A 114720-nucleotide genomic window follows, 5' to 3' on the forward strand; every position below is an offset into this window, starting at 1 on the left:
CTTTATAGCTCAGTAAGGTGGACACTTCAAGAAACGAGAGGTTTTATTGTGACAAGATTTTAACATTCGTCTTAAAATTTAGTACTGTTAGCAATATTTTTCAGTTCCTGGAATATTTATTGTTGTTGCGTTCCCTGCGCGTGTATATTTTATGCATTTGCAGGTCAGAGAGAATAATAAATAATTGAGGCTTCAAGTATGAAAATATTGCAACCTCCTTGCCCTGTTTCGAAGCGTACAGTTGACCATCAGAGTACAAGACCGCACTTTGCCACCAGTATTAATGTCCATTCGCGGTTTCTTTTACGTAGGTAACCTCGGTAATAGACTACTGGCACCCTTAACTCCTTATGAAGCCTGACCGAATGAGCATTCAATACCAACACTAAAGAACAAGAATACGCCAGAAAATTAATCCTCAGAAGCAAACGCACTTTGTCCTATACAAAAGGATCTTCTTTCGATAGGGTTCTGTACACAACGTCTTAAACCTGTCATTGGTTTAAGACGTTCTGCATAGTTTTAATGTGCATAGTTTTCTGTCACTAAAGCGCCGAGTACTAAATAAATTTCATTGAAAAACTGCAATGCTAAGGATAAAAGCTACTTACTGACTAGAAGAGCACACAGGAGACGACGAGGAGACTAGTACTGAGCCGCTGTTGCACCCCAGTTCGCACCCGTCTTTTATGCGGTGGATTGCAGCATGCCTCGTCATAACCGCCTGCTCGAGGCTGATAAAACGATAAGCTTGATCGTTGCCCTTGATGCGAACAAATAAAACTAGGGGTCGGTCAAAGATCAAAAGTCCATCAACAGTTCTAGACTGAACAATCGCATCTGCTGTTACAAAATGCTAAAACGCAATCGGAGTGTCAGCAGTCATTTAGAAAAAGAAAAAGATAAAATTGACTCGCGTATCACATTCACGTACGCTCTTGCCACCATTATTCGTCGCGGCCGATTTGATGCAACTCGATGCACCTGAAATGCTCGCAAGATAGGCACAGGACGAATGTGTTGAAACTGACGGTTGACGATGTACCCTTGATTTCTAACAGGGTCACATTATCAGCGTTAGTAATTGTAGAAAGTAGGTGATGACACAGTGCAGGTTTAAGCTTAGGTTGGTAGTCATAAACTATCCCCTCGCCCTTTTCTCGCCTGTCATTCGTCCTGAACTGTTCCCGAGCTTTGTGTCTGGACGGAAAGGCCGGTCCTTCTTTTGTAAGGCACTTCTATGAACAGAGCGGCACAGTCATGTTCAGCTACAGGTCGAGCTACAGAAACTTAGCAAGTTAGTGCAACTTACTTAGTTTCTTTGACTTGGCAGGGATTGAAATGAGCAATTGCATGAAAAAGGAAAAATATTGCAAAAGCTTACCGTACATCGAGCTGGTATCAGTTCTTGGGATTTTAGTACTCCCTGCATGTGTTAGTGCTTCCTCCATTTTCCCCAACGCGGGCAAAGAAAGAACTCCAGTCTACTGTGAACGCGAATGGTGAACGCGATCAAATTTTTCAGTTTTAGAATGCTGAATTTTTACATAGAAGCGTTGAAGCCACATTTGTAAACACCTGAATAATTTATAATTTTAGGTATACACTGCGCATTATTTTAAAAACCAGCCACAAATTCTCGCAGAGTGTGAATATAGGAGTGGCAGTGGGCGTTGCGACAGTGGTAGTTTGATTTCGCAATTCCTCGTGGGCTTCAATATCTGCAAATAGGTGTGCCCAGAAACTGAAGTCTAAAATTCTTTGTCTTTTTTGGAACATGCGTGATCTAGGTTATGTGCTTGGCAATCATAAGCCGAACGGTTGGTAAGAAAAACATGAAAACATGACTACGAATACTGATATTTGTATAGTCGCCGTAACAAATGTTCTTTAGAGAATCTGAAAAAATTCTTACGTGTGACATGCTTGCTTTTAAGTTGAAGGCGTTATACATAATACCACCTCCAAGCAAACACCACTGCACTTGTTGCACTAGTGCGCACGCGTCCTCGGATGCACAGAATATGAGTAGTTTCTTTTTGTGTTGTCGATGTACGCAAAAAACTCGATTAACTTCGAAGCTCACTGCTTAGTGGAGGGAGCTACCACTCTTCTCATAAAAGAGTACAACGCCTAACAAGACGAGGCGGTGGCATGAGCCGTTAGAAGAGACTCGAATGCTAGATGTCGCCGGGAAAGCCATGAACGAGGCTGTCATTAAATACGCCGCCTAATGGCGCACGCAAGCGTACGTCAGAAACGAAGGCACCAACACAATCTTGGCATTTGGAGCGTTTAGTTTGAAAGGAACCCTTGACAAGGAACAAGAGGCGAATACTTGTGTTCTCTGTGGTCACCAACTGGCACAAGTCGAGACTGTTGCCGCTGCGCACTCTTTTAAGCACTAAGCCAGATGACTATCTGAAAAACACGTCTATACTTGATCCGAGAGAGCTCTCGCAGAAGTCAGATGGATGCAGAGCATACTTAACATAATAACAGATACACGAGGTGATAGAGAGCATGCTAACTACATTCTACATTTCTCGGAAGCGAACGCGATGAAGGTAAAGATTAACTTTTGGTCCAAGGACAGATTTTAGCCAAAGTGCGCCATGGCACAAGATATTTTTGACTACACAAAGTTGGATCAAACACCAATTTCTCAGGCTTTTTACCTCAAATTCCATCCAAAACCTTGTAACTACCGCATGCTAGGCGGATGCTTAGAGTACTAGGCCACCACTGCGGATCCGAAAGCGAACACTAAAAGATCTCTTTTCTGCATAGTGTACAAGATGGTGGTATTACATCTAGGGACGAATACAGATAGCTGTTCGACATTCCTTGCCACAATTGCGATGACATGAAATAGGGAACGATGAAATACCTTCCTTCTTATACTATCGGCTTAACGAGAGGGCAAAAAGTCATCGCTCAGTGCTTTCAATTTGGCACACCCCTCACAACTCGCAATGTAAAACGATGACATCATCGACCGCAATTGAAATCACAAAAAAACAAAACTAACCTTTTCTTTGTCCAATATTCAAGAACGCAAAAGAGCCGGCTGAACCGCCGAATCTTCATGGAAAATAAAAATGCGGTAGGTAGCTGTTGGGTTTTCCAGCAGTATATTTTGCCGAGTGACCCGGACACGGCCAAGGATCCTCTTCTCCCTTTCCATCGCAAACCTCGTTATTACTTCTGGTATGTAGAAACTGACCAACAGCGGATACCTTAGAAGCCGAGAGTGAACTGAATAAAAGCGGTGACAGCACGGGCGCTTGCAGCGTCAAGCATATCTAGCAGTGCTGTATATCTGGCGCATACAATACAGCAATAAACAGGAAAAAATAAACCTTGTATAATCAGTTTAGAAACAATCATAGGTGTTTATAGGCTTAGGCCCAGCCACCTACCGCCACCCTTCAGGAAAATTTTATGGCTTGTGTGGGGCCTCGGCTTAGAGTGAAAGAATCGAAATAATCATCGAGTGTAATTCCTACCGCTTTCGTATAATTGCCCCATCAGATGTCTGATTGTCCTGTAATATGTGTTAGTCCCATCTGCTACTGCGCGTGGCTAGCAGCAATTAACTCTGATAACAAAGGGGCGGATAGGTTTGTGCTGAATCTATTAATAAGGCTTTTTGAGTGGAATGCTTCACTTCTGATAAAAGACACAACGGATATTACATGTCCTTCTTTATTCTGTGCTAAAGGGCTCCCCAGGAAACCTCCAATCCAGGTGATCGATCAGAATGTGAATTTGGAAAATTTCCAGATAAGCAGTATTCAGGGCTCTGAATTTTTGCCCATGTTATTCCAAATTCTGCTCCCATGGATCTTCACTCCGTGAATTCTGCTTGGACGCTTAGCGCATCGTACCGTAAGGAGTGCCGTAGAATACATAATGGCTGCTTTATCCAAAGAAAAGACTGGACACACTTGTCCACGGTGTGACTCATGAGTGTTTTGTGCTAATGGTGAGGAGCTTCCTTCAAGGTGACGCCTTTTAGGTTAACTTTAATGACCAGAAACCCCTCACTCATTTCGACGCCACCCGCATTCCTCACGGGTTCGTTCTTGTGCCCCTCTTTTCTCATTAGCTGTTCATGACACCATATGTGTAATACACCACTGAGCCATGCTACAATGCAGCACTAAGAAAAAATTACTTTAAGACACCTCAAAAACGACAGTACGATCCTAGAGCCGCACGCATTATAGCATTTCATATGCATACACACTTTTTATTGCACATTTAGCTCGCATTTCTATAACTACAGAACCCGTGATTTTTTTTTTGGCACTGTAACTTTCTGGCTAAGCCAATTTCTTCACGGATTCAGTTTTGCATGCAATGCATCGAAGGATTTGGGGCATTCCAGTTAGTGTGTTGTAATATGAGACAGTAGCTTGAAAGGTAAAGGATGCGCAATCAAAGGACGAACCACGAAGAAAGACACAGGGACACACACAAGCGCTGTGTGGTTCGTGGTTCGTCCTTTGATTGCGCATCCTTTACCTTCACAACATCATGTACCAACTAGGCCCTACCCAAGTTTTGTTGTAGTAGCTTGAAAGACTCGTGGCGGTCAAACACCTAGATGATCAGTATCATGGAAATAAAATTTAGTCGTCCGTCAGGTACCACCTTTTCGCATTGTTGATGACACTTCATTCCACTCACGTACTTAAAATACCCTTCCCTCTCTGACCGCATGCTTGCCTGCTCTTTTTATTTCACCTAATGCGTAGCAGCTTGTCTTCACTGGACCTGTACGGTGAAATAGGCCTGGAAATACTGAAATCTATCAAAAACGATGTACTTCATGGATATGCGTATCGTGCAATGCGCCATCTTTGCGAAAAGTGACTGAACAGCCGGGCCGGCGGCTGGAGCGTGCTTGCAGCTGACTGACGGCACTGCTATTTTCGGCGCAGGCCGCTGTTCCCCAGCTGAGAGTGTAAACTGGCTGACGTAAATCTGTGCCATCAATCAGTGTGACAGCCCTCCAAAGGAGCGAAATGGCTCACCTCACATAGTACCTGCTTACTTCTTATCATCGAAGGAGGCCGTGCTAGAGCGTGGGCTTACGTCACCCAGTTTACACTCACAGCCGGGGAGCAGTTACCAGCGCGGGGGGCCGCAGCGCCGCCGCTCGGCTGAGAGCCCGCTCCCGCTGCCATCGCGGCTGCTCGGTTACTTTTGGCAAAGACCGTACATGTCCATTCTTGAAGTTGCGATGTACATATAATACGTACGCACATTACGAGGCTTAATGTAGGCTCGAAATGAATCATTTCCAGACTAAAGTTAAAAAAATTCTTTTTATTTGGCGTCTTCCATTCACTGCTCAGCCTCTGGAGTTATTGATTTGATTCGGACATGTCGTTTAGATCTTGAACGCAGTTTCGTGAATCCGTTGTTATTCGTTGAAATACTATTTTTCCATTCTTTTTTTATTTTTTTTCCACAATCCCTTCGTCGAAATTTACTTACCCTAATATCGCGACCGACGATTCATTTCTTCTGCACTCTTAAGTAGAGTGTAGACGGTTGACGTAACTGTGTTCTTGTAATTATTGGGCACATGTTTATTTTCTTCTGTACCTGTAGGTATCGCTCCGCCGCGATGGCTCAGTGGTTACGGCGCTCGGCTGCTGACCCCAAGGACGCGGGTTCGATCCCGGCCGCGGCGGATGAATTTCGATCAAGGCGCAATTCCAGAGGCTCGTGTACTGTGCGATGTAAGTACACGTTAAAGAACTCCAGGTGGTCGAAATTTCCGGAGCCCTTCACTACGGCATCCCTCATTAGCCTGAGTCGCTTTGGGACGTTAAATCCCAATAAAATAAACGATCTGTACCTATCGTGTTTATGCCGTACTTTACCCCTTGCTTGTTTTTCATGTTTTATTCCTCCCAAAGGATGCCATCTTGCATTTTCAGAGCAATATACTTAAACTCTGATTTAATGATTGATTATAAACTGCCAGACGCTGATATCTAACTTTCACCCTTGTAGCGCGGGCTTCTACATAAGGACTAGCCGCCGCCGCGGTGGCTCAGTGGCTATGGTGCTCGGCTGCTGGTCCAAAAGACGCGGGTTCGATCCCGGCCGCGGCGGCTAGAATTTCTTTGGAGGAGAAATTCTAGAGGCCCGTGTGCTGTGCGATGTCAGTGCACGTTAAAGAACCCCAGGTGGTCGAAATTTCCGGAGCCCTTCCCTACGGCGTCTCTCATAGCCTTAGTAGCTTTGAGACGTTAAACCCCACAAAACAAAACCACACAAAACCATAAGGACTAGCCGATTAAAATTAAGGGTTCAGCAAATACAGCTTCACACAGGACATGCAATGTATTATTACTGACCATTCCATTTATACCCAGAAAAACAATATTCAAGGCATATTAAAAAAAATATTCCTCCTGTTTGTTAGAACCATAAGTTGTAGTTCTAATACGTTACATCTTCTTGGGGAATTGAAAGTAGTGGTACTGGTATTTCGCTCACAGAATTTGTCGCTGTAAGGGGATTTGATTCTCTCAGAAAATGCACGTATGACTATAATGTTGTAAAACTTGACAAGAGCCGTCGTACATCTATTTAGTTGCTTAAAAGAATATACTGCTCCGAAAATCTAACTTTTTAATCTGAATACACATCTATTCTTTTGTAGTATGAAAGTATGAATGTAGTATGAAGTTATGAAAACCTAAGAATCATTGCTCGCTATATTTTGATACAGAGACAAAGTTATTGCCGCACAAATAAGAGCAGCTTGCCCCACCTGGTATTTTAAACCAGGGTCTCTCGCGCGCATGTTGAAAGCCTTCCAAAATTTTCGTCACTTCAGCGTTTTCCTAAAAAAAAAATTACTCACTCTTTAATTCTTTCCTGTTGTCAATGAGCATAATGATTGCAGCCCTATTGTGAGAAAAATGTTTTCATAGTAACTTAGACTGCAAATTAGTTGGTTCTCTTGAAATGTTATTGTTTTATTGTAATAAAGGTGTTAAATCAGCTGAAAAATCTATTTATTTATTTCACAAAACTGTGCATAATACACACGTGACGCAGGCAGTAATAAATTTATAATAAATGCAGTTTTCTATTGAGGAAATTAAAGGATCGCAAATAAATATGAGACAAAACATTTCCTGTTGAAGTTGTTGAAAAGGAATTATCAACTCTTGCTTCGCTCGAAAACAGGGTAAATGACTTTCAGACCACCATATCTCGACTTAACAAACAGTTTTTTTCCTTGAGCGAAAAGGTTAATGATCTTGAAAGCAAAGGACGCAGAAAAAATTTGATAATTGATGGTGTTTAGGAGCCTGATACAGAAATGCTGAGCTGCTTGGAAAAGAAGTAAAAGAATAAGTATTCTTGAGCAAATTGCAAGTGAATGTTAATAGTTTTGAATGAATACACAGGCTTGGCCGAGAGAGAGAAAATATGACACGACCGGTGATTATCAAATTCCTGGACTACCGTGATGAGGCATCCATACTGGTTGAGTGCAACAAACAAGATTTTTCGAAAAGGGTGCGTGATGTGCGCAAACAGTTACAGAAAAGTGCAGCGGAAGAAAAGGCAAACGGTGCGAAAGTTCAGCATCTATATGTTAAGTTAGCCGTTGGTGACTTCATGTATGGATGTGACGTAGAAAATGCCTGCCGTTATCTTGTGTGTACAAATAAAAGAAATTAACAAAGGAATACAAACCGGCGCTTGATTAAGGTTTGAATGTTAACATTCCCAGCATATTAAATAATGGTTTAGAATTGGAGGGACTTTTGGAGAATTGGAATGAAACAAGGTTGAGTGAAGCAATTCATGACAGCGAGTTGGTCCTGCTTTGATTCAGTCTGTTTGGAAAAGGTCGCGGCAAAAAAGGCGGTGCTGTGTGTATTCATTTCAAGACATGCCATCCCTTAGCAAAAAATAATGGTGGGCTATTTAAATTGTATTATTCCAAACATAATTTGTATTCATGAATGCACTAAAAATATGTAAAATATACGTTCCTGCAATTTCATGCTTGGTATTCGAAATATATTCTTAAAATATGTCAAAAATACCTCACTTAAAGCATACTTCGAGCACTTTTCAAATAAATAAAAAATTATTTATGCAGTTTTAGCTTCTTGTCAGTGTATTGAAAGTGTACTTTCGTATATATGAAATTAATTCATTCAAAGTATACTTCAATTTTAACAAATGGGCAGTCCTTTTAACCGTATTTGCAGCACACTTATAGCTGCCGGTTAACAGTCGCGTGCTCGAAATCGCGTTTCGGGAAATGGCATTTGCGTGTTGCCAACGTACTAGAAGTGGACTTCCCTAAATACGCAATTAATTAGTCCAAAGAATACTGAAATTCTAGCAAATTGGCAGTCCGCCTTAGCATATTTGCAACACACATATTTGCATAGCATATTTGCCGCTGAACAACCTATTGCTCGAAGTCGAGTTTCTGAAAATCGCATTTTCGTGTTGGCAATCTATTTAAAGTGTACTTTCGTAAATACGCAATTAATCCGTCCAAGTATACGTAAATTCTAAGAAATGGGCAGTCCGCGTAAACATATTTGCATTACACTTCAAGCTACCGTGGAACCATCTAGGGCTCGAAATGACGTTTCAGGGAACAGTGAAAACTCTCCCTTTCCTGTCGTCCTTTCGTTTATGATAACTTCTAGCAGGAAGGTAATCACCACTTATTTACACTACGTGCGGAGAACGTGATAGCATGATACCGGCAAAGGCGCCTTGGGTGCTTCCGGGCCCGAATATGCCAGCGAAAAGGACCACGACCGGCAAGGCCGACCGGCTCCCTTAGACGCCCGTGTATCTGTTGGTTGACAGTTCGACTCCGGACCTATTTCTGACGCAAGTTTCGACTAGCATGTCGGTTCTAGATCGCCCCGAGATTCGAACGCGACCAGTAGGGCACTTCTGGGATAATTTGTGGACCTACCTACAGTCTTTTCGCAAAAAAAAACCGCCTCAGCGGGCAAGATAGTGCGTCGTTCTAGGTGGGTATTTATAAGGCAAGCCAAGTATTACCAGCTCGTGCCCTTTCCTCTTTCCTATTCTCTACAGCCTATAACAACAACAACATGTCAGAGCACTTGTTGTTTGCTGGGGCACTTCCGTCATGATTAGCTGTGTAGGTACCTCGGCCGTTCCCAGTCTGTCACGTGACCTTATAATCTCATGTACTTCGTGATTGATTATAACTGCGCTTGTATAATTTGTTCTGCAGTTGAAGCATTAACTCGTCTCATTCTGTGAAGCCGACCAGTAGTCATTTTTTAAGCCGAAGTGAATATATTTTTTATGTATTCAATGTATATTTATAGTGTATTTCTAATATAATCTAATGTATTTTATGTATATTTTTAGTAAATTTTTAATGCGTTATAAATATGCTAAGCGGGCAAAAATGTACTTTCCACGTATTTTAAAGAACGTTCAATATATTATTCGTAGTATACTTAGAAAGCATTCGTATTGCAGTTTAAGCATAGGGACAAAAAAAATGCGAAATAAATATGACATTAATACAATATGTTTGAAATGCATTTTAAGCATATCCTCTTTTTCGCTAAGGGTAAATACGATAAACATGCCAGATGTACGAAATTTAGAATCTATTTTTCGTAAAGCTTATTATGATCATGTTGCATATGTGTTGGGAGTGATATACAGACCTTTAACGTCTTCCACAAACGTTACAGAGGAGTTACGAAAATACATGATTACTTATGTCAAGCTCGGCGACCAGGTTATTTTGGCAGCAGACTTTAATTTGCCTAATGTGTACTGGTCCACTATGTCCCACAGTAAATATAGTGATGCCTCACCGGATGTATTCCTGGGCATTGTATTTCATTTGGATCTTTCACAAGTAGTTGAAGAGCATAGAAGGATTCAGGGTTCCTCCAAAATGGTGCTAGATATTCGTTTTCTTCGCGGAAGTATTAGACACTGTGAAGTAGTTCCCGGAATTTCTGACCATCGTGCTGTGCTGCTTGGCGCGTTGTGTGGTCCTGGTCGTGGGATGGGTCGTGTGGCCGCTGGGTCTGAAACAATATTAAGGTGAACTAAGGGCACCAGCTTACTCCATCCGCCGCAAAAGCACCGTGCAGCATGGTACCGGACTCGGACTCGGCGCCCAGCGCTCAAGGGCTGAAATGGCTGCGCCGGACGCACAATCGAGCATTCGTGTTAAGCGTGCTGAAGGCGGTATGTTTGGAAATGACCATGCTGCCATTCGACGATGTGGTATCCAAACGCAAAGTCACCGAATCTAAAGTTCATGGCTAACTCCTTCGGATTATGTTTTATATCGACAGTTGAAAAGTTTCCCTAGGGGTCAGCGATTTTCACGAGACGATGTCAAAGAGGCGGGGATGAGCACTGCGAAGAACAGCAAGAATATTTTTTTGTAGTGGGAAAAATCTGGTCTTGCTTCCTCATTGTTTGAGCGCATGACCTTTCGTTTCATTTAGTCTTCGCAGCTACTGATTGTATCAATCAAAATATCGGCCCTCCATAGGCTCTAAAAGTCAGCCCCAATTGCTTTGCGAAAGCGCTGTAGTATTCACCCATCCTTGAGCCATTTATCAGTGGCAGGCCAACTAGCTGATTGTACTCTGCGGGTGTAGATTTCAAAAGTTTACTCGTGAAAAAATTTTAGAAACCTCTCTTTTTCAGTCTGCGGTGTGTATTATAATTTTTAAATTATTAACTATGTCTTCAAATGAAAGTAAAAAATATCATTGAGCTTCTAGCCATTCTAACGTCCAAGTGAGGACTTGTCCCAAGAGTTCCAGATGCTCCTCGAAGTCACTTGCGGTCTTTGACCAATGAGGACGCGCACCCAGCGCGAGGAGGAGACTGCACAGCCGACACTGTGTGTATGTGCACGCCTGCCTTGGCACAAAGAACAGACAGACGTGGACCGAGCCTATTTAAGAAGGGCGTTGACCGCTCGAGCCGCCGTTTAAGCTTCAGTGAACAAATCGTGCTTTCTTTGCCTCTCTGTCTTCTGGTAGTGCGCTTTAAGTGCAACAATTCTTTTCTATTGTAATTTCTCTCAAGTGTAACCTTACTGTTAGTGTAGTGATTCTTGAAGAAGGAATATGTCTGACAAATAAAATGCAGTCTTTAGTTGTACATACATGTCTTGCTCGAATTGTTTGCCTCAATCTATCGAAAAGCTGAAACAGCTGATGAGCTGCGCTGAGATTTCGTATTAGGAAATAAAGTAACCGTCGGAAATTCTATGTGTAGAAGAAGACTGGAGTGAATTGTGGGTGCGGTTCTCAGTCCAGGGCTCCACTAGCTTCAACCGACGCTTTGGTGCTCTGGTCTAGCGCTTTCTGGTCTTCCAGAGTGCCGCTTGCCAGCGTCACCTCAAACAACTCCAGCGTGCGTTGTGCGGCTTTAAGTGGTTTGGCTGCTTCGAGAGAGAAAAAGGGTAACGAAAAAAGAGCGAGGTTAACCAGAAGGGTGTTTCAGTTGTATAACCTGCCCTGGGGAAGGAAGATGAGGGGAGGTAAGAGGAAATAGAAAAATGCAGTCCGGAGCAAGCGCTGCAAAAAAAGACTTGCGCATTGAAAGTCGCAGGGCGTCGCAACAGTGGCCTCCACAATTTGGGGTCTGCTTAAGGTAGCACTTGGTCCAGCAGACTACGCAGGAAGAGTTTGATGAAACAACTGACCTCATTAAAGACTTCTCTGCGTCTAGCGCACAAAAAGGGATTCTATCTCAGCAAAGATATTCTACAAAAAGAGCACACCGTTACACATGATATACAAGACACTTCTCTTTGATCTACGATAGCGAGGTAGTATAAAACAGTGGTATCTCGACAACTGTGTTCAGTTCAGTTCAGTTCAGTTCAGTTTTATTCCTTAAAGGCCCCCTTTTCAGGGGGTGTTACATAAGGGGTGGGAATACACTTGAAAAACAGCAATGATTAACATTGAAGATGATTTGTTACACGCGCTTGAAAAACAGATGGCGAAGCGATGACGACGATGTCATAGGGAAGGCCGTTCCAGTCTGAAGCTGTTCGCGAAAAGAGCGATGCAGAAAAAGTAGTAGTGTGCGACGATGGGCGTGCAACTTGCAGTGGATGACTGGTGCGGTGAGATATGCGTGCTGCGGCTGTGATGTACGGTGCTTGATTCAGGGGAGAATAAAAAAACTTGTGAAAAAGAGCGAGGCTAGCGATGCGGCGACGAAATGAAAGGAGTGGCAATCCGGATTTCACTTTCAAAGTTGAAACACTGGTGTCGTACGAGTATGAGGAATGAATGAACCGGACGGCACGATTTTGAACAGATTCCAATGCAGTGATTAGATATACTTGATGTGGGTTCCAGATGGCAGATGCATATTCTAATTTTGGTCTTACCAATGATTTGTACGCGAGCAGCTTTACCTCAGGTGGGGCAAGACGGAGGTGACGCTTCAGGAAACCTAGTGTTTTATTTGATGCTGAAATGATGTTACTGATATGAGCGCGCCATGAGAGATCAGGAGAGACGGTGATTCCCAGATATTTATACGATTCTGTTAGCTCAATCGGTGTATCAGAAACAGAGTAATAAAAACGATAAGGGTTGCGACGACGAGAAAAAGACATGAGTTTGCATTTAGTAGGATTAAGGGACATCAACCAATTATTGCACCAATTTAATACACTGTTAAGATCTGCCTGAAGGGTGTGTTGATCATCGCGATTGTTAATGGTACGGTAAATGACACAATCATCGGCGAACATTCTAATGCTGCTGGAAACATGCATGGGCAAGTCGTTAATATATATTAAGAATAAAAAGGGACCAAGGACAGATCCTTGTGGGACACCGGATGTTACTGGGACGGACTTAGACAGGTGGCCGTTAACATAGACAGACTGCGAACGATTAGTTAGAAATTCTTCAATCCATTTTAAAATATTAGCGTGTAGGTTGAGCTGCGAAAGTTTTAGTAATAGTCGGCGGTGAGGGACCTTGTCAAAGGCTTTCGCAAAATCTAGAAAAATAGCATCGGTCTGCATGTTACGGTCGAGATTAGCATGTAAGTCATGAAGGAAGAGTGCTAGTTGGGTTTCGCATGAGAGGCCCTTGCGAAATCCGTGTTGTGAAGGATGGAAAAATTCGTTTGCGTCAAGGAAGTTCATGATTTGTGAGTATATGACGTGCTCCATTATTTTACACGGTACGCTAGTTAAGGAAATGGGGCGGTAATTCAAAGGTGAGTCTCTGTTACCCGATTTGTAGACTGGAACGACCTTGCCCTGTTTCCAGTCAGCTGGAATGATTCCTGAAGACAGTGACTGTGAAAAAAGAAGACATAAATAGGCTGCGCAAATAGTGTTCACGTTCTTCAAAAGTTTTGAATTAATTAGGTCTGTACCAGCTGCAGACGACAGTTTCATATTATGAATTATGGATGAGATGCCTTCTTCGCTAAAGGCGATAGCCGGCATGAAGGATACCAAGTTAAAGGATGATAAGTGTGGAGGCGCGTCAAACTCGGTGGTGAAGACAGTTGCGAATGCATTGTTAAAAACATCTGCACAGTTGTTATCAGCAACAGGTTCATTCAAGTCATTCGTTAACGTAATATGGGAACGGTGCGTAGGATTTAGGACCTGCCAAAATTGCTTTGGGTTGCTTATTAGTAGGTTTGGTAAGTCGTGGTGATAAAATGAGTGCTTGGCATCACGAACGGAATGTAAGTATAATTTTTCGATTTGGTAATATTTTTCCCATGCGGCAGGTGTGTCTATGCGTTTGGCGGAGCGAAAAAATCGTTTCTTTTTGTTTTCTAGTCGTTTTAAGGGCCGAGTAAACCAGGGTTTATTGCGGTTAGTGTGAAAAGTAATCGTCGGGACAAACGTATCAGTTAGACTGTTTAATTTGTTCTTGAAGATTGACCAGTTTTCATGAATTGAGCGAGTGTGAAATGCGGATTCATATTCGGGAAAAAAAGTGCTAAGATCTTCAGTTATTGCGTTGTAGTTTCCTTTATCGTATAGACGTATTGTTTTTTCAGATGTCTGTTTTTTAGTAGAGTGAAATGAAAATAGAGCATGTATGACTTTGTGGTCACTGATTTCCGGAAGAAAACTGATAGATGTTAGTTTTTCGGGGCTATTGGTTAATATCAGGTCGAGTGTGTTTGCTGATTCTTGTGTCACACGGGTTGGCTGTGATACTAATTGGGTAAGGTTAAAATTTAGACACATTTCGATAAAGTTCTTTGCCTCTGCATGGCATGTTATTTCAGAGCTAGATAAGTTCTGCCAGTCGATGTCAGGATAGTTAAAATCGCCAAAAAGAAGGATGTAAGCATTTGAATATGTGGAACGAAGTTTATGAATGGTATTATTGAGATGACGTGGGAAGTCAGGATTATTCTGTGGAGGTCTATAGCAAACGCCGAGCAGTACTGTTACGGGGGCAGTGCGACAAATGAGCCATAATGATTCGATGTCGGAAGTGACGTCAACAACAGAGCAAGATATATCCCTATGAATTGCAGCAAGGACACCACCCCCCCGCGAATTTTTCCGATCATTTCTATAAAAATTAAAATCAGGCAAATCAGTTAGGAGTTCAGCATCTGTTACATCACTATTTAGCCATGTTTCTGTTAATATGAGTATGTTGCTCCTGGATGACGAGATGATGTTTGATACGAGTTCACGTTTAGGAAGGAAGCTTCGGATGTTAGTGAATATTATGGAAAACGAAAGAACATTGCGGGGCGTGGTGGGTCGACGTTTTGTTGATGGTTGGTGAGTGGGCAACTGCTACGCGACTTCTCTAACAGTATCAGACGATGCGTCGAAAGTGTAGCGTTGTGATCCTATATGCAGTGTTTTGAAGCGTAAAGAGTACTTGTCAGAGTGTGCTTTGGCGAATGTTAGCAATTGCTTCCGTGCGTGTTGAACGGGGCGGGAAAAGTCTTCACCAATACTGTAACCGGTGTTTTTCAATTTCCGGCCATTTGATAGAAGAGCGTTTTTGGTTTTGTACGATAAGAATTTGACGATGACGGGACGAGTTCGATCGGCTGAGTGCTTACCAAGACGATGTGCTCTTTCTATGTCGGTAGGTTCTACCTGTATACCTAGATTATTCTGACAAATATCAATAACTAGTTTTTCGGACTCGGCCCATGATTCAGTGCTATTGTCGGGGATGCCATAGAAAATAAGATTATTCCTGCGAGATCTGTTTTCTGCGTCGTCAAGGTGTGCTTCCAGTTCGTGTATCTTATTATTCATGGCTATTGCGTCTGCTTGCATGACATCCATATCTGTTCTTAAGAGATTAAGTGTTTGATAGTGTGTTTCTAGTTCAGCCATTCGTTTGTTTAAGTCTGTAATGGTTTCATCCGTCTTGCTTAGCTGGGTTTTCAAGCCCTGTATCTCGGCAATCAGTTGTGTCTGGCCGGCGGTTAATTTCTCTAATGCAGCCAGTACAGCAGCCGTGTCTTCGGGACCAGGGTTAGTTTCGACGTCGCCTGATAGCATTAACAAAGAATGAATTACACAAACGCACTCAACAGCAATGGAAACACAGCAGTGGGGGCTCGGGAACTGCACTAGCATATAGTTACTTGATTTTTTAGCAAAGAGGACATACGGTTTACTGACCTGCATCGCAAAAGTGAGTGGTTTAGGTGCCTGCGCCGTAGTGCAGTCACCGAGCCCACAGAGCCGTGTCGGCGGATGACGCCCTTTTAAACATGGTGATGTCGATGATGATGCGGTAGCCCATGGTCTGGTGAGTTCCGGGAGTTGCTCTAGCGGCAGATCCAGCGGGGGAGTGCGGCTGACGGGTGTTTGGTTGTAGTAGCCGTATCCATATCCAGTGCATGGCAGTACGCTTGGCGATGACGCCCCCATAGGTAGGCACGCCAGCGACGGCAGCAGCAGGCTGGCAAACCCAAGGATGGTCATCTGCATCGCAAAAGTGAGTGGTTTAGGTGCCTGCGCCGTAGTGCAGTCACCGAGCCCACAGAGCCGTGTCGGCGGATGACGCCCTTTTAAACATGGTGATGTCGATGATGATGCGGTAGCCCATGGTCTGGTGAGTTCCGGGAGTTGCTCTAGCGGCAGATCCAGCGGGGGAGTGCGGCTGACGGGTGTTTGGTTGTAGTAGCCGTATCCATATCCAGTGCATGGCAGTACGCTTGGCGATGACGCCCCCATAGGTAGGCACGCCAGCGACGGCAGCAGCAGGCTGGCAAACCCAAGGATGGTCATCTGCATCGCAAAAGTGAGTGGTTTAGGTGCCTGCGCCGTAGTGCAGTCACCGAGCCCACAGAGCCGTGTCGGCGGATGACGCCCTTTTAAACATGGTGATGTCGATGATGATGCGGTAGCCCATGGTCTGGTGAGTTCCGGGAGTTGCTCTAGCGGCAGATCCAGCGGGGGAGTGCGGCTGACGGGTGTTTGGTTGTAGTAGCCGTATCCATATCCAGTGCATGGCAGTACGCTTGGCGATGACGCCCCCATAGGTAGGCACGCCAGCGACGGCAGCAGCAGGCTGGCAAACCCAAGGATGGTCATCTGCATCGCAAAAGTGAGTGGTTTAGGTGCCTGCGCCGTAGTGCAGTCACCGAGCCCACCAAGCAATTTCAATGCCTGTTCTAGTGCTCCCTAAAATGCTAATAGCGTAAACGTCTAATGCAGCTTTCACTATGCGAGGGATTTCACCGAAGCATTCGTCAACATTTAGAGAGATATGAAGCTTAGTTACGGTTCCAGTTACAAAGATTATACAGCACGCAAGACTTCTGCATATTTTCGACATTAAAGCGCTGTCGAGACAACGTTGACCATGGCATTGAATCACCATGAATATGTATTATTCCCATCCATTATTGTTCACTGTACAGTCAGCACAACGCATAATTATTCAGTCATATTCCAGGAGCAGGGGAGATGCGCAGTAACACAAATAAACAGGCTTTTTCGTACAAACTACCGAGCGATCATCCTAAAAATCACATCCGGCTCCTCCCAAACAGACTTATAAGACACCTTTCTAGCTGATATAGGTACCCAGTGACAACGGCATACTAAAGTGAGTACGCCGTGAGTATGCCCTTCCGTCGCAAGGTGATGTCCGCGGATCAGTTCGTACTTTGTCGGTTTCCAACGAAGCATCAGTTCGAGTTCTCTTCCAACAACTTTTCCTCCCCAACAACATCGTTTTTCGGTAGGCAGCAGTGCCAGAACCTAGAAACTGTGGCGTGTGTGGCAAAAAGCAAATGCACGCACGTACGCTAGAGAATGTCAATCCAGGCCAGAAAGTAACCAAGCACTTCAAATCGAAATTCAAAGGCGAGCACTCGCACGCTTCAAAGTGACGAGATTGACCTTGGCCAACGTGGTTGGCCTAATACATAACAGCCGCTGGTAGCTGCGGTGAAAGAACGTGAATATAATTTTTTTTATAAAACAATTGGTCGACTTTTCAGAAAAATTTACGCAAAAAAAAAGCAGTTTAAAGCCAGTAACTAGGACTTGTTTCAGTGTTTATAAAGTGAAAATATGCAACCAATAATTTTTTGCTTGTCTGTGCATCTTCACGTATCTCAACTGGCGGATCAGTTCCGTTGCCCTAGCTGATGTCGCTGACACTTTATTCCAGACCGCATTCGAGCTCTGTATTCGCGAGCAGCGTGAATTGACCATTGCACAAGCGCCGCTGCTAGGAGCGTGCGCCAAAAAAGTACAAACATTTTTGCCATAAAAAGGCGTTTTTCGTTCCGGTGAAGTGTATTAACACATAGTTGGATATAACTCAAGAACTATGAGACATATGCCGCTCAAAGGAGGGCCTCTAGCGAATGACGTCGGCCTATACTTATGACGTCGTGGTTATTTGCTTTAGACCTACTACCATGTCGTGGCAGCGGGTTGCCGATGAAAGGGTATCAACCACAGCTTAATCTGTTTAACCTCGGCTTCGGGACCCTTTGAGGGGAATCTGCGCTACGTTCCTGAGTGATATCCGACTACAAACGTTTTCAAATATAAATAATTTCTATAGTGGTTTAGGTTATAGACCACCAATATATGCTCAAATAATACTTATATTTGCCCAGTCGCTTCACTTTGACGCTTTAGTTTCACTGTTCCTAGCTAATGTCACTGGTACTTGGCTCTAGCCCGCATTCGAGCTTCACCTTTGCAACCTATGTCGATTGACCTTTAAAACCCTCAAGAATTTTTACATTTCACCCAGTGTATAATGAATAGCATTACTTCTCGTATTAACTCTTATTTTCCTTTTGCTTTAGCGCCCCTGCTCATTTTATTCATCATTACTAAGAGTTACTCGTTACTCACATTTTTTCCTCACAGTTACACGTCCTAATTACTGAGTACAGCTCGTGGTGGCAAAATGCAGTACCACGTAATGTAAATCGAGGGACCAATATTAGCCTTCTCCCGGCAATTTCACATTCAGGCACCACTCATGCGACTATGTTCTTGAGATAGAACTGAGGTCGGGAGTCCGAGTCGGCACTTTCCGTGCTCTGATTCAGGTCGTTGCATCAGCATTCGCAATGAACCTGCAAGCGTAGTCTTCTTCGCTACTCGAAGACCTGCCGTGTCATTCGAATGTCCTCACATTGACACAAATGATTGCCCTGCCCTTGCAGACGCGAAGTGCCGGGAGCTGAAGTACTTCAACAACAGATACCTTGACCATGACGATGGCTCATTTGTGAAAAGGAGATTCAACCATGGACGGGCACCTCACATAATTTGGGACGTACTCCGCCACAGACTTCAGACATACTTTGGCCACTCTTTTCTCAGAAGACCGATACGATTACCATAAAGCCCGTGTGATGCACAGAAATAAAGCTGGGACATATTACCCGACCTTTGCTGAAGACGCAATTAATTACTGCTATGGACGCTGACACCTATGCAGTAGTACCTGAGTGGCATTACGCCTTGAGCACATGTCTCGAAAAAGGAAGAGTGTGTGACAGATGAAGAAACCAACTGCTACGTAGATACTTGCATTGCATCTTCAGAGCATTGCCGAATATCGCGGTCTTACGGAACACATTACAGGAGGTGGTGCAAACGCCTGCCATCAAATTCTGCTTGTGCTAGTGTTGCCTTTGTATGCTAGCCGCCATGCAACAGAAAGCAGACGGCCCTTCAGGTGGTATCATGACTGTTTTCCGTAAAAGGTAACAAGTAGTTATCGCATGGTAGCGAAAGGTGTAGGAGCCTCACACCCAGGATTTCACTCATGTATCCAGATTATTTTTATATTTAGCTTTCCTCCCTTGACTGTGAGTTATTACTGCCAGCATTACTACTGTGCATGGCGAACTGTGCCCGCATCTGCGCAGCAAGTGAGGGCCGTGCCATCTGTGGAGTGGAAAAGAGTCTCTGACTAATAAAGCCAGTTTTGCGCACGAAAAAGTAATTTTTAACTGTGCACTGGCTGAAGTATACTAGCTACCAACGTTCAGGTATCAATATAAGCGATATCACTTTGAGGTGAAGCAACATTCTTATAAACAAGAGAAAGCTACAGTAACCGATGAGAGCATTTCCACCTTGGTACGCCGAAAATTTCGTTTCTTTTTATGACAACACAGAATTTTTGCTATTGTTTCTTTTTTTTGCACGGGGTTGGGGCTTTGTCGTATTATAATATCTCATCATTCCAAGCAATTTTTAAGCTTTTACCCGGAATAAACTTTTGTGGAACACAGCATGGACAATGCGACTGAGACAATGCAGGCATTTTATTCGCGTAGAGACAATTATCGCGCTGAAGCCTGTGGTCATTCTCTTGAGGTCGATTAGTTAAACGCTCTTGCTTTTTGTCTAATAAAGGCCTCAGAATTAGAACATATGAAGCGTTTTCAAAAGAAATGTATCTGCAAAAGCACTTCTGAGCACAAATAGGCATTGAAAGCTAACTACTCGAATTCGGGAAATTCAGCATTCAGAATATGAACGCTACCTACAGGTGGATTACGTAATCAAATTAAATTATTTCTTGAACAATGTAACACTTTGAGACACGCATTATGCATTACTACCTAGAAAAAAAACTAAATATCTCTGCATGTTTTCGCTACTTCACAAACACAACCTGAAGGAGTGAAAAACTTTAGGAATTCGATCACGCCCACATCCGCGCTGCAGGAATTTCAACAATGTACTTCTCATTTCACGCTGTGCGCTGTGCTCACAAACGAATACATACATCCAGATGCAGCTGATAGCCTTGCGCTGACCCATATCTTTGCTTCCCTACTCACCGCACAGTGCAAAATGAACAAAGAACTAAATCACCCAGTTTGTTTCAGATGTTTCCGAAAAACATATTTGCACAATTCATTATTTTCCACGTTATAGGACCCTGTTCCTGGTACTAAAACAGCTACAGTGGGCTTTACTGAAACATTGCACCGCATCAGAGAATAAAATTAAAAGAGGCACTTAAGACAACTTAAGTGTGGTAATGCGAAAGCATTTGGACTTGCATTATGACGCCACCTGCTGTGTCAGCGTTGTACACTGCAAGGGGGTTTTTCAGTGGGTGCCGCATGATGTCGCTATGACACGCTAAACAAGAAGCAAATTTGCAGGAATCTTAACTTAGTATTCGGTAAACTACGGCAACTGTAATTTATATGTTCATAATTGCTCATGTACACCTCTATGACAACTATGAGTTCACTAGACGCGCCGTTATTCAACTGTAAACGTCGAACCGTCGTGGCGCAATCCTGCATATAAACGCGTGTAATAAATATCATCCTAAAGAAAAAGCTCAGAAAAACGTCTTGGCGCAGTGTTATTTTCCCCGTATGGAACGCCACATGCCCAGGTTCGATTCCCGCCTAGACCCGAATTTTCTTATCTTTCTTCATTGATAGTTCATACCTTTTTGGATTATCGATAGGATTGTGGATTATGGTTCGCCTTGTTCAATTATGGATTCGAAAATGGATTGGCTTGTTGGATGGCTATTGTTTTGATTGTAGACTGGCTATGGATTTGTGAAAGCGCGACACATCTTGTCCACGCCACCACTGAAAGCACCGAATGGGACATCCAAGGCGCGGCGTAGAGCTTGGCTACCGTCATTTTAATTTACTCTTGGGGACTAACTATTCATTTGCAACATGAAACGGGACTGTCGTTCGGTGCGGCAGTAATTTGAAATGCAGCTGGCATCACTTACTCTGGGAAAACAGCACCAACCGCTTCGATAACAGAATTGTAAAGTTGCGTGCACTATCACAGACGCCGCACCGCAAAGCAGAAAAAATGCCGACAGTGTTTTTATTTCGCTTTGAATCATAATTTATTATAATCACTTTTCGCTTTCTTGAAGCGACGTTCCCAGTTCTACGAGCCTCTCTCCTACTCGTTCAATATCGGCTGACATGTTTTTCACGAAGTTCACGCGCTTATCGGAGTCTTGCAGAGCGTAGGTTCCCACGGATTTCTCGAAAATCTTCGCCAGGATCTCAAGAGCCTTCTCGTTCGCCTTTTTCTTGGCGTTTTTGGCGGCTTCTTTAACGTGGTGTTTGGCCTCCTGGTAGGCGTCCTTCGCCGCGGCCTTAACTTTCGCGGTAGCGTTCTTGAAGGCCGCCTTAGTCTTGGCCCACAGAGTCCGGAAAAAGTACTCGTGCGTCTGTAAAAAAAGAACAGAATAATAAATACGTTTATTAGAACAACCGGGTAACACAGATTTTCTCGGTCCGTGATACGAAGGCGGCGTGCAAGCGAGAAGAGGTTCCTTCACTTTGGCTTGTCTCCTATGTCAAGGACCTGCAGCTTTCCTTCTTCACTCTGAGCTTGAGTCACCTTCCATCTACACTACCATGCAAGCACCTACTGTGATCATTAAAGACTACTTACCCATACGACTCATTCCTCAAATTTTACGCCATAGTGTCTCGAGCTTGTAGAAGATAGGGCACGATACCCATACCCGAACTGGGACCAGCGGGAGCGAAGGAACGTCAGGTTGGCCGACAGTTACTGCGTTGTTCGCTACCTGACGTTTTACACAACTTGGTCGTGCCCCGAGATTTATACTTCCGCCAAAGTGAGAACTTCTTAGCGTTGGATGACTAATACTCTTCAGTAAAGCAAAATTTTACGAATTGCGGTCTGCTTCCGCTTATATACGCGCCGCGAAGCCTTCACTAAATGTCCGAGAGGTGGTTTGTTCGAACCCCACCTTCGGACGAAGATTGTTACAAGCGTCCCCCGGCGACCGGCTGCTTCCTCTGCTGTCATACCAACGCTAACGCTAAAATATTTGCTCTACTTGCTACTAACTGTCCTGCAATTTTTTTCAGTAACATTTATTTTTACTCCTTTCTTAAGAGTCTTAACGAACCAAGCGTTAGAAATAACTTATAGCGATTTTTCACGAAATAATATTTTTCTAACTTTCACCATCCCTTAGCAGCTTTTCAAAAATCTGGTTTTGTAATAAACCCTCAGTCCACTCCAGGGAACTGAAATCTCTTTACGCAATTCGTTACTTCCTCAGACCTCTATGGGAAAATCTAACAAGGCTTTTACAAATTTCTACGTCCTTAATCCCAATGCTCCAGCCCATAAGTGCGAAGAATGGGAGAGGGCACAACGCAAGATACGTGCTTATAAAGAAACATATTTTTCCACGCTGGTATTTAAAAGAACTTTTCAACATATGTGTCTCTTCGGTGTAATTAAAGTAGCTCTGTGGAATATTGTATACTTTGCACGTCATAAAGTAAGGCACTGAGCCAAAAAATCCCGGTTCTAACGAGCATGCCAGCTTTAAATAGGGTTACGTCTCCACGCTAACCTTTCTCTGCTTTTTTACTCACCTCTGTGCCAATATCGTCGTCCTCATCCAGCTGTCGTGCAATATCTCGCAGGATCTCTCCCACACGAATGGCCTCTTCAGCGGCACACTTGGCTTGCTCGTCGAACGCAGCGTCCAGATCAGACCTTTCTCCACGAAGCGTGTAAGCTGAGACTGGAATTTGATGCAGCCTCGTTAGAAATGAGACTTGGGGCCCTTACTAAATAAAAAAAAAAAACTTTTGCGCAGCCATAACAATGTGCTAAAACGTCAAACTTGACATTCGCAGCTTCGCAGAGAAGTACCTGTACCATGAATACTTTTTTTTTTCAAGGCGTTAAACCCGATTGCCAACTTCAGAAGGAGTGTATTCGTCTTTGGCTTTGCATTAGTATATAAAGAACAGCGATTAAGAAATGAATTGCAGCTAGATTCCTCAGTGTCATCTCTGCGTTTCAGTTTCATCGGATTGCTGTGAGCCCAAATAAAATATTTTTCCCGCACTTGCGTTACGAGAATCTTAAAAGTACTCGATAAACGTATTTTTCCAGAAAAACGCGAGATTATCCTCTTTGTTTTCACCTGAATTTATTCTAAGTCGGTTTTTGGTTTTTTTCACTCAGTGCACTAACAGTGGAACGAAAATCGATATGCAGAAAAAACGAGAGTACTTTTTGAGAAACACTTGCAGCAAAAAAAAGAAGTTCGTTACATAATAACTTAACCGGACAGCTGAAAAAGAAAACATCAGCCAGTGTGTTACGGAAATTTTAGGGAAACGTCCGGTAGAGCATTCGCTGCAGCTCTATGAATTCAAAGCGCGCACACACAGCGCGAAGTTGGCACTAAGTTATTCTAATAAACCTCCTCTATGGACGGGCACTACTAGGCGTACTTTTTCACACGATAATTTTACTTTACAAATTATTTATTACGGGATTTCAAACCAGCAAACTTACCAGAGCAGGCTACGAAGGCCAGGACACAAACCGCGGCAAGAGTTTGCTTCATGATGGCTGTATAGAAAAAAAATGTCCAAGTATGGCTTTCAGCGATCAAAGGGTCATCATTAGCCTGACTATACCCACTATACAGCTGACTATACGGGACTGTGACAATACAACAGGCTGACTATACGGGAGAGGAGAAAGGGCTCTCCCATATTTCGACAAGTAACCCTGTTCTCTACCACCTGATGCCTCCTTATCCACGCAAATGTCTTAATCAAATCCGCCTACCTAGCTTTCTGCCCCTCATGCTACGCTTGCCTTCTTTTTGTATCAAGGCAGATAACTGAGCAAGTTGTTAAACATTCGTTGTAAATAACACAAGCTCTATAAACGCAGACACAAAGTGGAACACAGCACAAAGCGGAACGAGCGCCTGATATACTAGTAGATATGCCACGCGAGTAATATTTTCGGCATCGAAAAAGTTATCAGGGTTATACCCTTTGATTGAAAGGCAGTCCAAGCGAGGCTAAGTGAGAAACGGGGTTGTGGATTCAAGCACGTTTGCCCGTAAGTTGAGTGCAGGGTAGTAGTAGTATGCTGCGTTCTTCTGTTATGCGGTGGGAGATATGTAGACGGAGTTGAAGTATTTGAACGTGCGGCTTATAGAATATAGGGGCGATACGTCAAGAAATTTGGTGGTGCATTGTAGAAGTGGCAGAAACAAAAAAGGAACAAAAGAATAATCTTCGTTGCTTTCGAAGATGAGCGTTCTGTTCCGTCCCCGAGATCGACTAACACGGGAGACAGTGGAAGCGTTTTTCATATCAAAGTACGGGAAGTCTTGTGTTAGCGGTCCATCGGTTTTTATTTTTGGTAGAGAGAGAGATTTTTTAGATACACGATTATGGAATGCAAGGTAACATTTTCCCGCGGATTGGCTCAGAAAGAGTACTCTGGGTTGGGGGGGGGGGGGGGGGTGTCTATATACATTGGAGCTTCTTAATAAACCCTTTAGTTGCGAGTAAGCGCTGTGTTCCTCTTTGTGTCCGTGTTTGTAGCGCTTGTGTTATTCTCTTAGTACCCAGTCCGTTACCAGCATTCTCTGAGACTGTTGGAAAAGATTTGTGTCATCAATGTAGTTTTAAGCCCAATTACACTTTCATTCAATCAGGTATCCACAATCCTAGCAGAACAGATCCTTTAAAGCGTCATTCCAGACATTTCAAGTCATCGCCTGCAGGAAATTCCACGCTAAATTACGTCTGGCATGTCGGCAGTGAATCTGGGCATATTTATCGCAACAAAAATGAGGTCGCATTTTCCTGGTTTTCTCAATTTGCAGTCAAATACAGGAAAGACATTCCTAAAGCATCCGGTAGAACACCTGAGAACAGAATAGTTCTTAACGGACGTGATATCTCGCATCTCTTTGAAAAAACTGCTTAGTACACAATTTCGAGACTGATACTAATACAAAATACGGCTGAGTAAACACATGAGCGAGTGAGAACTTTCTCATAAGGAATGTATATCTCATTTTTTCCTAATTTTGTGCACTAGCACCTCCTCCACAGTTGTCAGCATGTATCATAGAACAAACCGTACTTACCAAACTTATGATGTATTCACTGCTACGAAAAGGCAGGAGGTTCGGCGAATGCTCTACCGATGAGCGGCAACTCGAGTTCGATATTATATGTTGCGAAAATTGATGATCAGACTTTTCTTTGCGTGCTCTAGATAAGATGTCTGTACGGCAAAAATACAGTACCTGCTCATGTCAGCTGCTGACTTTGCAGATATGACGAACCTGCAAAAGCCAGTATAGCTGCCTGCTGACGCATTATTGATACGAGAGCAGCAACCCCAACCGATAAAAATGCAACCCTCTATTGTTTGAGATCGTATGTCGAGAAGTCTGGTACACTTAGACGCGCTAGTTCTTTCTTCTGTGCAAATGACCTTTAGCCCACTTCCAATTTTGAATCCTGTCATATGTTCAAGCCCCGTGCAAGCCTATGCCAGAAACTTTCCTGACGCCAAGACGGGACGCACAGCTTGAGGAGCTCGCGAAGAAGCCTATTCAAGCTACACTTCAAAATGTTCCCTGTGTCCATGGTGGAAATGGTGCCATGAATTCATTTGTACATTATCTTCTACCCTAACAAAAGAAACAGAAGGATATATACACACCACAGTGGTGATCAAGGCACTTTTAGCGTAAGCACTCCTTATAAGGTAAACTGACACATGCTCAAAACATAACAAGGTGTTGCCAAAGTTTCGACTCTGCCAAGGTAAAATCTTAGTAAACCCTTGTTATGTTCCTAAGCGTCCATCCGTTTATTGGATATATATATATATATATATATATATATATATATATATCCAGAATATGCAAGTAAATGTAATTGACTGCTTCACTCAAAATGGCAGGTTGCGAATCGCGAGATTCTGGGCTTCAGACTGAGGTTTCATGGCGCTATCTTTATATAAGCCGTTGGATCTGTTCAAACGTCAACGACCGCTGCCTCAAAGTAGGATAAATACGGTTTCATTTAAGCCTGAAGCCCCCCCCCCCCCTCTTCCACTCTTCTCTCCTTCTGTCTTTATCTCCCAAATTCCCCTCCCTACGCAGAGTAGCATGCCAGCGATTTTTAAACGCAGGCTAAATTCTCTGCTCTTCATTAAATAGTCTCTCTCTCTCTCTCTCTCTCTCTGAAGCCTTTAATGCCTCGTCGTTATAAGCAGGAGTTGTCGACAGAAATGTTGCGCTTTTCAATTGGTCGAAATGGCCGTGACGTCACAGTGCGCGAATTTCAAATGGGGCCAATTGTACTTTGGCTAGTAACCGTGCAAACAATTAGAGGGATGGTATAGGGATACTCCAAGTAAGTGGGACTTAGTTAATTAACAATTAGCCTAATTAACTTCCTTAGTCAGACCAGAAGAATAAATAAAACCGAGTAGAAAATTGGTCGAGTTGGGGAATCGAACCAGGGTCTCCAGAGTGCGAGACGAGCACGGTAACCACTCCGCCATGCCAGCTCGGTGGTTTGCAATGAACAAAGGCGCGTCTAGTGAATGCGTCGTCTTCGTTCACTCTCATGTTCCTCCCTTCCCTTACGGCGAGGTTTAGGTGTCTACCGATATATGCCAGACATTTCCTTTCCTCAAAAACCAATTTACCGACGAGCAAGGGTACAGCCGAACGGGCGATCGCGTTCTGTGGACTCGCTGGCAGCGTTGCAAGACACTGTCGCGTTTCACTCTTAGAGGCGAAGCTTAACATCTTAACTACACATCAGTGATAGAACGAGCAACACCATGCTTGACGCTCTCGCCTCACCGCACTTTAGGTAAACAAAGTGCCCCCCTGAATTTTGATTCATTGCTACTTTTTTCAGTTTCTCCCTGATTTGCCTTAATATTTGATAATTCTGATAATAAAATGTGTCGACACAAAGCAATTGTATTTAGTTTTGCATACAACGCTGTTGTTTTTGGGGAAAAAATCCTACACCGCAAAAGGTGAAGAACGCCGTTTTTGAGATTTTATAAATATGATAATTCGGATCCCCACAGAAAGAAAAAGAAAATTTTTCAATCCTGAGTATTCTTGCAGCAATTTTTTGCAAACGCCTCTATTGAAAGGAGTGTAAAGCATTTTTGGACCCTATAAATTCGTTAAACGTATCGCAAACTTTCTTGAAGAAGTAATGCACTGGAATATTGCTGTTTAGGGGACGATATTCGGTCAAGAAGGATTAAGAACTTGGAGCTGAAATTTTTTCCAGTACTACCTTTTTCTTTCACTATCAACAGGCACAGTTTTAAATCTAGACTACTCAAAAAATTTTAAGCATCCGTCGAAATCATCTAAGATTCGAAAAGTTTAAAAAAGGGCAATTTTGAAGGAGGTTTAAAATAAACCAAGACACTTTTTTTTTCAATTTCCCCCGATTACCTTCCGTACCAGTTATCTGTAGATGAATAGGAAGGTTTTGCATTATGTTGTTTTAAACTAAAAATTTGAGCTTAATGCAGGCTATATTTCATTCAGTAACCATTAGCGGTAATAGTCCGCTGAAAGGTTTATGGGGTTTAACGTTCCAAAGCGACTCAGGCTATGACAGGCGCCGTAGTGAAGGGCTCCGGAAATTGCGACCACCTGGGGTTCTCACTTACATCTCACAGTACACGGGTGTCAAGAATTTCGCCTCCACCGAAATTCCACCGCCGCTACAGGAATCGAACCCGCGTCTTTCGGGCCAGCTGCCGACCACCATAACCTTTGAGCCACCGCAGTGGTAGTCCGCTGGAAGAAAAATAACGCTCATGATATTGACATCGAACAGAATGCCTCCGGTTGCCTTTTAGAACGTACAATGACAAAATCTCAGAATATAGCCTGGGAGCATGTCTCTGCTCGTAAGTTTTTCTAACAGGTGAGAACAAAAACAGACTTGCTTCCATGCTTAGCTTCTATTCGTCTGTCCATTCAATGTAGTTGCGTGTACAATATAAGAACCAAACGCTTTGCAAGGTGTCACGCCTGGATGAAAACATTTTATAGGCTTACTGGGTTAACGTCGCATAGCGACTCATGCTATGGAAGAGCTGTAGTGGAGTCTCCGGGTAATTTCCAGCACCTCGAGTTGTACAACCTGCACTGACATAGGACAGTGAACGTGGCTCTATCTTTCGCCTCTATTGAAATTTGCCATCGCTGCCAAAATGTTACCCGTGCCTTCCGCGTCGGCAGCCGAGCAACATAACCACTGAACCACCGCGGTGACTCTCACAGATGATTGGCGGTATCCCCTTTTTATCGTGGTGCAGTTCATTCGCAGCGACTCGTTAATTCCAGGTGTGCTGTATTTCTTCAGATAAAATGCAATTTTATTATTGTGCTCCACCAACCATTTTCACCTCTAGCTTGCTTATGTCAGAGGGCAGCAAGAAATATATTCTTGCTGCATCTTAATAAGGTGCCCGCCCACTAACATTATAGTGAACATGGTGACGTTCGTGTTGCATGTGATTTTCTCTGGAAAATGCACTCTTAAGCGAATAGCATAAGAACCACGCGGAAAAAAATTTCTTCAAAGTAAACATGCAATCAGCCGCTGCTTTCATGCATTTTTTTAATAACGTCGCATTTCATTGCGCTTCGCGCACTCCCTCGACAGTCGCAGCACTATGACCGAATCTTTTCAGATTAACGTGGGCATATTTAGAACCTCCACACAGCAGCTTTCCCTCCTTTATCTTACATCCTTCCCAGCCTCTCCTTCTCAGAGCCAAATCCCTGTATGTTCTCTCCTAAGACGTGTAGTGACGCAGACAAAATTAAGTCCTCTTTGGAAAGCGCCGTTTGTCGGTCTAAGTGTTGCCTGTGCGTGCAGGTTAACGTTTGCGTTTCCGAACCAGTTAACTGTCTCTGTTTTGAGACACAAAACGACGAACGGAAGTAAAAAACATGCTTTTTTTTATTATGTGAGAACCTTATATACGCCGCCTAAGAAAATGAAACCCTTGATTACTTACCGCGTTCGGTAATGTAACGCAACTACGACTGCGGCTGGAAAGTATTTCTACTTTCGTACTTTAAACCACGTCCACGTTTCTTGGAGATCACTTTTCAGTCTTAGTTAGTAGTTAGGAGCAGTTGGACCTACCGTAGAAAACCATATGGGTGGGTCTTTGGCAATATTACCTAGGGAGCTGTGGAGTACTGTAAGATACTGCTATTAACATACCTGTAATAATAAAAATGGTCTCATCCTGCCATGCATAACAAAATCTTGCTTTAAAGCTTTTTCTGAGGTGGAACCGAGCAGTCAGTTCTAAAACAGAAAACCAATCAGGTACGTTTTTGAAAATAAAAAGACAAAAGAAAAAATGAATCCATAAAAAAAATCTGCTATTATATTGATTGTTAGGGTGCAATCTTTGTAATCTTATTATATGCGAAAAAATAGTCATTCATAAAAACTTCATGTTGAAAAAAATTCCCTCGTCTAGAATTATTGCGTGCGTGCTGTCACCAGCTCCCTTTTGAAACATATCGGAGGACACCGCCTGTTCGTTTGTACCCCAAGTGCAAGTATTAACGCTTGCAAAGTAAGGAACTTGTACCTACCTCTACACAGACCTAGACTGGGCCACGTAACTCAGTAGGTGCTGAACGGATTCTCCAAAATGCCTAATGATTTTTGTTTTTACATTGAGACCCGCTGTGACACTTTTTAATGCACTATTTAACTGCTAAGTAATGAATACCGTAATAGTCAAAACGCAGTTTAAAATGTCTACCGTACAATGAAAGGATGTATAAAGTTATTGCGGAAAGCTTCTAGATGATAGCATTGCTATGTACACTTACAAAGAGTACTTTTTGTTCCTTTGTGAAATGCTTAGTACAAGCACCATAGTCAAAAATCATTAAGCGAAGGAATACGATCGACGCGGATGTTCAAATGCTTGCCGCTATCGAGGACATTTGCATGATTTAACTGCGAGACATCAGCGTATTACTGTTCGAACTTCTAGCGACAGGGGCACGACTTTCATTGTGCTGAAGATTATAACCTACCCTGCCTGATTACGGGTGAAATGAGTATGTGCTAAATTAACTTTATCATTATTTAAATACTGAGACTACAAAATTCAGGTCTGTGCATCTTAATATTCTTGCTCACCTCTAGGCTGAGGCGCCCGTATCTAACCAGCTGTATTGCCAAGTCACCGAGGTTTTCGCTCGCAGTGATGCCTTGCGCCCTTGCAAACCTTAAAAGGTTTCCGAAAGCTGATTCTTGCTTAGGCTGTGCATAAGCCGAGGATTTAATACGCTTTTTTTTTCAAATGAAGTTGTCATTTCTTAATCTTGAAAAATCAGCCATAGGGGAAACTAAGGTCATCTAACTGATGCATGTTGCTATTAAATCAAACACACTACGGCTTTTTGTTAAAGCCCGATACTCACAGGTTTCTTTTGGAGAAAATTATTCCCTCCGAACTGCTTTTCTAGGCAGGTGTCAATGCACACAGTTTATTCCAGTGCTATCAGCCTGAATTTCGTTTTTCTGCCCTTATGTTCCTCCCTAATGATACGTATGGCTTCGAAAGTGCCTACTCATGGCAATTTTATTGTGCACAGGTTGTTTTCTATTATATTTTTGGTAGACTGCAATGGTAACAAGATCAAACATCATATGATACCTTGTAGCTAGTTGCTAAACATCGTGCGGCTTCGGTGCGAAATAATCTAGGCCTAGGAACGCCTATAAAGTGGTCTGCTGTCACCACGGCGGTGGGCAGCACGTCGCTGCAAAGAAGGGTGACAAGCGTGGGTGGATTTCATTCTTCTTTCCAGGTTACACGACAGCTTATGTAATAAGGGAGTAATTACTCATTGACATCCACCTGAAGTGCACCATACGGCTACAAAGCAAAGCTATACAGCTTTCTCAGAAGCTTCCCAGTTAAAGAAAAATTCGTCGTGATCCCGGACCTGGACAAATGTTTCATTAACTGCGAAGTTTTTAGAATATTTATCTACTCGTTAGAAGCTGGCTGGCATCCGCACGGCCTACGAAGGAAATGCTCCTTAGAGTTATCATTTCTTGGAACGCTTCTTTGTACTAGCTCACTTCCACACGAATAGATCAGCGCTTGCAGGCTAACGCTCCACGAACATGTTTATAAAGCTCGCTAGGTGCCATGCCGGTGGTTCTATAAGACGCTGAAATTACATTTTGACTATAGAAAGCCAGACAGTGTCCCTAACTAAGCCTTGCCGAGGATTGTAGCTGCAGGTGTTCATAAATGATGCGTGGTGTCAAAGCACTTCCGGCACATGCCTATGTCTGAGAAGACCATAATTATTCATAGGGCACCAAATTTGCCACGAAAAGAAAATCCAAGAAAGCCAAAGCAAGTTTTAATCGACTAAATACTTTCGCCCGCTAAGGAGGCTAATATCAAAGAAGGTGTTGTCATTTTAAGCCCATGCCCGTTTTTGATTTTGAGTGCTTTGGTTGTATTGCCACGAACCTACGAAATGACCACAAAGTGAATTAGAAGGTAACGCATCCCAATTGCATCTAAACGCTCGATAATTTGATTTCGCCTTCCACGTCACTTTGCCATAAACCATCTCTTTAAGATGGTTTATGGTTTATGGGGTTTAACGTCCCAAAGCGACTCAGGCTATGACAGACGCCTTAGTGAAAGGCTCTGGAAATTTGTACCACCTGGGGTTCTTTAACGTGCACTGACATCGCACAGTACACGGCCTCTAGAATTTCTCCTCCAAAGAAATTCAGCTGCCGCGGCTGGGATCGAACCCGTGTCTTTTGGGTCAGCAGCCGAGCACCATAACCACTGAGCCACCGCGGTGGCGAGAATATTAAAGAGAATATTTTTTCCTCGTAGAAATATCGCACGTATGTATTCAATGGTTGCGTCATATCTTCGATACGATCACCTTCTGTACTCCCTAATAAATGCTTTTCTCTGTTATTCGCTTTGGCTAACGTAATAAAAAATGCTAAATGGAACTGAGCAAATACGAGGGGGTACCCAAAAGAAACCGGACTTATTTTTGTTTGAACTTATTTCTTCACTTTTTAAGCACAGACCTTCAATCTCCTTCAAAGTATTTCCCACTTGCAATGATACGCTTGTCGAATCTTTCATTCCATTTTTCAAAACATTGTTTAAATTCATCTTTTGTGATGCTTCACAGTGCCTCCATCGTTTTTTTCTTCACCTCAGCAACATCAGCGAAACGCTTTCCATTCACCTATTTTTTCATTCTAGGAAACAAAGAAAGTAGCACGGGGCAAGGTCAGGAGAGTATGATGGTTAAGGAATAGGGGTCATGCCATTTTTGGTCCAAAATTGTCGTAGAGACAGGGCGGTGTGAGCAGGGGCATTGCCATGATGGAAAAACCAATCACCCGACCGCCACAAATCTGGCGCTTCCACTGCACACTGTTTCCCAATCTTTTCAAAACATCCAAGTAGAAAGCCTGGCTAACTGTCTGACCCTGCGGAACAAATTCTCAATGGACGACTCCTCTCACGTCGAAAAAAACAAATCAGCATTGTTTTGAGGTTTGGTTTCACCTGACGAGCTTTCTTGAGGCGAGGTGAATTTGAAGTTTTCCATTGGCATGATTGTTGCTTTGATTCAGGATTCGATTCAGGAACACTTGAGTTGTCCCCATAGCATCGTCCTTGTACGTCTTTTTTAATATTTCAAGAGTTTCCATTCAACTTTTTCCGAGCAAAAATCGTAATTTCACCGGCGCACGCTGTTCACGAAAATCAGCCATTGCAAAAACGACGTTCACACAAAACAGTCGTCACTCTAAAACTCTCCCTAAACTAGTCTGACCTCCTTCAACGACGGCATTCGGCTTACTGACTCTGGAATGTTCGTTCTATGCGCTCCTTGTGGCAAAACGCGGTACCACAGAAGCTTTGCCGAGCAAAAAATTTAGTCCGGTTTCTTTTGGGTACCCCCTCGTAAATCTTCTGAGGAATGCGCATATCAGCTTCATTTTCCTGTTTCACATAAGTAAACTCCAGTTGACCATCAGTTTCCCCCGGAGTCTTTCTTTTTCATTCTACGTAATCTCCCTTCAAGCGGTTTTCTTTCAAAAGGAAACGACTGTGTTTCTTTGGGTATAACTGCACTTACCATGTCAAGATGATGTGTAAATTTCTTCTCGTCGGTCGCCGTGGGTGTTTTTCTATACGGACGCTGCGCGACAATCACGTTGAAAGAGGAGTATATGGAGAAAGAATAGACCTGGTGTCCAGCGAAACTCCCCTAGGAAACGAAGAGATGTAATGCGCGATGCTTTTCCGTCAAAATTATCTTTGTTGGAAGAATAAAAAGGTTTCAACTAAAAATAAACTTGCTATTGAGGAATTGCGTCCAATGGCTTCTCTTGCGTCATTGCCGTCAGGAAGAAAATTGTCACGTTGTAGTGACGGCAGTCCAGCGGTCAGGAAGACACCAGCCAGTCTTGGAAACGAAGCTCTTTATTTGGGCTGACTTGCGCCCGCAAAATAACTGAATCACTCGGCGGCGGCTTAAGCAACAAACGTGCTCGTCGGTCGTCGAACTACGAATCCCCGCTGCCCGTGGCATCGTTCAATTTAAAGCCGGCAAGGAAACTTCGAGATAACAGGTCGAGATCATCTAGAGTAATCTAGAAACACGTAGGCGAAGCTGTTCATGGATGTGAACAATCGAGATTAGTCCGGTCGCTTCTCGCGTCAGGAACAAAAATGATAACAGCCCTTTCCTGCAACCTTGAGCGTGAACGAACAAACACTACAATGATACGTTGCATTACCCCCCTTCAAAAGAAGCATCGTCTCGATGCTTTAAAATGAAAATAAACACGGAAAATGAAACTTCGAGTCCTTTAGCGTTCATAATATGGCTTCAGGCGTACGACATGTACGACTTCCGGGCGTGGGCGGCGTCGCTGAGATGCTGTCGTGGCGTTGGGGATGACTTCATAGTCGAGGTTACCGATCCGACGGAGAACCCTGTACGGGCCAAAGTAGCGTCGCAGCAACTTTTCGCTGAATCCACGGCGGCGAACTGGCGTCCATATCCAAACCCGATCACCTGGCTTGTAATGCGTGTCTCGTCGGCGCAGATTGTAGCGTCGGGCGTCGGTGTGCTGCTGGTCTTGAATGTGAAGCCGCGCAAGTCTTCGGGCTTCCTCGGCGCGATGAAGGTAGGCGGCGACGTCGAGGTTGTCTTCGTCGGAAACGTGCGGGAGCATTGCGTCGAGTGTTGTCGTGGGCTTCCTGCCGTATACCAGCTGGAATGGGGTAAACCTGGTTGTCTCCTGGACGGCAGTATTATAAGCGAAGATCACGTAGGGCAGAATGGAGTCCCACGTCTTGTGTTCGGCGTCGATGTACATGGAGAGCATGTCTGCGATGGTCTTGTTCAGACGCTCTGTGAGTCCGTTGGTTTGTGGATGATAGGCAGTGGTCCTCCGATGGCTTGTCTGGCTGTAGTTTAAAATGGCTTGCGTCAGCTCCGCTGTAAACGCCGTTCCCCTGTCTGTGATGAGCACTTCCGGGGCGCCGTGTCGCAGGAGAATTTGTTCGACAAAAAATTTTGCGACTTCTGTTGCGGTACCACTAGGCAATGCTTTTGCTTCGGAGTAGCGGGTCATGTAGTCGGTGGCCACGATGATCCACTTGTTTCCTGATGAAGAGGTCGGAAAGGGGCCGAGGAGGTCCATCCCTATTTGCTGAAAGGGCTTATTTGGCGGTGGTATGGGGTTCAGGAGTCCGGCTGGTCTAGTCGGAGGCGTTTTGCGTCGCTGACACTCACGGCACGTTTTCACGTAATGGGAAACGTCGGTAGCTAGCCGTGGCCAATAGTACTTCTCCTGGATGCGGTGCAACGTGCGAGCAATCCCGAGATGTCCTGCAGTCGGCTCATCATGACATGCCTGCATAATTTCTTGCTGGAGATTTTTGGGCACGACAAGAAGATGCACTGTCCTGTTCGGCGCGAAGTTCTTCTTCAGGAGGACATTATTGTGAAGGGCGAAGGACAACAGTTGCCGCTTGAACCCTCGGGGAGGCGATGCGGTCTTGCCTTTCAGATAATCAACTAGGCTTTGCAAGTCAGGATCCGAGTGCTGCTGCTGCGCGAAACTGCTGGCGCTTACCGGTCCTAAGAAAGCGTCGTCGTCTTCCTCTTCGGGTGCTGCGTCGACAGGAGCTCGTGACAAGCAGTCTGCATCGGAATGCTTGCGGCCAGATTTGTAGACTACAGTTATGTCGAATTCTTGAAGACGCAGGCTCCAACGAGCAAGGCGGCCGGAGGGATCTTTCGAATTGGCCAGCCAGCACAGAGCATGGTGATCGCTCACAACATTGAATGGTCGTCCGTATAGGTAGGGGCGAAATTTGGATGTGGCCCAAATAATGGCGAGACATTCTTTCTCTGTTGTCGAATAGTTGGCTTCAGCTCTCGACAGTGAACGGCTAGCGTACGCGATAACTTTCTCCTGTCTGCCATTTTTCTGAACGAGGACCGCTCCTAAGCCCACCCCGCTTGCATCGGTATGAACTTCGGTTTCGGCGTTTTCATCAAAGTGCCCGAGCACAGGAGGGGACTGTAAGCGGCGCTTCAGCTCGTTGAAAGCTTCCTCTTGTGGCCTTTCCCATTTAAAAGGCACGTCAGCCTTGGTAAGTTGAGTCAAAGGTTCAGCGATGCGCGAAAAGTTCTTGACGAATCGTCGGTAATAAGCGCACAATCCAAGAAATCTGCGTATAGCCTTCTTGTCATTAGGCTGTGGAAACTCTGCGATCGCAGCCGTCTTCTGGGGGTCTGGGCGAACTCCATCCTTGCTTACGACGTGACCAAGGAACAGCAGCTCCTCGTAGGCGAAGTGGCATTTCTCTGGTTTCAGTGTCAGGCCTGAAGACTTGATCGTTTCCAGCACTATCCGAAGCCTTCTGAGGTGGTCTTCAAAGCTTGAGGAGAAGACAACCACGTCATCTAAGTAGACTAGGCAAATCTGCCAGTTCAAGCCTGCGAGCACCGTATCCATTACTCGCTGGAACGTCGCTGGGGCAGAGCAGAGGCCGAATGGCATCACCTTGAACTCGAAGAGTCCGTCTGGCGTGATGAACGCAGTCTTCTCGCGGTCTCTTTCGTCGACTTCAATTTGCCAGTAGCCGCTCTTCAGGTCCATCGATGAGAAGTACTTAGCGTTGCACAGCCGGTCCAGTGTATCGTCGATGCGGGGGAGGGGGTAGACATCCTTCTTCGTAATGTTGTTCAGGCGGCGGTAATCGACGCAAAAGAGAAGGTTGCCGTCTTTCTTTTTCACTAGGACGACCGGTGCTGCCCAGGGGCTCCTCGATGGCTGTATGACGTCGTCACGAAGCATTTCCTCAACTTGCTTGCGGATAGCTTGGCGTTCTAGCGGCGATACGCGGTAGGGGCTCTGTCGCAGTGGTCGCGCGTGTTCGTCTGTGACAATGCGGTGCTTGGCAAGCCGGGTTCGTCGCACATTCGATGCTCATGAGAAGCAATCGGTGTACCTTTGAAGAAGACTGCGTATTTGGTCTTGTCTGCTCCGGGGTAATGCCGGGTTGATGTCGAACGTGGGTTCATGGCCTTGGTCAGATGGTTCTGCGGGTTGGTCGGGTAGGGCAAATACGTCTCTGATGTCTGCCAGCTCGTCGAGGAAAGCGACCGTCGCACCTTTGTTTAGATGCCGGTATTCTTCCCTGAAGTTGGTTAGCAACACCTGGGCTTGGCCATTTCGGATTTCGGCGACTCCCCTCGCGACGCCCAATCCTCGATCCAAGAGTAACTGTGTGTTCCCCTCGATAACGCCTTCGGCATTTTCGATGTATCCAGTACCTATGCCGACGAGAACACTTGATCGGGGCGGCACGCTCAATGCTTCATCGAGGACGTTTAAGGCAACGTGATGAGTCGCGCCCGTCGCAACAGGTATGGCTTTTTTCGTGGAAAGCTTGATCGACTTAGATCGAAGGTCGATGATCGCCCGATGTTCGTTCAGGAAGTCCATTCCCAAAATCACGTCTCTCGAGCATTGCTGTAGCATCAGGAAGGTTGTCGCATAGGTTCTCCCATTTACAGCAACTCTCGCGGTGCAGCGTCCTGACGGCGTAATCAGGTTGCCACCTGCGGTGCGGATCAGCGGGCCATCCCAGGTGTTGTTACCTTTCTGAGTCGGACAGCTAGTGGGCCACTCATGACAGAGTAGTCAGCTCCCGTGTCCACCAAGGCAGTAACCGCGTGACCGTCGACCGCAACTTCAAGGTCTCTTGTTCGCGTTCTCGTATTGTACGTTGTCTTCGGTGTCCGATCTCGGCTTCGTCGAGTAGTGAGGCTGCGGTGGGCGTACTGCGACGTTACCTCACTGGGCAGCGGTAAAAGCTTCAAGTCTGGCCGCGTCGTCGTCGTCGGTGTCGTCGTCGTCGGTGTCGTCGTCGTCGGTGTCGTCGTCGTCGGTGTTGTCGTCGTAGTTGAGGCATGGTCTTGAGTACTCGTCGATGGAGAATCTTTGTCATTGCGCTTAGAAGCAACCTCACCTCCAGAGGCTGCTTTATTTAGTTTAACCTTCGGGGGCTGGGGGAGCGTTCACGCACGGCGTAACCTCGGCGAGGGGATACAAAGCGCGGGGACGATGGCGACGGGGAACGTGCTAGGCGGCTCGGCGATGAGTATTCTTCCCGACGTAAAAACTCCTCGATTTCGGCTGCTCGCTGGCCGGGTCGGGGTCGTGGAGCGTCGTAAGAGAACCCTCGGATGCCCAGTCTTCTGTATGGGCAGTGCCGGAGGACGTGACCGGCTTCGCCACAGTGGAAGCATAGTGGGCGGCGCTGGTCGGGAGTTCTCCACTCGTCGCATTTCCTCGGCTGCGCGCGTCGCTCGTAGGACGGGCGGGTTGGGGCGAGTGGGCGGCGGTCCAACGCAGCTGGCTGAGGGCGATAGGGGCTTGGGTCCCGTCGTCGAGGTGCAGGACGGCGCACAGCTGCGGCGTAAGTCATGGCTGGGGGCTGCAGAGGCTGCGTGGGTGTCGGCGTCACACCCAAGGCCTGTTGAACCTCGTCCCGGATTACGTCAGTAAGTGATGTAACCTGCGGCTGCGTTCCATTTGGCAGCAATCGTCGGAGCTCTTCTCGTACAACTTGGCGTATAACCTCCCGCAGGTTATCGTTGTTAGCGGCGTCCAGGCAGTTTGCTGAAAAAACGCGCTGCTGGCGCTCATATTGGCGGGCTCGGGCGTCAAAAGTTTTTTCCATCGTGGAGGCCTCTTCTATGAATTCCGTCACGGTTTTCGGTGGGTTCCGTACGAGGCCGGCAAAGAGTTGTTCTTTAACGCCTCGCATAAGCAGCTTGACCTTTTCTTCTTCCTTCATGTTCGAGTCGGCACGCCGGAAGAGACGCTTCATCTCCTCAGTGTACACTGCAACGGTCTCATTTGGGTGTTGTATGCGAGACTGTAGCAGCTGCTGGGCTCTCTCCTTTCTCACGACGTTTGTGAAAGTCTTGAGAAGCTGCTCTTTGAAGGTTTCCCAATTCGCGAGGCTGGCTTCCTCATTCTCAAACCATACTCTTGCTGGTCCCTCCAGGGGAAAGAAGACGTACCTAAGTTTCGTGGCATCGTCCCAGTTGTTGAAGATAGCCACACGGTCGAACTGCTCCAGCCATTCTTCGGGGTCGGCGCCAGGCGAAGCGTCGAAGGTTGGTGGCACCCGGGGCTGGTGAAGAATGATTGGAGTCGTCGTCTGGGGCAAGCTCATGGTAGACGTTGCGGCTGGCTTCCGCTTCCGGGTAGGGTCCGGCAGATTCCCGAACTCTGGTGCGTCCCCTTGAAGGCGTCGGCTAGCGCGGTGGACTGGACTCAGGTCCTGCGGTTGATGACTCAGAGGGCTGGCGTCACGGCTTGTAGGGGGTGTCCGGAACATGGGAGGCTACCCAGCACCTCCACCAGATGTCACGTTGTAGTGACGGCAGTCCAGCGGTCAGGAAGACACCAGCCAGTCTTGGAAACGAAGCTCTTTATTTGGGCTGACTTGCGCCCGCAAAATAACTGAATCACTCGGCGGCGGCGTAGAAAGAGAAGTTTATTTTATCTGTCATAGCATAGAAAATACAACAAAACAGATGAACTTAATTCTCTGATCATTCAAGCACATGCGCAGTGACGCAGCACTGAGCATGTCAGTAATGCAGTAAAAATGCCGATACTCGACCGCCGCGCAGGACGATAAAGTATGTCGACCATTTGCGCAAGAACTCAGCCTCGCTCATTGACAGAGCGTCCATGCATGCTTGTTCAAAGAGGCGCGTGCGCAGGCGCTGCACCATTGGGAACATTGGGAACATCGGCGGCGGCGTAAGCAACAAACGTGCTCGTCGGTCGTCGAACTACGAATCCCCGCTGCTCGTGGCATCGCTCAATTTAAAGCCGGCAAGGAAACTTCGAGATAACAGGTCGAGATCATGTAGAGTAATCTAGAAACACGTAGGCGAAGCTGTTCATGGCTGTGAACAATCGAGATTAGTCCGGTCGCTTCTCGCGTGAGGAACAAAAATGATAACAGCCCTTTCCTGCAACCTTGAGCGTGAACGAACCAACACTACAATGATACGTGGCAATATATCTGAACAGTGCTCATTTCTACGGGCATTTTCTTTGGTTGCGATTGTGCACACTGAGTGTACCAATAGGCACACTAACGTGCGGATGCCACTGTCCCAGTGCGAAATGTGCTTAAACTTGGTTCATTTCTTAGCACGCTACCAACCTTAATAGAAACGAGAAATCATTCTGTATTAGAGGCCCGCGCGTGCCGGCTATCCTATGACCATCTGACTCGAGCATTGGGAAATCGGTTTGTTGCTACCGGTGCGCCCTGGCGTTGATCTTTGTCATATCCACTGAGAATCTGGGTGCGTAGGTGCCTGGCGGAGTCTTGTGGAGGGTATACGTGAGTGGTGATTGAGGCTTGCCGGAGGGAGATGCGTTTTTTTTTCGAGAATTCTTCGTGGGTGGCACCTTCCAGCTCTTGAAAGTCCCCGAATGGTTCCCAGATCCGCTTGAGCACCGAGGTATAGAATCTTCACGCATCTTCACGCACGCATACAAAGCCGCCGCGGTGGCTCAGTGGTTATGGTGCTCGGCTGCTGACCCGAAAGACGCGGGTTCGATCCCGGCCGCGGCGGCAGAATTTCTTTGGAGGAGAAATTCTAGAGGCCCGTGTACGGTGCGATGTCAGTGCACTTTAAAGAACCCCAGGTGGTCGCAATTTCCGGAGCCCTTCACTACGGCGTCTTTCAAAGCCTCAGTCGCTTTGGGACGTAAAACCCCATAAACCAAAACCAGCACGCACACAAATGGAGGCCAAGGATTTCTCAGTGAAACAGAACTCACTGTTAGCGCAGTAAAATAAATTCAATGTGGAATATCTTCAAGTGCAGCCAATATTAACGAACTTCAGCAATATGTGTGAGTGGCGTGGAGAAAACACAAAGAAATATAATTTCTTCGAAGTTTCGGTTGCGTTCATTAATGGGAATCATGAGCTGCAGGAAGAATGAACACATCCCCTATGTATAAGGTCATTGAAACAACAGTTATGCGACTTTCCAGCCGTATAGCGCACTTACAATACCCACGAAATGTCGAGCAGTTCGCTTATATTATAACAGCACCTGTGACAAACTGCTTGCGTGTTTATAGTAACAGGTTTTTTCTGACGTAAAAGTGTGAAATCACCGAAACCTCTACCCTAGATGACCAGTTTTCTCGACAAGAACACAAAATTGGGTGTATATGCGTGCAAAACTAGCAGTTCAAAAAACAAAATTCAAGTCGTGATGGTTTGTATCAGGTTTCTGGAGAAGCTGGAGCCATCATCATTAAGAGTAGGTTTTTTTTATTGCAGATATGCAAGCTTAACTCCACCTGCACCTTTATATAGCTGAAATAATTTCTGTGCAACTGAATATATATTAAAATTTAACAGCAACAGTTTACACTACACGCCTTTTATTATTCTTGCGGGGAAATATCTCCGGGATACAAACGTACGTAGGTACTGCACGACAATTTGCACGCTTTGCACACAATAATTCATTCAACCTGCACATTCGTTTTTTTTTTCTTTTTCTCCAATATTACACCATACCAAACATATTCCGTATATTAGCGAAAGGTTGCAGCATACCTGTAGTTGAATATTTCGCAAAGATTTCTGAGCTTTTACAAGTCTACATTGGCCTTTTAACATCCGCAATAAGAACTAAAACGTTCCAACGTCTACGCCTATTACCCATCTCGGAGAACTCTCGGCAGCTTTGCTTGCACATTACGAGAATAATGTGCAACACATCCGGAAATGAAGTAATCGACAGGGGTCATAGTAGAGATAAGACCGGAAATCACGCTCTAATTCGATCACGAGAAATGCACATGTCACAAATCGTCACAAGATAGAAATTTACGCAATCTCTGCTTGAAAAGCGTGCTCAGCAGTGCTCGTCATGTGACCGATAATAAGTGCTTATTGGCCTCATCTACTTTTTGTCCGAGTGTGCTTTGAAATATCTCGCCATCTGTGGCAAGATATGTATGTGCACATCAATACTGGCTGCATATAAATGTTCCTCTGAAGTCGGAGTCCGTGCGTGACTGACTCTTGCTAGCTCGTCCCATTCCTTGGAAGCTTCGACAGCTGGTAAGTAGACTTGAGCATGTTCACCGGGTAAACACTCTATTCTGTCTTTTCAGGTGTAAAATTGGGAAAGAAAAGAAAAATTATCGAAATATATCGGTGCTTGCTATAGGGAAGCAATGTTATCAGTTAGCCTTAGGACGAAACTTGCGTGCCGTACTTTATGTAACTGTAGTGCATGACATACCAGGAGCTATTCCAACAAAGTGCGGCCTGAAATACTTAATCGTCAGTGTATTTAGTGTTTACTTCGGTGGGGCAACAAAAAAAAAGGAAGACCATTATGTTTCAACAAACAATGATGGCATAATGCTGTGTCAACGATAAAACTGCCATTTAATTCAGGGCTATTTTGGCACATATCTACTTTTCTTTCCTTGGTGGTAAATGTGAGAAATATGGCGAGTTGCATCTAATGCCAGCAGGACCTTATACAGAAATTTTAAAAATTCCACATGCCTGTTCAATTCAGCCAAAATTGGTGTCTAACTGAAACTCTCTTATTTCCGCAGTCATCATGAAGGGATATCTTGCGGCTATTTATATTTTTGGCTTCCTGGCTGTTACAGGTGAGATTTATGCGTGTGTATTTCATTCACTTGAAAACAAATTTTATATAGAACAGAAGACTGTGAGAAACCACGCGCTGGGAAGAATAGGCAACAGATATGCATGTTGACAATACGTACTTGCCCACCGTCTTTGGCAACCAACATAACAAGAAATTTTTAGACTAGGTTCTTGCGAAATTTCGGGTATGCACAGGTGCCGTCAGAAGTAAATGGAAGACGCTATTAGGAAAAAAATTTAATCACAGCCGCCTGAATTTATGCATTCTTAAATACATATGGGCAGCTTAATTTTTCTTGTGCGAATATAATACCATGCTTTCATAGGGACCGAAAATAAGTACTAAAAACAAATTTTGACTCTCATCTCCAGGAAGAACTAGCGCTGCTTACCTCCTAGTCTGAAAAACTGTCACGGTGCATAGCGCTACTGAATTACCTTTAACACTATGATGCTCTTTGAAAAACCGAAGCTCTCATGCCGGCTACCAATAGCTATCTTTATTGCCTATCCCTGCAATTCGTACAGCATTAGGCTTAACTTCAGAGTTTCTTTTTGTAGCCAGCGCTTTTGCGCTTCAAGAGGAAGTTTCAGCCTTGGACGCCGCCAACCAAGACGAAGTGAAGCATGCTGCTGAACATGCCATTCGTGTGGGCGAGATCCTGCGTGACGTGGCAAGAGAGCTGGATGAAGATGAAGGCCTCTACGCACAGGTGAGCCAGAAAAATCTACTGTCTCCGTGTGGGATATGGTAGCGCTTACTACACATATTGAGGTGACGTTGATATTTAACCCTCAGGGTGAACAGCCGTTTTGCGTACTTCTCTGTGCTATAATAAATGGATTGATAGTATCAATGCGCGCTGCTATTTTTGTAAAGGCCAGCAAGAATGGCGAATATTTGCGTGTTTGTGACGAATATTTTACTCTGCTCAGCTCTTCTTTGCAAACAGTGTTCTGTGCCGAACGTTGTAAAAGGTACTATATATTATAATGATATTACTCCCCACAAACTCGGTTAAGCACAGTTTCACCCACATTTTATAGTCTGGAAAAAACTTCAAACTGGTGTCACACATCCAGGCTGCTGCCGTCTATATTTGCGAATATTTATGGAAAGCAAAATGACTGATGCTCCTTAGGAATAGCGGACTGGACTCCAAGAAAAGGCAGGTGCAGCAGGGGGGCAGAAAGTTAGGGGGGTGAAAGAGAGTCAGAAGTTTGGGGATAGGATGGCCGCGGCAGCGGAGCACAAGACCCGGTAGGGGTTGCAGTAAGGCTGATTATGATGACGATATATGCGCATAAGGAAAGCTTTTGCATTTTAGCTCTCTAGCACTTTCTATGACCGATTAAGGGGTAAACAGCAGATGTACCAAAAATCTGTCCCGGCTAACGCCTACGGCTCTTTAAAGAAATTTTTAGCCCCTGATTGCAATCTTCATTCGGCATATTTTTTTATTCTAGCACATGAAGCTCTCCTCAAGTTTCTTTTCAAAATTCGTCCTAATACTAAATTTAAACCCTCTCCGCACATTGCGCGTTTACAGGATGTTTGGTGCCTAAGTTTTGCACTAAATATCCTCCAGTTTTCCCCGTAGCAGTACCGTTCTCCTATAGGGCCCATTAATTTAGTTGACTTTCATGTGGATACTTTGTTTCCATGTTTTCAGACCGAAGAATACCTTCTCCGCGCTCTGTTTCAAAAGGCGAAGGCAGCGATAAAGAAAGCCGCCGGGAAGGTCAAGAATGCGACAAAGGATGCCTTCAAAGACGCCAAGCAGCAAGTCAAGGCAGCTGCAAAAGAAGCTAAACAAAAGGCTGCTGAAAAGGCTGTTGAGATGGTCACCAAGATCTTCGGCAAAGCCATGGAAACGTATGCGTTGGAAGACTCCAAAAGCCGCCTGGATATCGTGAAGGGCCTGTCCGACGACATTGTAAGTGTAGGAGAAAGGCTCGTAAAAGAGGGATTTTCTCTGCTGAAGAAAGAAGCGTGATGCCAATAAATTACCATCGTTTATAATAAATTCATGGAAGAGCATATTTCTACATGTTTTCTTAGTCTTAGGGCTTAAAAAAATATTTGACCGACAGCCAAATGCGTGCATGCATTTTAAATTTAGATTCTATTTATTTCATAAGTTTTCGACAAAAAAATAACCACATGTAAAGTCCATAAGACAACAAAGAACAATCTTCTAGTAGCAGGCGATACACCCCCTTAAGGCAATTTCATGAACGGCAATAACACCTTATATTGATTAAAAGCATTTTTCTTGCCTAAATCAACAATTACTCTTGCCGCGAGTAGCCTCCACAAATTGTCTCTTCTGGGAACTAGAGGTAATCCCCAAATCCCTCTTCAGTCAAAGGCATCGACAAAGCCCTCAGAACTGAAGTCGTTCGAAATGAAGCCAGTAGTCGTACTTCACCCGACCTAGCCGCCGTAACCAGCCCCAAGAGGCGAAGCTGCTAAACTGCTTCAAATAATGACGCTAAACGCCCCTAAGCACCGTTTGCGGGGTGGTCGCTAAGACGCAAAAGGAACTAGAATACCCTCTGGTCTCAGTACAGAGCGTTCGGCTACCTTCGCCAAAGCATGCACGCTGCCATGAGGCGCAGCTTACTACGATTTTGGCTATCAATAATAATTCTCGAATATTATACGATAGCAATGGTTGCAACTGCTGATGCTCTGTGGAGAAGACCCAGGCATGTGCGAAGAACCTGACATTGTACAGCCTGGAGGGCATGCAAATTCGTCCTACACATGTTCGAAAGCACCGGTGTACTGTACCGCAAAAATCCCAAAAAGAGTGCTCTGTACAGCTGCAGCATTAACTGAACCAACGAGGCCCATGATTTTCCGCCAACAAATCTGGGGTAGGTGAGTGAGATAGTCAGATTTTTCTTTAAAAAGGCGGAATGCGAGCTCTATGATAGATTCGTGTCTATGATAATCCCTAAAAACGATGAGAAGTACGATACGCAATGTTATGGCCTTGGATAGTTAGCGGATATCGAGCCACGCTTTTGCGTGTAAATGCCACTAAAGTGCACTCCTCGGCTGAAACGCTAAAACCTTCCTCTCGGAGATAGGAGGAAATTGTGATTGCTGCACGCTGAAGTCTTGATTGCACCTAGAGACACGTAGCAGAAGAGGCCCTGATGCAGATGTCGGCATACGTAGAGATGTAAACGGTGTTAAGTAGGTTCTCTGAAAGTGCTATAACTGTCAGATTAAACAAGGTAGGCCTGAGCACTACAAGTTTTGGTGGACATTAGAAATGCGGTGAATCATTTTCAGTAGTAAGTCATTTAACTAATTTTTAATAATTAACTTTTTGACTGTTATACTTAGGCGCCCAGTAGAAGTTAGAGATTTGTAGCCGGTCGTTAGTAATAGCAATATGGGTTTCTAGAATTCAGAAAACACAATTACCCTTAGCGCACTGGCTCGACAAAATTTGGTTTTTTTGAATAGTTACGTGCATTGTAAAAGTTGCTATGCGTGCGTCTTTTTTGAAAGCGCATGTATTTTGGTACGACATAGCCAGATGTTGTCGATCCACAGCGCCAAGAATAATCGCGTTTTAAAAATCATAAATACTGATATGGCGATTACTAACGACCGGCTACAAATCTAATTGCATCTAGTTGCCAAGCTATGATAATGAAAAAGTTAATTATCAGAAATTATTTAACCAGCTTACTACTTAAGGCAATTCACCAGCTTCCCGACGTCACCCAAAAATGCTAATACTATTCCGAAATTAATATTTCTACCCCAGAAAGCCTATTTTTAAAAATTACTTGTCTCCCCTGAAACACCTGGTAGACACCCTAAGGACATAAGCGCCGCTATAACTTTACCTCTTCCTTCGATCAGATGTCGGCGCTGAGCACTGGTGCCATCATGCAAGCAATTTCGCAAGGATCCGTACATATCTCCTACTGTCATGAGAACCCACTAAGGAGCGAATACATTAATTCAATTACATTCACCAAGAAAAAGAAGCCGAATCAGTTGAATGCATGTGCACTCTGACGTAATGCCAAAGTTACAGCTCGTTTTCTTTTCTTTTTTTGTCGCCATGAAGTAGAGAGAGCGCAACGCTCCAAAAATTTCATTCTGAGTGCATTTGAAAGCGTACTTTATTGCAATGGCTGTTACTTTTCCAGCAGATATTGTCCCTGCTCCACCAGCCTCTGTCCGACCCGCGCAATGTTGGCGCACACGCTCTTCACGGTGTCCACGCTGCTCACGGAGTCTTCTAGTGCGTAACTTTGCCCGAGTTTGCTCAGGATCTTGGAGAGGATCTCCGTCACCTTCTCAGTGACCTTCTTCTTGGCGTCTTTAGCGGCGGACTTCATGTGGCTCTTGGCATCTTGGTAGGCACCTTTGACGGCTGCCTTGACTTTCGCGGTGGCATTTTTCACGGCGGATTTAGTTTTTTGCCATAGGCCCTTAACGAAGTACTCGTCAGCCTAGAAGAGATAAAAACGAAAAACAATTTATTTTAAAATAGACATACACATATTTTGCACTGCGAATAAATGCAGGTATACTGTGAAGACATGTACAGCGGTTTGCATGGAGCTTGGTCAAGGATTAAATTTATTAAATTCCTTGTCACTGACGAGAGTACGCCCTAGATACATTCGTAGACTTAAAGCCAACTTAATACAAATATATTCAGTAATATCCGCCAAGAAAAACAAGCATAATCGATGAAATGTGAGGCCACTCTGATGTAGTGGGAAAGTTCTTGCTCTCTTTTTTCTTTTTTTTTTCAGCACCTTGGCCGAAGGATCAATTCGCATTAGTTTTTTTGCCAAGACAAAGCAGAAAAACGGCATTCTACTAGCCGCTGACGAGACTAAGTAAGAGATACACTCGAAGGTGTAAAAGCAAATATTTTAAACTCGGAGGTGTAAAAGCATTGCGTCGAATAATTAATTCTTTTACCGTAAATGCTTATTCAGCGTCTGCAATAGAGCTCATGCAAATTTGTACACTGATTGTACTGCAGTATTGCTGACTGATGAAATGCGCATCATGTTAGCGAGTGGAAAACGCGGAATTGAATTTCGAACGTGACAAAAATCAGACATATTACCATTTCCGCTAAAAAAAAAATTCGAGATGTATTTTGAAAAAAATAAATTTTAATAACACTGTATTAGAGGCACAGTATTACGTCTCAGGCGCTCAACCCCGCTGTCTATTTGCTTGAATATTTCATACGAAAGCCATACGCAAACAGCATTTGTATTCTTGTTTTTTATTAGCTGCACAAGTAGTAATTTCGCCTGGGACAAACTCAGAACACGATGCTTCAGTGTTTAGCAATGTTAGCAGTGTTTGCAGCAGTCATACATAGAACCTCTTTTTAAACTGCGAAAAATTATATAAAGAAACATATTTCCTTCAACAGGAGGCAAAGGGAAGATAGCTTTTCGGGGCGCGAACTTACGTTGCACTGGATATCGATAAGGGCTATTATTAATATGACTTTGCCCCCTTTCCTCCATTGTGCAGTTTTGTGTTTCCTGAATTCGTGATTCTGAACCGCTGGTGACCGCAAATTAAACAGCACTGAGTCCGTAGCACTATTTGATTACTGCGTCGTGATGCTTGGAAGTGAAATCATCTCACGCAGACGTCAGTTAACACATCTGGCATAAACTCGCTGAAACCAAACTACAGTTTGTTTCTCTGAACGAACTATTTATTGATATTAAAAGCAACTGTACGTCCACAGTAAAATCAAAGGTATAGAATAAAGTTTTAACGAAGTTACCACTTTTCACTATGCAGTAGCATTCATTCATTATTTTAATAATCCAGCAGTTTTTGCTCTATGAACGTGCAACCTTAGCATGAGGATGGGCTGATTTTTTCTTCCAAGTATTGGGCATAGCATTATGTGTCACGTATTAAACCAACAGCGTTTAGGTTGTCTTCGGCTAAAAGCACCCGGTTTTGTCCGTAACGAATTTCCCTGATTTGTGGATATGGTCCCGACGTCATCAGCGCCGCCAAATTTGAAAATATGAGGACTGCGTTCTATTTGATCATCCAGTGCGTTCTATTTGATGATACATGTCTAGCGTGCTTGGATAAAAACTTTTTCTTAATTTTTATTTAAATTTAATTTAAATATTCTTAGTTAAATATTGAAGGTAACTCATTCTTCCGATGCGCAGCAAAATATTTCGTTTAAGGTTTTTTCATCGCTCGCACCAAGAAGTCAAGACTGCCATAGGAAACCAATCTGAAATGTTTATGACGTAAGCAAGAACGTTAATAGCCAGAAAGTGCAAGCCTGCCGACTGGAGTTGTGCGATTATATTGATTGTTATAATGAAATCTTACAATATATGAAAGAATTGCGTTGATAAACACCTTCCCAGTGAGAAATGCTTTCCTCGATTATTTCTGGGTATGCATGCGAATATACAACCTGACCATTTCTTCCACTTTAAATTCAATCATTTAGCCTCCATAATTCCCCACTATTTCGAACTAATCTACCATAATCTGCCCAAAAATCCCCACCAATCAACTTTAATCTATTTTTCTACTTCAAAAATTGTGGGGTTCTAAGGAATATTTCTGGGTCCACCAAATTCTAGAGGCTATCGCATTTTCTGTAAGAATGTGGTTATGATGTCCCCAATGTTTTACTTTCTGGTTGCGCATAGTTGCTGGAATAATTCAGTGTTTTCACTCTATTCCAGTTTTGACCATCGTTAATGAATAAACGTCAATACCATACTTTATTTTGCAGCACATACCAAGGAAACAAAGTGCTCTTGCTTAGCAAAGCCCTGCACTTTTCATTTCACAATGTGGTGGTCACTGAGTGATATTACTGCTTTCGCCGGAACGGAAATTGGCCGCGTGAAAATGCACTGGTTTCGATACTCGGATCGCAGAAAGTTCCGTGGTTATGCTCTCATTTTTGCTACAGAATGCAAGCTAACTGTGCTGACTGAGTTAACTAAACGTGCGATTATGCGTATTGCTAGACTCATGAGAACGTTTGCTGCATTCTGCGAAGAATGAATAGAAAAATTCGAAATGCACTTAAAGGGGCTATGGGACAGCTTCTGAGGAGAGTGCATGTGTACTGCGTGCTGCTTTGTGTTATCATAACACCTTACCCAAATAGTACACTTATACAAGCAGAAGTGAGCCCGCCGTCGCGCGCGAAAGTTGGCGAGCCCTTCTCGTCTTCTTCACGCTCCTACAGATGCCTGTTAAATATGGGTATTAATCAGATTTTTTCAGACGTCACGCAACTGCCATGGCCCCGACAACGCAGCTGAGCCGCCCTGGCGGCTCAGCAGGGCGGTAAATTGCCGCGCACTTCGGCGGTGGGACAACCGGTGGTCCACCGGTCTTTCAGCATGCAAAAAGTTACGAGAGGAGAGAAAATCTCTCCGCCTCCGACGCTTTAGTGTCAAGCGAGCTGAATTCACATTACATCTACTGCTGCGCCGAAATGCAAGAAACCGTGAAAACTGCCAGCTGAGCTGGCATCTTGCAGTGGCTTCTTTCCTCACCTCAGCTTCAAAATCGACATCATCCTCGAGCTGTTGTGCCACGTCAAGCAGGATCTCGCCCACAAGAATGGCCTCTTCAGCGGCGGCCTTAACTTGGCTGTCGAAAACCGCGTCCAAGGCCGGCTCTTCCTCGGGAAGTGTGTAAGCCGTTGCTGCAGGAACACAAATCATTGTTTCAATGAAAGCTCTGCTCCCAGTGCCGTCCTAGCCTCCGGTAGTCAATATCGCATGCGTAAAAAAATCCGGGGATACCTGGACTACCCTTTCTAGTTCGCACGGCCACCACAACATGCTGCGTGGCGCTGAAAACTCAAAATCACAGCGAAAGTCTTGAACGTTAGGTGTACCTCTTTAATGTTCTGTTGTCGCAGTAATATTTGATGGAGCGCAGTACGAATTTTATAGATCACGATTGCCACAAAGGGCGAACGCTCAGCCATGATAATCAGCGTTTCCACGCAGTACCTCTCCGGAATCTCTAGTTTTCAATGAAAGTTTAGCGCTCGTGTTGTGTCCCTTGAATATTGTGCGCTATGCATCCTCAAGTTTTCAATGATTTTAACTATAACGTGTTCCCACTAAATTAGAGATGGCACGCGCAGATGGCGCCAGTTGTCAATTGTAAAGAAGACCGGGCAGGAGAATTGAGCTCTTCGTGAAAGCCCTGACTAATGACGACGAAGTCTGCCTGTTCACTTCATAAGGAAATTAATAGACGTCATTAAGCCTCATAAGCATCAAGAAAGTCTCGTTCGCACAATAACATGATTCGAAAATTCCAACTTACTTCTCTTCGAGCAACCTAACCTATACTGCGGCAGGAAAACTCACGCTAGCAATATCGGTTACATTTGCTTTCCATCCTGAAGAAGAGACGGTTCTAATTCTATCCACGATGCCACTTCTGTGTTTACTACATTGGATTCTGCATCAAATGCACCATGAATTCAATAATGTCAGAGGGCTCCCCAAAAATTAGGTGCTGTACAGATGCCATTTTCTTTATATTCCTAATTTTACAAAAGTCGAGCAAATTTTACGTTTCAGCACGCTTGTAAGTAATGAGCTAAATGATTCTCATTCTACAATTAGTCTAGCTATAAACTAAAACCTAGCTTACTTAACGATTGCGTAAAAATCACTTTTTGAGGCCTTGTAAAAAATATCTGACTCCAACGGAAACCACAACGAAAGCTACTAGACGAGTACATTTCTAATCGTTTAAAAGTCCGCGATTTGACTGCTTTGCAAACGAAGCATGCTTTTCTGTGAAAGGTCGAATATCTATTCCGTCTTAATTTCATGCATAAGGTGCGTCACCCTAAACTCACCGGTGAAGGCGATGAACCCCAATGCACAGATGGTGGCAAGAATGTGCTTCATTTTCACTGCATGGAAAGAAGAACGGCGCTGCTCTCAGTCATGCAATGGCAGCCACACTGAATCGAACAAGCACCTACTTTTCTAAACCGGCTCTTCACTACAGGGAAAGGGATGATTACGGGTTTAAAATTCATTTTCACCCCACAGGAAGTTTGATATTAGTATCTCCAACGAATTTCGGATGTCCCATTAAAACTGTGTTATATCATGTAAGGACCTATGGTTTCCATTAGTGCCGCTGCTGTGGCTCAGTCGCTCGAGCATCAGCCTATAGGCTGGGGGTGCGGGATCGAGTCCCAGTGCCGCAGGATGCCCACCTGTTTCCAGCCAGCACAATCCAGAAGTGTAAAATTGGGGGCGGGCTGGTATCATATAAAGAAACTTAAAACATAAAAATGTAAACATAAGCATGAGCGCTTGGCGCGAATGCGTATTATTGTTCAAAGTCTGCGTTGGTCCAGTGTACTTCTGTCCTGTGTCTTGTTCCTCGCGCAGTTTTATTTTTCAGTACAGCCAGCACAAGCTTTACCCTGTCGTGGTGCTCGGTTTTATGTTCGAAAACTGTTTGGAAATGGGCCTTTTACCCCACCTTAATTAGAGAAACATCGTCTGCTCCAGGCCACTCTTTCATGAAAGTTACCGTTGCTGCAATAGAATTCGTTGGCATTATTCTCAGCCTATGCTTTTGGAGTGTATTCGTCGGCTATTTAAAAACGTGTTTTCCTACCTTTTTTTAAGAAATTGGCCTTTAATAGAAGTTTTAATCTGTGCGATGTGCAATAGTACATGTTTTTCGAGGATTATTTATAAATAACTAAGAGAAAAAGAATTTCCTTTCTCTTCACAACTGATTCTAGTGTATACAAGCATGTTTCCGATGTCTGGGCTTATAATTTCACAATCCACCTTTCTCTTCTAGGCACGTGACATCGGAAAAGCCGTTTCAACACTTGCACTACACAAAAGAAAAGACGTCATATCGAGTGCGCGGTGTCTAGAATGGTCCCGGCTAGACTGTGTGTTCATTTAGTGGCACTGGCTTCAGTAACTTCTCTCATAACTTAAATAGGTTTCATATTTCATGTACTATGGTACAATATAAGAGGCATTCTCATTTTGTTCACAACGAAAGCAAACCACGGCTTACATGTCTGGATTATATTCCTCAGAATTCCACCTTTACCTTTGACCTTCATTATTTTTACAGTGTGGGTATGATTGGCGGCTATACTAACGGTTTGCATCAAACATCCCATTCTACAGCGGACCGCTACAACTTACCTACTGTATGGTAGAGCTGGTGAAAGGTAGAAAAGTTTGCTTCTAATCAGAGGCTCGTTATCTCTAGCATTGCCTTTAGTTAAGTGTGAGCATGCGCATTTCCTTGCTGGAAATAGGTTCCCTACTAGATTAGCCCCAGAAGGGACGTATTTACAATCTATAACTTATTGTATAAAAGGCTGGAGTCAGTGAGTACAATTGTGACCGACCTTGGATTCATGCTTGAATACTCAAAAGCCGTGTAATATAACAGTAGTCCTGTATCTATTTAACCTTTGTCGCGCAGCTACTTGCGTGATGTAGTCACTCAAATTTTGTACTCAAAATTCGCCGAAAATTCAGATTGAAACCACCAGCAATTTCCAGTGAGTCGCAGTATAGAAAAAACTTATGCCTACCTGTGTTTTTTGGATTCTTCTGAAAACACCATGCACTGAAACTTATAAGGCGACCTCGAATTTCGGGAATTAAACACATTTCTCGTTTTTTACCACCTTCATTCAGTAACTTGAAGAACATTTGAGCCTTTCGAGCGGCTTCAATTTTTTAGTAATACGAGATATGCATTTTCTGCGTCAGAAGAATGCAGAATGAAGAAAAGGCTCAGTTGGTTTTCGGGGTTCCGAATACTTTCTTTACACTGCACAAACACACTAAGAATGAAGGCACCCATGCAGCTCGCGATAACATACAAAAGATTCGAGTTCTTTGAATCCACAGTCGCATTTAGTATGGTTAGAAACTTGCCTAATTTTTATTTTATGGGCTCTTGCGTGATGTGCAAGCTGCTTGAATGCATCAAAGAGAATTTAAGGCCCATAAAAAGCAAAACCTTCTTGCGGTTACGCTCTTCCACGATTTCAAGTGAAGAGTCACAATGGTAAGCAATATTACATGTTCAAATACATAATGCTCCTTTTTTGCATATGTTACATGAAAGCTTCCCGCAAATTGCTTCTTTGGAGGAGAAATTCCAGAGGCCCGTGTACTGTGCGATGTCGGTGCCCGTTAAAGAACCCAAGGTGGCCGAAATTTCCAGAGCCCTCGACTACGGCCTATCTCATAGCTTTAGTCGCTTTGGGACGTTTAACTCCACAAACCAAACAAAACCAAAGCGCACATCGCAGCTTGGTTTCTGCTTCTATGTTTACTTACCAGTAACTGAAGCCTGTCGAGATGCAATGAGTGGCTTGTGGGAGTCAGACTCTGAAGAACACCGATTTCTGCCGATGTTTTATACGCAGAGAATATTGATAGCTAGCTTTTGCCTTTTCCTCCTGGCGATAGCATTGTACGTGTAAGAGCGCGTTAAAAGATGTCGCGCGAAGTCAGCAACCGATCATTGCCTGCCAGTCGGTCAAGGCTAATGCCCCACCCACACCTGCTGACGATAGAGTAACCGTGGCATGTCAAGTGGTCGCATTCGCATAAGAATTACAATAGTACAATCAACCGGATAGTAGGCGACAGAGGGGTCGCTATAATTCCACTCAGTTGCATGTGAAGTTGTAACTCCTTCGCCTTTGCCCAGGCAGTACCTGAGTGCTCTCATGCAGAGAATACTAAGTTCCGCAAAGTTTTTAACGCGTCTTGAAAAATTTAAATTTCGACTAACTTGGGTACATCAGGTAAAAAGTCTGAGCAACCAGCGTGTATTCGAGTATTTCCTTCATGGCGTAATTTTTGCTTCCCATTTGGAGGGTAACGTCTGTCCAAATCCTGTCGACAAAAATTAATTAGGAAAGTAACTTTGTAGTATACTATTCCTGTATCTGCGCATGTATCAGAGAAATATGCTTGCTTTTCCTTTCGAGCTTTGTTATCGAATTATTTCCCTCTTCCAGAAACAGTCATACTTACGCTACCAGTTTTCTATTTCACGAAGACAGCGCTCCCTACTGGTGCACCATCATAAGTAATAGAACCGGCGCAGGCGGCCAAAAAGTTTCTCAAATGGACAGGTGTTATCTGCGGTCATGAGTATTAAACATAGAAAAGATGAAAGAGAAAAACTGCTCGCCGACAACCAAGGCTGCTAAATGTTTCGAAGCTAGCTGGAAATGGCTTCTGGTCGCGTTTATTCTCACGCACAGTACTACCCAGCGATTGTGTAACATTCCCCTGGCGGTCCGTCGTGCATTGAACTAATGGCCAACGCTCCGTCCTGTAAGGCGCCGGTGGGAACGATGGGGTGGCGCTAAGGTCAGTTTAACCCTTCTGTGCACCTGCGCACGTCTCCCGACGCCAGACGTCGTGAAATCAGCCGACGCCCCTTTCGGAGTTAGCTCTTTGAAATATACAACCTTTTCGCGGAATTACAGATAGAAATTATCGTGAAATGGTTCGAATAATATGCACCATTAATGATTGTTTGTGCCCACGTGATGCTTATTATCATCGCCAATATTTCGTCACGCGAACCGCGATGAGTTTCCTCATTTTTTCAGCTTCCACTTGCAGCGCTATGTAGAAAGAGGGCGCGATAGCACTTCTGACCGTACGCTGCCTCTGATGGCCCATAGATTTTCAGCGGTGCACGCGTTTTGGATTGAATGACGTAGCACTTGATTTCTGCCGATTTCGGTGTTCGATATATACTCTATAATTGATGACTATTATTTGATGATTCTGGCCAAAACCTAAGGTTATGCGATACCAATAACAGCCTCCCAGCAGGACGGCGAATGTCGGGGCACATTAGGTTTCTGTTGAAAACGAAATAAAAGAAATCGTAATCAAGTTTTTATCGTAGCGCTCTCACAGTCAGTCTTAAACAACCTAAAGCTTACAGCTTTAGGTTATCTAACGTAAGAGTGGCCTACAAATGTTGCATAGAGTTCTCTCTAGAAGCCGGCCGTTCAACAGGATGGCGCTGCCTCTATATTTCTGTCGGTTCTAGTCGTGTCTGTTTTATTCATCTTCTTGCCCACCCTTCGTTTTTCTTACTTAATGGCGGACTGCCTACCCATCTCGCCCCATTCGAGATGGTGACAGATAAAGACTGGCGGTATTATTAACACTTACACGCTTCCAGGTGCTGTAAATCTAAAGCTATGCTCAAAGGCCCTCGCGGTGCTCAGTGGTTATGGCGCTCGGCTGCTGACCTGAAAGTCGCAGGTTCAATCCCGGCCGCGACGATCGAAGTTCAGTGGAGGCGAAATTCTAGAGGCCCGTGTACTGTGGGATGTCAGTGCACATTAAAGAACCCCAGGCAGACGAAATTTCCGGAGCCCTTCACTGCGGTGTCCCTCATAGTCGGAGTCGCTTTGGGACGTTAAACCGCGGTAAACCATAAAGCTATTCTGTCAATGGTCGCAGCAAGGGCAATACAGGGTTCTGTACAATACCTGAAAATGTTTGCTTATGATTCAAAATGCTAGCTAGCGTAGTTTTTCGCAACCTGTTATTCGAAGGCTTACATGAGAACAGTATAAAATTACAATACAACCAAAAACTTTCAGATGAAATGAGAAAGGCGTGGAACTTCAAATCGTCAAAACGAAGACCTTTGCTCTTAGGTATTCAGAGCAAGAAACGACAAATGCTTCAGGAACAATCACGCTATTCCTGCCTACCGCGCGATCGAGATCCGAACACGACGTTCACACAGGACGGCTTGACCTTTGCGGTAGTCCAGTAACTTGATAGCAGGCCCATTGCGAACTATCAGTGCAATGCAAGCGATAGCTTGCGCTTGGCCCATTGTTTCATCCGGACGTGCTTTATCACCTTATGATTAGTTAACGGTTGGGAAAGCCAGCATGAGGTCCGACATCGGCTGCGGATACGAAGTTCATCCGCGCTGCAAAAAAACTGCGTGTGTGTGTGTGTAGGAGGGGGGGGGGGGGGGGGGTGAGTGCAGTGGACAAGCCTGCTTTTTCGAATTTTGTTGATAAGATACGCGGCTAGCGCTCTCGGAAATGCCCTTACAGAGACACGTGACAGGTATCGCTTCAAACGGTCGTCAAGAAGCCCTTATGAAATAACGAGCAAGTTTAACGGGGCAATTCAATAAAGACTGTGCAATCTACGATTATCCAGCGCATCGCTTTCAAACTATAGGCTCTGAATGAGCTCTATTTTGCGCGACAGTAACGCCTTGCGACTAGCCCACTTCTCAAGGAACTGAGATTCATGCGCTACTTGCATGGTTTACAGATAAGGCTCAATGCAAGGAAAAAATAACCGTACTCTGGCTAGCGCCCACTCGCTGCAGCAATTCTCGTGTAGCTGAATGACGGTCTCCCAGTCGCCAGCGGAGAATGTCATATCACGGTGTGGATTTATGGCCTCGGAAGTAATATAGCATGAACTTGTACAAGGACAGTGATAAACTCGATACATGACATAACATAACATAATATGTCATGTGGTTCCGCAAACTGGCTAAATGCCGCCGAAATCTTTTGGAAATGCGTGCTTAAAAGCAACTCACTAGTAAAGCAGTAGCTGGTGCAAACTTCATTGCCGGCAAACCTTAAGCACGGAATTTCCATCAAGGGACATAAAAGGACCAGTTTATGTCTCTGCTGTGTCGCACTGCCCTTTTCATGAACTTGTTACTGGCTCCTTCCAGACTACTCGCGAAAAGGTGTTTTGTTTTGTACTTGGCAGTTCTAGTAATAAAATGTGATTTTAACGTTTCAGCGACAGTTGCTCATGTGTTTTAGTTTACAAGAAAGCATTACACTGCCGTTTAAGCACGGCGTTTCAGAAACGTTGGAAAAAAAAATGACAGTGGGACGTTTCTAGCATTCACTTCACTTCACTTCACTTTAATACCTTAAAGACCCTCGTTAGAGGGTATTACATAAGGGGTGGGGCACACAGAAATGAAAAACAGAATGAATAACAGATAAGTTGAAAGTTATACAAATATAAGATTATCACTGAGCAAGTACACGCGTGATTTCTTCGATGAACAATGATTGGCATGTGATAGCAGCAAGTCCTCGGGGAAGGCCGTTCCAGTCGTTCGCGGTCCGGGGGAAGAATGATGAAGAAAATGTAGTGGTGCGGGCGCGAGGTCGTGACACTTGCTGCTGATGGCCGGTGCGGAGGGAGATGCGTGGTGGTGGTGCGCAGATGTAGGGTTCCTGTCGTAGCTCAGAGTAAAAAAACTTGTGAAACAAACATAAACTAGCAATGCAGCGGCGATGAGCAAGGGTAGGTAGGCTGGACTGTGATTTGAGGGATGATATGCTGATATCAAAAGAATACGATGAATGAATGAATCTAGTTGCTCGGTTTTGAACTGCTTCAATTGAATTACAGAGATATGCTTGCTTTGGAGACCAGATGGGAGATGCGTATTCTAATTTTGATCTGACTAATGATTTGTATGCGAGGAGCTTGACATGCTGAGGTGCAGAGCGTAGGTGTCGCTTTAAGAATCCTAGTGTTCTGTTGGCGGATGATATGATGTTTGAAATATGCGTATTCCACGTAAGATCATGACAAATATGAGCACCAAGGTATTTGTATGATTGGACAAGATCGAGAGGAACGTTTGATATGCTGTATTGGAACAGAAGAGGGTAACGGCGACGATGGAACGACATATGTTTGCATTTACTTGTGTTAAGTGTCATTAGCCATTCACTGCACCAGTCTTGCACATGAGTTAAATTATTTTGAAGGGATTGTTGGTCGAAGGTGTTAGTGACTGTTCTGTAAATAACACAATCATCAGCAAACATCCGAATATGGCAATCTAATTTCTCAGGTAGGTCGTTAATATAAATTAGAAACAAGAGTGGCCCAAGGACGGATCCTTGGGGCACGCCTGAGGAGACTGGTAGGAGGTCAGACATTTGGTTATTGACAACGACTGATTGGAAGCGGTGAGTTAAGAATTCTTTTATCCATGCTAGTATGTCGGGATGCAAGTTTAGGCGAGAGAGTTTTAGAAATAAGTGGTTATGAGGTACCTTGTCAAATGCTTTAGCGAAGTCGAGAAAAATTGCGTCAGTTTGGAGGTTAGCATCAAAGTTGGCATGCAAGTCATGAACGAAAAGTGCTAGTTGACTTTCACATGAGTATCCTTTGCGAAATCCGTGCTGTGATGAGTGAAAAAAATTATTTGAATCCAGAAAGTGCATTGTTAAAGAATAAATGACGTGTTCCATGAGTTTACATGGTATGCTGGTGAGTGATATGGGTCGGTAATTAAGTGGTGAATCTTTGTTACCCGACTTGTGGACCGGAACGACCTTCCCCACTTTCCAGTCATGGGGTATGACACCTGTAGAAAGAGACTGTGAGAACAGCAGGCATAAAAATTTGGCAGAAGTATGGTTAACGTTTTTTAGTATCTTAGTGTTGATTTCGTCAAAGCCGGCAGATGATGACAGTTTTAGTTTATCTATGAGACATGATATGCCGGCCTCAGAGAAAGTAACGGCTGGCATTAAACTTCTTTGGTCACTTGCTGTCTTGAGGGGGGGGCGGTTCCTGTTCGTGAGTGAATACAGATGCGAAAGCAGAATTAAATATGTTAGCACACTCGACATCGGAAACAGCACGCCCGGAATCATCAGTTAAGGTAATAGTGCGTATAGATTGCGGATTTAAAAGCTGCCAGAATTTAGTCGGGTTATCTTTAAGTATGTTGGGTAGGTCAGTATGATAAAATGAGCGTTTAGCGTTTTTTACTGTGACCAGGTATGTCTTTTCGGCAGCGTAATATTTTTCCCATGCGTAGTCATTTCCAGTCTGTTTAGCACTGCGGAACAAGCGTTTCTTTTTGTTTTCTAGTCTTCCTAGAGCCTTGGTAAACCATGGTTTCTGTTTGGTTGCGCGGAAGCTGCATTTGGGAACATATTTGTTAGTGAGTTCGTTGATTTTGTGAATAAACATCGACCAATTTTCGTGGATGGTTTGTTCCGGGAAAAAGTGCTGAAAAGATGGGAAATAAGCTTCCAACGCCCGGTTTATAGCCTCATAGTTACCTTTGTTATAAAGGGTGATTGTTTTTTTGGAAGTTTCTTTTATTGTTGGAGTGAAGGTAAAAGACGCATGGATGACTTTATGATCACTAATTTCCCGGAGATAAGTAATGGAGTTGAGGCATTCGGGGTGGCTAGATAGTACAAGGTCAAGAATGTTTGCGGTGTCGCCGGCGATGCGTGTAGGCTGGGTTACTAATTGAGTAAGATTAAAATTTAAGCACACATCCACAAACTCCTGTGATTCATGCTGTCTAAAAATAGGCTGATAAGGGTTATTCCAATCTATGTCAGGATAGTTAAAATCTCCAAAAATGAGCACGTGTGCATTAGGGTGTTTTGTTGTAAGTTGGTTCAGAATGTTGTGCAGCTTTCGAGGGAATTCGGGGTTATTGTGGGGGGGCCTATAGCAAACACCAATTAGTATAGACACTGGCGTGGCGCGACAAAGCAGCCATAATATTTCGAGGTCAGATTGGATGTTAATGTGGGAACACTGTAGATGATTGCTGGTAGCGATAAGGACGCCTCCTCCTCGGGGGCCTTTGCGATCGGCACGGAAAAGGTTAAAATTACGCAAGTTGCACAGAACTTCAGTGTCGCCCACATTATCGGTCAGCCAAGTCTCTGTCAGCACAAGCAGGTTAGAGCCTGTTGAAGATACAAGGCTGGATACACTATCGCACTTTGAAAGCAGACTGCGTATATTAGTATAGATAACCGAAAAAGAAATATTCTGTCGAGGGAAGGTATGGCGAGGATTAGATAAGTGACGACTGTGCGGTGAGCGCTATGCTATTTCTTTCACCATTTCGGTGGCAGCATCAAAAGTGTAGCGTTTTTTGCGAGAAATAGGGTCTTGTACCGCAAAGAAAACGGTCCGGTTTCTGCTCTTGCAAATGCGACAAGATGTTTGCGGGCTTTTTGAACAGAGCGGGTAAAATCTTCTCCAATGCTATAGTTCGTGTCCTTCAGCATAGGACCTTTGGAAAGGATAGTTTCTTTGGTTTTGAAGGAGACGAATTTTGCTATAATTGGCCGTTGGCGGTCCTCGTTATGGCGTCCCAAGCGATGGGCACGCTCTATCTGACTGGGCTCTAAGGTTAACTTTAACTTATCCTGACAGTGCTTAATTATTATTTCTTCAGATTCGATTAATGATTCGCGGGGATTGGAATCTGGAAGGCCATAGAATATCAGGTTGTTGCGGCGTGATCTGTTTTCTGTGTCGTATATTAGTAACATTATGTAAACTGGGTGTACTTAGTGGTTTCAGTAAACTTTCAGTTAAGTTTCAACATATCATGAGAGTCCAATCATGGTGGCCGGTTTTTTATCAGAGCTAAATACAGGTAGTCATTAACGAATCAATTTATTCTCATAAGGATCTACTTTGCAAGATCCACAACCTCTTGAATCAAATACGGTAAGAATTTTTGCAAAGGTAAAAGATGACCTGCAATTCTAATCGTTAGGTCAAACATGTTAGCACAACAAGCATCATCAGTTAAGGTATGCTTACTGACGAGATGAATAAACATGAAATGGAAGAAAACGATGGAAAAAACAAGCTGTCGCCGACACAGTCTGCTCAGACAGCATGCTTCAAAAAAGAAAACTAGCGCGGTGACCACTCATGAACCTAATAAATTGAGAAAAAGAATATCTTTCATATTTTTTGGGTAACAGATATACCTTCCTTTCATGCTCAGTGTCGTGTCCGTTGGTATGAAAATTGTAATGTATTTTTAATGAAACCCCAGTCTGTCAAACTGTGCAGCGTGCTCTGCCTCTAGCGTAAGCACTCTTTTCGCTTAAATTCCCTTCAGAACGCCGTTGCAGCACTCACTCACAACCCAGTGCGTTGCCTTCCTTGTCACCGCAAAATCAGTGGATAGCATGCAAAACAGGCAGAAATGACGGTGGTGGCGTTCACGCAACGTTCTTGAAATCTTTCTAATGGGCGATAAGTAGCTTCTCATTGCACTTACTCTTTTTTAGGCGCAGTTCTTAGCCAAGAAATGCCCTAAATATTGATTTTTTCGTCTACAGAGTGAATGATGAGAACACCGCCTTAAATGGCATCCAAATTATGGCATAGGAATAGGAATTATGGCACAGTACCAGCCACTTCTATTTGATACCGCAGTGGTGCCGCAAGTGTTCCTCCTATGTTTCACGATTATTCCTAAAACAATAATCTGCTTACAGGTTGCATGCTTTCAATTCTTTGTAACGCGCTCCACCTTTCTGGGCAGGTATAAAGTGCCTTGCCAGTTTCGAATATTTGGCTGGCGTGTATGGTGTAGGGAATTTTATGGGCAAAAAGGTCAAATGTTGCACTGCTGAGCCGCAGAGAAAAAATAATTAGCAGTTTTTCTTCCACATCGGATTTCTTGAGAAACCTGTATGCAAACCGCATAGCTGGTCACGCTTTCTCAACTAACCTCTGAAAATTCAAATTAAAATGAACAAAAATAGTCAGTAGTTCGTGTCATCACGAGCCCAGGCTCTTGTATATATATATGAACATAAAAGCTATCTTCTTTTCTGTGTTACATGCAGTATTAAATACCTCTGCCCTCAGCAAAACTCTTCTGCATTGCCTTACTGAAGTGCTTACAGCTCGTATATCTATTCCGCACCAATTTGTCTTAATGTTCATCATGCTTTGCAGCAGTAAATGTGCATCGAGCTTGCTACCTCTACTGAGGGAGCCACGCCAGATCTTTCTATTTTCTCCTATTTTTATTCGCGATCCTCAGAGGCCTCCACGTGCATGCGCTCGTGATACATTGTTCTCTATTTCCCCACGTGCTTATCGCTTGAATTCCGCTTGCATAGCCGCCCTGCTTTGATAGCAGGTGCTGTTGTCCTGCGTCGCACTCCGCTTTAGGCGAGCTTCTGACCTCCTTCGTAGCGCGTTCCTCGAAGCTTGCATGAGGTGGCGACGTGGCCCCATATCCTTCAATTAAGCACTTCCGCTTCTGCGCGTGAAGCCGTTTACTAGCGCGCAAGCTTCTCGTCAGCAGTGAAGACTAGAATACGAGAACACGTTATCCAGAATTTTTGCTCAAAAAAAAAACCTATATCGCAAAGGTCACTCGCATCGCTTCACCTCTAAGTTGCAGCTCTGAAATACAATTTTCTAACTTTTTACTGCTACCGTACGTAGCATATACACGATGGTGAGGGCAACTTTTTTGTGACGCAAGGGCAGTCTTAGCCAAAGGGCGCCATGGAACAAGGTATGTTCGTCTACTAAAGCTGGGGTCAATGGCTTCTTTTCGAAGCACCGCATTTCAGAGATACCGATCACCGGGCCAGGGAAAGCTTGTGTCTGTTGTGGTACTGGCGTCGCTGAAGTTGCACTGTCATGTAAACTAATTTACTGTAATTTATTTAGAAAAATAAACGTGCCTGCTCTTGTTGGCTCCAATCTGAGGAGAATCACTTGAGCAAAAACGAATGACACCGATGTAGTCACCCAGAGGTATGACCGATCGTGACTTTCAACAAGTTTTATATAACGCAGGAAGCGATGTTTAACATGCGTCGCATCATATGCTAAGTTTGCGCTTACAAGACCGCGCAAAGAAGAAACATTTCACTACCGCGTAAGGCAACTATATACGCATCACTAGTGCAATTATTCTCGCTTCTCTTCTGAAAAAAGAAAACTTGAACAAGAACACATACAGTTTTATCTGGACCACTCAGTAACGCTTTGGACCCAAACAGGTGGGGCATACCACGGAAGGTTCGGTTGTGTTGAATAGATGTCCACTAGTTTAGCTTAAGAAAAGGGCCTTCATACATAGACGCTCAATACTGCGTCGGCCGGTTTTTATTTCGGCCCCCCCTTCGTTTAGTACAATTTCCACTTGCGCAACCTCTGTATAACGATCACTGATAAAGTAAACGACTAGATATTTATTAGAAATAAATCCTTAATTACAATTGCTTTAGGGCCAGAGTACAATAAGGAGGACTGGCGCAAGGTTTACGTGGATGTTTATGCCCCTGCTGATTATAATCATAAGTTGCCACTAGCCGCGCCTAAAATGACTCGGCGAGAGCAAAGTATGACGCGAGGTGTGTTATTGCGAAGGGACTCCATTGTGCTGATCTTGCATTCGCGACCGCGGCAGTGCAGTTCAACGAAAACAATGTGCGTTGGTACTTTTTTAACTGCTTTCCTTTACGGCCTTCAGAACGCTAGGGAAGGTCGTTCCATTGGAAACAGAGGAATCAGAAATGACGGAGGGTAGTCATACGTGGTCAATGAAATTTCAGCTTAAATTACGGGGAAAAATATTTCGCGCGAATCAAATGAATTTTTCGGAACGAAATGTCTCAGCATGCTTCCTTGAATTGCCAATCTATTCCAGCTTTGATTCGGTTCCCATTCCGACAATGCAACTACGAAAAATGTGTCACATTCATAAATCGATGCGACTCCTCGTACCACTATCGGAGTCGATGCACCACTCCGAGCGATGCACCACTACGACGCTGGTGGCTGTTTCAAACATAGCTACCAGTTGGGCTTGTTGAGACTGAGGTTGTTCTTCCCGAGCGATGCGGCGAGAAATAACTCCTGCTAGCTCAATTTTTGAACAGATAATTCCTCGGCAGGTTGTTAATTTTTGTGTGTGTGCCTGCTGTTGCCCACTTTTTCCTTACCCATTTTCAATTTTGCTGAGTCGTTCTTCTTCTGAAGTCTCACTTCTTTCCCCTTCAAGGGAAAAGGGTGAGAGTGAGAGCAGCAGGAGTAGAGAGGGAGGCTTGAGAGGTCGCAGGTGGAGAGAGGCTAATCCCCCTAAACAGCATCTAAGAGGTGAAGGCTTCAGACAGACGCTCACACCACCAGACTTTTTTCTTCTTCATGGCTTTCCTAATGTTGTGGCATTAAAACCTGGTTAGTGTGCGACTCTTACATGGAATTCGCGCTTTTGAAAGGGAAGGGGAGAACTGCCTCCTGCCTTCACTGCCTCTTTATTCCAATTTAAACGCTGATCATTCAGTCACCCTTGTACTCTGACTTTGAACAAGATAGCACACGTCTGCTATCGTTTTTCATTGTCTTCGGAGTCCTCCGAGAATTCTTATCTCGCCACGTTAAACATTACCGCACCAGTTATGAAGTGCATTTCAGGTAGCCTTTTAAACAGAAGATATCAAGACTCTCAATAGAACGAAAACGATAGCTGAGCTATCAAGGAAGTATAAAAAAAGAGCTTTTCATGAATTGCTGCCTCATCAGATTTATTTTTTACCAATAAAATTTTGTACGCAGAAGCGTTTCAAAATTCAGTACGAAAAGGCGGCTATTGTGGTCAGGACCGTAGCACGTGACCTGATCTTGAGCAGCCATTCATCCAAAATTCAAGCTAACATAGATATTTTACTAGGTGTCGGGCTTTAATATGGGACTTTAAAAGGGCTTAATTTGTGTTTAATACTTGACATGACGTGCATGTGTATTACCTGACAAATAAGTTCGGCCGATCAGTAACATCTTAACCATATAAGTGTACTCTACATACGTCGTATTTTTACGCTTTGGGATTTTGGCCTGTGGGACCCATGCTATAAAGCGAGCGCACAGGATCCAAGCTCTATAAAAGCTCATGCTCTGAATTCTTGTAGAAGTACTGCCGGAGTATAAACACAATATAATTAGCAGCCAGGTAGCGTCCACGGCAGTACAACAACTGCTACCAGTGATTTAAAGTTAGCCGTGTATTGCATCAGCAGCGAGAGACGCATTTTCTTATCGCATTTTCTTATCTGTTCACCTGGTTCGACCGTTATCAGCCGAACAAGGATGACGATATCACACTTGTGCTATTGTCTTCATCATCAGAGTGAGCTTAAACGTGACTCACTGACAAGGAGTTAACTCCAGGTACACAAATGACGAAAAGAGGGAGGCCTGAATCCCCCCCCCCCCCCCCCGCTTCCTGAGCGGAAATTTCTACGAAAGAGCCAAACACGTGCCAAGTAAATTTAAGTCGAAAGTTAGTGACTGTACCGTGTCTCTCCTGCTATATGTTTTGAGCGTTTCTACAGAAAGGATAACTCATAATAAGCTTTGAAAGAAATTCCGCCGTATGCATACTACGGCACACTACCCGTAAAAACTGATAGCTACAGTCTGGCAGAATAATGGAAGTGGCTATTTTCCGGCCACCAGAAGCCATAGGTCGAGAGACGTTTACTTGCAGTTTTTTCTTGAGCACTTGAAGTTAGCCTAATGATAACTTCCACACAAGCGCGTTAGGTCAACGGAAACTGACGGCAAGTCTCGAGTAAACAGAGAGATTAGTGCTTCTTAAAGTTTTCTCTTAAGCCATGGAAAGAAATTGCTTGAAAAAATCAAACAATTTCTCTCGAGGAAGAAAGTTAATTACCCTAAAAAAAGGAATAGGAAACGTAGCATGGTTCCCGGTACAACGAAAACATAGCTGCCAGCTTGAATGGCCCCAGTAGCAAACGGACCCAGGCGAGAGAACAGGGTCGATGCGTATGTTCCTTGAAAGGCGCGAAGGGTATTCGAGGCGAGCAAATGCGCCTCCAAAGGGAGGTCAATAACAAATAAAGGCAAGAGCTTGTTTTACTACCCCCATAGTCCGCAGAAGTGCGATCTGCTTGATGCGGTTATTTTCACGAGAGAACGCTTTCCGCTAATATCTTCTCTTGCTCCTTGCATGGTTACTAAGTAGCTATTGAATTCCAATGCAGAGTGCGCGGTAGCCGAATCGAGTTCCGGTTACGTTAGGGCCATATTTAAGAAACTGAAATAAACAAACTACCGTGAGCTGGGTGCGCAAACTCACTGCACTTACTAGAGTTCAAGTTACCAAAAAAAAAACAAATGAAAAACAGGCGTACTCTACGGTGCCTCCTTCTCTCTGCCTCGTTGCGCCGCCTCCTTCATGCCTTTCCTGACAGCGGATTTCAATTGTCCACCAAAAGTATTTAGTTTCTTCACGTAAAATTTTCGTCAAATTTTTGTAAAATTTTCGTCAAGTTACACAATGCTGCGAGAAGCGCTTGTAGGAAGCGACACCTGTACACCCGTTCCTTGAAAAAGAACAAATCACTAACCAGCTGTCTAAAATCTAATAAGGTGACAATAGAAGTTTAAAAAAAATTTGCGACAATGCATTGACACCTAACTCCCTTTGGCTTCCTGTATCGACCACCGCGCCAGTACATTGCTTTCTAGCTTATCTTAAATAATATCGCTACTAGGCAATGGTAATTTGTGCTGAAGGAATTCCAGGTGTACTGCTCGCAAAATCCTCAACCACAAGACGTTTACGCAGGCGAAGTCAATGTACTAGGCTCTGTGTCTGTTCATACGATATGCATTCAGTTCCACTGATCTGATGATTTCGAGTATTTACATATTCTTGGGTTTTCGTTTGTCATGAAAGAGTCTTGTCAAAAGCTGCGGCTACAGCGTCCACTGGTGATTTTTCTGATAAGAAAGGAAAAGCCCACTTCAAAGAGCCAACCCACCGTCGACCGCGGAGAGAGCAGTGGTTTGCCGCCGGCGTGGCTGATAGCTTATCTGCGGGCTGGGCGCTACTCGAGAGCGACCAGTCTACGACACCTGTGGCGCCATCTGTTTACTTCGTGCTGTACGAGAGCAATACATATAGCCATGGTTACAGCCTAAGCCTGCAGGCAACCATGTCGCTTCACTTTACCCAAAAACCACTAATAAACAAAAATATAACGACCTTGTCCGCACCATGGCCATTCATTTATTCCCTGCGGAGGTTCATATTCCGATTCTCCTGAGCCAATAACAGCCCAGGAGAGTTGCTCTCACCGTAGTACTGGCCTCTTGTGATGTCAACCGCGGAAAATACAATTTTCTTCCCATAAATGGCGGATGCAAGAAGCAAACTTAAGAGCCACTTTATAACTTCTTTGGGTCAAATAAAGACGTTTAACAAAAACAACAGCGTATTATAATAAAAAACTTGTTACGGAAACCTTCACGGTGTGCCAAATTATTAGGGAGTCCTATTAATGACTACTTGTATCACAGTATTCTGTGCATTTGGCTCAAATAGGATAGTTCAGGTAATTTGCGTCAAACCGATTTTGGGCATCCAAAACGTGAAGTGGTTCGCTTGAAAAAATTTTAATAACTCTCGGACAAATACAAAAGCACGATTCCGTAGTTAAGATATGTAGAGGGCGTGAAATCTTGTCCCTAATAGTCAGACCGATTTCCCCTTCTGATAGGAACCTTGTGCCATCAAATAAACTATTCCTGATCGTCTTTAATGCGAGAGACGCGCTTCAACAAGAGGTAAAATAATGTTGTTACCCTATTCCGTGGGCCTTCCAGATATGGGCACCTTTTTTACATCCATGCGTAGTGCCTGAATTTCATCAAGGAGAAGAGCGGAAAGTGGGTTCGTCCAGGCACTCTAGGGCCAGTTAGTAAGTTCAAGGGGTTCATGTGTCCCAAAGCGACTCAGGCTATGAGGGGCGCCGTAGTGAAGGGCTCCGGAGCAAATAAGTAACCAGACATCGTGAGCATTGCACGTGCCCCACCTGCATATCCCTGCAGGTTCAAATGGGCTATAAGTACCGAGACAAATGCAAAATCCCTGCAGGCAAATAAGCGGCTGCATTTATGAGGCGTGGTTTGTGGCCGGTTTTAGACACGATTAACAAATACTATAGCCTACAGAGCAAGCTGAGACTACTGGCACAATCCCAAGTGAATAATGGCTCAACGTACTTTTTCAAACTGTTCCTTGCTTCATGAAGGCAATTACAAAAGAGGAGTAGATGCTTAATAAACAGATTCACAACAGCGCTACGGAACGAGGACAGAAGGAACACGAAAAACACAGGACGGGCGCTGTCTTTCGTGTTCCTTCTGTCCTCGTTCCGTAGCGCTGTTGTGAATCTGTTTATTAGGCATGAACCAACTAGCCCACACCAGAATCCTTTTAGGAGTAGATGGTTAAGGTTTATAAAACAAGCGCAACGCTAACGTTATAAACTGAAACATTTGCGTACGTTAGGCTCCCACAGAGCTTATACACCTTTTCCGTACTATCTGAACTCACACTCGGTCGATAATGGCAGCGGCAAAAATTATTCGACTCTTAAGGAATATTCTAAAGTGCGCCCAATTCACCCGGTGCCACGGACATTTGAAACACGCGATTTAATGGTTCAAGAACGTTCTTTTAGCTCAATATATGGTCAGTAGGAACACTTTCATTTCACTCCTGCCTGATTGCACTGAGTGCGGCAGTTTCTAAAATTTTTAAACTCAAGGGCACACCATAGAAACTTCGATTTGAACATTTGTCTGCGCAAAAAAAAAAAACTATGGCTTTGCAACTTTTCGCACAGTAGCTCTATTTCCTAAGATTTTTGTGTTTGGAACTTTTAGTTCTTTCATGTCTAAACAAAGCACGCAAAAAAAGGAAGAAGCGCTCGCTTTGACCATCCTGTCGCGAGCAGTGCGCACTTAATAGGTCGTAGCCACACTGACGGTGATCGCTAGAGCGTAATTGATAATCAAGAATGCTCAAGAAATTCGCGCAATCTGTTCAGATTGTGCATCGCTCATTAGGCGCTAAGCAGTTCAGGCTTCTCAAAAATTAAAATATTTCAATTGCGAAATCTTCGAGCAAAACTTTACATAATTCACTTTTTTTAAAACGGAATTCAGGTACACCAAGTAATGAGTACATTTCTATGAAATGAGCAAGAATCCTTGCACTACGTGGGCATTAAAAATATCGATCTTGTTTGATTCTGTGAAAATGTTCGAGCTTGTTCTCTAAATCTTTCACTCAGATATGGCGTGCGGTACAGCATAGGCGCCCATTTAGGTCGCTTTGGGCTGTTCTTTGCCTAAATCTTAGCTTCCGCAAGGCAATGAGGCGTACTTTGTGCTTTTTTTTTTGCAAACGTTAGTGCTAAATTGTTTCCAAACTCAACCTTAACTTCGCCGGTAATAGTAACTTGCATATTAACGAAATCGCAGCTCCCCAAACACCGCACGTAGCAGTTAAGTGCCTGTAAAGCAAAAAATCGATAAAATACACTAAATATCGTGCCGCAGATACGAGCGCGAACGACGCAGTAAGGAATGAAAAGGAGCACAAAAAATTTAAAACTTCTAAAAACAAAGTTGCCATTGAAAACCATCTCGAAATATCTCTTCTAGCGTAACGAACGTTCTTGAATAATTTAAGTAAAATTGAGCGTGCGCTTGGACATCTTACACAGCATGTCCATTCAGAATATCGCTAGAGTGAATAGAAAGTTCTAATTAACTTAAGCAGAACTTGCCCCACATCGTGTTTTAAACATGAGTCGTTAATTATTCTATGGCGCAAAAGAAAACAATCAGTTTCAAGATTCCTTTCTCAGCCCTAAATTTAATAGACATTTTATATGAGCATCTAAATCACCATGAACTGTAGGCTGCGATAACGTCTGACAGAAAGGTGTTAAACTTTTGTAAGCAACTCACCGCACTGCCTAAGCCTCTCTGCCACTACGTGCAAATTTGCAATTCCAATGACCGACTGCAAGTATCGCATTGCTATTGCGAACGGAAACAGTAAACACTAGCATTTTGAGGCTTTAGTGCAAGTTAGAAGTCGCCCCAGTCGGTTAATTTTATTTGTAGCCCCCTCATTTCATGGGCGCTGTAGAGGAAGTACACCTCTGCAGCTTTGGAGCTGCGGAACATAACTTTTTAGACCCAATGACCGAAACATTTTTCATGAACACGTCTTTATTTTTCATTTACAAAGCATTCAAGGCAGCGTAGTGATAACGTTTGTCTGCGGGTACAAGGCCTAGACATTAACAAAAGGGGCCGCATCAGCTGTATTTATTTCCACACACAGCTTGCAGTCATCAATTCATTTCTCTTTTTGAACATCAACCGCGACACAAAACGCTGAACTAAAAACGCGGGTAGTACAGACGGCTGCAGAACTAGGCAATGCAGTGTTTGCCAAGGTAGTATTCCCTACAAAAACAAAGTGCTGCTTACACTTTTTCTGTGTCAGTGTAAACAGTATACAACGCAATTTTCATGCAGACGTTGTGGTAATTTAAACGCGGTTAAAATTTACCATGGTTCGAGCGTAATTGGAGCGATCGTTGTTCAAGTCAGTTGTTTTTGTTTCGGATTGTTTGCAAGAAAACACTGCTGCAATGCCTGTCGACAGCGTGACCACCGATGAAGACTGCTGTAAGTTTAAAATACGCCTTACACCTTCCAAATGTAGGACTTTCCCTGAGAATTAAGGCCTACTTCGGAGACGGAAGAAAACAGATTAAAAACAAGGCGGCTGCCGCTATACTTTTGGTCGCACAAATAAAAAATTAAACAAACTTACAACCCACTCACAATGCTACCAACACCGGTCTTTCGGTCTGTATCTGCGCAATGAAACATTACAATGGTTCGCTGTCCAAGACTTGAAAACTATAGGGTTTGCGTGTTTGTGATCGAAGCAGTCGGAACGTAAGTATATCGGATACAGAGTGTTGTGAAATCTCAGTCATATCAACAGAGCACCGATATTGATTTCGAGTTATCTGGCATGGCAGACACCTGGCTTAAGCATATTTCAAATAAAATAAATCTATGTTTTCTCTCGTGCAGAAAAGGGAATGAAAGGTAACAGTCGCTTTTATCCGGCTTGAATGATAATCTATAACATGATTTGCCGAGTCTCATTAGCTGATCATCAATTTTTGTATATATTTGGACTACGGTTTATGGGGGTTCGTCCCAAACCGATTCGGGCTATGATGGACACCGTAGTAAAGGATTCCGGAAATTTCGACTACCTGGGCTTCTTTACCGTACACTGACATCGCACAGTACAGGATAATCCAGAATTTCCCCACTATTGAAATTCGACAGCCATGGCAGGGATGGTATCTACGTTTGAAGTGTCAGCAGCCGAGCGCCATAACCACTATGCCACCGCCAAATCTGCATTTCAAAGAGAAGCAGACGCTCTATATTTATCGTCCCCTTTCTACTGTAGCAGTCAAGCAGACATTTGTCTTAAAGGATGGAGATATTACATTTTTTGCTGTCTCATTTGTTGGTAACGTTACACGAAACACCGATGAACATAAATGGCCTCATGGAATTCACCAATGCCGGGGAGTTATTTTAAATAATTTTTTCTTGCATGCTGTTCAGCTGCGATTTTCGCACGATAATGGTGGTTTGAGGTCCTACTTACAAACAGTAACGTTAGACCTAATTAACCTATTATATACTCAATCCTTTTTCACAGTTTATTATTGCAGATCTTCGGCGAAGCTGCTGTAATAGCTCTGGCGAATTCAAACGGCCCATCGGCGATTACAACCCACATTTTTATGTTTCATGCTATCTGAACTAAACTACAAGTATGCCAACATAAGCACCGAAACTGAATGGACATAAGAAAGAAATTCATTATTAAATTTTTTCTTAGCATAGGCAAATTCCGCGCGGTGTTTCAAGTAAACAGTATATTAGACATTTCTAAAAAAATACTATACCAAAAATTCCGCACTCATATGCGTTCACTACCATTCAGCTTGTCACTACCTCTGTAAACTTTTGCCTGCCATAATCATTAGAAAATCAAACGATGGTTCTTTCAATCCCGAGCCACGATCGCATATCGAAAGAAGGTTGTATCTGCCTAGTTCAGTGCAGCAAAATCTTCGCTATACGGGGCTATCCTTACCAAAGATGTGCGCTGTCCTCCCTCCTAATGAGGCACAGAATCCCTATAGACTTCCCACCATCCTACGCTGGGAGGATGTGACAAAGATAGTTTTGCCGTAACCTTTAGCTCTCATTCATGTCCTAGGAGACCCAGTCACGCCTGACTTACCCGTACTGACAAAGCATGGCGCATTCCCAACAGATCGTCTTTCGCGGCCTTCATCTACTGCCGGGAGCGAACATGGCGCATACCACTGGCAGTTGCATGGCTTGATCCACTAGCGACTGCTTCCATGGTTTTGCCGAAAAGGAGCGCCATCAGCGAAACGGGTGAACTTACATACTCGCAGACAGAAATGTTCACCTTTTTGTCTATGGTGTAAACCACTTTTGGTCCCTAAAAACCTAACTTGCTCTGCCTAACCTGCACTGTTCGCGGTTTGATGGAGGCGAAACGCCAAAGGCGGGCGTGTGCTCATCTATTTCTCATTGTCAAAGCTCCCGAGGTGGTCGTAATTATTCCGCTACGACGGCTACGATGACGCATCGGCTACGACGTCTCTTTCTTTCTTCCATTCTTTTTTCTTTCTTTCTTTCTCTGTTCCTTCCTTTTTTTGTTTTTGTTGTGTCCCCTTATTGCTTTTGTGTGTGTGCGCCCCCGCACCCTCCTCCTAACGACCACTCGCATCCTCCTCCTAACGACCACTTGCCCTTCGTCGCACGCTGTCGCCAGATGCCCCCCCATGGTGCGCCCCCGCATCCTCCTCCTGTTTTGGGAAGCCACTCCCTCCCGTGGACGCTTCTCCGCTCCCTCCTTTCTTCGGGCGGCCAGTTCGGCTCCTGCCTCGGTCGACGCTGGTCGCACCCTCATCGGCTTTAAATAAACGAAGTCTTAAAGTACCGTGTGCGTCTTTCGCTGCATTCAACACAGCGACCGGACACGACAGTGGCGACGAGAAAGTGGATTCGACCCGCGCTACGCAACGCTATTGACAAGCCATGGCTACGCGAGGGTTTCCCAATCAGATCCCAGAGTTCAACGGCTCATCGTGGTCATCGTGGGTTGGACGCCTTCAGTTCTACTTTGAAGCTAACAACATCACAGACCCAGCCTTGAAGAGGGCCAACCTGCTGACGCTGTGCGGGGAGCAGACCTACGATACTGTCTGCGCCCTTATTCAGCCAAGCACACCAGCGGCAGTGTCTTACGACGACATCGTAAAAGCGCTGCAAAAGCACTACGACCCAAGGCCATCCGAGGACTACAGCCGGGCTCGCTTCCAACGACGAGATCAACTGGGAGGAGAAACTGTGAGCGCCTACGTAGCCGCGCTCAAGAAGCTCGCTGCCGACTGCAATTTTGGAACGCTGTCGACAACAGCTACCGGGCAGGAGGGAGACGCAGCTTCTTCTGCTAACACCACCATGCTTCCCTTGGACGTGATGTTACGCGACAGATTTGTGTGCGGACTGAGTGACGAGTCACTGCAGCAGCGCCTGTTCGCTGAGAAGGACCTCACATTCAGCAAAGCTTACCACATCGCCGTTCGAGCGGAGAGCGCCGGTCACCAGCAGAGAGGGATTCGCCGGAACACCGAGCCGGTACACCAGACAAGCAACCAGGTGCGCAAGCCTTCTGTTGTTGTAAAATCGGTCAAAAAGGCACAACGCTGCTGGCGGTGTGACGACCAACACAACCCCCAGGGATGTCGATTCCAGTCAGCCACGTGTAATTTTTGCCACAAGCGAGGGCATATCGAAAGAGCATGCATTACGAAACGGAGACTTGCCAAGATAAAGTCACCTTCCCAGCCTAATCACAGCGTCAACGCCTCAGAGAATACGCCGCTATCTGATCTCCATGGAACAACATCAGCAACACCATCTGTGTTGTACGACCTGAACACCATGAATCTCGGCACGCGACCGAAGATTTTTACAGAAGTAAGCGTACATCACCAGCTGATTAAGTTCGAGGTGGACTCCGGCGCAGCCTGTACTCTGATCAGTGAGGACACGTTCCGAACTTCATGGCCATCTGACGCACCCGCCCTGCAACAAGACGACACGCACCTGCGAACGTGGTCAGGACAGAATCTGCCACTATTGGGCTCTGCCAACGTGCAGGTTAACTACAACGGCCAGACCCATACGCTACCTCTGCTTGTTGTGAAGGGCACAGGATCAAGCCTTCTAGGGAGAAACTGGTTTTCTCCACTAGGCGTGATGATATGCGGCATACACCAGACGCCGAGCCAGAACATGGTTGAGCAACTGCAAGAGAAATACGAAAGAGTATTCTCGGAAGAGATTCCAGGAAACGAAGGGCCCCCGGTCACACTGGAGTTGTTGGACAACGCGCAACCCAAATTTCTGAAGGCCAGGCCGGTGCCGTTTGCTCTCCGAGATTCAGTTGAAAAAGAGTTGGACAAACTGGAGCAGCAAGGTGTCATCGAGCCGACGCAGCATTCAGAATGGGCCACACCACTTGTCGTAGTTCGCAAGAAGAACGGAACCATACGCCTCTGCGGAGACTACCGGAGCACCGTCAATCTTGCGACTAAAGCGTCCTCTTACCCGCTACCGACACCTGAAGAAGTATTCAGTGTACTGCGTGGCGCAAGAGTCTTCAGCACATTGGACCTCACCCAGGCGTATCAGCAGCTGAAGGTGAGCGAGTCAACTGCTGAATTATTGGCAATTAACACACTGAAAGGCTTGTACAAAGTCAAGCGACTGCCTTTTGGCGTAGCTGCAGCCCCGGCCATATTTCAAAAATTCATGGAGACAGTGCTTCAGGGCATCCCAGGAGTTTGTGTCTACCTTGACGATGTCATCATCAGTGGCACTTCCACTGAAGAGCATGCAGTGCGCCTAGAGCTCGTTCTCGAAAGGCTAGCAAACGCTAATTTGTGCATAAGCAAATCGAAGTGCTGTTTTGCGGTGCCAGAGGTGCAATTTCTGGGACACCGAATTGATGCGGAAGGCATTCACCCTACCGAGGACAAAGTGCGAGCGATCACAGAAGCACGAGCTCCAACAAACAAGCAGGAGCTACAGGCTTTTCTCGGACTCTTGACGTTCTACGACCGGTTCTTGGAACAAAGAGCTACCGTGGCCAACGACTTATACCAACTCCTTCGGAAAGATGTGACATGGACATGGTCGCCACGCCATCAGCAGTCATTCGATGCCCTAAAAGACCTGATTCGAAGATGTACAGTCCTCCGCCACTACGACGAAAGGAAGCCTCTGCTTTTGGCTTGCGACGCATCACCGTACGGAGTCGGCGCGGTTCTATCGCAAACTGACGAGCAAGGAAGGGAAGCTCCCATCGCCTTCGCCTCACGTACGTTGTCGCAAGCAGAACGCAACTACGCGCAACTTGACAAAGAAGGGCTAGCCATCGTCTACGCGGCGACACATTTTCACCAGTACATTGCCGGCCGGAAGGTGACCTTTATAACCGATCACCGACCGCTATTGGGCATTCTGGGACCACAAAGGCCTATGCCACCAACTTTGTCTCCGCGAATGACACGTTGGTGCATCAAACTCTCAGCGTACGACTACGCTCTGGTCTACCGCAATGGGAGTAAACATCAAAACGCCGATGCGCTAAGCCGTCTGCCACTAGACGCAACTGTTGACGAACCATTTCCACCAGGAGACGTTCTGATGTTCGAAGCACTGCCAGAACCTCCGCTTACAGCAGGCACAGTTGCAGCATCTACGCAGAAGTGCGCAGCTCTCCGGCTAGTTTACACAGCTGTTCAACAAGGCAACGTGCATAAACTCAAAGGGGACAACTTCGACGCTTACCGCCGGCGAGCTACAGAGTTGAGCACCCATCGCGGCTGCATCATATTTGGGTCCCGAGTTGTGATGCCGAGCGAACTACGCGCACAAGCTATGTCTCTCATCCACGCCGGACATCGGGGCATCGTTGCAATGAAAAAGTGTGCCAGAAGCTACATGTGGTGGCCTGGCATTGACAACGACATCGAAACAGTGGTGCGAGAATGCAAGCCTTGCCAGAGCAGCCGGAGCGCCCCGCCGAAAGCTCCTGTCCCAGAATGGGAAAAGCCAGACACACCATGGCACACACTGCACATTGATTTTGCAGGACCAATTGAGGGCTGCACTTTCCTTGTGGTCGTAGATGCCTACACAAAGTGGCTTGAGATAAGGCAAATGGGACAGACGACTTCGGCAGCAGTCATTGACAACCTCCGATCACTATTTGCAACGTTCGGCCTGCCGCGCAAGGCAGTGTCGGACAACGGAACACCGTTTGTGTCTGCGGAGATCCTCAAGTTTTATCGCGACAACGGGATCTCATCAGTTACATCGGCCCCCTACCACCCAGCGACAAACGGACAAGCCGAGCGCTACGTAGCCGAGCTAAAACGCGCCCTTGAAAGAGATCAGACAGGCTCGCTGCAGCGCCGCCTTGCGCGCTTTCTCTTCAAGCAGCACACGACGGTTCAGAGCACAACAGGCGAGACCCCCTCGAAAATGATGTTCGAGCGTGAAATGCGAACCCAGCTCACAGCCATCCTCCCCGAGCCAAAGGCAGAGACGTTCCGGGAAGAAAAAGCAATTCCGCGCTGCGGCACGCTTAATGAGGGGCAGCGCGTCCTCGCCCGACAGTTTCTGAAAAAGCCACGCTGGGAGGAAGCTACAATTGTCAGACGCATAGGCCTGCGCTCTTGGCTCGTCAACATACATGGCACAGTAGCACGCCGACATCTCAACCAGCTGCGTAGATTTACGACGCCGTCTGAGAGCTGTCCGCCAGCGGAGAGAACACGTGCACCATCTTCCCACATAGCCTGGCACCTCTTCCCGGAAGAAGGGACTTCGCCCAGGACAGACCTAGGAGACACAGCGAACAACAGCCAGCCTACAAGTGTTTCTCCCCCGAGCGCACAAAGCCAGCGCGCCTCCACGCGTGAGCGCCGACCCCCTGCACGATACCAGGCAACTTTCTAAGGGGGAAGGAAGTGTTGTGTCCCCTTATTGCTTTTGTGTGTGTGCGCCCCCGCACCCTCCTCCTAACGACCACTCGCATCCTCATCCTAACGACCACTTGCCCTTCGTCGCACGCTGTCGCCAGATGCCCCCCCATGGTGCGCCCCCGCATCCTCCTCCTGTTTTGGGAAGCCACTCCCTCCCGTGGACGCTTCTCCGCTCCCTCCTTTCTTCGGGCGGCCAGTTCGGCTCCTGCCTCGGTCGACGCTGGTCGCACCCTCATCGGCTTTAAATAAACGAAGTCTTAAAGTACCGTGTGCGTCTTTCGCTGCATTCAACACAGCGACCGGACACGACAGTTTTTTTTTCTTTGTTTCACTCCATGCTTTAGTCCTTCCCTCCACGCGCAGTGGAGGCGTCCACGCAGAAGTCAAACAGCTGACTACTCTGACTTTTCTTCGCACAAAACCCAAAGTGGCACTGATAAGCCTTATTTTTAACCTGCAAATATTGGGAGAAGGAGGCAGTTTAATTTCGGGGTGAAAGTACCGCAGCAAAAGTCAGTACGTTCACTCCTCAGGAAGTTATTTGTATGGCTTTAAACCAACATATCTCATCAGGGTGGGAGGAAGAACAATTATGCAAAGCTTTGTAATGGCTGTTGGTTCATTCATGAAAGCACGTGGCTTTGTCACGTTTTTGCTATGCAAGACGCGTGCCGGCGACTCTTAGTGCTGTGCGCGTATACCAACGCCGGACCCTCGACACAGCTAACGAAGTCGGGTATGACATTCCAGTTGGAAGCTCCGCAACGTGAAGCATTTCGTAAACACAAGAACCGCTTACGGGCGCCGTCAGTGCTTGAGACACTTCGCCGAAAACGCCAGAACGAAAATTCATAGAGACGCAAGTACCGCGAGTCTCGACGCCATTCTCGTCCAGAAGCAGGAATGCCACGAAGGAGTAATAGTGTACGCCAGCCGCTCTTTTTCAAAGGCTGAGCCAAGATATTTAACGCCTGAAATATGGTGTCTTGCGATTGTGCAGGCCACGCACTAATTTTGCTTCGTACGGCAGGCCTGATGCACGCATTGTACGCGTATGTGCGCGTACATACGCGCACGCATTGCAAGAGACCACCCTGATGAAGACTTTTGGTATCGTCCATGGCAGGGAGGCCCCGACCACGTTCGATGCCATGCCTCCAAACTTTACTGAAGAAGACAATCTCGACGTTGCCGCCTTCCTACAGCGCGCTGAAGAAGCACGGCACCTGGTCTGGCACTGCATTAAAGGCCCACTGCGCACCGACGGCCTACGCCACTTCCTGCGTCGACGCCACGCTGAATATGAGCCGAGCGACCGTGCATGGGTGTGGACAACCGCTAGCCGCCACGGATTGAGTAAAAAGCTTCTGCGGCGCTACTTCGGCTCGTACAAGATCATTCGTCGACTAAGAGAGATTGACTCCGAAATGATCCCCGACGGAGTGACAGCATCACAGCGGCACGCTCAGAAGTTGTAGATGTGCGCCTATATCCTTAATACGCGCGCTAATGGACACTGTGTTTCCATTCTCAGTGAGTGTTTTTGCACTCTCAGCGTTCATTTTTGATCATATTTCTTTTAGTTCTGAAACATCCGGTTGATGCTTCTTAAAAAAGAGGGGGAGGGGATATTGACTCAAAGCTTTGTAATGGTTGTTTGCTCAGTCTCCAAACCTGCCGGCACGCGGCTTTATCGCTTCATTTGTCATGCAAGACGCGACCAGATTCGTCTCAAATTATCGCGTGCAGGGGAGCCGATGCTACGTTGTTCGAGGCTGTTGTGGTTGCTTCGCACGATATACCCCGAAAGTTAATTGTTAGCTTTAAATTGAACACAGCCGAGAAAGAGAGAGAGTGAGAAGCCCTTTAGTGAAAAAGTAGAGAATTTAGCCGGCGTCTGAAAATCACTGGCATGCTGCTCTGCGTGGGGAATGAAATTTGGGAGATAAAGGTGGAAGGGGGGTGGTGCGAAAAAGGTTTAAAAAAGAAAAAGGAACAGATAAAATGCGTCTATTAAATCCGTACCACGATGCATCGGCCAGTAATGGTGTAACATATGAAATGATGAAGTGCATAGTCCAACGTATGAGCTAACGAAGTTTACTGCGTGAATAATGGTTGAGACTGAAATGCAATATGAAATTATAGCTTCTCAATACGTCCGATGTCCTTTAAATGCGCAAATAAAAAGTTCGTTGCATGTTTCTGTTGCCTAGGGCAGGCTAAGGAACCTAATGCACGGTCCATTGTCAGAGGAACTGGGGAGAGCTTCTCCATCCAGTGTTCATAGTACGCACGCCCGTCAGCAGGGCACTCAAGCAGGATATCTTCCGTGGTTTGGATCGAGGCGCAGTTGTCATGAATCGGACTGTTCATTTGACCGAAACGTTATCGCAAGCCGAGGGCTGTAGGTTTTCTGTACGCCGACCGCCGAGCACACTTGTCGCTATCGTGCATCCGCGGTGGCTCAGTGGTTATGGCGCTCGGCTGCTAACCCGAAAGACGCGGGTTCGATCCCGACCGCTTCGGTCGAAATTCGATGGAGGCGAAATTCTATAGGCCCGTGTACTGTGCGATGTCAGTGCACTTTAAAAGACGCCAGCGGGTCGAAATTTCGGGACCCGTTCACTACGGTGTCTCTCATAGCATGAGTCGCTTTGGGACGTTAGACCCCAATAAACCAAAGCACTAGTCGCTATCACCGCCGCTCAGTCATTCAGTTCTTTGTGGGCACAGGCCAACCCAATAAATAGTTTCTTTTGGAGACCCCTTGGCTGTATTCCAAGATGAACCAACTCGCCCAGCAGAACGTGTTGCTGTATTCCTCACTGCCGGATTGCCGTCGCCTCTACGCGACACCATGAATGTATTTGCGTATGCATGCGTCACGGCATTAAATGTAGTCTCGCATTGCAAAAGTAAGTCATCAGTACAATAAAACAATCACATATGACACAGGTTCAGAGCTAAGTGGTCTTATCACAAATAGAGGAATCTCGAGTACAATTTATTGAAATATATGGTTAGGAAGTAATTACTCATTTGCATCCACCCTGTACAAGGACCAGAAGAAATTTTTCTTTAACTACGATGTTTCTAAGAAAACTGTGCAGCTTTCCTTTGTAGCTGCATGGCGCCGCTTAGATGGATGAAAATGAGTAATTTTTCCCTTGTTATAAATCTACTCCACCTTGAGGGATTCCCCTGAATCCACCATCAGGTGTTCTCAATATTTCACCAATATTGTATTATATGTTTCAGGAGTATATAATAAGGAACGCTGCCTAAGCGGAGATATCCATTTGTTTCGCACCAATGTCAAATTTTTCATTGTTGACTTCATTGCAACATTCAGCAAAACTGATAATGGCTGGGTTTTTCCCTCTATGATGAGGTCTGAAAAACCCTTACATTTGCGAATGCTTGTGCTCGGGGCAAAAGTACAATGGAAATGGGAAGGAAGAAGAGGGGAGGACAGAAGCAAGCACTTCAAAAAATGGCAGCTAGCCAACAGCAGCTACGCCGGAAAACACAAGCTGCAGCAGCACTGATTGGCAGTCAGTCCCCTTATCAATTTTTCTGCAGTAGCATTAAGGCAATAGATATGAATGATAGTGACGCCTATAAATGGTGCTTTCAGGCGACCAAACCCAAAGCGCCGACCAACTTGTGTCCTTGCTCAGTCGGAATTTTCTGCAAAAAAAAGGTACGTAGGTGCTTGTAAGTTACATAAAGCAGCATATCTCAACGTATTTATTATTGAAGTTCTCGAAATGCATCTTAATACGTGGAGGCTGAGTCACCTTCTCTATCCCAACATACATGAGGTTTATTCAGCTCTTAAAGAAAGGTAATTTCATTTTCAGAATGAAAGTATTTAAATTCCCCTTTTACCACTTCTCGACAGCTTTGAATGCATGGCGCTTAATCAATTCCTTCGAAATCATGGCAGGCATAAAAGTACATCCTTGGCAGTCTCCTAAATATACTAGTTTATGAGAAAGGAAAGACCTGCAGAAAAGTTTCTTCTTTATTTTTTCAACAGGAACCATGAAACAGATTATTTTCGCAGTTTTCCTCATAGGCTGTGCAGCACTTGCTGGTAAGTTTTCAGCCCTGTTTTCCTACCTGAAATTCTATACAATTTTCTTTTGGACCTTGTGTTGTGTAAACTAAGTGCTAATACTGCTGCCAGAAGTAAAATTAATCTAAAAAATATCCTTCGTATACTTCTGAATAGTAGGAATGTTTTGTAATGCTACCGTTGAGTAAACTTTCACGTGGAGTAATCATGTCCTTAAAAACAACGAGATATGAAAACAAGTACCTGGAGATAACATCAACCTGAACGAGCTGGTTTTCCTGCTTGTGCACTTTGGCAACGCTTCTCCATTCCTAACCATCCGGAGACACGTCCACAAGTGCCTCTGTATCTACGCCTTCCTATCTGCCCGCTCTCTTTTGTAATGTACCGATGTGTGTGCGTTGCGGACAGCTCTGCTTTATTTTTCGGAGATCTCAAAGTCGACTTCGTTCACATGCGTACTGATATGGTTATTTTTAATGTTAGTTCTTTGTAGCGAAAGCTACACAAGGCTAAACGGCGGCGCATTTCGGGGCGGTCGTCGCAGGCCAACATTGCGCATGCGCCGTAACCAAGGCAACCGGTTGCCATGGCTGTTAGGCAACCATGGCAACCGGATGCCATGGTTAAGCGCCGAGCATAACATGCTCGGCGCCTAACGCATTTTTCGCTGCGTATATCCGGACCTAGCTGAGCTAAGCGGCAACAAAATTTTTATTCTCCTTTCTTTTTGAAGCAGACAACTTTTCTTTTGTTTTCTGAAGCAGCCAGCTCCCAACGCAGGGCTGTCGTCTATATACAAGTTCATTCTCTCTCTCTCTCTCTCTCCCTCTCTCTCTCTCTTCCTTTCACAGTTTACGGTTTAATTCTTAATTTCTCAGTATCAAGGTGCGTTATGAGGGTCGGTTTACGCCATCCATATCTGAGATTTTATAATCTTTATTGTCTTTCTCTTTCAAGTGTACTGCCCCGATTCTCAAACTAATTTTTATGGAAGCACAATGAAGTTACTTCAAAATGGCGCGATGGTGCTAAATAAGGATATGTAGTCCGAGGGAATAGATTCATTCGATGTTTTCAATCATGATGCCTTTATACAACAATGCGTGTTTACTGAAAACACAGCTGCTGACCAATGTTGACGCTTTGATGCTGATTGCGGAACAAATGCGAACACAGATAACGGCAGTCGCAAAATAGAATAACATTACAAATTCTGACATTTCTCCCTATGCAGCTTCTTCCAACAGTGCGGGAGAGAATGAGCGCACGTTGGACTTAGTCATAGACCAGGAATCAAAGCACATCGGAGTGGAAGCCATTCAGGTCGGTGAAGTGCTCCGTGCTATTGCCCGTGGACTTCGTGAAACCGCTCGGCCTGAAGATCAAGCTGAAAACGAGGTAATATTTCTCTTTTAAAGGATTAAGCAAAGGCTAGGAAAGTTGCTATCTTGCGCTTGAAGCGAAATGGTCAAATGTGCGCGCAAGGTTATTTCCAGCAAAAACATATTACGACCAACTTTCTTGCGTCTTGTACGCACTGCAGTACAGAAATAGGCAATGACAACCACGCAAATTGCGTCATTCCGTGAACAAGTGAAGCGATAAGTGGTTTGCATTCAATGGCAACATATTTTCAGCATGCAAGCTCAGAAAAATTGCACAATAGAACAATGTTCGGCACTAGTATAGTGCTTTCCTGAAAAGCACACACCTTAAATGAGCCATGCCACTTGATATCCCTTCAAGGTAAAGTCCGCTACTGTTTCCACACTATCTACAACGTTTCTAGAGCTTCTTTCATGACACCTTTTTGGCTTGGCCGAAGAGGAAAAAGCCACAACATTCGAATGTCCCCTCAATGCAGGATTCATTAGATGAAGATAATCTGCCATTTTCAGCACTGTCGAGCTGTCGTGTGATCCGTCTGCAGCATGTGTATGAATGCAAACGCCATCTATGCGTTTCAAGCTGCTGTGACTGATATTCTAATCGATGCGCTGGAGTAATTAGCTGCTAAAGGATGCGCGAACAATGGTCAATGTGAGAAGAGCAAATTTAATAGCATGCCCAGTTTCTCACTGGAGTTCTTTTGTGCGGTTTGAAGTGCGGGAAGTATATGCACCGGTCACCTCTGGCTCACTTTTATTCACTGGTCATCAGTAAGCACAGCCGCTTCCTTTTCTGCGACCGAGATTGATGGCGATTTTGAATAGTTTGAAACTACTACCAACTTGAGTAAAATTGGTGAATTGAACATGTTAGAACAATCTACTCCAAAACATAAAGAGCAGGGAAAAAAGAACAAAGGTGGACGCAGATTATCGTAGCCTTGAACTACCAGGCGCTGGTCCTGTCGTGTTTGTCTCTTTTGTCCACGCCTTTTGCGCCATTTTCCTGTTGAATCATGAACCAACTAGCCCAAACTAGAGTTCTTCTGTTGCTTGGTGATTTGTCGAGGAATCGTGTGCAGCGGATAGTGGAGACGATGAAATGGCTTTGATAATTGGCTAATTGCCCTGCAAAGCTTCATAGACTGTCCTTCATGCGCTGCTGTCTTAACACTTTGCAATATGCTGTTTTTAAAGACAACTGCGTTATGATTTAACTACCCATGCGTGATCGTCAGACCGTATTAATAAAGCACTCCAACGCAGTTAAGTGCAAAGCTCTTTTGCAAAGTGCAAAAGTGCAAGTTTAAAGACGTAGTTCTAAACGTACTGTCGTTATGTATGCGGCATGCATCCTACTCCAAAGCAACAACTTTTTAATCACATCTGAGTCTAAATATTCTTCTTTTTGGTATTATACCGACGTTCATCTAAAAATAACAACGAAACTTATACCTCTTGCAGACCGAGGAGTACTTTATCAAGAAGTTTTGGAAGAAGGCCAAGAACGCAGTCAAGAAAATCGGTAAAGGCATCGAGCAGGGCGTCAAGGGCGTAGTAACCTCAAAGGCCGCTGATGTTGTGAAGAAGTTCCTGCAAGACAAACTTGGCGTCTACGCTCTCGAAGACGGCAAGACTTACAAGGACTTTCGACAGGACCTGGCCCAAGAGTTCGACAGGATTGGTGGTGATCTCGTCGTGAAAGGCGCACAGCTGTGTCAATGCAGCGGCCGCAGGAAACTCGATGAGAGGGAAAGGAGTTTTGTTCAGGGAGTTGTCGATGCATTGTAAATAAAATGCTGTAACATGGCCTTCTGTGTTGCCTCGTTTCTTCGTTGCACAAGTGCTCAGAATTCTGGACTCCAAAGCTTTCGCAATATCAAGAACAGGTGATTTTGTTAAAAGAGGTGTCCCTAGTTTACAGGCGTCCTACCCTGTTCTCTCTATGTGTGAGCGCACTGTCAGGAACTGCGACACCACGTGCCCGGAGGTGGTGGGCTCTTGTCAGCGCCCACTCCCTTACCTCAGGCCCACTTGGGCAGCAGGGGGACAAATTGAGTTCGTTTACGTCGATGAGGACCTCTCATTCGGTTAGCACTGCAGATCACAACACAGATTAATCTTTGTCATCACCAGCTTACGACCACAGCAAGAAAAATGCATCCCTCATTCAAGTCCTAGTGTTCCTTGTGCCGGTTCTGCTACCGCCATATTATGGAAGGCAATGTTTTTTTCTTTTTTTTACTCGCCTTCTTACTTGTGGCCCGTGGTGACATTTACCACACAGGCGTAATTTGACCAAAGGCACGAAAACGTTTTGTGCAACAAGCAGCGTCTCGAGAGCATACAAAGCAATATTACTTGTGAAGGCTACATGAGTAAGTAAATCATCGAAATTCGTACATAACAATTTGAATTACATTTCCGGTTGCTCTTGACGAAAATTAAGTAATATACATGGCAAATATTTTCAAGAGAAAATGGGGTCATTTTCAAATTACTATCTAGTTTTAATGGGTGGTATTCATTAATCATCATAGTGTTTTCATGCCCGCAGCCCTTGTAAGCATTTCCCATTTTATAAATTGTTTAAACCACAGGAACAACTGCGCTTCAAAGCGGGCGAAAGAAAAAATTGCCCAGCTTTGAGAAAGGAAGGCTTTTGCCGATCTCAATAGCCACTTAGCAGCGGCAGGTAAAAGCAATCTTTTGTGAAAAACGTTTGGCGAGTTCATCAAATCCCTGATGTCGCTCTTCATCAAGCAATCAGTTTAATCATTCAGTGTCATGCAGTCGAGACTTGTTGAATTAAATGAATAATTCAACAGCGCCACTTGTGGGTGTTGCACCGATTTCCTGTACGTATTAGCGGCTCTAGAGTCCACGCAGCTCAGTGCTCTGGCCTGGTACTAACTAGTTAATATCAGTAAAATATTTGTTCCACTCAGGTGTCCGCAACATCGTTAAATTTATACAGTCCCAATAATCTCTCAAACCAAGTAGAATAAAACAAACAGTAAATTTCTCTGAAAACGCAATGTGCACATTCCTTGCTCTTCACAGGGAACTATGCTTAGCCAACTTTTCCCTCCTCTACCCCTTTATGCCCCATAGCATGGGTAATTATAAATACAGGATGATCTGGACAAATAAAATAAAAGGATAACTCTAATACAACAAACACTCGTCACTTTCACTGTGCTCAAGATGTGAAAGAGCGGTGAACCCAGTGATTTGTTTCCCGCATCTGCCTGCAACTTTTGAGGCCACCGAAGTAGGCTAATAACGAGGTATAATTAAAGCTATCGTCTCATCAAAACCCCTCCGCATTGTTCCGGAAAATTCCCTTATAGTTCGAGACAGTGACAATGTCGCAGGTGTCCCGTGACCACCGAGTCAAAAATCACTGTGCACCACAAAATTTGAAAATGTGTCACCACCGAAGGAGCTGGGAGGCTGTCACAGTGCTGACATTGCTACCAACGAAGGCAAGCGTAGTGCGGAGCGTCAGAGCGTCAGGTGGGCTAACGACGTATTAAATAAATACAACATTTTATAGCCGCGTGTGGCACTCAAACCAGTGGCTGCGTGAACGGATAGTGAACAGACCACTGCGCCATCGCCGCAGCCGCACGTACCACGTGTTTAACAGCTAGCCTCTCGCGCTCGGCTCTTTATGTCGTCGTCTTATTCAACTCCCATCCGTGCAAAATGGATCGAGAACAAGCCGCTATTGCATTGCCCTCTTAAGGAGACTTAGGCTGCCCTATAAAATTTTAGCTGCTTCGGCGGCACTCACTGCCAGTTTCCGCTCGGGAACGTTCGCCATAAGCGTTTACACCAGATCCCCCACACACGTTGCGTCGAGGGTAAGCGGATACCGCTGTGCTCATGGCCAATGTGACTATGAGAGCCCCTGCGCGCGCCTGCCTATTCTTGCTCTCTCTTTGAAACGAGGCTTTGCCCCTTCAGGGGTCGAAGCCCAGACAACGCTGGTAATCGATGGTCTCGGACGCTTAAAACCCTTTGCGGACGGAATGTCGTACCTGTCCGTTACCGACGGTAATTTGTTTTCTTTGTTCTGCGGACACCACTCTTAGCCTGTTTAGAGACAGCGCCTTGGATTTTTCTGGCAACCTCAACGCTCCGATAAACACTGAAATTGCTCCAAAGTTAACACTGGAGGAACCACGAAGCTCCGATAAGCAACCGGTGAACCAACCCAACACCCGGCCTTAATAGAACCACCGGCTTTTCGTGGAAAAGGGTAGAGATCGAGTGCCCTTCCAGCGGCGCCTGCTACATCTAAAACGAAAAGCGGGATACCCCGCACGGCCAGGAAAAGCCTACCAAACGGGAGTGGCTGACACGAGCAGCCTAGCCAGTCGAATCTAGACCGAGTGGACGCAGCGGAGTAACAGAGTTCGCACAGGCAAGTTCTTTGATATCGTCGGCTGACATTCCCCTAAATTCATTCGTGGAATTCAATAAATCAGTCTTCTCCACCATCCCTGAGAGTCCGCTAACATACCTGATTTTGCTTATAGCCGCCAGACCATAACATTGGCCGAGGCTTGCCGCGCGTTGTTCCTACTTTGGAAGCGCACTAACCGCCGTATGAGATAGCAAAGCTTTGTCGACGCAAAGAGAAATGACGCATCGTTAGCAAAAATAATTTCGAAAGTAAACAGCTGCTTTTGCTGTTAAATTAAGAAGCCAAACTCATTATTACAACAATATAGCATTACATTAGTCAATATTAACTTAATAAATTGCTTCAGCAGAGAAGTAAATAATTACATTATATAGTCCCGGTAAAGTAACTAAACTTCTATACCTGAAGTATAATAATTCAAGAGACAGAGAAAGTAATTCAATGAAAGGAAAAATGGAGACGCTGGCCGATGGTAAGGTGACCTGCCCTGCTACTCCACACTGGGGAAGGGGAAAGGGAAAGTAAAAGGAGAGTGACGGTACGAATAAACGGTGGTGGTGTAATGATACAATGAATTTCTTGGTGTGGTCTCGGATAGAGGAGACTACGTACACACTGGGTGGAACTAGAGCGCGTGAGTGATTTCAGTATCTTCGTCCTCATTCGCCAGGTGGCACAACTCTACCTCCCAAAAAGAAACGCAGGACAGTAGCGGAAGGCTGCGCATGAACCAGAGGCATTCCAAGCAAAAACAATCATTTCAGTCAAGGAAGGAAACGAGTAACGAGGGAAAAAAAAGTGCCTCACGACGAAAATAGGCTACGCGTACAGAAGGCGAAAGCATAACGGTATTGATCGTTACTGCGTAAAGTAGAGGAAGAGGAGGAAACTGCGTAAAGTAGTTTCTTGCGGACAACGTGCACGACCTTGGATCGGGGTTGGTGACATGTAGGCTGTACGGTTCCGCCTTGGTGTACTCCATAAATTGCCTCCGTGATAAGGCGCAATACTTTTCTTCGGTCCAGAGTAGCAGCATATGATTTTTTTTTACAATCCTTGCTGGCGTACAGGGGTCCACACTGAAATATTTCGCCCCCAGGCTTCTAATTGACGTGTCAAAGCCGGAGGTTGTAGTGGCGCGCCGCCGTTCCATGCTGCCGCTAACAGTGAGTTGCGGAAAGTTGGCTGGCTTCATGGGTGCACTGAGCGAATTAATCAGCGTTTAGCAGAGACTGTAGTTTGTGCCCGCAAGCATGACATCCAATATTGTCTGAACGTCACGTTCATAAACAAAATTAAAGAGTGTAACGCCAGTACTCTCACCAACGGCGTTGTTCTTGGCGTGCGGGAGAATCTCGTCCGAGCTTTTGTGTTCCGCGCCCACGTGGATTGCGATTATTTCGGTGATGGATTTGTTGAGTCATTCTGTGAACCCAGTGGTGTGCGAGTGATCTGAAGTGGTGTTGCGATGGCTCGTACGGCTGAGTTTTCTTTTTTTTCTAAGCGAGATTTATTGCATCAGGGCATCAATGGTCGAAGGTGTGATGAAAGATGCAGTAATGATTAAAGTAATTAGGATAGGTTACTTGATTTTATGAAGCCCAGTAGTGAGTGATGTTATGGTCCCTGCGTCTAGGCAATATATGAAGCAGGGTTGCGTGGTGAAGGACCCGCTACCTTCAGGTGCCGGATTCTTGAAGGTTTAGAGCAGGCAGTCCGACAGGCAGTGGTAAATGTCGGCTTCAATGCCCTCGTGTTTACATATGCGACACGCAGGCCGAGGAAATAAATCTCGATACTGGGGAACCTTCCGAATGCCGGCAGTTTTCAGGGCAACGCCGACCCGGATCCTCCGAGGCGCAACCTCCTCTCCACGGGAAAGACCGCGGGGGCGGGTTACCAAACATGGAGGGATGAGAGCAGGTGTGCGGCGCCGGAGGTGTTCCTTTCCAACACGTCGTGCGTAACCTGTGCCATAAAGGCAGTGCCTCTATCGGTCATCGCGTGTGACGCTGTTCCATGACGCAAGTCTTTCAAGTACATGAAAAACTCAGAGATCTGAGCGGATGTGCTCCACTGCACCGCCTTGGTTTTCGAATATTGTGGTTAACATTCGGTCGGGATTATAATGCATTTGTTACCAGCGCGTGTCAAAGGGAGCTGCCAACTCTTTGGAATGCTGCCCAAAGCGGTGCAATATGTTGGAAAAAACCCGCAAGCTGGTGACTTACGGTGTTGGAACTCACGGCAACCACTGACGCAGCGGTGCACCATAGCAGCAAGTTTTGGCTTATAATACTCGTGTTCCACTCTAGCCAGTGTGCGTGCAAATCACAAGCAGCCAAAGTTTGACTCATCGTGACATGCAAAAAGAATATTTTCGCAGAGGCCTGCACGCAGGACCGACGGTAAGCTTGATCAACGGTGCTTGAGTTATTTATGAACAAAACTGAGTGGCATATACGGAAGGCAACTCCAAGGATGCGCGCTAGAGGGCGTCAGCTTAGTTTTCTTTGCAATCCCGTAGTCGAATTCCTGCATGGAGAGGCTCTGCTGTGCTATATATTCCGGTGGGTCTTACAGATGAGTCAGCCAGCGTAAATAACGCGTGCCTCAACCACTTTAAAAGGGCGGATGTTAAAGGTAAGGACGAAGTTATAGTGCACAACACAACGAACCAAATTCAAGCAGTTTGTTTCGGTAGTCTCTTTTGGCACTCTGCTACACTAATAGACCACACATAGGTTATGTCTTCTTCTTATGAATCCTCTGTCCCCGTTAACATTATTGTTATCGACTTTCTCTGCATAGCTTGTCATGCCTTTTACAATCGAGACTTTGTCGTTTTGGTGAGTCTTTTTGATGCATCTAAGTACATACTACAAGGAGGTGACTGTTGCATAACTTTTTTTTTTCCGTGAGCTCCGGTTCGCACAACAGAATTCTTCGAGATGCACTGTAACCCATTTTTATTCTCTTTGTAATTTATTAATGATTGTGCCTATATCAGTCATTGGATGACGAAGATTGATGTACTTCCTTATTGCAGTCGGAAGATTATGATTCACGGCCTCTGCACTAAACCAACCTTCCTCCTGGAAAGCGTAATATCTGGTCTCGGTTACGAAAGTGTACCAATTCCAAATATTACTGTTATGAGCAGATGTTTGGCGTTGTATTCCTGTTTTTTTTTGTTTTTCATTTCATTACGAAAGAGAACAATTTAAGTCGCGCAATGAAACGAGTGGACCAAAAAAAATAATGAATGTAAAGCCGACATCGCAGCCCCTACTGTAGTCACCTCCCAACTTGGCCACAAAAGAAGGGCATTTTAAACACTTACACTGTTCATTCACTGCGGTTAGCGCCTTTCGCCGAATAGTAAAGCATGCATCTCCTTTCAGTGTTATATTGTGGAGTGGCATTAAAGTAACCCATTAAGGTAAGGTAACTCCTAGCATTGCTGTTAGCGCTGGGTTCGCTGAACGTATCATTTCCGTCTAGATTTTTTCCTCTTTTTATTTCTCAGAACAACGACCTGCTTCGAATATCCAACAAATGGCTTTTTTATGCATTTTTTTCCTATCTGAGAAAACGTGGCGATGATGGCCCGAACAGACGACATTTCTGCACAAGGTTTGAATTTATAATAGTGTACTGCAGTACTGAGCATTATGGGATTTCTTTCTCATCAATAAAAGTTCAAATAAACATTTAAAGAGCAACAACACAAATGTACCAAATTTACTAGGGTATTTACGGCATTGTGCAATAATATTTGAAGAAATTACACAAAACAAAAACGAACAGTCATTTGTTTTATTACTCTTTCCAATCCTTCATAGAGCTTAGCCTGAAAACGTTAGCGCAGTGCTGGAAGTTCTTCTTCTCGAAGTCCGAAAGGCCATCTTCGATGACGAAATTACCGCACAGTTTGATTCCGTGCTCAATCAACTTCTGTCCAATGGCGGTAATGTCGTCACCCAGTACCTTCATGTAGGACGCGAAGAGATCATAGTCTTCGAATGCGCTACGCTTCTGCTTCTCTAGAAGAAGCCTTTCGATGGTGTCGCGGGCTTGCTGCATCGTGCCAGGCTTGAACGGGTCGAGCTTTTCCACAGCATCGAGGCCTTGAGAAATGATCTCCTTGTACTTTCTGTACGCCTTCTGTAATGGAAACAACTGTGATTAATAAACATGCCATTAATTAACAGCGGAAAACAACGAACACGCAGACTTCCCGCAACCCTTCATTTTCTCGTCTTCCCTGCGTAATGTTGTTTTCCCTACGGCCCGAATGCAGCCCATGTCGCCCCGATACTGACTGATAATCACTTCCTTACGGTCGCAATATTTTCCCAATCCAATGACTCTTAATCATCAACCGGAGGTTCTAGCTGAACGAGTGTGGACGGCTTCTTAACTCGAAAATAAAATAAAACAGAAAACTGAAGTTGGATTGCACAAATACACGCACACAGAAAATATCAAGGCATTCATACACCTACTGCTCCAAAATTAGCCTTTAATGCCTTTAGGAAAAAGATCGAAGATTAGCACACACGAAGGCTGTGCTTGCAAGCAGGTTCTGCGCCCTCGCGGAAACAGACTGATGATAAAAACTGTGCACGTAATCTCATGAATATATATTTTGAGAACGTAAGCATTTTAGCCACTGCTCTTTCATGCATGTTTATATATATATATAAGGAGTACACGTATTCGTAGACACTTGTATTTCATCAAATTCTCGCAGAAATCCTGTCTTCCTAGGCTTACGCCACCCGTTTTGAGACACAATACGACTAACTTCACCTGTAACAAGATGACTTCTCTCCAATTAGACGATATGGCTGAGCAAAGATTGTTTCTTCTCCGCTAGAGAAATCGAAGACGTGCAATGTGCACAAGCTGCATCACATTCAGTCAATAGCATGAAACAGTCACGATCAATTATTCCCAACATCTAAAAATTCAATCACATCGCTCTCTGATTAGCAGAGAAATTCACATCACACCGTACCTGAGAACGAGGACTACATGCGACACTTTTGTGTCCATCAAATGTCAACAAAATAGCAAAGAAAGATGTTATGCTGAAGAGAACAAAACATGCCAAAATTGTTTGTTGTCCTCATTAAATGGTCCATAATTACCTGATTTATAAAACCCAAACTAGAAATTTTATTTCCATCTGTGATCGCTAGGAACCCTACCATTTTACCTGAACTTGAGCGAATGTCTAGAGCTGTGCAACAAATCAACGTCACATAACCTTCTTTTAATATCTGGGGCGCGCAATAGTTTTGTGCCATTTCCTAAGACAAAAGGATCTGAAACATATTCTCTCCCATGCTGGCATGTGACAGCAGGCCCACCTATATGCCGGAAGCGTGTAATTCCGAAAGAAAATGCGACAAATATCCGGCTGTTGTACGTACCTCGTCATCGATCTTAGATTGTTCCCGAAGAACAGCGATCATCCTCCTGGTGAATTCTTGCATGACTTGGCCTATCTTCTGTGCCTCTTCGCCCATATGGAAACTCTCCTGGGTAACGCCAACCACTGGCCCGCGTTCCTGGGCAGCCTCTCCCCCTGCGAAGCAGCCTATATAATGGTGTGGTCCGGGATTGAGTAAACTAAAATCAGTGGCGCGGTCAATAACACTGCAATATAAAGCGTGCTTCAAAATATAACTTTGAAGTTGCCACACCTACTGTAAAAGCGATGCTCATACAGACCATATAGTGGCGGGCGAAATACCAATAGCCAATTAGTTTATTACTCACCCAGAGTCGTAAGGAGTATCATCATTCCGCATACTGCTACACGAGCCATTTTTTTTTCTGAAAAAAGAAAATGATATTAGCATTGGCAAGAAAGGCATTATCAAGCTAAGAGAAGGGGAAATATATTTCTCGTAAATAACTGGTAAATCTATATAACGCTGCAATATTTAATCTCATTAGCGACGTCATAAACAATGCTCTTTTATGTTTTTACCCTGGCTGTCCTGTTTTCTGTTCTCTACCTGCCGTGGCCCAGTCTCCCAATATTCACAAAGACAGAGATGGACAGTGCTTACCTTGTCTGCTCTCGTTTTTGCAGGTACTCTGGGGGAGACTCCTGTATGCGGACACTTAGGTGTAATTCGAAACTACCACGCTTTTTATAGCGTGTCTGTTTTATAGGGGGTCTGCGCACGCAATGATGGGAAATAGTACGCATGTTTCTATACATTATAGCTATCGCAACACACCTGGCAGCCATCGTGTCAACGTATTTCACGAAGCCACCTTTCAGGCTGACATCACAAACTTTATTTCTCAGCCGGTTCAAAGACATTGTAGGGGCCTCCTTATCGCCGTCTCGTCGTGGGAACGTCCAAGATCAGGGCGAAGTCGAAAACGAAACTCACGAGCACGAAGTTTATCAACCTCATTTTTCTCCTCTTGGCTGCAATAGTCCGGCCACTTATTCCGCTTGTATAAACTGTACTTATCCCCGACCCGTATAAAATTGGAGATAACATAGTAAAATTTGTCGATAAATATTAGTACCTTGGCATAACCATATCTTCAGACTTAAAATGGGACAAGCATATAGCATACGTAACATCCAAAGCATTTTCCGCTCTTTGCTCGTTAAGACGCTCCATCCATTTGGCCTCACCCGATACAAAATTGCTTGCTTACATATCCCTCGTGCGACCAATCTTAGAATACAGCATAATATGATGGTTCCCACACACAAATAATTTAATTACCAAATTAGAAAACATGCAACGCAAGGCAATTAGGTTCGTCTGTAACAAGTATCGCCTCCACGAGTAACCATCCGAACTTCTTACCCAGGCTGCTCTCAGTACTATTAGTAGTCGCGCCAAGCATACACGCCTCAAATATATTTACCTTCTTTTGTCTGGAGCCTTTAAAATAGACAGTGGGAGTTACATCTCCCGCTCAGCTCACCGCAGCACTAGAACACAACACTCCAAGCATTTAATCGAATACCGGGCGCACAGCAACACCTTTCAGTATTAATTTTTCCCCCAAGCAGTCCGTGAATGGAATGCCTTACCTGATGACGTGGTCAAGTGTCCGTCCCTGGAAAGTTTTCTTTCCCAGCTATCAACTGTACCCTGACTGCAGAAAGTTCTCGATTTGTTGCTTTTGCCCTCCTGCAAGTTTTTTGTGAATTATGATCTCTGACTGTAGTTTTGTTTCCTTTGTTCCACTGTCCCAACTAGAACTGTATAACAATTATTTAAGTGCACTTCGTCTTACGGTCGCTTTCTCCCTTTGTATAATATGCCCCAATCCTGCAAGAGCCTCGGCATGAGGCTAGCAGTATGTACTAAATAAATAAATTCCATCTGGCAGCTTCGGGTAAATAAATAAAAAAGCAACGCTTTTAGCTTGGTTCAAGTAATTTAAAGCAATAAACTCAAGTGACGCGTTCACCATGAAATATTATTTTGTATAATAAATATATTCTAACATTACGTAAAATTATGGAGAAACAAGAAAAATTAAGAGAATCAATTTCCGATTCCGTTTTGACGTTTTGACCTTCAGTGTTAATGCCTTGCCAAGTTCGTGCTGTATCACCTTAATCATTTTGTGGTAGGAAGAACTTGTGTGTTTAAATTCTTTTACCGTTCTCTGTTTCCTAATACCTTACTAATAAATTCTTCGTAGAACGTAAGCTAGTATACAACTATTTTTCATTATTCCTTTTTCCGGGGCGTGAAAATGTAATTCATTATTTCCCTCTAAGAAAGCGTAAGGGTTGGTCATTTGTTATATTTTTTTGCCTAGCTACTAACAAGTCATAATTTTGTTTACTTTACTAGACGGTCTTCACACCGTAAAAGAGGAATTGGCAACCACTATCGCTTGCTGAGAGAAAACTCGGATATGTTTGGCATCGTGAATGCGAAGTTATCCAGGTTCTCGAGCGGCAAAAATACTTTACATGTCCACCGTTTAGCTGAGCATGCCCAATACCTACTGCATTGAGCGTTTCGTCACATTTTAAGGAAATATAACTCACTGTGTAAGATTTGAACACCTTGAAATTCTTTTGACTGGACTTCACCGAGGGGAGATTAGGTGCAGCAAGAAAAGCACGGATTCAATCCTAGGAGCTGTACAGATACGCTGGACAGCTTAAGATAAGTGGCTTAATTATCGTGGTAGCGGTTTATATTAAGCTATGTTGCGAATAGTTTTCAGTACCTCGAGCAAAAATGTGCGCAAAAGTAGTGTGGTTGCTTACGTGAAATCCAAGTGTCTGGTAGCTTGTGCTCGCCCAAAAAGTCACCCAAATCGTCCTTCTGCCGGTGCTTCTCTTAGAAATTATGCTTTTCATAAGGCAGCTTTGAAGAAATGTTCCTTAAAAACATAATTTAAAAATTTACTTGTTCGGCATGAAAATCGCTTAAAGAAGCATAATAGCCCTAAAAACCATAGCCTACGCTATCAGCATTGCCCCTGGTACAAATAAATAGCATTAATGCTATTCATGATCTATATAGCCGCTGGTTAATGGAAAGAAAATTTTCAAGTGTAAAGTGATGCTTATTTTTTGCATATCTACCAGTACCATCTCGTACTCTCCCCCAAGTTCCACATGGAATTCATTTGTCAATATTCTTTTCTTGCCGCTCACATCTTTTGTTCTATTATTTGGTCACTACACTTTAACGTCCTTAGTTAGCAACGTTAACTGCGTGAATTGATATCTGCGCCGCAATTTTCCGACTGCCCCGCCGCGGTGGCTCAGTGGTTACGGCGCTCGGCTGCTGGCCCGAAAGACGCGGGTTCGATCCCGGCCGCGGCGGCTGAATTTCGATGAAGGCGAAATTCTTGAGGCCCGATGTCAGTGCACGTTAAAGAACCCCAGGTGGTCGAAATTTCCGGAGGCCTTCACTACGGCGTCCCTCATAACCTTAGTTGCTTTGGGACGTTAAACCCCAATAAACCAAACCAAACCAATTTTCCGACTGGCAGTCTGTCACAAAAACAATGGCTGAACGAATCGCTCATCCACAATAAGCTTAGATCCTTTGCATTCATCTGTAATCGTAGCAGTAGCAACATGATTTGCTGCCTTCATTTAGGCGAGAACTACTGCGTTAGCTTCATTTTTTTGTAACTGTAATCCCACAGCAAGTGTAACTACGATGAAAAACTCAATGCAGGTAATTCACATAGCTTCTAGTTATAAAACCATGAGGCACTGCTTGTTTCACATGTAGGGGTGCGTTTATTAGGCGTCCTCAAGAGACCGAACCGCCGTGCAGGATCTGGCAGCGTAGACGGGCGTAGCCAGCACCAAGAGAGCGGGGCAACTTCGTCGTCGTCAGGTGCAGCGTAGTGTCGGCACATAACTTCGTCGTCGTCAGGCGCAGCGCAGTGTCGGCGCATGGCGGTAGCGGAACCTGTCACAGTTGGCACACTACAGGTTCCCCCGGGTGAAAAGGAGCCATCCTGGCGTCTTAAGGGGAAGGAAGAACAGAGGGGTCGTAGTACGGCTTCAGTCGGTCGACGTGGACGGTTTCGCGGCCACGGCGACGCAAGTCCGCAGCGGGTGCAACAGGCTCAACAATATAATTGACCGGAGATGTTTGCTTGAGAACCCGGTAGGGACCATGATACCGATGCAGCAGTTTCCGCGAATGGCCGAGAGTTGTGGGAGGCACCAAGAGCCACACAAGGGAGTCGGCAGGTTAGGAGGTAGAGGCCGCGGAAGTGTAGCGGTCATGTTTTTGCTGCCACTGGGTCTGCGTGGTAAGCGAGCGAGCAAGCTGGCGGCATTCTTCGGCGTACCTGGCAGCGTTGGACAGTGGCGTGGACTCGGAAATGTCGGGTCGGTAGCGAAGTACAGAAGAAAGAAGGGAGAGAATCCAGTGGTGGTTTGTGTCGCAGTGTTATATGCGTAGGTGACGAAGGGAAGAACGTGGTCCCAGTTGGAGTGGTTGGCGTCGACGTACATGGACAGCATGTCACTGAGGGTTCGGTTGAAACGCTCGGTCAGGCCGTTGTTCTGGGGGTGGTAAGACGAAGCGGTTCGATGGATAATGCGGCATTCCTTGAGGAGGGCCTTAAGAGCGTCAGACACGAATACGCGTCCACGGTCGCTGAGCAGTTCTTGAGGAGCACCATGGCGAAGAATCAGGTTCTTTAGAAGAAAGGAAGCCACGTCGCGGGCGGAGGCAGATGGTAATGGAGACGTTTCAGCATAACGTGTGAGATGATCCGCGGCCACGATAATCCAGCGGTGACCAGCGGGAGTGGGAGGGAGGGGGCCGTAGAGGTCTATGCCAACGCGGTCAAACGGGCGGGCAGGGCAGGGTAACGGCTGCAGTGGAGCAGGCGAGGTGTGAGGCGGACATTTACGCCGTTGACAGGATGGGCAGGATCGCACAAAGTGGCGAACACAGCGGTACATGCCACGCCAGTAGAATCGGAGACGCAGACGCGTGTAGGTTTTCAACACGCCGCCGTGGGCACACTGGGGGTCCGCATGGAAAGCGGCGCAAATGTCGGTGCGTAGATGGCGGGGGATCACTAGGAGCCATTTGCGTCCGTCGAACAGGTAATTGCGACGGTAGAGGAGACCGTCCCGAATAGAAAAGTGACGGGCTTGACGTAAGAGGGAACGGGACGAATTATCAGTCGTAGGACTCGAAAGGAAGTTAATAAGAGAGGCGATCCAAGCGTCTTTCCGCTGCTCGGTGGACATGTCGGCAGTGGCAAGCGAGGACAAGTCGTAAGCAGACACAGGAGCAGGCAATGAAGCACTAGGTAGCGGCGAGCGGGAAAGAGCGTCCGCGTCATTATGCTTGAGGCCAGAGCGGTAAATGACATGTCATACTCCTGCAATCGCAGAGCCCAGCGAGCTAGGCGCCCTGACGGGTCTTTGAGAGAGGCCAGCCAGCACAGGGCATGGTGGTCGGTTACTATACAGAACGGGCGACCGTAGACATAGGGACGAAATTTTCCAATGGCCCAAATGATGGCCAAACATTCTCGTTCGGTAACAGAATAGTTGGCCTCCGCTTTGCTCAAGGTCCGACTGGCGTAGGCGACCACATATTCACGGAAGCCAGGTTTGCGTTGGGTGAGAACGGCACCCAGTCCAATACCGCTGGCGTCAGTGTGGATCTCAGTAGGCGCAGTCGGGTCAAAGTGGCGCAGGATGGGAGGCGAAACCAAAAGGCGGTGCAAGGTGTCGAAGGCATCATCGCAAGCAGGCGTCCAAGCGGAGAGGCTGGAGCTGCCTGCGAGTAGCTGGGTCAGAGGAGCGATGATCGTGGCGAAATTCAAGATGAAGCGACGGAAGTAAGAGTAAAGGCCAAAGAAGCTACGGAGCTGCTTCAGTGAGGTAGGCTTCGGAAATTCGGCAACTGCACGAAGTTTGGCGGGGTCCGGAAGAATGCCGTCTTTAGAGACTACATGTCCTAAAATGGTGAGTTGTCGGGCAGCAAAGCGGCACTTTTTCAAATTCATCTGGAGCCCAGCGTCAGTAAGACAAGTCAGAACGCGCTCGAGGCGGATGAGATGAGAAGAAAAGTCCGCAGAAAAGACGACGATGTCATCGAGATAGCAAAGACAACTCTCCCACTTGAGTCCACTAAGGATATTGTTCATCAGGCGTTCGAAAGTTGCCGGGGCGTTGCAAAGGCCAAACGGCATGACGTTGAACTCATATAAGCCGTCAGGTAGGAAAAGTTTTCGGGACTCCTCGGCTCTGGAACAAATTCACCGTACTTCTGCCTCTTGACTGTTATTAATACTGTCGCAGACACCGGCACGCCGTGTAGAAGCGCGCTGCTTGCGGAGCTCGTCGTAGCTCTGGCAAAGCTTAATAACCTCACTGACGGTGGTGGGATTTTTCGCGAGGAGCATCTGAAATGCGTCGTCAGCGATGCCTTTGAGGATATGGTGGATCTTGTCCGCTTCTGGCATGGCGGCGTTGACACGTTTGCAGGGGTCAACGATGTCCTCAATGTAACTTGTGAAGGTCTCGTCAGTGTGTTGAGCGCGGTCCCGTAAGCGCTGTTCGGCACGGAGCTTGCGCACCGCAGGGCGGCCGAACACTTCCGCAAAGCTCTTCTTAAATACGGGCCAAGTGGGTAGGTCCGCCTCATGGTTTCGAAACCAGAGGTTCGCCACGTCCGTGAGATAAAAGATGACGTTACTCAGCTTGATAGTGTCATCCCACTTGTTATAGCTGCTCACTCGCTCATACGATGACAACCAGTCGTCAACATCTTAGTCGGCAGTGCCACTGAAGAGGGCAGGGTCACGCTGCCGGATGACGCCAGAACAAATGACGGTGGTTGAACTGGCCGCCGGTGTTGGGGCAGTCTCATCTGGCATGGTTGACACAGGCGGCAGCGTACGGCTCCGGAGTTCCAGGTTGGTAGGGGACGTACCCAGCACCTGCACCAATTGTAGGGGTGCGTTTATTAGGCGTCCTCAAGAGACCGAACCGCCGTGCAGGATCTGGCAGCGTAGACGGGCGTAGCCAGCACCAAGAGAGCGGGGCAACTTCGTCGTCGTCAGGCGCAGCGTAGTGTCGGCACATAACTTCGTCGTCGTCAGGCGCAGCGCAGTGTCGGCGCATGGCGGTAGCGGAACCTGTGACAGTTGGCACACTACACACAAAATTTATTATCACCTTATCTTCCATGATTACGGTAGTACTCCCAATTTTTCTAAGTTTCTATGCATTAATCACGCAAAAAGTGGGTACTGCGGCTTATCACACGAAAACTTTCTTCAGCCTTCCATTCAGCCTACTTTACAAAAACTTACCACTTTTACAGATCAGTCATCTGCAGTGTTGGTCCCTCACGGTTTAGCAGTGATACAGCTATTATTACGTTAAAAAAGTAATAAGTTTCAAATTTCTTTCACAAAATTTTCACGCCTATAACGAAAACTTTTCTACCACTCTCTTCCGCAAAGCGTCCTTTTTTCTTCATTCGTCGCTGCTGTGATGGGCCAATAGCTATTGCTTTGTGCTTTTGCACGCAATGTTGCGCTCTCCACCATGTCCACAGCTGCCGGTTTACTATGGAAGCGAATTATATAGAAACGCTCGGCAGCTAAAATGTCGTTTCTGTAGTTACTCAGACATACCTGTCACCTACCACTGCGATACCTTCGTAGCCGACGCCTCTGGCTATGCAAAAACGTCAGTGTGGTGTGCGAGGTCAGTGCAGGCTAAGGAACCACAAATGACACAAATAAATACCTAGTTTTTTGCTCCAGCTTTCTGTGTAGCCCAGGAGCAGCTTCGCACCGCTAAACATAATGCAATCATGGCCGGATATATCAAACCTAGATATTTCGAATTATTCTCTATATCCAACGCACTTATATTCCACTTCAAACTCATAACAAAACGTGTAGGAAAGCCGCACAATTTATCGAACTTCAATTTCTCCGGTTCTTCAGCATATCGAACGGCGCATCGTGACCATCCAAGCAGCACCTGTCACAACGGCGCTTATCGTTCACTTCTCGCTTGCGGCGACGGATTGGCTGCACGGCCTCGGGAACCTGCTTGCAGCTCTAGCACTGTAAAACCGCGTCATAAGCTGAACGTGGGGTCATAAGCTAGAAGGCTTCCTTCAGCCTGATGTAGCCCTTTTGCACGCCACAGCATTCTAATACGGTGAAGAAAACATAACTAACTAAAGCCTAGCGACAGCCCTCGGTCACTTGACTGCCGGAGGTGTTGCGGAAACCACCTTAACTTCAATTTTAATGAGCGATTATTTGTAGTGTAGTGGTAACAGGAGCACACGTCTTTTGCTAGGCAGCGTATAGTTCCAAAGCATCGTCCGCTGGAGCTTCAGTGCGAAGCAGGTCAGGCCTAGCTACGTCTAGCGAGTGGTCTGCTGCCGACAAACCCGCCGTGCGGTACATGTTAACAAGAAGCGCGTCACTAGCGTGGGCAACACATCCTTGCTACTCAGTTGCAGGTAAGTTTCTCTGTTGGTTTTAATATATGCGGGGATCAAATTATCAATGTATAGCACTATTTCAAGATCTCTTCAAGTTTGTTATATCCGGGTTCTACTCATAACCTACTTAATTGCGTATAGGACAGAACGGCCTTGTTACAGCTGCTGAACTATCAGCTGCTGAGTGCGCTTCGGTTTGCCAGTAATCGCATATTTAGCCACGAAATATGCGACAGCAGTAATGTTCGCTTTCGTTTGATTACTTAGTTATCATTTGGCCTTGTAAGTTGATAGGATAAACGATATAGCAAAAATAAATCAGTGAAAAAATAACACGAATGGGAAAAGGCTGAAAACTCTAGATACTGTACGACGGTAAGATTAAGCAAAAGGAAACATGAGTGAAATTACAAACTAGGACTACTGTAAAAAAATATCATGGTCTTAACCAAACCGCGGCCAAATTATGACGCCGCCGTATTTCGCATTACTAGAACCAACGTGCTAAAAATATCCGCCTCCTATCTCTTTCTTACTGCCCTCTTTTCTCGACACCCTCACAGGCTACAAATACAGGGTGTTTCACCTAAGACTTTCTGCAATTTTTAAAAATAAGCTATTTGAATTAGATGCGCGCTTTTTCTGGCATAGCATTGTCAGTGGTGTAGTACATCATAATGCAGCTAAGACGTGCTAACTAGCAGGCTTGTTAACCAATATTTAATAGTTAACTTTTAAACTATTACCGTTGGGCTCATTAATTATTGAGAGGCATGCAGCCCACCGTAAGTAATGTCCATATTCGTTTTTAGAATTTCGAGAACGCGATTATCCTCGGCGCTGTGGCCCAACAAATTTTGGCTATTTCGACGAGTTAGGCTCACTCGAGAGGTTGCTTTGCCTGCAAGCTTCTCAAACCGCATGTATTTTGGCGCGATGTAGGCGAAATTTTTTGGGCCACAGCGCCGAGGATAATCGCGTTCTCGAAATTCTAAAAACAGATATGGACATTACTTACGGTGGGCTGCATGCCTCTCAATAATTAAGGAGCCCAACGGTAATAGTTTAAAAGTTAACTATTAAATATTGGTTAACAAGCCTGCTAGTTAGCACGTCTTAGTTGAATTATGATGTACTACACTACTGACAATGCTATGCCAGAAAAATCGCGCATCTAGTTCAAATAGCTTATTTTTAAAAATTGCAGAAAGTCTTAGGTGAAAGACCCTGTATGTGACTTAACTTTAACCCTATCCGTTTGAAATCTTTTCATCAGAAGAGAAGGCTACTTGCGTCAGGTATCATTTTAATTTGACACCATGCTTCCTTCGGCACCTGTTTGCGCAGTTATGAGTCTGCAACACAGCGCTCTACCGAATACAAGACATTACTTTCAATCGCTAAATAAAGAACACACATGAGGTCATTATCTTCTGGCTTGTACATTTTTTCTTGCGAGACAGAAAATTCGAACAATATGTTTGATTATTGCACGCCAATAACTAGATCATTATCGACAATTTACTCCGCATGATACACAACTCATTGGCAAGAACGAAAAAAAAACGTATTCAAAGGCGTCCAAACGCAAAATTTATTTCAACATCGCTGGAACAGTTCAGAACGTGCAACTGATGTCGCTTTGAATCTACGTCACGGCGTCAAGTACGAAAGTGCAGGTATTTGATATTCTTAGAAGCACTGAGGTAGTGCACAGCCTTCGCCAAAAGTAAGCAGGCAAGGCGTTTTGCTTCTCAGACGTATATTAAAGCTATTGTGCCAGGCTTCAAGCTTTAGATCTCTGTATGGTAAGGAGAACCTCTGCCCTCACCTTCAAAGAACTTTTTGATCTTTAGGGAAGCCGTGAGGGCTCTGTTATACAAATGAGAAACAAACCATGGAGCCTGGTTACTTTTGACAAAGGCTGTACATGCACAAAACCCGTGAGTCTAACATATAGTCGTAACATTTAGTGCGAAGAACTCCGCACTGCAAAATTCAATCGCATTTCAAAGTTTCCCACTATACCAGGCTACTAAATGATTTCAGAACTCTTTGCTGCCATGAAAAGAGGTAGCACTTGCTTTTTCAATCAGTTTTATTCCTTTCCAGAGATTTTTCTTCCTTCGAACTACGCTGTGAGTTCCCTAGTATTATGGCCTTGCAACACAACTAGCTTATCTTGCGGCGTCATGAGGACGGAGTATTTCTTAAATTTTAGTATTTCTAGTACATAGGCACTAATCTCATGGGTGCCAATCACGAGCAAAATCGTCTGCTGTCTGTTCCGTTGTTTGTCTGCAGCTAGCTGAGCATGAACGCTCCGTCCCGCAGCACAAATCAGTGCTTTGGCACTGATTCAAATGCACTAATTCAACTTCTGCTGAGCCGAATCATCGACTCAAGCAAATACTAGCTTCTGGAGATCTCACAGGTCTCTTATGGCCAACCTTTGGACCGTAGAGGTTTCATTGTGTTATTTATTTAATTATTTATTTATTTATTTATCATCATACCCACAGCGCCATTGTCTGGCATTACAGGGGGGGGGGGGGGGGTTGAAAAAAGTACACAAATGCTACCTCATGCAGGTGGTTACAAAAAAAAGATAACAATGAGATAGAAAGAACACGGAATTATTATAAATGAAAGATGTCACAGCATGGAAGAAAATGAATCATTTGATGATATAGACACAACTTCCTCGGGCAGCTTGTTCCATTCCGAAACCGTTTTGGGGAAAAAAGACATTTTAAAAAGGTCAGTCCGGCCTCTGTATTCTTTAACTTTAAGTGGGTGATCTCTTCGTAAAGACACGTAATCAGGGTTGCCTATATATTTGGTTCTGTCTATTCCAGTTATAGAACAAAATATATTATGAAATAATTTTAAACACAGAACTTTCCTACGTTTTTGAAGGGAGTCCCATCCCAAAGATTTTATCGCGGTCTTTACACTAAAATATGGCCCATAGTTATGAAAACAAAACGAACGGCCAAATTCTGAACTCTTTCTAGCTTTTGAACTTCAAGAAAGGATTTCGGATCCCAGACTGTGCAAGCATACTCAAGTATGTTTCTAACATTTGTATTATACAGCAGTTCTTTAGTCTTTAAAAGGAAAAGTTTAGCATTACGTCGCAGGAAGCCTAAAACACGATCAACTTGGGCAGTAACGAAATCCACGTGACGATGCCAAGACATTGAACTTGTTAAATATACATCAAGATATTTAAATTCCAACACTGAAAGCAGTCTGCTATTATTTATGTTATAAGTGAAGGTATGGGGAACCTTCTTTTTAGTCAAACACATATGTACAGATTTTTGTAAGTTAATATGCATTCCCCAGTTCTCACACCACTGGGCCACTTTACACAAATCCTGTTGTAATGTATCGCAGTCACTTTGATCGTTAATAATCCTATACAATACACAATCGTCAATACACAATACACAAGTGATAACAAGGCAAATCACAAATACCCGCTCTGTTGTACATAGAAAGTCATCTTAAATTTCCTTCGGCGCAAGGTGCCGACTAATAATAAAAGTACACCTTGCGGCGTGCAACTAATTTTCAAGGGTTTCTTGGCCGAAACGCAGACCATACATTTAGTTGAACATGTGATCGAGCAAAAATATACGAATGTTTTGTTGTCATTTTAGTCTATTTTGTTTTTTTTCATAAATTTTTTATGTTATCCCTTCACGCCGCTTCTTTGTTCTCGCCCCAGTGAGAAACAAATTTTTTTCATCTCATCGTAGTTCACTCAACCCAAGAAGGCCGGAATCTTACGAAGTGCAAGGTAAGCGGGCGAGGAGGTTGGAAAAGCGCACCTGATATCTCGTAACGCAGAGCCTGAGAAACGACAGGTGGTTGTCGCGCCTTCGAAGCTCCTGCACCGTGCAGCTGGCGTTACGAAACGTTTTGCAACCTGTTTTTTAAGCTCAGATATCCACGTATGAAACCTGCAGTATTCTTCTAACGTAACTGAGATTTTCCAACGTACCACTCAAATCATTTCCCTCCATCGATTCAATCCCTCACTCAACACTCTCTTTATCCCACTTAAGAGGCAAATGTCGAAATTTTGGATCGCTTTACGTTGGTCTGACTCACCTGACAGGCTATTACTTCAGAAGAAACGACAACATGACCGCCAGGCGAACTCACCACTCCAGCAGCCACCGGACTTCAATTACGAATACGCGATATGGGATTGAAAAGAGAGTAATCTATCCTCTAGCACACTGCCTTTTATAAAAGTGAGCACACTAGAGGGCAGCTTACCCTGTTTTTACTCCTTTGTGCTTCATCATCATCATCATCATCAGCCTGACTACACCCACTGCAGGGCAAACGCCTCTCCCATGTCTCTCCAATTAACCCGGTCCTTTGCTAGTTGCCGCCACTGTATCCCCGCAAACTTCTTAATCTCATCCGCCCACCTAACTTTCTGCCGTCCCCTGCTACGTTTGCTTTCTCTTGGAATCCACTCCGTTACCCTCAAGGACCAGCGGTGCTAAAGTGCACCATGTCAGGAGTCCCTCTCGCTGCTTCACACGTTCGCCACCAAGAACGGACATCTTTTGAGTAGTGCCTAGGATAGTCATAGACTTGAAATTCCCTCCAGCTTAGAGAGTCCTCTCTACACAGTGGACTACAGAAGCAAATATAGCTTGAGGCCTGAAAGAATTTCAGACTGAGTACAAATCCTTGTGATTAATGTGAGCACGTCAAGCATGTCGCCAGTTCCTTTGTGCCGTGTACCTAGGCAGAAGACGAAAAATGAAACGCCAACTTCATTCTGCACAGCCTCCTTCGCCGACAGTTTCCAAGAAAGGCTGAACTGAACGAACCCTACTCAACAGGTTCAAAATTCAAGGTCTTCTCGTAGAGGTTGTGGGCAATTCCTCTGCGCGGGGACGCACAGGCAGTCACTCGAGGCAGGACTTTGTACAAACGGTTTATTCTCACATCAGGGGGGCCGGTCGTCGTCGTGGCAGCTGGGCAGGTGGTCCTTTGGCAGGGCTGGTCCAAGAGCGAGAGCGCGCGAGCCTTCCCGGTCGCGCCTTATTAAGGCTTTCTCCTAGCCTCGCTCCCCCCACCCCACCACTCGGGAAGAAGGGGTCCGAGGCTACCCGCGGTGAGCGGCGCGAGATTTGACCTGCCCGCGAGCAGACCCTACATCTCCCCCCCCCCTCAAACGTCCATCCCAGGGTCCGCCAGTAGGCGTTCGATGACCTCCGGGTCCGGGTCCATAGAGTCGTCGCAGGGGGGAGGGGTGCTCGCCGGGAGGCCGCTCACCGCTAGCTGGATGGGCTCCTCACGAGCCGCCTGGGGGAGCGAGGCGCCTGGCTCCACTGGGGGCCCTGCCGGCAGCGCCCTCCAAAGCTCCTCGGCCGCCGGGGACAGCAGGTCTGGGCGGCTGGACTGGAGGATGCGGAGGGCCAACTCCTCCGGGCTGACCCTCTGCAGTGGCACAGCGGGGAAAGGTGCTGCAGTCGCCGTTATGCCAGGTATGCAACGCACCGGCCTCATGGCGGAGCCGGTGCACGACAAGTGTGCCGCAGAGCCAGCACAGGCCGGCCCGCTCCTCGTCGTTTTACAAGCGGCCGATGGCTCCTGGACGCCTGGGTTGCGGCTGCTCGGCGGCCGAAGCGCCGGCTGGGTGCTGAGGGGTGCCTTGCGCTTGATGATCCCTGGCGCCCTTGCGTTGGCCTGCACCACTGGGAGGTGCTCTCTAGTGGTTAGGCACGTGGTTTGGCTGGCGGTGGGGGCCACCGCGGCCGTGGAACCTGCGCCACTCGCGCGGCTCCTGCCGCCAGCCGGGTGGCGCGCCTTGATGGCGGCCACCGTTCGACGGTGGTCTGCCTTGCCTTCTGGAGTCCGAGCCACGGGCGTCGGTCCGCTGGAGCTTCCTAGAAGACATGCTGAGAGGGCGAGAGCACTGCGAGTGATAATTGATCGAGAGACACGGGTGCTACCTGGTCCTCAGGTTGTAGCGTCGGTTGCGAACCGCACCGCTACCTGCTCGTCCTCCCGGGGGTGAGATCGCCGCATCGCGCTGATTTTCCACCGCTTCGCAGCCATCGTCCTTGCGAAGGTGGAAAGCCTTCAAATCAGCGACATGCACCGGACCGGCGGTTTCGCCGTTTGTCAACAACCGCAACTGGTAGGTGAGCGGCGTAGTCCGTGCCGTAACTTCGTACGGCCCAGCCCACTTGTGCGCTAGCGACGCGGCGAAACCGCGCGCTGCGTTACTAAGTGGGTGCGTTCTCTTGAGTACTAAATCGCCCGTGTTGAAAACGACGTGACGGCGACCTTTGTTGTACTGATCCGCCTGCTCCATGCGCGCGACATCGAGGTTTTCGCGGGCTGCTCGCTGCGATGCCTCCAGGCGCTCCCGGAGCCTTGCCTCGTACTGCGAAAGCGGAGGGGGCGCAGGCCCCGCCGCGTCGAGTAGGGCATTCTCTAGCGGAAAAGCGATCTCTCTCCCAAAATTCAAGTAAGCGGGTGTAATACCCACTGACCTGTTCACGGTTGTCCTTGTAGCGAACGCCAGTTCGGACAGCCACGCGTCCCAATCTCTGTGCTGCTCGGTCGTCGCGACCAGCATGCTCTTCAGATTTCGATTCACCCGCTCGGTTATGTTGCTCTGAGCGTGGTAGGGACTCGTTCTCCTGTGGCGGATTTGAAGCGCCCGACAAGAGTCTACAAAGACTTTGCTTGTGAAATACGAAGCATTGTCTGTAATCAGGTCGGAAGGGAAACCGAAACGAGTGAAAGTCTCCAACAGTTTTTCCCAAATTCGTTCCGACACAAGCTTCCTAAGGGGGAAAACCTCAACCCACTTGGAATAGTGGTCCGTTATTACCAGGATGAATTGGTTTCCGCGCGCGGACCGAGGGAGGGGTCCCATGATATCGCACGCGACCACTTGCCACGGGTAGTTGCTAACTACCGCCTTCATCATGCCAGCGGGCTTGCCCGCCCGAGGCTTGGCTACCTGGCATACCGGGCAGGTACGGGTGTATCCCAGCACATCCTTTCTCATGCCTCGCCAGGTCGCGACACGGCATAACTTGTCGTAAGTCTTACTGCCGCTGCCATGGCCTGCCAGCGCTGAGTCATGAAAGTACTGCAGGAACCGTTTCCGCAACCTTTTCGGGACCCCGACTCGGAAAGGGGATGCTATCGCCTCTTCCTCGTCAAGTTGGGGAATGTAGCGGAGCAGCAAACCATCATCGCCCAGCAGATACGCGTCGTACTTGCCCTCAGCGTTCCCGGTGCAAGCTGCGCTGCTCGCAAGCTCCTTCAGCACCCGCTGGCAAAGACCGTCTGCTTTCTGGGCCTCGATCAGCTCTTCTCTACTGACCGCTACTCCCCAAAACAGATTTCTTTCTGCCTCGCTCCTAGGCAGGCGAGCGGTCGCCGCCACGAGCTGCTGTGTTTCCCTTCCGTCACAGCACCGTTCGTGACCTTTGTCCGTCTCCTTTCTCTCCAAACCGGGCGCGACACTCCCGTCCGCCCTCTCCTCCTCTCCAACAGCGGTGACGCCTTTTTTACAAAGCTGGGCTGCGCCTCTGAAGCGCTTCCGCCAGCATTCCATGGTGCGCGCGATAAAGCATCGGCCACCTTGTTCAAGCTGCCCCGGCGGTACTCGATGGCGTACGCGTAACGTTGCAACGTCAGCGCCCATCTCGCGAGTCTGCCTGCGGGGTTCTTGAGCCTCTTTACCAAGACAATGCCTGATGATCTGTCTGCACGGTGAAGACCGCTCCGTCTAGGTACATGTCGAACTTCGACAATGCGAACATGATCGCCAGGCATTCCTTTTCGGTCACGGAGTAATTCCGCTCCGCCGATGTGAGCGTGCGACTAGCGAACGCGACAGGGCGCAGTTTGCCCTCGTGTTCCTGCAACAAAACAGCTCCAACACCGTAGTCACTAGCGTCTGTCTGCAAGACAAACTGCTTGTTCAGGTCGGGGAGGCGCAGACTAGCGGTATTCGCTATCGCGCGAGCCAAGGCAACAAATGCGTCACTCTGTTCCTTGCCCCAGACCCACTTCGAGCCTTTACGCAACAGCAGGTTCAGCGGCCTTGCAAGCTCCGAACAGCGCGGGATGAATTGCCTGTAGAACGCAACCATCCCCAAAAACCTCTGCAAGCTTTTCACATCCATGGGGAGGGGGAAGTTCAGAATTGCCTGCAGTTTGTCATCATTCGGTCTCAGTGTGCCATCATCCACGACAAAGCCCAAGAGGTTCACTCTCTTCGATGCCAACTGCACTTTCTTTGGATTGATGGTTAGACCGGCACGTCTCATTCTATCGAGAACGGAATTCAGGTGAATGAGGTGCTCCTCGAACGACTGTGAGAATATCACAACGTCGTCGAGGTACGCCATGGCGTAGTTGAACCTTGCATCGCCCAGCACGATGTCCATCAGTCGCATGAACGTGCTCGGGGCGTTAGACAAACCAAACGGGAGTCGAGTAAATTCGAAGAGCCCGCGGTGGCAGGTGAATGCGGTTTTCTCAATGTCACCTTCGGACACCTCAATCTGCAGGTACCCTCTGCTTGCATCTAGGACTGTGAAGAACCTCGCGTTCCCTAACGCGTACATCACAGCCTCGATCGACTGAAAAGGGTACGCAACCGTAGGCGTCAGTGAGTTGAGCTTACGATAATCAACACACAGCCTGACCGATCCATCTTTCTTCGGCGCTAGAACCACTGGTGACGCCCAGGGACTTTGTGAGGGTCTCACCGCACCGGTATCAATCATCTCGTCAAGGGCACAGTCGAGAAGCTGCCTCTTATGCGCACTTAACGGCCTCGGGTTACACCTGAAATGGCGCGTATCACCCGTCTGAATCTCGTGCTGAAGCAGGTCGGTTCTGCCCGGTTTCTCCGTGAAGCAATCCGAAAACGGGAGTAAAGTTTCCGCGAGCCTTCGGCGCTGACTACTGGGTCCTGAGAAAGACGCGATAATTGCTTCTAACGGGCCACCGTCTCTCAGCATCTCGAGGGAGCTCACCTGCCTTTCTGTCGCACAGGTGTGGACACCCACCTTTTGTGCAGGACAGCCGGGCAAGGATGCGCTTTCGAAGGGAATGAGGGGGGCGAGCTGGCTGTAACGATAGCCATTCTCCCCCATGTCGAGCACAATGCCTTCGCTCGAGAGAAAATCCCTTCCCAGAATTACTGGTATCGACAAGCCAGGCAGATAGACGAAGCGATGTCTCCGCTTTCTGCCGTCAAAGCGCATAGTAAGACGCACTGCTCCCTTTGCCTTTGCCGCCCCAGCTGCTAAGCTTAACGGGGTTTGGGCCGGTCTGACACGGATATTACCTATCCGGCAGGCCTCGTACACCTCGTCACCGACCAGTGACAGCGTTGAGCACGTGTCTACGAGTGCAGAGTAGCATCGACCCGCTAACTGCACTAGCATAAAAGGGCTTGAGCGCGGAACGACTCCCTGAGCTCTACAGGCGAGCGGGACAAAGGCCTCCCCGTCGCCGGCGCGGGAGTTCTTTTCCTGACTAGCGCCTTGACAACCATGAAATTCTCCCGCTGACGGTGAAAGGCCGGTGCCACCAGACATCACCGCCAGCGCCTGGCGTTTCCCTGCATACGCCTAGCTTGGCATTCGCTTGCCATGTGGCCGGGCTGGTTGCAATTCCAGCAAAACCGGTCGTTCACCCGCCGCGTGGACGGAGGACCACTCGTTCCACGAAGCGGTTGGGGACGACTCTCCCCTTTCTCCGCGCAATCCTGACGCTCGCTCGGCGCGTGGCCTGTGAGGCCGGCACGGCGCCGCTGCTCGAACTCGTACGGGTCCAGCGCGCGAGGGACAACAGGGGGTTCCGCCTGCCTTTCCACGGCCATTACCTCGGCGCGCCGAGCCCTCATCGCGCATTCTCGGCCTCCATCCCATGCGCATCCCGGTTCTAGCGATTCGGCCGGCATGGGGGGCGGCTGGTAGCGCAGTTCGGCCAGTAAATCCGCCTGCACGGTTTTGGCCTCCTGCGCTAGGGCCTCAAGGTTTGTAAAACTGCGGCCCCGCAGATACGGCTTGAAGCGTGGATGGCACTGCCTGATCACACGCGCAACCTGATCTCGGTCGGTTGCCGTCGGATCTGCCCTCTTGTACAGCTCTTGCATTGCGCGTACGTACTCGAGGAGGCTTTCCTCTTGGTGTTGGGTGCGCAACGCGAGCTCCTCCAGCATCCGGCGCTCATAATCAGGCGGCAAGAACTCGGCGCGGAAACGGTCTTTGAAGTCCGCCATCGACTGGAAAGTCGGCTGGCAGCGCCTCCATCGCGCCGCGCTCTCGACGAGTGCTACAGGCAGGACCTGCCCTAGCATTATGTCATCTGGGGCGCCCAGAGCCGTCTGGTAGTCCTCGAGTTGTAGTAAAAACTCGTGGACTGATTTCGCGTCCGTGTACCCGGAAAAGGAGGGGACCTCCATATTTATCCGCGGGCGCGATGCTGTCACCGATGCTACCGATGCTGCGGCCTGGCTGGCGCCAGCCACCGAACCGAGCTGACGGGCTAATGCGGCAAACATCTCAGTCACCTGCCCCATTTCGGCCGCCGCGTCGGCCGTCTCACTACCGGCTGCCCCGCCATCCAAAGCCGTCGCTGAAACATCCTTTCTGGGAGGCATAGTTCGCGCTAACTGTCCGGCCGCACCGGCTAACTGCTCATGGCAACAAGAACATTCTTATACGAGTACACAACAATCTATCTACAAACACACGGAAATACACAACAGAAAACGCCCGAAAACTACATAAGTAACTCAAAACCCCTAACAAATTTACAACACTACACAAGTCGCTACCCCGCGAACATTCCGCCTGACCCGCTCCTTAACCCTAGCGGTCTGGCGTGGCCCTGAACAAAGAGGGCCTGCCACGAGTCTGGCTGCACGTCCCAAAATCGGCAGAGAAATCGTCCACAAGGTGTTAATTTAAAGCCGCACGCTGGGCGCCATTATTTGTGGGCAATTCCTCTGCGCGGGGACGCACAGGTAGTCACTCGAGGCAGGACTTTGTACAAACGGTTTATTCTCACATCAGGGGGGCCGGTCGTCGTCGTGGCAGCTGGGCAGGTGGTCCTTTGGCAGGGCTGGTCCAAGAGCGAGAGCGCGCGAGCCTTCCCGGTCGCGCCTTATTAAGGCTTTCTCCTAGCCTCGCTCCCCCCGCCCCACCACTCGGGAAGAAGGGGTCCGAGGCTACCCGCGGTGAGCGGCGCGAGATTTGACCTGCCCGCGAGCAGACCCTACAAGGTTCTGTTCTCAACCCCAGCTGCCAAGCATGTCGTATGTGCGCACAAGTCAACTGACCGCCTGCTGTGATGTGAGCCACATTAGGAAACCTCATGTGCCGTTAGTAGTTTTAACACTTCTTGTGATGCTGTACGTCACAATCTATAAAGATTTTTATTGCAACAATTTTTTTCAGCAAGAAATTATGCGTTATCCTCCAATAGAGCCAATCGACTCCTGTCAAAGCCTTCTGCGAAGACCTTTTGCCTCTTCTAGTCCATAACGTATACAAATGCTGGTTTCTCGCAATGAGAGTGGTCCTTTATGGCCAATTTTTGTAGCGTGCAGGTCCCATTGCACTGAAAAGTGATAACAAGATAAACCACGAATACTTGGACAGTAGTACATACAAGGACTGCTTCGATTTCGTTGTGTGCCAACGTGCCAAATTTCGGTAAAAACGCATTCAGGGGTTTCTTGGTCGGAATGCAAACCATACATTTCATTAGGTAACCGAAGAAGCAAAAAAGTGGTAGGGTTTTAAAGTATTTAAACCAAGCAGACATGCGAAATCATGTGTTTAACCTAGTTTGCTAAAGTTTTGCTTTGCTGGGTCGTCGGCGCGTTTCGCGACGATATTAGTTCAACATTGCTATTATTTGATGAAGAGGATGATGTGCAATTCACAGCCCGACAGAGTGTATATTAGTTCTATAGCAGTGTTAGTTGACGAAGACGACGATGCAATGCAGAGCACGAGAGTGTGTTGCAGTGTAACACGAGGTGTAGGCGGCTACGGCGATAGCGCAGTGCTCTTATGCAGTGGCCAGTGAAGCTGATCTGTTCGCGTCGCAACTGGTATAAATCTCATTCGCAGCAATAGCAGTTTTATTTATTTGTTTGCTTATGGTTTAGCCAAGGTTCGTTTCAAGGTCAAGCTTCACACAAACTCTGTGCGCCAGTTTGACCTCATGATGTAATGCTTGCGCACTCCAAAATACAAGAGTTTTCTTGCCTCTTTAGTCCGTTTTATTTTGTTCATTCTCTCAATATTCTGGCATTTGTTCCTACGCAGCCATTTTAGTGCGCAAACACAGGAACCGCCGCCTGCCGACTTCGCCGCTGCTTCTCTGTGTGGTCCCACGGGATCACAGTGGCAGGTGGCAGTTTAATTAATGTTTGGTCACGAGAGGCTGCTCGGGAAGAGAACTTGAGTCTCACAGGCCCCGCCGCTGGCAGCACGTTCCATTGCAGGCAATGGTGCATTGCTTAGCTACTGCAGCACGGCGCCAGGAGTGATATGAGGTACTCTTGACAATCTGTGAATGCAAATTAGAAATAGACGAGTTCCGCGTGCATTTACAATAACCCATTAAGGCTATCGCATCATGCTATTAAAGTGCAGCTTAAGTACCATTTCACCTATCTTTAACTGAAGCATGCTTGGCCTGCAAAACCCAAGCCTCGAAGCGAGACCGAAGTGCTATCACACGTAATTCGGATTTCGCTTAACCAGCTAAATCTGCGGCCCTCTTTATCTCAGTTCATGGGAAACAATTTTTTTTTTGCCGCTACTAGAGTTCGCTCAACCTAAGGACGCCGGCTACTTACGAAAGATAAGATAACCGAGCAAGGAGGTAGAAGAAGCGTAGCTGATTCCTTGGAACGGAGAGCCTGAGGATCGACAGCGGCAGCCGCTGGTTCCAAGCTTCACGCTGCAGGCCGCCAGCGCTCCGAAAAGTTTTGCAACCTTCCTTTTAACCTGAGAAGTCTGCGCTTGTGTTTGCGTGTTATAAAATATGTAATATTTTAACATGGCTCAGATTTTCTAAAATTCACCTGAAATCCTTCCCTCTCCATCGACTCAA

General features: G+C 45.8%; 6 protein-coding genes across 7 annotated transcripts; 2 read left to right on the forward strand and 4 right to left on the reverse strand.

Annotated features, from left to right (window-relative positions):
- Nucleotides 1-14851: 14851 nt before the first annotated feature.
- Nucleotides 14852-16633, reverse strand: LOC149343807 (uncharacterized). Its single transcript, XM_089542498.1, has one exon. It carries the CDS (start codon nucleotides 16622-16624, stop codon nucleotides 14852-14854), a length of 1773 nt encoding a protein of 590 aa, XP_089398624.1. The 5' UTR covers nucleotides 16625-16633.
- Nucleotides 16634-21419: 4786 nt separating this feature from the next.
- On the reverse strand, nucleotides 21420-23924 carry LOC149343808 (uncharacterized). Its single transcript, XM_089547074.1, has 3 exons — nucleotides 23873-23924; nucleotides 22936-23087; nucleotides 21420-21743 (listed from the first exon to the last, which is right to left on the reverse strand). The coding sequence occupies exons 1-3, from the start codon at nucleotides 23922-23924 to the stop codon at nucleotides 21420-21422; spliced, it is 528 nt and encodes a 175-aa protein (XP_089403200.1).
- Nucleotides 23925-42665: 18741 nt separating this feature from the next.
- On the forward strand, nucleotides 42666-44715 carry LOC149343809 (uncharacterized). The gene is made up of 3 exons (XM_089547075.1): nucleotides 42666-42717; nucleotides 43280-43431; nucleotides 44392-44715. The coding sequence occupies exons 1-3, from the start codon at nucleotides 42666-42668 to the stop codon at nucleotides 44713-44715; spliced, it is 528 nt and encodes a 175-aa protein (XP_089403201.1).
- Nucleotides 44716-46855: 2140 nt separating this feature from the next.
- Nucleotides 46856-106606, reverse strand: LOC149343810 (uncharacterized). Of its 2 annotated transcripts, none has more exons than XM_089542501.1 (4): nucleotides 106549-106606; nucleotides 51622-51678; nucleotides 50291-50442; nucleotides 46856-47206 (listed from the first exon to the last, which is right to left on the reverse strand). In XM_089542501.1, the coding sequence occupies exons 2-4, from the start codon at nucleotides 51671-51673 to the stop codon at nucleotides 46889-46891; spliced, it is 522 nt and encodes a 173-aa protein (XP_089398627.1). In that variant the 5' UTR covers nucleotides 51674-51678; nucleotides 106549-106606; the 3' UTR covers nucleotides 46856-46888. The 2 variants fall into 2 exon arrangements, with proteins under 2 accessions (XP_089398627.1, XP_089398626.1); XM_089542500.1 differs by lacking the exon at nucleotides 106549-106606 and adding an exon at nucleotides 54110-54166.
- LOC149343811 (uncharacterized) lies at nucleotides 81247-84959 on the forward strand. Its single transcript, XM_089546056.1, has 4 exons — nucleotides 81247-81379; nucleotides 81719-81775; nucleotides 82995-83158; nucleotides 84613-84959. Exons 1-4 carry the CDS (start codon nucleotides 81301-81303, stop codon nucleotides 84937-84939), a joined length of 627 nt encoding a protein of 208 aa, XP_089402182.1. The 5' UTR covers nucleotides 81247-81300; the 3' UTR covers nucleotides 84940-84959.
- Nucleotides 91406-93135, reverse strand: LOC149343812 (uncharacterized). The gene is made up of 2 exons (XM_089542499.1): nucleotides 93025-93135; nucleotides 91406-91750 (listed from the first exon to the last, which is right to left on the reverse strand). Exons 1-2 carry the CDS (start codon nucleotides 93118-93120, stop codon nucleotides 91406-91408), a joined length of 441 nt encoding a protein of 146 aa, XP_089398625.1. The 5' UTR covers nucleotides 93121-93135.
- Nucleotides 106607-114720: the final 8114 nt, after the last annotated feature.

This window comes from Amblyomma mixtum, chromosome 5, assembly GCF_055824585.1.
Source record: "Amblyomma mixtum isolate Tamu chromosome 5, ASM5582458v1, whole genome shotgun sequence".
In the NCBI taxonomy this organism is placed as follows: domain Eukaryota; kingdom Metazoa; phylum Arthropoda; class Arachnida; order Ixodida; family Ixodidae; genus Amblyomma; species Amblyomma mixtum.

Excerpts from the sequence above, each read along its gene's own strand:
- LOC149343807 (XM_089542498.1), bottom strand. The coding sequence starts at position 16,624 with ATGCAGATGACCATCCTTGGGTTTGCCAGCCTGCTGCTGCCGTCGCTG.
- LOC149343808 (XM_089547074.1), bottom strand. The coding sequence starts at position 23,924 with ATGAAGCAAACTCTTGCCGCGGTTTGTGTCCTGGCCTTCGTAGCCTGC. Across the intron at positions 23,088-23,872 it reads GGCCTTCGTAGCCTGCTCTG|TCTCAGCTTACACGCTTCGT; the intron begins GTAAGTTTGCTG and ends ATCAAATTCCAG. Across the intron at positions 21,744-22,935 it reads ACGACGATATTGGCACAGAG|ACGCACGAGTACTTTTTCCG; the intron begins GTGAGTAAAAAA and ends CTTTTTTTACAG.
- LOC149343809 (XM_089547075.1), top strand. The coding sequence starts at position 42,666 with ATGAAGGGATATCTTGCGGCTATTTATATTTTTGGCTTCCTGGCTGTT. Across the intron at positions 42,718-43,279 it reads TGGCTTCCTGGCTGTTACAG|CCAGCGCTTTTGCGCTTCAA; the intron begins GTGAGATTTATG and ends TTCTTTTTGTAG. Across the intron at positions 43,432-44,391 it reads ATGAAGGCCTCTACGCACAG|ACCGAAGAATACCTTCTCCG; the intron begins GTGAGCCAGAAA and ends CCATGTTTTCAG.
- LOC149343810 (XM_089542501.1), bottom strand. The coding sequence starts at position 51,673 with ATGAAGCACATTCTTGCCACCATCTGTGCATTGGGGTTCATCGCCTTC. Across the intron at positions 50,443-51,621 it reads GGGGTTCATCGCCTTCACCG|CAACGGCTTACACACTTCCC; the intron begins GTGAGTTTAGGG and ends GTGTTCCTGCAG. Across the intron at positions 47,207-50,290 it reads ATGTCGATTTTGAAGCTGAG|GCTGACGAGTACTTCGTTAA; the intron begins GTGAGGAAAGAA and ends TATCTCTTCTAG.
- LOC149343811 (XM_089546056.1), top strand. The coding sequence starts at position 81,301 with ATGGTGCTTTCAGGCGACCAAACCCAAAGCGCCGACCAACTTGTGTCC. Across the intron at positions 81,380-81,718 it reads GAATTTTCTGCAAAAAAAAG|GAACCATGAAACAGATTATT; the intron begins GTACGTAGGTGC and ends TTTTTTCAACAG. Across the intron at positions 83,159-84,612 it reads AAGATCAAGCTGAAAACGAG|ACCGAGGAGTACTTTATCAA; the intron begins GTAATATTTCTC and ends TACCTCTTGCAG.
- LOC149343812 (XM_089542499.1), bottom strand. The coding sequence starts at position 93,120 with ATGGGCGAAGAGGCACAGAAGATAGGCCAAGTCATGCAAGAATTCACC. Across the intron at positions 91,751-93,024 it reads AATCTAAGATCGATGACGAG|AAGGCGTACAGAAAGTACAA; the intron begins GTACGTACAACA and ends TTTCCATTACAG.